Source organism: Sorex araneus, chromosome 3 (genome assembly GCF_027595985.1).
Source record: "Sorex araneus isolate mSorAra2 chromosome 3, mSorAra2.pri, whole genome shotgun sequence".
In the NCBI taxonomy this organism is placed as follows: domain Eukaryota; kingdom Metazoa; phylum Chordata; class Mammalia; order Eulipotyphla; family Soricidae; genus Sorex; species Sorex araneus.
The window spans coordinates 46,966,185-47,082,411 of NC_073304.1; the positions used below are offsets into that span (position 1 = coordinate 46,966,185).

The 116,227-nt window shown below is 39.2% G+C and overlaps 4 protein-coding genes and 1 non-coding gene across 6 annotated transcripts; 2 read left to right on the top strand and 3 right to left on the bottom strand.

The window, feature by feature from the left end:
- Window positions 1-36,888: 36,888 nt before the first annotated feature.
- LOC129403456 (translation initiation factor IF-2-like) lies at window positions 36,889-40,409 on the bottom strand. Its single transcript, XM_055132076.1, has 2 exons — window positions 40,376-40,409; window positions 36,889-37,832 (listed from the first exon to the last, which is right to left on the bottom strand). The coding sequence occupies exons 1-2, from the start codon at window positions 40,407-40,409 to the stop codon at window positions 36,889-36,891; spliced, it is 978 nt and encodes a 325-aa protein (XP_054988051.1).
- On the top strand, window positions 37,088-49,258 carry GNPNAT1 (glucosamine-phosphate N-acetyltransferase 1). Its single transcript, XM_055132527.1, has 6 exons — window positions 37,088-37,304; window positions 42,587-42,753; window positions 43,839-43,901; window positions 45,739-45,866; window positions 46,532-46,593; window positions 48,174-49,258. Exons 2-6 carry the CDS (start codon window positions 42,600-42,602, stop codon window positions 48,319-48,321), a joined length of 555 nt encoding a protein of 184 aa, XP_054988502.1. The 5' UTR covers window positions 37,088-37,304; window positions 42,587-42,599; the 3' UTR covers window positions 48,322-49,258.
- Window positions 49,259-50,372: 1,114 nt separating this feature from the next.
- On the bottom strand, window positions 50,373-85,997 carry STYX (serine/threonine/tyrosine interacting protein). 2 transcript variants are annotated; one of them, XM_055132526.1, is made up of 12 exons: window positions 85,639-85,997; window positions 78,540-78,572; window positions 77,289-77,356; window positions 76,900-76,953; window positions 71,162-71,259; window positions 66,204-66,264; window positions 65,712-65,748; window positions 65,180-65,219; window positions 65,008-65,058; window positions 63,085-63,157; window positions 57,115-57,208; window positions 50,373-53,846 (listed from the first exon to the last, which is right to left on the bottom strand). In XM_055132526.1, the coding sequence occupies exons 2-12, from the start codon at window positions 78,568-78,570 to the stop codon at window positions 53,773-53,775; spliced, it is 681 nt and encodes a 226-aa protein (XP_054988501.1). In that variant the 5' UTR covers window positions 78,571-78,572; window positions 85,639-85,997; the 3' UTR covers window positions 50,373-53,772. The 2 variants fall into 2 exon arrangements, with proteins under 2 accessions (XP_054988501.1, XP_004601799.1); XM_004601742.2 differs by lacking the exon at window positions 77,289-77,356.
- Window positions 85,998-88,115: 2,118 nt separating this feature from the next.
- PSMC6 (proteasome 26S subunit, ATPase 6) lies at window positions 88,116-110,637 on the bottom strand. The gene is made up of 14 exons (XM_004601743.3): window positions 110,502-110,637; window positions 109,316-109,395; window positions 109,191-109,230; window positions 108,890-108,942; window positions 106,894-106,961; window positions 106,358-106,472; window positions 102,785-102,872; window positions 100,415-100,476; window positions 100,197-100,320; window positions 98,944-99,005; window positions 96,736-96,856; window positions 95,033-95,113; window positions 91,574-91,645; window positions 88,116-88,614 (listed from the first exon to the last, which is right to left on the bottom strand). The coding sequence occupies exons 1-14, from the start codon at window positions 110,626-110,628 to the stop codon at window positions 88,496-88,498; spliced, it is 1,212 nt and encodes a 403-aa protein (XP_004601800.1). The 5' UTR covers window positions 110,629-110,637; the 3' UTR covers window positions 88,116-88,495.
- LOC129404099 (small nucleolar RNA U13) lies at window positions 90,705-90,809 on the top strand. Its single transcript, XR_008629691.1, has one exon. It is a non-coding gene; the product is annotated as a small nucleolar RNA U13 (small nucleolar RNA).
- Window positions 110,638-116,227: the final 5,590 nt, after the last annotated feature.

Here is a 116,227-nt window from a genome sequence, read left to right on the forward strand (position 1 = left end):
AAGCTCAATTCTAAATCTGCTCTGTTGTCAGGGCACAAGTCACAGGTCATCTGGGTCACAACTTTATATATGCAAAGAATGGGATAAATTACTTCCAAAGATTATACAAGTAATTAGTGCCAGATGGAAAGGCTAAGCTGATCATTCCCAACTGTCCTTCCAACCAAGTCCCTCAGACAAAAGTCAAGCTCTCTTTCAGTTCAAGTCAAGATTCTTTCCTCTACATAACACTAAATACTTGGGGGAGGGGTGCGGGGGGGCAGAGAGGGGAGGCTATATTACAAGACAACCTGAATCATCTGAATTTTATTTCATTTTTAAACATGTATTTATTTATTTATTTTTGGATCATATCCGGCTATGCTTAGAGGTTATTCTGGGCCTGCACTCAGGAATTACTCCTGGCGGTGCTCAAGGGACCATACAGGATGCAGGAAATTGAACCCAAGTCAGCTGTATGCAAGGCAAACGTCCTACCCACTGTACTATCGCTCCAGCCCCCAATTTGAATTTTAAAAAGGGAAGTTCAGATATGTCAATATTTCCTCCTAAAACAAGAAAAAATGGTTTTAACTTGGGGACTGGCAACTAGCATGAGCTTATCTTAATTCAATTAAGAACCTTTCAGTAACCAGTTCAGAAATGAATTAAGAGCTAATAAAATAAGTGAATATGTAAACTTTAAATTAGTTAGAGAGCTAAATATGAATTACGATGCATAAGAGAGCCTTAAAGTTGAGTAAATGTAAACCATAAAATAAAATGAAAGGGGCAAAGGAAAATATTGAGGAAAATAACTGGAAAGCCTATAATCAGGGAGGTTTGTTTGGACACCATGACTACTCAGCGCTCTCTAAAATAAACTCTAGACTTTGGAATTTAGAAATTTTCTGAATCTTGAAGTATTGAAAGGAAATGTGAGTCAGACATAATAATTCTGACTCTGGGAAATAATGCTATTGGGTTTCCACTCTGACAACAACTATACAAACTGGGATGACAGAATAGCTCCCAGGATCGGATGAATGACAGAGTGAGAGGTTTCATAATCATCTAAGATGCTATTTATATCTTTATATTTACATTTATATATCTAAATATACAAGTATATTGAATATTTTCTGTCTATACATGTACTTACTATTCAGTAGAAAGACTAATTTATAAAAAGCTTGAAAGAGGGCGGAGGAGACAGCACAAAGGCAATACATAGGCTTTGTATGCTGCAGCCCTGGCATCACACATTTCCCTGACCAGGAGTGACCTCAGAGTACTTCACTGGGAGTCAATGCTGAGCACCCCTGGGTGTGATTTCCCCACCATCACCGCAAAATTTGAAAAATTGGGGATACATAACCTCTGCTAGTGTTGTTTTTCCTTTTGCTCACCATATATTTTACATGAAAAAAATAACACCATAGGGGCTGGAGCAATAGCACAGCAGGTAGGGCATTTGCCTTGCAAGCGGCCAACCCAGGTTCAAATCCCAGCGTCCCATATGGTCCCCTGAGAACTACCAGGGGTAATTCCTGAGTGCATGAGCCAGGAGTGACCCCTGTGCATCACCGGGTGTGACCCCAAAAGCAAAACAACAACAACAACAACAGCAACAACAAAAAACCCACCGTATTTATAGATGTTGACTTCCTCTTTAATTGCATAAATTATGAAAATTTTGAGAGAAGAGGCCAGGCAGTCTGGTGAGCAACGTGGCCAGAGAAATGCTCCAGTCCCGAAACCGGGCCAGCAACACCGGGGATCCAGACGGAGGAGGTACAGCCGGTACACCTTCTCCAGATGGAGCCCTGGCGACACTGAGCAGCAACTAACACGACTCCGGGTTGCGGGACTGGAACACATCCGAACCACGTGGCCGCTAATGCGGCCGCACGACCTTTTCTAAAAACTGAAAACATACAATCTTTTAATGAAAAACCAATTATCAAATGCTTCCTTAGTAGGGCTGTCTTTCTAGGGGGGAAACTCCAACAACAATAGTGAGTTTTGTTTTGCAATATGGAACGTAATCAAGGTAAAGAGAAAATGAAGTGAAATTCATCAGTTATACATTTGGGGGTGGGGGGCGGGGGTGGGGGCGGGGGGTATACTGGGGATTTTGATGGTGGAATATGGGCACTGGTGAAGGGATGGTGTTTGAATATTGTATAACTGAGACATAAACCTGAAAACTTTGTAGCTCTTCACATGGTGATAAAATAAAAATTTAAAAAATAATAAAAAAAATAAAAAATAATAATTTAAAAAAATTATGAAAACTTTGTCATTTAGAATTATTTTCAGTTTATAAATGACAATCTGATATAATGGGAACCCTAAGTTATGCAACCATTTAAATTTTAAAAAGTTTTAAATGTTGTTAGTTTTGGGGGCTGGATCAATAGCACAGCGGATAGGGCATTTGCCTTGCACTCGGCCGACCCGGGTTTGATTCCCAGCATCCCATATGGTCCTCCAGCACTGCCAGGAGTAATTCCTGAGTGCATGAGCCAGGAGTGATCCCTGTGCATCGCTGGGTGTGACCCAAAAAACAAAAAAGAAGAAAAGAAAAAAAATGTTAGTTTTTGTACCACACCTGTGGTGCTCAAGGGTTACTCCTGGCTAGGTACTTGGGGGCCCAGGTTATACCGGGAAACAAACTGAGGCCTCCTGCATGCAAAGCAAAGCGTGTGGTCTGGCCCTTATAATGACTTCTTAAAAGTAAATATTATAGAAGGGCCTTTGCAGAATTCAGTGCAGAGCACGTGCCTTGTAGGCAAGAGACCATGAATTTGGGTCCCCCTGATCCCACTGCCCCACATGTTAAGTGTAAGCCCAGCAGCTCTGCCATTCATGACCCCAGAGCCATGAGAAGTGCACAGTCTCTGGCACAAGGAAACAAGTGTGTGAAAGCACCACGTCTGAAGTATGCAGAGCATGTGTGTGGAAGTGGAAGTGCGCAATTCCTGGAGAGCACTGCAGCTAATTGTATAAGTGTGCATGCTGCAGCTATAGTATATGAGCATGCAAGCATGTGAGTGACCCCTAGTATTTGTGCGCTACATACATACAAAATGCTACCAACATTATCTTTTTTTAAAAATTGAATCACCATGAGCAACACCTACAAAGCTTTCATGTCTGAGTTTCTGTCATACAATGATCAAACACAATCCGTCCACCAGTGCACATTTCCCACCATCAATGTCCCTAGTATCTCCCCCATCCCACTCCTCCCCCTGCCTCTATGGCAATTTCCCCCGTACTCTCTCTACTTTTGGGCATTACCAACATTATCTTTGTGCATAAATCACACCCACAGAGACTAGAATTTGAATGACTCGGTCAAAATTTGACACTTTTATAATCACTAAGAACATCTGTCAAATTGACTTTCAGAAGAGTTGTACTCAACTTACACTCCCAAGGTCAATAAGGTGAGGTTCCCGTCTTATCAGTTTTGGTATCTGAGGATGAGCAAGACAAACACTTTGCTGATCTGGAAATTAAAAGGGGCACTGTATTGCTATTTTAATTTTGGCTTACTATTAGTGAGCTCGCATTTATTTTGTATATTTCACATCTATTTTGTATTTTGCATCTATTTTATAGCTTACATGACTGTTAGCAATTTGCCTTTCTCTTTCAGTAAAATACCTTTTGGGGTTCTTTGACCAGTAGGAATATGTGTGTGTGTGTGTGTGTGTGTGTGTGTGTGTGTGTGTGTCTCCCATCATCCAAAAAACAATTTATTTTGTTTCTTTGATCCTGGGAATTGAACATACACTTTACCATTAAGCTACATCTCATGCGATCTACTTTTTATTTGAGTTGGGAAAACAATATCATTTTAGAAAATTCTAAAGTAGTATAGGGGTTAGGTGCTTGCTGTGCATATAGTCAACCCCAGTTCAATCTCTGGCACAGCAAATATTTTCTTGAGCACTGCCAGGAATGATCCAAACACAGAGCCAGAAGTAAGCCTTGAGCACTGCCAGTGCAGCCCACTCCTTCCTCACCCCAACCCCCCCAATTCATGAATAAAGTAAAATTAACTATCAATTTTCACAACAGTATAATAAATACTGTTGGAAATGTTAGTGGAATATCTATTTTTCTCAATTTGTACATCACAACTTTTATTTAAAAGAGACTTTTTAAAAAGTCTGTTCCAGGGCCAGAGCTATAGTACAGTGGAGAGGGCATTTGCCTTGCACTTGGCCAATCCAGTTTCGATCCTCGGCATCCCATATGGTTCCCTGAGCACCACTAGGGGTAACTTCTGAGTGCAGAGCCAGGAGTAAGCTCTGTGTATTGCAGGTGTGACCCCAAAAGCAAAAATAAATAAACGAAATAAAAAATTCTCTTAAAAAAAAGTCTGTTCCTTGACTTAGAATTTCTATTGTAAACCAGACAAACAAAATTTCACACTCATGTGCGTCCCTCCCTAAGCTGCGCGCTTGGTCGAAGAAGACGGCCTTCCCCGAATAGAGACGGACCAGTCTTCAGTTGAGGGTATACGAGTAGCTACGCTCCCCTGCTAGAACCGCCAAACAAGTTCACAAAATTTCATATTCTTCAGCTTGTTCATCTGCAAAAAAAAAAAAGATGCATAATCTCTTTGACTCCAACCCCAAAATCAGACACTCCTGTCTTGACAAAAAAACAATACACAGCACCACCTAGGGGTAAAAAAGAAATGCTTTTATACCTTACCCCTTGGTTAAAAACAAATCTCTAAAGGACCAAAAATGATGGCCTCTCTGTATCTGTACTGCAAACCATAATGCCCAAAGGTAGAGACAGAGAGTAAGAAGGAAATTGTCTGCCATAGTGGCAGGGGGTGGGGTCGGGTGGGGGTGGTGGAAGGCATACTGGGGGACATTGGTGGTGGAAAATGTACACTGATAGAGGGATGGGTGTTCAATCATTTTATGACTGAAACTCAACCATGAAAGCTTTGTAAATGTATCTCATGGTGATTCAGTAAAAGAAAATTAAATAAACACAAATATCTAGTCTTGGATAAAATATCAGGAATAAATTTTGTATTAATAAATGTTCCCTGAGTAAATGCATTAGAGTTTTAGTAGCCTCTGTATGACAGGATAAATGTTTTTTTAACTATCAAAGTACCTACAAGAGTTTTAGGCTCCTGTGTATATATCTAGTTCATTTTTTATTACCTTTTCTGGGGTCCAACATTTTCTTTGGCTTTGCTTAAGAAAAATCAATGATGCTATTCTAAGTTTGACTCTAGGGGCCAGATATATATGGCGATTTCTGAAAAACATGATATATTGTAGGATATGACAAATGTTGGGTAAAATAAACGCATTTTTCACTCTCTGAGGCTCTATTATCTTCATTTAAAACCCTGGTAAAAACCCCAGTTTTGGAGCCGGAGCGACTGACATTGGATAAGGCATTTGCCTTGCACATGGTTAACTTGGGTTCAACCCCCAGCATCCCATGTAGTCCCCCGAGCTCACCAAAAGTGGTCCCTGAGCACAGAGCCAGGAGTAACACCTGAGCAGCACCAGACATGGCCCAAAAAACAAAACAAAGAACAACCCCCTCCCCCAATTTCTCAGCATCAGAAAGAAAACTCATCAAGCTGAGCACATGTTATGTATGCAGGAGGCCTGGGTTCCATCCCCAGTACCCCGGAGTACCACCAGGAGCAACCCCAGAGCACTACCAGGTGTGCTCGCCAAACTCAGACACTTCCCCAGTCCCTCCAAAAACACAGTTTCTCTATCCTGAGGTACACAGTTACTCCCTGACTTCAACTTCAGGGAAAAGAATACCCAAGCTGAAAGGATGCTAAATACAGAAAGTATGTGTAGCTCAGAAAATTCCAGGGGTAGTTCCTTAAAAATACGTGGCCTTTAAGAGAAATTTACCCTACGGAAATGATTTTTTTAAATTTATTTATTTTTAATTAGTGAATCACCGTGAGGGTACAGTTACAGATTTATACATTTTTGTGCTCATGTTTCCCTCATACAAAGTTCGAAAACCCATCCCTTCACCAGTGCCCATTCTCCACCACCAGCATCCCTCCTACCCTCCCCAATCCCATCTTCCCCCACCCCACCCTGCCACTGTGGCAGGGTATTCCCTTCTGTTCTCTCTCTCTAATTAGCTGTTGTGGTTTGCAATAAAGGTGTTGAGTGGCCACTGTGTTCAGCCTCTAGCCTGCATTCAGCCCGCATCACCCTTCCCCCGCATGGCCTCCGACCACATTATACTTGGTGATCCCTTCTCTGAGTTGCCCTCTCCCCAGAATTGAGGCCAGCCTCCAAACCATGGAGTCAACCTCCTGGTAGTTATTCCCTATGGAAATGTTTTAAGTGTATGAAAGTCCAGTCTGTATCTTTATTCTTACAACAGTTTTGTCTCCACACTGCTGCCAACAACTTTACAACCCTCTTTGGAATGGCCTTCGAATCTTCAAAGTTATTCTATTTCTAACCTTCATCAAGTTTAAATTTCCAACTAAATTTTTACAACTAAAGATTGTAAACTCACCAAGTGAAACTCCTCTTCTGATTGCCCTGGACCCAACCCCAGCCATCCAGGTATGCTAAGATCTTTATATGGGGCCACTGGCAGAACCGTAACAAACCATGAAGATACACTTCCTCCGGCAAAGGTGAATGATCATGGTAAGGGAGAGTTCAGGTAAATAAATGTTAAGTAACTGTGGTGGCAAAGTTCAAGGAGAGAGCAACCTCTGATCTGTGTTGATCTTTAATTGATATCACTGTATGACTGTAATCCTGTTGCTCACTGATTGCTCGAGCGGGCGCCAGTAAGGTCTCCATTCGTCCCTGTCATGTGCTAGTGTAGCCCAATGGCATCTGCTCACTCCAAGAATATGAAAAGCACGTTCATATTATTGTTTTTGGCATATTGAATACATCACGGGAAGCTTGCCAGGCTCTGCCGTGCGGGCAGGATATCCTCGGTAGCTTGCCAGGCTCTCTGAGAGGTATGGAAAATGAGTAAGTTATAATTGATATAACTTAGATCTTAAAAAAAAACAACAACAAAAACCCAATATCCTTTGGAAATGGCTTAAAATGTGTATGGTATCAAACCAGTAACAATGCTGGGTCTCATTCCCCTGACCCTGAAAGAGCCTCCAATTCAGCATCATTGGGAAGGATGAGTAAAGAGAAGCTTCTATCTCAGGGCTAGGACAAATGGAAACGTTACTGAGACCACTCGAGAAATTCCACGATCAACGGGATGATGATGATGATGATGATGATGATGATGATGATGATGATGATGATGATGAGTGACTATGGAGATGACAGTATGTTAGTGTTGACCTTTGGAACAATAGGGTGTGGAAATGACTTAAAGAGGGGGAAGAGGGGTGGGAGGGATACTGGATACATTGGTGGTGGAGAACGTGCACTGGTGGAGGGATGGGCACTCGATCATTTTATGACTGAAACGTAAGCACAAAACTTTGTAAGTCTGTAACTGTACCCCATGGTAATTCATTAAAAAATACAAATAAAATTAAAATTAAATAAAAAAAATAAAATGTGTATGGTATCTATTCTCTAGGCCATGTTTGGTTAATATGTTTCTATTAGACAACTGCATAATTATAAATTGTTCTTAACAGGAAAGACAAAAGGAACTAAACTTTCTACTAAAAATAAAAATAGTTTCTGGAAGTTTCCTAACATCCAGAAGAGTTATAAGGATAGGAAGAGAACACCCGTAAACTCACCACCTGAATCATAGAAATGCAGTTGCCTATGTCATGACACTGTAACCCAAACCCTTCCAGAACACACGAATTATGGAAACCCTGTACGGAAACGCAAGCCTCTGCCTTCAACCTTCTGGTGAATCTGCTGAAGAAACCGTCTGCATAAGTCACCCAGGAGCAGTTCAGGTGAACAATTTAAATTTTTACCATTTTTTTATGGTTTCTGTTTGATTCTCTCCGAAAGAAAATAACTTCAACATAAATCCAAAAAAAATCCTGCCAGTACTTTTTCCAAAACCAACCTACCCAAAAGAGGTTTTTGTGTTACAAACTAGTAATTTAGCAAGAAAAAGCTAACACCATAAGACAGAAAAATTTCCTTTTTTAACCTCAACATCATAGAGAAAGAGGCAAAAATATCTGGAGTGAGATATTGTGCAAAGTGTGTCCAAGTTTTGGCAGCAGGCTTGTCTACTTCTCTAAAAATTTTTGCCTATTATAAATTTGGCCTCAATTATACAGATATCTGAACACTTTTCCAACAAGACTGTGTCCATTAAAACACTGACCTTTGTTAAAAATAACATTACCAGAAAGCAAGAATTTTCAAATCAACACATTGTCGGAAATATTTGAAATATTTAAACAAAGGTTCACTAGAACAAAAACCAATGTGGACCCCATTTCCTTAGTAATGTAGAAGGTAGCATTTTCAGGAGAGCTATACAAAAAAATTAAGTTTCCCTTTAACAAATAAGTTTATAAATACCATGAGATAAGGAACTATTTGAATTCTTACTACATTCATAGTGCTAGCACTTACTAGGCATCCGATAAATGTTTACAAAATCTATATCTGAATTTCAATTTTTTTTTTTGCTTTTTGGGTCACACCCAGCGATGCTCAGGGGTTGCTCCTGGCTCTGCACTCAGGAATTACCCCTGGCAGTGCTTAGGAGACCATATGGGATGCTGGGAATTGAACCAGGGTCGGCCACGTGCAAGGCAAAGGCCTTACCCACTATGCTATGGCTCCAGGTCCTGAATTTTAATTTTTGAGGCAGGTCTGGAAAACAATGGATTACCAGCAACTCCCAGTCTCAGAAGTGCCATGAACCCAAGTGCATGGACCCATGCTTTGTGATCCACAACCTGTGGCACTATCTACCAATCACATGAAAGCAACACACTTAAACTGAGCCATCAGGACATGAAGGCCCAAGACAAATCGAAAATAGCAGTAACTTACATTACATTCTCTGCCACACCAGGAAATATAAGGGTTGAGAAACTCCTTTTTTTTTTTTTTTGCTGGAAGTGCTCAGGGTTCCTGGCTCTATACTCAGGTATCATTCCTAGTGGATTCCAAGTGACCATATCTAATTCTAGGGATGGAATCAGGGTCTGCTGCATGCAAGACAAGTGTCTCAATCCCTGTACAATGTCTCTGACTCCAAGAAACTGTCTTTTTTAACACTGAACTACCAGAGTTTGATAAATACGGCTGACTTTAAATTAAAGAACTGAGACATAGGCCAATGGAACAAACGTTTCGTAGAGCTTAGAAATAGGCTTTTCTTTGAATGGAAATTGACCTGTCACAGAAGTGACATTACAAATCAATGTGAAAACAATGAAATAAACATTTAATGGTAGTGGGACAACAGTATGTTGGAATGCACTTAGACCTATACCTTATACTAAATATAGATTACTGCAGGATGATTAAGATCCAACTATATAAAAAAATGCTTTACAACTGAAAAATTGGTATAAAAGAAGTTAAACTATGGTGTCAATAGCAAACTTCTCTGGCACAAGCTGGTGGACAAGCGCAGAATGAGTGGCTGAAGCAGACCCCAGGACTATCACACACCACTGTTTCCAGGTGGACTAATCTGCAAATCTAGTTTCACAAATAACAATTGGAATCCATCTTGGAAGAGATACTAAGGTTGGATTTGATCATCTTATTTGACTGGGGTTTCAATTATTCAGGTCTACATCTTATGCATACAAAAAATGATGAGAAAATCTCATAACAAACAGCTCCTTCTTAAACTTAGATTCATTCACTACAAGGAGGAATCAAGAGTTGCTTTCCCTTTATGTCAACCTCTTTCATTCCAAATCTCCACACCAGACTAGACTGAATGCCCCAATTTTAGCAGAAATGAAAGGAGCCATTGCTCATGGAGAGTTGTAAGTAAACAAACAAAGACTCCATCTTGTTCTCCACATAAGTACTTCCTATAACCTCTTACTCCCCCTTAGCCTTTGCCCTGTCTCCTAACACTAAGGGAGGCTCCAACGCACTGATGCTTAATGATAAACTAGGTCCAGTCACAGAGAATGGAAAAGGACAAATCCCAGGTCCTCTGCACATATCTCTGAACACTGTTACCTAGCAATCTGAAGACAGATGTTGTCTAATGATGTTATCTTGAGAGTTATAAGGAACAGACCACCATCCCTACCCCCACCAAAGTGATTCATCAAACTGTTGATGCCAGTCTGATGGCTGTGTGACTGAATCCCCTCTTTCTTGCTGACATACTACTCCTTTCTATTTAACTTTCATCCACAAACAGTTTAAGAGCAGGATGGTTCTGGGTTACAAGTTCAACTTGTCACAGACTACTAGCTCCTAGCTCTGAAATGCAGCCTGTTTTCCTTTGCTTAACTGTATTTTTTATTGATTAAGATTTTAGATCTTACAGTACTGTTAATCTGTTAATGATGGTTTCCTGTGCATAAAATTCAACATCACCTCCTGACCAGTTAATACAGCCTGGTTTTCTCAAACCAACTCTTGTGTCTCCACAAGAATCGCAAGAAACAAGACCTTGATTTTGGTGACAGAGGAAGAACACATGCCACAACATGGATGAACCGAGAAAACATTATGCTCAGAGAAACCAGAATTTGTTACAAAAGCACAAATATTGCATAATTACACTCAAAAGGAACCAAGGACAATCAAATTCAGAGAAAAAGTAAAAAGGTGGTGATTAGGGGATGAGGTAGGGGCAACAGGGAGTTAGAGTTTAGTGGACACAGTTTCGCAAGATATAAAATGTTCTAGAAATGCATGGTGAGATGTTTGTATAACAAAGTGAATGTCATTAAATTGACAGCAAATTTTCTATTTTACCACACAGGGATTCAGGTGCTTGCTGTGCCTAATTCAATCCCTGGCATCAAGTGGTCCCCACGCACTACTGAGACTCTCTGAGAGGGGAGACAGGGACTTCCTGAGGCTCCAACTTGTAGAAGTTCCTACTTGGGAACCCCCGCCCTCCCTAAAGCACTGTAGCACTGTTGTTCATCAATTTGCTCAAGCGGCACCAGTAACATCTCCATTGTGAGACTTGTTGTTACTGTTTTTGGCATATCGAATACGCCACAGGTAGCTTGCCAGGCTCTGCCGTGCGGGCGGGATATTCTCAGTAGCTTGCCAGGCTCTCTGAGAGGGATGAAGGAATTGAATCCGGGTCAGCCACAGCCACATGCAAGGCAAACGCCCTACCCGCTGTGCTATTGCTCCAGTCCACAATTTAAAATTTTTTAACTTCAAAGAAGAAAATGTAATCTTTTCCATTTCTGTAATATGGTACATTCAGATGTACAATCCCTCCTGCAACAACTAAAAATGATTAATAAATATTTTAAATTTCTTTAAAACATAAACTCACTAATTAGGGAAAAAGCATACGTGAAACACAAGCAAGAGTGAGCACTCAATGCAGATTGCTAGAAAGTTTGGGGATTTAAAGGATTAAGAGGCATAAAAGTCATGTTCCTAGAAAACTATAACCAAAATCAGACTACATATGTAGTCAGGCCAAAACTCTACCATCTGATAATTCTGACCCCTCGAGTGGCAGGTCTGAAGTTTCCTAGATTGGCAGAACACTATGTGCTTCGCAAAAGAGTAATGCTCCTTAAAATAATTCACCTTCAATTAACACCCCTGGATCACTGCAAATAATTTTTCAGGAAAATGAACAGCTTAAGTTAAAAGAAAAAAAGTAACCAAACATATAAGAAACAAAGCACCAAGAGAAGAAGCAGAAAACATAGAAATAGACTGTTATTAACAGGAGTAATCTTACAATCTGAAATGAAAAAAGATGTGGGGCTGGAGCGATAGCACAGTGAGTAGGGCATTTGCCTTGCACGCAGCCAACCCGGGTTCGATTTCCAGCATCCCCTATGGTCCCCTGAGCACCGCCAGGAGTAATTCCTGAGTGCATGAGCCAGGAGTAACCCCTGTGCATCTGCTGGGTGTGACCCAAAAGACCAAAAAATATATATATATATTTTTTGAAATGAAAAAAGATGCAATACACATATGGCAAATATAAGTGAATCTTGATTATATATAATGATAATGAAATAAAATGTACATGTACAATATTAAAATATTTAGCAATTATATTAATTAAGAGGAAGATAAATGGAGTTAAATTGTTCTAAGGTCTGGGACCAGAGAGATAGTACAATGGGTAAAGTGTTTGCTTTCCACACAACTGACCTGGGTTTGATCCTCAGCATCCCATATAGTCCCCTGAGTAATTCCTCAGTGCAGAGCCAAGAGTAACCCCTGAGCATCTCTGGGTATAGACCACCAAATTTAAAAATATGTATTTTTCCTAAGGTCTGCTATCCCAAAGATAAAAGTATTGCTTTAGTTTCTGGTAAATTATGAGTCTCTTTTCTTTTATTAAGTGATCAAGGATAAAAGGGGGCATGAACCCAGGGCTTTATACACAAGGCAAGTGATCTATCACTGAGCTACATCCATGGCAGGACTTTAAAAAGCCAACACACATTTAAAATATATTTGTATACTGAAATTTCTAATAATCATTAAGAAATAAATAGCACAGGGGGCTGGAGTGATAGCACAGCGGGTAGGGCGTTTGCCTTGCACGCGGCCGACCCGGGTTCGAATCCCAGCATCCCATATGGTCCCCTAAGCACCGCCAGGGGTAATTCCTGAGTGCATGAGCCAGGAATGATCCCTGTGCATTGCCGGGTGTGACCCAAAAAGCAAAAAAAAAAAAAAAAAAAAGAAAGAAATAGCACAGAGCTTACCCCCCCCCCAAAATGAAGATGTAAAATTATTATTTAAAAAAACTCCATCTGGGGCTAGAGTGGTAGCACAGCGGGTAGGGCGTTTGCCTTGCAAGCGGCCGACCCGGGTTCGATTCCCAGCATCCCATATGGTCCCCCGAGTACCACCAGGAGTAATTCCTGAGTGCAAAAGCCAGGAGTAACCCCTGTGCATAGCCGGGTGTGACCCAAAAGCAAAAAAAAAAAAAAACCAACTCCATCTGAGGGCTGGAGCGATAGCACAGCAGGTAGGTAGTAGGTTGCTTGCCTTGCACATGGCCGACCTGGATTCGATTCCCAGCATCTCATCTGGTCCCCAAAGCATCACCAGGAGTAATTCCTGTGCATCACTGGGTGTTACCCAAAAAGAAAAAAAAAAGTCAATCTGAAAGAATTTAATATAAAGGGGGAAATGAAATTGGATAGAAATCACAATATAAAATGATAAATTTAAGCCTAATATATAATAAATTATATTAAATGACAAAAAATAAATGCCTCAGTTAATAGATAGTATTTCCAAATTAGATAAAGTAAACAAAAGCTCAGTGATGGTACCCCAATGGCCCCTAGACCCCCACCAGGAGTGACTCTTGGATGCAGAGCCAGAAATAAGCTCTGAAAACTGCCAGGTGAGGCCCCAAAACCAAAATAAATAATAAAAACACAGTTTTTAAAAACTCAGTGATAATTCTCTTTAAAAGACATTTGAAACAAAAATGTTTATGGCAAAGAATTGATGAAAGGATTTATATCCTGTGAATATTAATCAAAAGTGGTATACTCATACGGGGCAAAATATACTACAAAAAGAACTGAGAAAGAGTTTCAAAATTTTCAGTCCCAGATGGCTTCCTACGCAAGTTCTATCAAAAATTCAAAAACTAAAGAGTGGGAGAGATTGCCGAAATGGCAGAGTACAAACCCAGCAGTGCCAGGCCCAGAGTGCTATGCTCAGTTCCACACAGCACCAGAGCACTGCTGGATGAGGCCCTTATGGACCCTGAGCACCTTTTCACCAGAACAAATATCACTAGAGTGACCCTGTCCCACCTTGCCCCTCTTCACAATTGTTTTCAGACACTGTGATACAAAGCAAGCAAAGATAATGATCCCTGAGAGGAGGAGAACAAAACAAAACAAAATCCTTTTAATTACCCGTTTCCTACCTAGTTGCATATTTTAAAAGTCTTTTTAGATGAAATGGTTAAAATAGGCCTGACTTGCACGGTTCTGATGAACTGTACCTTCACCACGGCCAAAGAGCCCAAGACCCCCATTGTCTGTGTCCCCCTCCCGCCCCCTCCTGCCCCACTCCCCTTACTGTTTGACAGACTCAGATTTGCATTCAAAGGCCACAAGGTTGTCCTCATTAGATATTGCCCATTCCTCTATTCAGTTTCTCTCTATGCCACGGATAAATTCAAACAAAGCAGAGATGTCATTATTAAATAGAGGAGACAGATTTTTTCTTATTTCTAGGCAATGAAGGAGATGCAAATTATGGGTAAAGTACCAGAGAAGAGAGCTACTGAATCAACACAGGGGTCATCTTGAGTCTGCAGAGAATGAAAGTTCACCAGGCTGAGCAAAGTCTAACTCCTGCGGGCTGAATGATCAGCTGAATGACTCTCAGCATTCTGAGGGCTAGTAGAAGTTCTAGTTCTATCTTAGCTGAGTGGAGAGATGTCAGAGTCACAAAGCAATCATCAGAAACCCCAGAGAGATCCCAACTAAAGCTAACAAGCTCTAAAGCTTAGTCCTAGAGTGAATGTTCTTTAGATGACCCTTGGCAACTTGAAATGAGCCTCAAGTTGATCCACAACTGATCGAAGTACTTGTTGGTGTGCCAAAACAAACTTTAAAACTCTTTGAAAAAAGGGGGAAAGATGCCAACACTCACCAACATAACATGTATAGTGTATGAAATTTTTAATAAATCAATAGACCTAGAAAAAACAACTTGTGAAGAGAATCTGGTATGAATTAATATGGAGATATAAAATATGTACCCACTGGAGCACTGTCGTCCTGTTGTTCATCGATTTGCTCGAGCAGGCACCAGTAATGTCTCCATTGTGAGATTTGTTACTGTTTTTGGCATATCAAATACGCCACAGGTAGCTTGCCAGGCTCTGCCGTGAGGGCGGGATATTCTCGGTAGCTTGCCAGGCTCTCCGAAAGGGATGGAGGAATCAACTCAGGTCAGCCACATGCAAGGCAAACACCCTACCCACTGTGCTATCACTCCAGTCCATGTAACAAAAAAGTGCTATATATAATATATGCTGTGTATCACTGTCATCCCATTGCTCATCGATTTGCTCGAGTGGGCACCAGTAATGTCTCCATCGTGAGACTTGTTGTTACTGTTTTTGGCATATTGAATACGCCACAGGTAGCTTGCCAGGCTCTGCCGTGGGGGCGAGACACTCTTGGTAGCTTGCCGGGCCCTCCGAGAGGGACGGAAGAATCGAACCTAGGTCAGCTGTGTGCAAGGCAAACGCCCTACCCACTGTGCTATCGCTCCAGCCCTTAATGGTAAAATGGTTATTATATTGGTCCACTGCATTCTGCTCCCACCAGGTCGGATGACCAATAGGTCAAGATAATCTTGCTGTATAGTTTATTATGAAAGTTGTAGAACGATCCCTGAACAATGAAGGCTATATCTCTAGCCCTCCATTCAATGACATTACAAAGAGTGGCCAGACCATTTCATGTATAACAATGGAACTCTGACCCACAATTTCCACAGCAAAAATGTTGGAATGCCAAGACACAATTTCTTTAAGAATGATTCCACGAAGTCAAATGACAACCTCTCTGGTAATTGGAGGATGGACCAGTTCCCCTACTTTTGTCTTTTTCCAACTCAGAACCAGCCAAATATATTCTCAGTTATACTCCCTGATAGCTCCCAAACAAGTTACATTTGATGCTCTGCTTTCTGCTGCAACGAATCCAACCAGCTGTACCTGATAGCTTTCCCTTTTTTAAAAAAAAATTATTAGGTTTTCTCACCTCCTGTACATCTCTGAGTCTCTTCTAATTGCAAATGAGGGTGCCTGACTTTCAAGTGCTCATAAACTCTGAATCAAGATTCTATTTTGCTTTGATTTTAGAAATCATTATTTCTACAAATTTAAGTCTATTATTCTGTTTCTTTTTTACTATCTCTAACAATGGACAATAAAGGTCAGAAAATTATAAAAATCAATCTTATATGCTGTGTATATATATACACACACAATATTCACATATGTATACATTTTGTTCCTACCATTTTTTTACTTTTCCTTAATTTCATTGCTAATGCCAATACCACCAGATTTCCTTATGCTAAAGTGACTACTTCACATGAATAAAGTTTTGTTTTCTGCAGGTTTCACAAGTTTTATAACCAATCAAAAAATAACACAAGTATCATTAGTGTGGAAAATGATATTTAACTAAATTTGCTTACTCGTGTGAAGAAAATTCTTTAAGAGAAGAAAAGGCTATCATTTTTCTCCTTATATTTCACTTTGGCTTTACCTATTTCTATTACATTACCCCTTATCTTAGAAGTCTGTGTCCAGTGGTGGAATGCAAATACATACTGAAACAGCTTGAGAAAGCCAACTGTAAAATATTAGGAATTTTGTAATCCAATTGCTAAATTGATGGCAAGATAAAGCAGCCACTTCACTGAGAGCATTTGTACTACAGAAATAGACAAACTATGTATGAGATCTCTATTCAGCATCCTAGCATGCTAACACACTACTGTATTTTACAGTTTAAAAAGCGCCCCCTTAAAAATGAGCCAACTATGCTCTATGGATCAAATCTGGCCTGCCATCTGTTTCTATAAATGAAGTTTTATTGAAAACCTATCATGCCTATTTTGGTCATATATTGTCAATGGCTGCTTTTGTGAGACCCCAGAGGAGTTTGAGTAGTCATCACAGAGCTCACAATGCCTGAAGTATTTACTATCTGACATTGCCAAAAAGAAATGCTATATTGAGAAGAAACAGTCATACGTACTAAATAAAAATAGTTTAAATGGAATTAATCTGTAACCTCATTTTTTGAACACTCTTTTATATTTTTATATACACACACAGCCTACGATAGAATAAGCCCTTTTTCTTTTTCTTTCCTTTTTTAGGTTTTGAGCCACAACTAGCAGTGTTTGGGGGAATATGCAATGTTGGAGATTAAACCTGGGGCTCCAGCAAGCAAAACATGCATTCTAGCCCTTTGAGCTATCTCCTTCTCTCCCTTTTTTAAAATCCTCTTAGGGGTAAGGAGCTAGCTCAATGGTATCACTTGCCTTGCATGTGTTTTGGCCTGCGTTTGATCCCCAGCACCACCAAAAAATGGTCTCAGTTCTATCTGGAGACTTTGCAGGTTCTGAGGAGGCATTAATCAATAGACATTTAATATTCTCTAATCAAATACATCCAACATTAGTACCACTCTGCTTTTCTTACTTCAATTGTCCTACCTGCACGGTCACGTAGTTTTGGTTTGCTTTTAAATTTGAATGCACATTTTCTATTAAAGAAAAAGATTTGGAATAAAGATCAAAATTTCTAGCACCTTCTGACCAAAAGATCTGCTAACATTAGGCCTACTTTCAAGTGACAAAATGCAGCTACTCACTTTGGAAAGAACATACAAATTCCCAAGGAATTTCCATTAATCTCTGACACCTAAAAAACACTTTTGTTTCACTCATTTATATTTCTTGTCTCCGCACCCCCTTTTTCATCCCTAAGGCAATGGGTTTTTGCCTGTCCTTCCTCATTACATCTGTCTCTTTTGCCAACTGATAGTCATTAGCATTTACATTTTTTTAATGTAAAAATATTTTTAACTTATTGAATCAATATTTCCCTACTGGCATTTTTACAAATCTATATGAAATATTCCTAGGAAGTCTGCTCATTTTTTAAACTAGAAAAATACTACTTTGATTATCTGGCTGAAGGATATATGACATCAATTTTCTTCATGAAAGTCTGTTACCTATAAAGAAGAAAATTCATACTATTTTTTTTGTTTTGGTTTACAGGCCATACCCAGAAATGTTCATGGCAACCTCCTAGCTCTATGGTCAAGGATTACTCCTAGCGATGCTGAGTATCAAACCTGGGTTGGCTATATGCAAAGCAAGCAATCTCCTCATTCACTGTACTAACTCTGTTAGCAAATAAATAAATTAAATAATAAAAAGATAGAAAGGGGAAAATAAGGTGAATGACTTTGATGTTTGCAATGGACATCCTTAGTCTTACTAAAAGTTATCGAACCCAGGATTGATCCCTGACACCACGTTTCAGTGCCAAGGGAGCCTGGGTAATTCCCAGCACCACACTGGATTGAACTCTCAGTCTGGTTGACTGAAAATTACTAACTGGGACCCTAAGGCCCACTAGATATCAAGAGGCCCCTCTACCCCTATCTGTCCCCCACTTGGCGAAAAAAAAATTGAGACGAGCAGGACTCAATAAGAGATGCATTAGAGAAGATGGATCCAGTTCACATCATGTCTTATAAGCTTTTTTTTTAAAAAAAAAAAAAAAACATGACACACCATGGGTGCTTTTTTCTTTTTTGAGTGGGGGGTTCCCAAATGGTGCTTGGGAGATTCAGGGCCCACTCCCAGTGATATGTCAGAGAACCAAAATAACCAGATGGTTTAGTGCTAGGACTTGAGGATCCAGTGCTGCTGCGCCCCAGGGTGCCGGCGACCACAGGGGCCTCCCCAGCAGTTCTCTGAGCTCTCTAGGGCTATACCAGGCAATGTTGCAGTCAATCCCGATGAGTGTTGGGACTGAACCTGAGTCAGGCACACGTACCCAAACCTCTGGACTTTTTTCCTGGCTTTTGTTTTTGCAGATGAATGATATAGTGTAATTTGTCTTAAAAGAATCATACTTGCAGTTGTGAAGGGGAAAAGTGGAATAGAAAAAAAAAACTAATAACTCCAGAAACCACAATGCTCAAAAGGAGAGAGAGAGAGAGAGAGAGAGAGAGAGAGAGAGAGAGAAAGAGAGAGAGAGAGAGAGAGAGAGAGAGAGAGAGAGAGAAATACACTGGATACTGGTGGAGGATGGATATTGGAATATTGTATGACTGAAAACTAATCATGAACAGCTTTATAAAGGTCTATCTCACAGTGATTCAATAAAAAAAGTAAAGTTAAAAAATTTTAACTGATTTTTTTTAAAAGACCCACAAATTGTCTAAGTTATGGGGCACATTCTCTTGCAAACACACACACACACACACACACACACACACACACACACACACACGAAAAAAAAACAAAACCCTAATAAGAATGGCTAGTGTTTTGCTTTTCAACATTAAGGCAACACGGGGCTGGAGCGACAGCACAGTGGGCAGGGCGTTTGCCTTGCACACAGTCAACCCAGGTTCGATTCCCAGCATCCCATATGGTCCCCTGAGCACTGCCAGGAGTAATTCCTGAGTGCATGAGCCAGCAGTAACCCCTGAGTATTGCCGGGTGAGACCCAAAAAGCAAACAACAAAAAAATAACATGAAGACAACACAGATAACCTGGATGTTTTGTTGACGTGAGCTTTCTGCCATGGGGGATCTGATATCCTGTGTTTCTGCTAAGCTCCCACATGACGGTGATGCAGCTAGTCTACGGACCACACACGGAGGAAAAGTTGCCAGGAGATTGCACTATACAGGTGAGAGAGGACAATGATTCAGAACAGAGTCTTTCCAGTAAAGACAGACTAGAACAGATGGACTCAAAATATATTTCATGCTGGATTGAATAAAAGAAAATTAAGATGGGTTGCAACTTTCTCCCTTACTTAAAATTAGTATTCTCACACAAGAAGGATGACTTTTAGGTCAAAAGTTCAGAATAGAAAAACATAAAAGTCTTATCCAAATGCAATAAAACTTCCAGATCTAACTCTGCTGTTTCTTCCTAAACATGTGTAATAGTTTCAGGGATTTTTTTTTTTTCTCTTCTGTATGGTTCTGGGATACAACTGGGTTTACTCAGGGCTTACTCTTGGCTTTGTGCTCAGGGATCACTCTTGGAGGTGTTCTGGGGGACCACTAGGGGTGCCAGGAATTGAACTGGGTTAGGCACATGCAAGGCAACTTTTACCTCTGGCCCCTGTTACAAAGTTTTATGCTATTAACATTTATTAAGGTTACCGCTCCTGATGATACTTCCTAGATCCTGGATTTCCCACCCTCCTAGATTGAAAAATATGAAATTAGTAATAATCAGAAGTGTGGTTCCAATGGGTCCCTAGACCAGAGTCAGCAGCAAACAGAAGGAAATTTGTTAGGAAACTTCTTGGGATCCACCTTTCAACCAGCTGAATCAGACACTCCACAGGGTTCCAGCAATCCATGTTTTAACTAAATCTGACTTGCTAATGGTCATTCAAAAGCACCAAATTAGAAATTGAGTAAGCATTACTATCATGGGTGCAGAATTTTTCTGGAGGAGGTTTTCAGAAAAACAAGTGACAGATACCACACTTTAACCATACAAAGCAGAACACCCACCAGGGGTGCACACAGTGGGTGGCCTGAGCCTCAGAGACATGCGCATGGGTATCCATCATTATGATAAGCTTTCTCTTTCCGTGTGCTCCTGCCACAATGAGAAGCATAAAGTACAAAAGGGAGAGGAAGACCTTTTTCCATTTAAAATACTGTTTAAAGGCCAGAGATGTATGTATATGGCTCTATGGAGAGCACATGCCATGTATGTGTGAGGTCCTAGGTTCGATACCCTATACCACTGGAGGTAAAAAAAAGTTCAAAATTTTCAGCTTAGGATATTTGACATTTGCTTGCACCTGTGCGCCTCTTTTCTACACACTATAATTAGGGTATAAAGATAGAAGGATATGAAAATAACTTAAGGGGCGTTTTAAAAATGTATCTTTTAAGCCCCAGAGAGAGCTCAATGGGCTGCATGTATACACTGCATGTGGAGGGCCTGGATTCGATCCCCAGTATTACATGGTCCTCCCAGTCCCACATAGCCAGAAGTAACCCCCAATCCTTACAGAGTGTGGCCCCAAAACAAATAAGCAAATGTTTCATCTTCTGCCTCTGATATTGCTAACACAGCAGTGTGGATGATTTATCACAAGTACCCTAAGAAATCCTCCTTGTGATTCCAATATACTTCCATCCTCACCTTTCTCCATAGACCTGACCCACGTAGCTTCCTGTCGATGTAGTAAAAGCTATCTGGACCAACAAATTTATCTCTTTCGAGAACCCTAATAAATCGAATCAGAAATGAAAAGGGGGACATCATAACAGAAACCAGTGAGATTCAAAAGATCATTAGAGATTACTTTGAAGGTCTATACACCACAAAACAAGAGAACCTAAAAGAAATGGATGAATTCCTTGATTCCTACAATCTCCCAAGACTGAACAAAGAAGACTTGGAATACCTGAATAGACCCATTAATGTTAAGGAAATTGAAACTGTAATCAAAAATCTCCCCAAAAACAAAAGCCCAGGCCCAGATGGATTCACTGGTGAATTCTTCAAAACATTTAAAGAAAACCTATTGCCAGTTCTCCTCAAGCTTTTCCAGGAAATTGAAAAAATAGGAACTCTCCCAAACAGTTTCTATGAAGCGTATATCTCCCTAATACCAAAAGCAAACAAAGACACCACTAAGAAAGAAAATTATAGACCAATATCCCTGATGAACATCGATGCGAAGATCCTCAACAAAATATTAGCAAATAGGATCCAACAACTCATCAAAAAGATCATATATCATGACCAAGTGGGATTCATCCCGGGGATGCAAGGATAGTTTAACATTCGGAAATCAATCAACATAATCCACCATATCAACAAAAGTAAAGATAAAAACCATATGATCATATCAATAGATGCAGAGAAAGCATTTGACAAGATCCAACATCCATTCATGATGAAAACCCTCACCAAAATGGGGCTTGGAGGAACTTTCCTCAAGATAGTCGAAGCCATCTACCACAAGCCTACGGCAAGCATTATCCTCAACAGGGAAAACCTAAGGGCCTTTCCTCTAAGATCAGGCACAAGACAAGGATGCCCACTCTCACCACTTCTCTTCAATATAGTACTGGAAGTACTTGCAATAGCTATTAGACAAGAAAAAGAGATTAAGGGCATCCAGATATGAAAGGAAGAAATCAAACTCTCACTATTTGCAGACGATATGATACTATATCTAGAGAAGCCTAAAGCCTCTACTAAGAAACTCTTAGAAACAATAGACTTATACAGTAAAGTTGCAGGCTACAAAATCAATACCCAAAAATCCATGGCCTTCCTATACACAAACAATGAGGCAAAGGAAAGGGACATGAAAAAAGCAATCCCATTCACAATCGTGCCTCAGAAAATCAAGTACCTTGGAATCAGCTTAACCAAGGAAGCAAAAGACCTCTACAAAGAAAACGATAAAACGCTACTCCATGAAATAAAAGAGGACATGAGGAAATGGAAACATATACCCTGCTCGTGGATAGGGAGAATCAATATTGTCAAAATGGCAATACCCCCCCCCAGCATTATACAGATTCAACGTGATCCCTATAAGGATACCCATGACATTCTTCAAAGAAATGGATCAAGCAATCTTAAAATTCATATGGACAACAAATGCCCACAGATAGCAAAAACAATTCTTGGGAAAAAAACGATGGGAGGCATCACCCTCCCCAACCTCAAACTTTACTACAAAGCAGTAACAATTAAAACAGCATGGTACTGGAACAAAGGCAGAGCCACAGACAATGGAACAGGGTGGAATATCCCTACACACAACCCCAAATGTATGATCATCTAATCTTTGATAAGGGAGCAAGAGATGTGAAGTGGAGCAAGGAAAGCCTCTTTAACAAACGGTGCTGGCACAACTGGACAACCACCTGCAAAAGAATGGGCTTAGACCTCGACCTGACACCATGCACAAAAGTCAGATAAAAATGGATTAAAGACCTCAACATCAGACCACAAACCATAAGGTACACTGAAGACAAGGTCGGCAAAACCCTCCACGATATTGAAGATAAAGGTATCTTCAAAGATGACATGCAACTGGCCAACCAAGTGGAACAAAGATAAACAAATGGGACTACATTAAATTAAAAAGTTTCTGCACCGCAAAAGATACAGTGACCAGAATACAAAGACAATCTACAGAATGGGAAAGGATATTTACACAATACCCATCAGATAAGGGGTTGATATCAATGGTATACAAAGCACTGGTTGAACTCTACAAGAAGAAAACATCCAACCCCATCAGAAAATGGGGCGAAGAAATGAACAGAAACTTTCCCAAGGAAGAGATACGAATGGCCAAAAGGCACAGGAAAAAGTGCTCTACATCACTAATCGTCAGGGAGATGCAGATCAAAGCAACCATGAGATACCACCTCACACCACAGAGACTAGCACACAAAAAATTTAAAAAAAGAACAAAAGCAACCACTGTTGGAGAGGATGTGGGGAGAAAGGGACCCTTCTACACTGCTGGTGGGAATGCTGACTGGTTCAGCCCTATTGGAAAACAATATGGACGATTCTCAAAAAATTAGAAATTGAGCTCCCATTTGACCCAGCAATACCACTGCTGGGAATATATCCCAGAGAAGCAAAAAAGTATAGTTGAAATGACATCTGCACTTATATGTTCATCGCAGCATTGTTTACAATAGCCAGAATCTGGAAACAACCCGAGTGCCCTAGAACAGATGACTGGTTGAAGAAACTTTGGTACATCTATACAATGGAATACTATGCAGCTGTTAGAAAAAATGAGGTCTGGGGGCTGGAGCAATAGCACAGCAGGTAGGGCGTTTGCCTTGCTTGTGGCTGATCTGGGTTCAATTCCCAGCTTCCCATATGGTCCCCTGAGCACTGCCAGGAATAACTCCTGTGCATCTCCGAGTGTGACCCAAAAAGCCAAAAAAAAAAAAAAAGAAAAAATGAGGTCATGAAGTTTGCATATAAGTGGATCAGCATGGAAAGTATCATGCTAAGTGAAATGAGTCAGAAAGAGAGACAGACATAGAAGGATTGCACTCATCTGTGGAATGTAGAATAACAGAGTAGGAGACTAACACCCAAGAATAGTAGAAATAAGTACCAGGAGGTTGACTCCAGGGCTTGGAGGCTGGCCTCACATTCTGGGGAGAAGGCAAGTCAGATAGAGAAGGGAACACCAAGTAAAATGTGTTCGAAGGCATGCAGGGGAAGGGTGATGCGTGCCAAATGTAGACTAGAGACTGAGCACAATGGCCACTCAACACCTTTATTGCAAACCACAACACCTAATTAGAGAGAACAAAAGGGAATACCCTGCCACAGTGGCAGTGTAGGGTGGGGGGAGATGGGATTGGGGAGGGTGGGAGGGATGCTGAGTTTACTGGTGGTGGAGAATGGGCACTGGTGAAGGGATGGGTTCTCGAACTTTGTATGAGGGAAACATGAGCACAAAAATGTATAAATCTGTAACTGTACCCTCACGGTGATTCACTAATTAAAAATAAATAAATTTTAAAAAAAGATTTAGATTACTCATGGTTGGAATGATTTATGAGCTACTGCAAAAATTTAAGATATGCATGAAATTTTTTTTTAATTCTTTTTTTTTTTTTTTTGCTTTTTGGGTCATACCCGGCAATGCACAGGGGTTACTCCTGGTTTTAAACTCAGGAATTACTCCTTGCGGTGCTCAGGGAACCATATGTGATGCTGGGATTCGAACCCGGGTCGGCCGCGTGCAAGGCAAACGCCCTACCCCCTGTGCTATTACTCCAGCCCCCCCCAAAAAATTTCTTAATCAAAATAAAACCTCTTTGTCTTTTGATTCTTGTGAATAATATATTACTATAGTTTAAGATTAAATAGCAAATACTGGGATTCTTGGTGGTGGAATATGAGCACTGGTGAAGGGATGGGTATTCGAGCATTGTATAACTGAGATTTAAACCTGAAAACTTTGTAACTTTCCACATGGTAACTCAATAAAAAATTTTTTAAAAAAACTAATATTAAGGAGAGTTTCATGTTTCTAGGGGATTTATGGTTTCAGGTTTTTTTATTTAAGTATTACTACATTTCAAGTTAATTTTTTTGTGTACTTTAAGATAGAGGTCCAATTTCATTCTATAAGCTATTGTTCACTTTCCCCATTCATTTAGCCACTTTTCTTTATAATTAAAGATTCCAATTTATTCCAAAAAAAAAGATTAAATAGCAAAATAAGAATATCTTCTTTTTAATCATGTTCAAACTCTGAATTGTGCTACTTTGTTTTGTAATAAATTTCTTGTGTCACAGACTAAAAAAAAAATTTATCTCTTTCTTCTAGCACTTAGTAACAAGTACCTACTAGGGTTTTTACACCATACTATAAGACGCAGCCTCTTTCCTAAAGAATTTTGTATTTCAATTTTTCACATGATATAAGTGGCCAGTGAAAAACCCCGACTAAATGCAATCAACAGCTATTCTGTACAATGGGAACTTTAAAAACTGTGAAACCTGGAGTCTAAAGAGCTAAATCTTATATTCATTTTCACATTATCAGCTCATCAAGGACTATTGGAGCCAGTTGATTGAAGCTGCCAAGAGGAAAAAAAATGCACTCACATTCCATTCTGAAACTTTATGAAACTTACCTGAAAATAACAGATGAGTTAGGTCACTTAAGGGTGAAAATACAAAATGTCCTTTAATAAGAAGCCACTTTTGGGCTTCAGCATATTTTATGTTTCTCCATTTCTTTCCTGGTATCTGATTCTGGGGTCATTTTTCTTTTTGTTTATTCTTTCAGCAAAGGATAAGTAGGACAGGGGAAATGGCAAATAAATTTTACTGTAACTTCTATTGCTTAATAATTTTTAAAAGGTCTAAGGTTAAGAACACTTCCAAGCATTGAATAAAGTTCATGTAAGGATATGAATGGCAATTCCAAAACATTGTAGCACTGTCTTCCTGTTGTTCAAAGATTTGCTCCAGTGGGCACCAGTAACATCTCCATTGAGACTTGTTACTGTTTTTGGCATATTGAATACGTCATGGGTAGCTTGCCAGGCTCTGCCATACGGGCAGGATACTCTCGGTAGCTTGCCGGGCTCTCCAAGAGGGATGGAGGAATCGAACCCGGGTCGGCTGTGTGCAAGGCAAACACCCTACCCACTGTACTACTGCTCCAGCCTAGTTAAAAGTTAAGTGGAAATAAAAAAAAAACAACAACAAGATGAGGCTAAGGATTTGAATCAATAGTAGATTATATATAGGACCCTGGTTTTGATCCCTGACACCAGAAACCAAAAAGAAATCAAGGTAAGAAGTGTGTGTGTGTGTGTGTGTGTGTGTGTGTGCTATTTATATTAAAAGAATTACAAAACTATATTTATAAATAATTATTTTGGGGAAGATACACAAGAAAGCTAATAGCTTGACCTGTCCCTGAAAAGAAGTGAGTGACAGAAAGGGTAAAAAGAGTTTTTCCATGGATATCCTTTCACATCTCTCGAATGCTGATCCTTCTACCTGTATGGCCTATTTCTCAAAACAACGGTTTGAAAAAATAAGTAAAATTTTTTTTAAGTACTGGCTAAGATTTTAGAATTTCAGTAATTTCTTCGAACAGACTTCATGGTATGATAGAAAGACCATTGTTTTTGGAGTTAAAAAAAAAAAAAAAGACCTGGTTCCAAAACCTGGTTTGCTACTTTTGTGACCTTGGCCAAGTTCCTTATATTAGCTGAATCTGTTTGGGCATCAATAAACTCAGTATAACAAAAGCTACTTTGTGAAGGCTAGACATTATGTAAAACTGTCCTGTTCTTACTAAAGGGTAGCTATTATTCCATGAATTTTAATCATTCTTCTTATCCATGACCACCAATTATGACTTGGCCAGTGATTAAAGGGGGCCTGAGGGAGGAATGAGGTCTAACAGTCTTAATAATAGAGATCAACTACCTTTGGGGGGGAGGGGGAATCCTTATGCAGGTGCTATTGTAGGGGGTGGGGAGAGAAGGGGGTCTTTTGAATCAAAAGCCTAAGTGCTTTTTAAAGGATATTTACAGATTGTTCCAAGAGATCAAGCAGAAATGGCATTTAATAATGGCCAAATGCCGCAAGGCAATTTCACATTGGTTCACCCTATATTGCTACTTTACTCCCCTTTTCCTACTCTGTTTCTTGGAATTGCTCACCCTAACAGAGCAGAGAACACACTAAGTCCTTTATATTCTCTAGGGGGAAAAACGGGTAAGCCTGCGGCCTACCTAGTCAAAGAGTCTGGGGCTGTGAAGCAGATATTACTGGTGCCCTAGCTGTGGTCTTCATAATATTTGCTTCCCCGATGACAGTATTTGCATTTTTTTCTGTGATAAAGCTTGTTGCCAACCTCAACTAATATTTTCTCCCATTCTATGTGCTATCTTTTAATGCCCTGGATGGCATAGTTTGCAGCATCTATTTTTAAATTTTTGATTAAGTTCAAATTATTTTAAGGGGCCTCCAAGTCAGTGCTCATGAGCCCTAGGGGCCCCTTCCAGTGATTTTCAGCCAATGAGGCCAACGTTTCAATGCTGCTCAGTCTCCAGTTCTGGGTATTGCCTTAGGCCACCCCAGTGATATCCCGGAACATCCACGGTCACACATGGCAGTGCTTAGTGGGGTTCAGGTCTGGGCCTGGCAATGCTCAGGGGACCCTTTGGTGATGGAGATCGAACCTGGGAGGGTCTCACGCAAGGTGAGTGCTGTCACCCCAGTACTTCTTTCCAGCCACAAGAATGATTTTTTCTTTCCAATTTTTATTGAGGTACCATGATTTACAATACTGCTCATGATAGTTTCATGGATACATCATTACAATACCAGTGTCTGCTTTCCTCCACCAGAGTCTCAGAGATGTTTTTCATTCTCTAGTCAAGCTCAGTTCTACAGACCAACCCACTAGTGTTGTTACCATTGGCCTCCCCCTCCAGCCTAGAATGAATTATTTATTTTTATTGAATCACCATTGAGATAGAGCATTACAAAGCTGTTCATGATTGGGTTTCAATTATACAATGTTCCAATACCCATCCCTCAACCAGTGTAATTTTCTAGCATCCAAGTCCTTCCCCGCTACCCCCAGCACTCTTCCCCCTCACTCTTTCACTCTCTCTCTCTCTCTCTCTCTCTCTCTCTCTCTCTCTCTCTCTCTTGGCCACTGCAAACCATAATGGTTTGCAACACAGATACTAAATGTTTATAATGGAATTATTTTTTAATGCAAATGTCACTTTCCTAAACCTTAATGAGTCTGAGATCTAGTTCTGCTCCCTCTACAGTACCTGCATGTTTGTGTTCCTTTCACTTTAAAATCAATTCAGTACTGCTCCTTCAGCGGAAACCACTTTTCCTTCTACTTGTTCCTTTATTAACTCTCCCATTGATTCTTTCAGCCTCGCTCTCTCTAAACCCATTATGGCCAACTGTTGAAAGCTCCTCTCTCATTTACTACTTCTGCATAAACTTAATGGCAATGCTATTCTCTCATGCTCTTCCACAGGGCTAGATCCATTTCTTTCTTATTCCACTTTGCATCTATAGTCCCTAGCACAGTGCTTGGCATATATTAGTATCATAATATCTGGTGAATGATAAACTCACTAAAAGAATGAATGAATGAATGAATGAATGGTATAGAACAGAGACCTTGTCATATGATTGAGAAGCATAAAGCAAGGCTTTAGTCCTCGGGTAACCAGAGAAGATTGGTAATGAACATGGAGAACGTTCTTTCTGAGGGCACTGTAAGTGATTCTTTATTATTGTTTACTTTTACCCTTGGTCAAGTTTCTGTTTGAAAGAACTAGGTTTGGGATTTTTTTGTACCCAAAATATATTAGTAAACTGCACACACACAAAAAAGTTCATCTCTCTCTCTCTCTCTCTCTCTCTCTCTCTCTCTCTCTCTCTCTCTCTCTCTCTCTCTCTCTCTCTCTCTCTCTCCTCTCACTCTCTAACTGTTCAGAGGAGGAAAAGAGGTTCTGAGATCAAAATAACTAAGGCCTCAAATTTAGTAAACATCTGACCTATGTGTGTGTCTGACTAAGATACATGAAGCATTTTCTATGTCTGACACTGAAGTAGAGTCACTATTCCAAGACTGATTTAGGACTAGACAAGGTCTATGATAGTCTCATATGAGAAAAAAAAAATTCCAATCCTAAAAAGGTTCCTAGCTGAATTTCAAATGTAGTAAACATTCCTTCCTGTGGTAATGATGTTTTTCTCAGAATAGTTTGCCTTATATAAAATAGATCAAAACTAATATTACTAAGAACTAAATTACTAAAAGCAAAAACTTTGTATCCACAAGAGCCAAACCATGTGGATGATGGTTCAATTCTCCCTAAGTTGGTCATTCTCTTTTCTTTGGCTGCAGCTCTTCCAAATAGCTTCCCGGCAGAGTCACACATCTTCCTTTTAACACTATGTTCAACTTGCGTGACTAACACTGAGGAACTTGCCTGTGACAAGAGTCATCCTTAGCTTGTCACTACTTCTAAATGCAGGGTGGTTCTCAGTGAGTGTTCTGGCGAAGATAGTCCTCTCTGGGGTATGGGTGCGACCTCATCCAGTCAATGAGTGTTACTGAATCCAGGAAACACTTTGGGCTGAACAGGGCTGATTTCATTTGATGTCAATCATAATCATCTAATTGTTGAGCCTCTTGGTCATTTTAAGGAAAAGTTTACAGATTTTACTCAACTTTCGTGCAGTGTTGCCTCATTCTATAGCAACAGAAAGCAAATACTGAAAAAAACAAAGTTTTCCATAGTAGAAGAGTCATAGTAAATATATGATTAAGAATTTCTGTTCTGGGGCTGGAGTGATAGCACAGCAGGTGGGGCATTTGCCTTGCACGAGGCTGATCCAGGTTCGATTCCCAGCATCCCATATAGTCCCCTGAGCACCACCAGGAGTAATTCCTAAGTGCAGAGCCAGGAGTAACCCCTGTGCATGGCCAGGTGTGACCCAAAAAGCAAAACAACAACAACAACAACAAAAACCAAGAATTTCTGTTCTAATCATACTTCACATTTGGCCATTACATGGAAAAAAAAAATCCTATGTATTTGAAAGCAGTTTTCTAATGTGAGCTCTTGTGTTATCTCTCTCTCTCCCCTCTCTCTCTCTCTCACACACACACACAGACACACACACAGACACACACACAGACACACACACACAGACACTTTTTTTTTCTCATTTTGGAGTCATACCTAGTTCTGGTCAGATCCATGCAATGCTAATCAGCAGTCCCTGACCATCATGCTCAAACTCAAAAGCTTTGGACGCAAACTTCTTTTGTTTCTGGGGTCACACCAAGGGGCTAGTCCTGGCTCTGTGCTCAGGTGTCACTCCCGGTGATATTTGGGAGCACGATGCTGGGAATAGAACTCAGGCCTCCTGTGCGCAAGCATGTGCTCAGCCCTTTGAGCTCTGAGCTTTGAGCTCAGCCTTCTCTAGCCCTTAGCTTTTCCCTTTCAAATTTACCATCATAACATTTATCATCTTCTGCCTAAATGTTAAAAGTGACAAGTGTCTTATTATACTAACAAAGGTAATTTGGGGGAAAGTAGGGGAGTGGAAGCTCATTGCTAAGAAACAAATATGACTAAAGGGTTGTAATTTCTAATTCCACCACTGCTAGTGTCTGAGAATTGCTTGTGAAAAGCAATTCACAGAGAATTGCTTTGAGAAAATCAAGGCTTAGGAATCCCTGTTACAAATGACTGCAGGAACACCAATAAAAGAACACAGAAAGGACAAATGAAATAAAAAATAAAAGAGGAACATTACAACAATCTACAGAATTATAAAGGATTGTGCGACAACTATGACAAGCACACAGAAAATTGGAAAGTCTAGAAGAAATTGATCAATCACTGGAAATATACAACCTTATCCAAATTGAACCATGAAGAAATAGAAAAATCTAATTACATATATTACTAGTGAGAGAAGCTATTGGTCAGATAGGGGAGGCCTTAGTGATGAGTTTCAGGAAGTAACGAAACCAAGATATAATCTAAAAAAGGAAGTTACTCTGTCACCAGCCCTTTTGCCAGCTAAGAAATGTGAAGGCTAAACTCTTTTTGGAGGCGCAGGATCCTAAGGTCTGACTGAATGATGCCAATATCAGCTCAGAGAAAACTAGAATCAACCTATCCCAACCCTCGGGAGAAAAGAAACTTTAGCAAAAACAAAAGGTCCTCAAATAACAATATGTATGAAGACCGTCAAAGATTCAAAGTGTTTCCCCTTGACAGCACCCTAGCAAAGAACTCTTACCTACAAGGTAAGATTCCCAGCCTAGGTAGTTTGGAAAGGTTCCCAGCCTAGGTAGTTTGGAAAACTCCTATGGAACCAGCTTTGCAAAAGCAAGCCACACGCATTCAGAGGTCACCCATATACCAACTTGGGATGTGTAATTGCTTTCACTAACCTCATGGGGTTAGATCCCCTCTTTCCTCTGTTGTTTCCTAAATAAAAGTGCCAAGCCTCACATTTGTCCCTCCTGAAATTCTCTGCAGTGAGAACAGGCAATGGGCCTGTGACACCAGGTGAAGGTGAGGATCTTGGAGATGGTGCCAAGAAGGAGACTGTGCAGACTTTTGCCAATCTGGATGCCCTTCACCCCATTCCTACCCTGGACACTTGACCAATGAGACTGTGACAGGTCAAGCAGGTGGGCAGTAGCACCCTCACTACTGAAGCTACTTCCTCCCAGCACCTCAAGGGCAACACTACTAAGGAAATGAAATCAGTAATCAGAAAACGCCCAACAAAAACATATGAAGAATTTATACTACCACTCAAGAGTTAAATAAATAAATAAATAAATAAAGCACTCTGATTCTCAGACTCTAAAGTGAATAGAGGAACTGAATCCAAAAGAAATTTTTTTGTTTTGTTTTCGGGTTAGCTCTAGCTGTGTACTCAGGGATCACTCCTGATGAGCTCACTGGACCGAATGGGATGCTGGGGATTAAATCCCGCTCAGCCACGTGCAAGGCCAGCGCCCCACTGGTTGGACTATTGCTTCACCCTCCTGAATCAAATTTTTCTTATATTTGTTATTTATATAATTTTTTTTTTACTGAGTAGGAAGTTTTCTAAAGAAGAGATATAAATGGCCAACAGATACATGAAAAGATGCCCAACATCACCAAGGAACTAGCATGAAAAGGGGCTCAATTTTCAATTTTACTGATCGATCCTTAGGGAGCTACTATTAATACTGCTGGGGTTACAAAGAAATATTTTGAGCACAACTGGGCTGACCACAGGCACATTCTGTCCTCAGAATATCTTGCTGCTCGGGGTGTGAAAGAACACTGCCTAGTGTGGGAAACTTCATCAAAACAAACCCGCTACAATACCACCTGCAAGTAATGTCCCTCTTCTCTAAGGCTAAAAAACACCTCTAGCCCTGGCACAGATGGTTCTTTTCAGTTTCACCTGCTCTATTTGATTCTTATTTGCTTTTACTCTAGACTTTGGTCAAATCTTTTACACCCCAGACTTTCTGCCCACAGCAAAAACACAATAAGATATTACCTTATACATGTTAGTAGGCTATAATAATAATAATAAATAAAAAAGACAATAAAAAATGTTAGTGAAAATGTGGGGGAAAGGGAACTTTGTGAAACTTTGTGAAATGTTGGTGAGAATGTAAAGTGAAGTAGCCACCATGGGAAAACGTATACCAGTGCACTGAAAAATTAAAATAATGGGTCGGTAAAGAAAATGACAAACACTTGCATACGCATATACCCACCCCGTGCACGCGCACGCGCATACACACACACACACACACACACACACACACATACACAAAATGAATCATCTCTGCCATGTTGGGCCAGAGAGACAGTACAGGGGTCAGGAGTTAAAGTGCCTGCCTTGCATCCCAATGACCCCAGGTCATATCCCCAACACCACAAATAGTTCCCAAATACTGTCAGGGGTCACTCCTGAGCAATGAGGTCAGGAATAGCTCCTGAGCACCACCTGGTGCAATCCTCCTCCTGCCAAAAAAAAAGTTGCTATTGGCTATATCCATAGACATTGAGGTCATTATGGCAGGAGAAACTGAAAAAAGTAAAAATAGAAAGACAAATACTGTCTATATCCATTACATGCAGAACATAAAAATTCTCACCCCCAAAAGTTAAAAAAAAAACCACCATGAACTCTCAAACTCAGAGTTATGACAATACAGTGATTGGCTTTCAGAGGTGGGTGGTAAGCAATGTGGGTCAAAAGTTACAAACTTCCAGTTAGAAGATAAACAAGTCCTGGACACACATAGTCCTGGACTCAGCAACAATGGTTAATGATACTGTGTTTACTATCTATTTGAAAGTATCTTAGAAAGTAGATATTCAAAGTTCTCTTTATACAAGTGGAAAACAAGTGCATTAGTGTGGAATTAGATGTTAAACAAAATTTCTTGGAATCGAATGCAATGTGTACCAATATCAACATACATATATAAAACTATTATACAGACCCATGGAGGATTGCAATGATAGACTCTGATCCCCCACTCCATCCTTTCAGTGGAAGACTGTTCCTGGGATACGTCCTGGCCAGTTGGTCCCAGTGATGAGAGATCACGATTACCTGAGGGTGTTTTTATGAAGTTCTATGCTCAGGACAATGCAACCACCCTCTATTCTTGAGATCAACACCAACACCAAACTGTGTTGCCCACAGCTGCTCACTTCTGCTCAGTTTGCCTTTGATTTTTGACCATATAAATATCCTCCCAACATCAGGAAGGCACACATTCTCTTGAGTGCTAGCACATACCTCTGTAAGTAAATAATAAGCCCAAGTTTCTAACTGCTGAGTCTCCCAGTTCACTCTCCAGGATCAGCAGTCATGAGGCACTCAGTGAACTGGGCCTGCTGCACAGTAATACCTAAATAAGGAGCTTCCCTGCACCAAGGGACCCAATGCCGGCAGCCACAAGCCTCCGGAACTCAATCTCCACCATGCTCCCAGCCACTCTCCAGGTTCAGGTTGAGCCTCATCCATGAGTGAATCTATCCCTGGACATCTCATACATCTCACCACTCATACTCCAAGAGTAACACACCACATTTGATGGGTTTAAAGTAGAAGGCAACCAATCTTAGAGGGAAATATATATTTACAGATATATATATGTGTGTGTATATATATGTATATATATATATATATATATATAAGCACACAAGGCTCAACTCTTAACAACATATTAGTAATTGCTTATAGAAGGGCTTAATGGTCCTTGGGTGAAATACAACAATCTTCACATTCCTCTAAGGAAAGTTTTTTTTGGCGCATTTTTAGCAGTTTATTTATAACAAACAATACAAAATGAGTTATTTCAATTCTGTTTTGGGGCATGGGTTGGGGTTCTGGATGGAAACATCCAAATATGGTGCTGGGAAGGAATAATGGTGGTGGGATTTGTGTTTGAATATTATATGTAATCAAATATTGTGATAATAATAATAATTATTATTATTATAAGAGAGTCTCTTGCCCGCGTGCCTGGCTGTCTTCCCCGGGGCCCCTCGGAGGGGATGGACTCCAGCTTCCCTCCCCACCCCGAGCAGAGCTCCCGGCGGCCAAAGACCTCCGGAACCTAGCCACAGCCATGCTCAAGGCCCCTCTCCACACATTTGGACAAGCCTCATGCATGAAGGTACCGGCAAAGGACCCCAGGTGTTTGTAATCCGATCAACGGCCAACATCCAGAGACTTAAAAGCAAGCTCCCAGAAGAGATATCTTGTAACCTACTTCTCCCTCTGGGAAAAACTAGCAAGCTACTGAGAGTTTCCTGCCCACATGGGAGAGCCTCGCAAGCTTCCCATGTTGTATTCATATGCCAAAGCCAATAACAAGCTGGATCTCATTCCCCTGACCCTGAAAGAGCCTCTAATGCGGCATTGTTGGGAAGGCCGAGTAGAGAGAGGCTTCTAAAATCTCAGGGATAGGACGAATGGAGAGGTTACTGAGACCGCTTGAGAAATTCAATGATCAATGGGATTTCGTGATTCGTGAATCAAATATTGTGAACTACTATATAAAATTATAATTAAACATTTAAAAATGAGGGGCTAAAGAGTACCATTAATAAATGTAGGAGTACTGCTATTTATTCAGCCATTGATTAAGTTGTTTGAATTTAGCATGAACTCCACATCTCCACATTACTTTTTTTTTTAGTTGAATCACTGTGAGATAGTTACAAAGCTTTCATATTTGAGATTCATCCATACAATGATCGAATACCCATCCCTCCACCAGTGCACACTTTACACCACCATGTCCCCAGAATATCCCCCCCACCCACCCCAGTCCTCATGCTGTTTCCATGGCAGGCAATTTCCCAAATACTCTCTCTCTACTTTTAGGCATTATGTTTTGCTCAAATTTTCCCACCATCATTCAAGCCGGCCTGCCAGGGGCAGATGCTAGATCATTTATTGTCCATTGATCATTTTTAATATCTTGGGTGCCACGTGCTTCTGTCACGGAATCCTAGATTATAAATGATTGGGTTCCAGAGCCATTTCTGTAAGGCACCAATCCATTTTGGGATTCAATTGGGTGTCTCTGGACCAGGGCTGTTGGTGTGCTAAGATGGTGCCCGGAGGCACACTGCGGGGGTGACAGCCAGACGGAGGAGTGGGTGGGGAGTCAGGGAGGGACAGCCAGGCGTCTCTGCCACCAAGCGGCATGGAGATTTAATCCTGGAACCCGCATACTTGGGCCTTGCTTTTGGAAAATCTTGGTCACCAGGATTCCATCTGGAGTAGGCGGGGAGACTGCACCTGCTCCATCTGCGGTGCCCGGTGAAATTGGCTCAGTATGGGGCTCGGAGAGATCTCTGGCTCTGTGGTGTCTTCTGGGACTCACTACTGTGTCTCTGGCTTTTGATATCTTTTGAGATTTATTTATGGGTCTCTGAAGCAAGGCCAGTAATAGAGTTCATAGGACAGCGCTGGAGTTGGTTCTTGGGGGTAACTGTCAGTACTTCCATGTGTATTGGGACGTGGAGGGGAGGTAGCCCACCCCAACTCTATGAAAGCCTGGAGATTTCAGCTACAAAACCCACATACCCGAATTTTCAGCAGATTGTATCTTGGTGAACTCTGGAGAGATAGTACACGGGTTAAGACATTTGCTTTGCACACATACCACCTGTGGGTTCAACTCCCAGTATCCCATATGGTTTTCCCAAGCACCGCCAGGAGTGAACCCTGAGCACAGTCAGGTGCGGCTCAAAATAAAACAAAAGAAAAAACCAAAAACAAAGAATAAGATAATTAGGAATTTCAGTGAGTTGAACTTTATGTTAAGAGAGGCTCTACCAGCTGGCTATAAACTATATAACATCTCGGAAGATGCTTCTTAATTTCTAAAATGGGGACAATGTGCTACTACTGTCAAGTTTAAATACGTTGCAAATGAGAACTCAAGACAAAACCTGCTTTCTTCCTCTTAACCCAGGGTCTCTCAACCTCAGCTGTATCGACATTTTAGTTAAGTTCAGGTAATTCCACGTGGGATGCTGCTGCGTACCGTATACCTAGTTTCTATCCATCTCTGCCAGCCAGAGAAACTGCTAGTAACACGTGTCCGCAGACAATGCTCCAGGGTATGCCAAGTCCTGCAATTGAGAACTAGTATCCTAACAACAACAACAACAACAAAAGATTTGTAGGGAATAAAATGAAACAAGAGTTTCGAGTTAGAATGAATTGTTCCCAGCTCGCGGGGGCAGGATTTGCGACACATTGGGAATGAGCTTGCAGGAGTAGCAGCCCACGGCCAAAGGAAGTGACCACCAAGGAAAGGGGAACATGACGTGGATGTGCTCTGCGTGGGGAGTCTTAAGAATTCAAGGGCCCCACGGTAAGCCGCCACTAAGGAGCGCTTAGCGGCTGGCTCCAGATCGGACTTACTTGCACCCGCAGAGCGAGGTCCCGCGTCCCCGGGGCTGCGCCTCTGTGGGGTGGAGCCCGGGAGGGCCGGGCCGCAGCCGAGACGCTGACGCGGGGCCGGCCCCGGCCCTCGGCCCGCTCCGCCCCCGCCGCGCCTGCGCCCCCGCCCCGCCCGCGCGCGCGCCGCCCTGCGTCAGCGGGCAGGGGCGGGCTGGAGGCGTTGGCGGTGCCACGTCCTGGACCCCGCTCGCGTAGTGGCTGCCGAGGTGGCGACTGTGGCTCGGGAGGAGGTGGGGCTGTAGCTGCAAGCCGGATCCGGATCCGGGGCTGAGGACGGGGGTGCGGGAGTTCGGAAGGGCCTTGGAGAGGAGCGCCGTCTGCCGGGCTTTCCGGGCGAGGTGGGTGTTTCGGGAGCTGGAGCGGGGGGCACCCCCGGGGTGGGCCCTGCTGCCTTGGGGTTTCGGGAACAGGTGTGTGCGCGCGCCGCTCCCGGGTCCGAGGAGCTAGGCCCACCGGGAGGGAAGGACCTGGGCATTGCCCCCCACTCCCTCGCCCGCTGCGTGCACATGGTGGAGAGCGGGCGCGCGCCCGGGCAGAGGTGAGGCATGGTGCTCGGTGGCCAGTCCGGCCGGGCTGGTGGCCCCGGGCAGGCTGTGGCAGCGGAAGGAATTCTTCGCTAGCCCGACTTCGGGTGGAAAACGGAGACAGTTCCTCGCCGGCGTTTCCTCCCTTGCGTTTGAATGGCCACCGACGCGCCTTTCTTTCACCCCTACCGCCCCCCGTTTCTTTTGGAGGCGCAGCCCACGCCGCCCCGGTGCCGCCGGAGGACACGCACCCGGATACAGCACTTCCTGCACTCCCTACATCCTGGGGCTTTGTCCCGGGAAGAGGGAACCCCCCTTTCGCTCTTCCGAGGACTTCTGACCCTTAGAAACGCCTGGTGCTGTGTGGGTGATGTTTATGTAAACCGGAGACAGCGTCTCGTGAGGAATTAGATGGGCACTTAGTTTTGTTAGGTTGTCCACGGGGAAATGAATCGTAGAACGGATGTGGCGGGGTGGCTTGATGAAATGGGGTCAGTTTCTGCAGGCCCCGATGAATCTCTTTGATTAGGGGAAGCAACTACCTGCCTGGTCTATTGAGGTCTATCTCCGTGGGTAGCATTGTTGGGCCCGGGGGGCGGGGGGGAAGTAGGATCCCAGTCCCAAGTGCACTGTTTGCTCTGCTACCTTGGAGTCAAGTTCCCAAAGCTCCACAGTCTCCCACTTCTTACACGGTGAAATGGAGGTAATACCTAGATCTTCAGGCTCAAAGTATCAGAAATTTCTTTTAAAAACAGACTTACGGGACTGGAGCGGTAGTACACTGTGTAGGGTGCTTACCTTGCACTCGGCCCACCCAGGTTTGATGGCCGGCACCACATATTGATCCCCAAGCTCACCGGGAGTAATCCCTGAGCGCAGAGGCAACGTCAGCAGTCAGCAAGTGAAATGTTTGTTCATCAACCTTGGATTACCGACAGTGGTTGTAATGTGTATGTAGAAGAGCCCTAGAGGCTATTAAATACCCTCAAGTCACCCCTTCTACCATTCACCAGTACCCGGATCAAGTGATGCAACCGTTCCCTTGATTTATAAGGCAGTTTAGATCTGACGGTAGAATATACTTTAAATCTTTTTTATAATCATCCTTTAAAATTTTATTCCCAGTGTCTGTTACCTGTTGATCTTGATTGCTCCTAGCGGTAGCAACTCCCCATTTGTATCTTAGTCTGCATATTGCAACTAGAAAACAAATTAATGAACTTGTGTCCAAAACAATACTTTAATAAAAACTGATGTGATACTAGTAAAAATTAATGTTTGTATATAGTTTTGAGGATAACACTGGTGAAGTTCAGGAATCATTTTCTTCCCTGGCTTTTCTGAAATAAGACTTGGGAAAAATATTTCACTGCATTTTCATTATTCATTCACTAGACGTCTGTTCATCTTGTAAATGTATACTACTTCAGCAGATAAAACAGAAAAGCTTCTTTGTAAATTTTTTTTAAATTAAGGTTTTCGAAAAAATCAGTCTGAAATCTTAAAAACTCCAAGGATAATGGAAGCATGTCGCTTTAAACAACGGTGTGCTTCTATTTACTATAATTTCCGACTTTTGAAGTACCTGGGGACACTGCAAATTTAACATGCTGAAATTTTAGTTCTTTTGTAAAACAAATACATTTATTTATTTCAATCTTTGCAAAAACCTTCTGAGATTTTGTATCAAATCACTTCTACCATAACTTGCCAGCATATTGATTGCTCATTAGAATTTATTTTTTGGAGTGCTAAAGTTAGAAGAAAACCTTTTGGGGTGGGATGGAATCAAGGTTAGCTGCAGTGACCACATGCAAGATTAGTGCCTTACCTCCTGTATTACTACCTTACGTACAGCTCTGTTTTGTAAGAACAGATTAATAGTAATTTGATTGGCCAGCTAATTTTTCTTTTCTTGGTGGAGAGGGCACGTGTGAAGAGGGGTCCCAGAGATCAGACCAAAGGCCTCACACATGCAAAGCATGTAATGCTTAGGAGGCCAGAGGCCCCACTAGGAGATTCTCAGCCAGGATGCAGTGCTGCCGGGGCTTCACCTAACTTTGACTTCTGTAGTTTTTCTTCGGGCCTTCATTTTGGGTTCATCTACTCAACATGCTGTATTCAGTGTTCAATGTTTTGTTCAGCTAGTATATAGTGATGCGAAAAATTGTGTTTGTCTAAGTCTTGTGCCTCTTCATTATTGCATTTTTGGTATTCAGAGTATAGAGTCTAGAATCATTCATGAATGATTGCATATGGGGCCGAGGACGTGGCTTCTTAAAAAGCCAGAGCACATACTGTGTATCGGGAGCCAACACCATGTAGTCCCTGAATCATGGCCAGGAGTAATTCCTGAGTACTTCTGGGTGTGGCCTCCAAACCAAAAAAGAATGACTGCATATTATGTAATGACCCATGTTCTTGCAGTTTTAGAGAGACTATACTGTCAGCCCACGAACCTGGTCCTGTTGCTTGGCTCTCTTATTTTATGGATTCTATTGCCCTGAGCCAAGTACTATTCTGTGAAATGGGGCTAATAGCCATAATAATCATCTTTCACTGTAGTTTTTAAAATTAATGAAAGACAAATGTTAGGCAGTATCATTTAAGGCCATTCATATAATAGGACAATCTGGTTAAAGAAAAGCACAGGAGAATGTTATTTACTGCTTAATATTCATTAAAGGTGTCATAATCTTAGTTCTGAATCACTTTATGTTACTTAGAGCCAAGGTGCTTTATGAAGTCTTACACTCATCTTCTTCATAAAACTTGACTGTCTCAGGAAAGTAATCATCATGCACTCAAAAAAATTATAAAATACTTTGCAGTTTCTAGGCTAAGTTTAATGCAGACTCCAGCAGTTATTTTGTCTTAATCCTCACCTGAATTTCTTTCTGAGCTTTCTTTAAACTTCATGGTTACAGGGCCAGAGTGATAGAACAGTGGACAGGACACTTGCCTTGCATGCAGTCAACCCAGATTCAATCAGCAGCACCCCAGATATGACCCCCAAAGCCCACCAGTAGTGATACCTAATCAAAGAGCCAGGAGTAAACTGATATGGCCCCCAAACAAAACACATTTAATGGAAAGGGAACGGAGGAGGGGGGGATGATGGGAGGGAAACTGGGGACACTGGTGCTGGAAAACGTACTGTACAATAGTGGAGGGATGGATGTTGGAACACTGTATGACTGAAACCTAATCATGAACAGCTTTGTAAGGGTCTATCTCAGTGATTCAATTAAAAAAACTCTTTAAGCCCCCCTCCAAAAAAAAAAAAAACTGTACAGTAACTAGGACAAATATCCAGATTAAGTAGTGCATTACTTTGAACTTAAAATTGTATTTTTTGTTTGTATGCTTTTTTGTTGTTTTGGGGGACGCACCCTACTGATCCATATGCAGCACTAGGGATTGAACCAGGGTTCAAGGCATGTTGGATATCTCCAGGCTTTTCGTTTGTTTGGACCATAACTGACAGTGCTTTGCTTGGGGGACCATATGAGATGCCAGGGGTCAAACCTGGGTGAACTCAGGTCAACCGTATGCAAAGCAAGTGCCCTACCTACTATCCTATCGCTCTGGCCCCTATCCAGACTCTTTAATGTAAACATTTTACTTTACCAGTAAAGATTGAATCTGTTTATCTACCTCCCTGAAAAAATAATATTCAGAAGAGAATACACTCAAAAGCCTCAGGGGCCCAATTACCAGGGCAAATGATAAAACATATGCACTAAAATTAACCTGTTTTAAAAAAATCTGTTTTGAGTGGATTATGTGACTTAATCATCAGTTATTTCCTTGACTGTTTTTAAAAAACAAGGATAGTGTTTATAACTCCTTTATGAAAAAAGAAATTCTCAAGTATCTCATCTAATGCTGATTTTTAAATGGTTCTCAGTCCAAAATGCTATTTTTTCAAATTTAATATAAAATAACCTATTCTCTGTGTAGCCCCTGGACCTCACACAGTGCCTGACTCACGTATTGAAATGGAAGAAAATTAAGTCTTCATAAACAAGAATTTTAAATTGTTAAAGTACATTTTGTTAAGTGCTTGCAGTGTGTCGAGTACTGTTGGTTACTTACATGCAGCAAATCACTTCATCCCTTAAGTACTTTCATCTCCATTTTACTAATTAGGAAGCTGATTCAGAGAGTTTTAGCTACTTTACAAGAAAGTTGACATTTTTGTTTTGGTTTTGGATCTCACCTGTGATGCTCAGGGGGTTACTCCCGGTTCTGTGCTCAGAAGCTCCTGATGATGTTCGAGGGACCATAATAGGATGTTGGGGGTTGAACCACGGTCGCTGGGAGCAAAGCAAGCGTCCTAACCATTGTATTATCCCTCCGATCTCACGAGGTTGATATTTGAATACCAGGCAGATCTGACTTCAGAGCTCATATTTGCCATGCCTGATTTATATCCTGGCTATATTAATTTTGTGATCTTGGGTTAGGCCTGTAGTTCCCATCTGTTAAACAAGATAATCATTCCTAAACATCACACTAATGTGTCATAACATTTAAAACAAATGGCAGACACATAGGTGCTGAAAAGCCTCTAGTATACTGTAAATAGTGTGGTAAACTTCAGAAGTTTAATCAAGTTTTAAGGAAAAGTTACGAAAAGTTGCCATGGGACAGAGAAGGGGGCTCACTGGGCTGCAGTTCATGCCTTGTATGTGGATGCCCCAAGTTGGGTCTGCATCACTGCAAACCCTGAAGTACCAGCAGGTGTAGTCCTGGTGGCCCCCAAGCACCACTGCCAGGAAGAACTTCCTGGCAGTGAATAGCTGCTTCTAAATACATTGTAATTTATGAAGTAAGGGACATCTTGGTACTGGGAAAATTGAAACACACCCACCCCAACTCCCAATTAATAAAATAATTGAAGTTTAAAGCTTCTGAATCATGTTTTCAATATGTTATTCATAAAGTTTATATGTCTAGTAGTATTTGCTGAAATATTCAGGATAAACTAAAGTACCCTGCATGTCTGTTTAAAACCTTTCTAATTGCATATTTATATTGAGATACTTTATCTAAATATTTTCCTTCTGTTCACTGTTCTTAATATTTTTTAGACTTTATTGCAAGATGAAACCTGATGAAACTCCTATGTTTGATCCAAGTCTACTCAAAGAAGTGGATTGGAGCCAGAATACAGCTACGTTTTCCCCAGCCATTTCCCCAACACATCCTGGAGAAGGTTTGGTTTTGCGGCCTCTTTGTACTGCTGACTTAAATAGAGGTATGAATTTACTGTTTACAAATCTTGGTTAAAATTATAATTATTAGAATATGGAAATAATTCTTGTAGAATTAAAAAAAAACCTTTTTTTTCTCCACCAAACATTGATTCCATTAATTTAACATACTTTGATATTTGGATTACATATTAAAGTGAGACCATCAGTTTTAGCGATATATGTGTGTGTGTGTGTGTGTGTGTATATATATATATATAATGGCAAAATCTATATAGATAACAAAATATTTCAGGCAAAGACCAAATAGTAAAATATTTCAAATGACTTGAGTAAAGCACTGCTGTTTCCTAATTAAGAAGACATACACTTTTCACAAAGGGGCAATTATCATGTGTGATGACATATAATGAACCGTGTGAAGAACGAGGGTAGAGATAGTATGTTTTGAATAAGCTGCAGAAGATTTTCTCTCTGCATTTAACATTGAAATGCCCCCTTCTCCCGCCCGAAATAGCTTAAATTGTGGTTATCTTAGGCTTGGAGAGATAACACAGCAAGTAGGGTGCTTGCCTTGCCCATAGCTGACCCGAGTTTGGTCCCTGGCATCCTGTATGGTCCCCTGAGCACCACCAGGAGTGATTCCCTAGTGCAAAATCAGGAGTAACCCCTGAGCATTGCTGGGTGTGGCCCCAAACCAAACAAAACCAAAAAAAGATGTTCCTAAAAGAAATAGAAGACACAAAGAAATGGAAAGACACCCTATGCTCATGAATGGGAAGAATAAACATTATTAAAATTGCCATCACCTAAAGACAGTGCAACCCTTATCAAAATACCAAAGCATTTTCCAAGGAAATAAAAGGAACAATTCTAAAATATGTATGGAATTACAGAAGACATTGAATAGCTGAAGTAATTAGTTATAAACTTGTTAGTCTTTTTTGTAGAAAAATCTTAAACTGTTCAGGTTGAGTGATAATTTTAAGATGATTCTTTATAAAGTGCACAATAATTTTGAGATTATGTATTTAAAAAAATAATTTCCTAGAATCCCACCAAGCTTCATATATTGGTTAACATTTACACTTACTCTTGTTATAACTTTAAATCTGTTTCTCAAAACTAGGTTTTTTCAAAGTACTAGGTCAACTGACAGAGACTGGAGTTGTCACCCCTGAACAATTTATGAGTAAGTAAATAGCTTTCTTTTTCCTGAATAAAAAATGGGAAATAAGACTGTTTGGGGTTGTGTTCAGTGTATTCATGTTTTTTGTTCAAATAATTGGAAATTAGTCATATAACAAATTAGTCATTTTCTTATGTTTAGCATAGTCAACCATAACTCTAGAACTCAATTATGTCAATATTGCTGAATAGAACCTAGATGAACCGACTTCTATAACTTATAGAACCTATAGCTATAAATGAGCCATAAAAATTTTTATCATAGTATTTTCTTTCATCTGCCTAGTCACAGATTTTTTAATCACCAAATAAAAATGTAAGAGAACATATTCCAAAATTTTTGGTTCCTTTATATTGAATTTTAAAGTAGATACAGCTCAGCCCAAAAGAAACAGAGTTCTGTATTCTAGAATTTTATTTCTCCAGTAGCTAAGTGTTATAGGGTAATTTGAAATGTCATCATTCTGATTCTATTTGTTTTCCTTCATAAAGTTTATTTCTTCTGAAATTCATACCTCCATATAGAATAGTACATTAAATGAATAAAATGTGACTTGTTCTTTTTTATTATTACCAAATTCCTCTTTGCCCGCATATCAATGATTCAATGAGAAATCATGTGTTATTTGAGCACTAGAAAGACTAAAAATTCGGGGCCGGAGTGATAGCACAGCGGGTAGGGCGTTTGCCTTGCACGCAGCCGACCCGGGTTTGATCCCCGGCATCCCATATGGTCCCCCAAGCACCGCCAGGAGTAATTCCTGAGTGCAAAGCCAGGAGTAATCCCTGAGAATCGCTGGGTGTGACCCAAAAAAGCAAAAAAAAAAAAAAAGACTAAAAATTCAACTAGAAGGGAAACTTCTATCCCTATTTTGCTGTGAGTTTGGGAAAATTACATAGAAACAGTCATATATTTCTCCTACTTCATAAGACTCAGAACAAAAATGATTGTTTTTTCCAAAAGCAATTCATGTAATAATGAACTTGATAAGAGGAAATATTACAATTATTTTGTCATAATTAAAATCAAAAGAAATTACAGAGTATCACGTAAACATACTTTTCCTTAAATGTGAAGTTTTGTTGTTTACCTGAGTGTACAGGTTAAACAAATTGATTTAAAATAACTAAGAAAGGGGCTGGAGAGATAGCACAGCGGGTAGGGCGTTTGCCTTGCATGCGGCCGACCCGGGTTCAAATCCCAGCATCCCATATGGTCCCCTGAGCATGGCCAGGGCTAGTTCCTGAGTGCAGAGCCAGGAGTAACCCCTGTGCATCGCCAGGTGTGACCCAAAAAGCAAAAATAAAATAAAATAATAAAAAAATAAATAAAATAAAATAACTAAGAAAATAAAGTGTGGCAATACATATAATTTATTTGTAATTTATATGCTATTTCTCATGGCAGAGCCTGGCAAGCATTCGATATGCCTAAAACAGTAACAAGAAGTCTCACAATGGAGACATTACTGGTGCCCACTCGAGCAAATCGATGAATAATGGGACAGCAATGCAGCAGCAGTGCAGTGCTAGCTACATTAGCTGTATTAGTGTTAGGGATGTGGCTCAGTGGTAGAGAATGTCCCTGGTTTGGATCCCTAGCACTACACACACAAACAAAACCCTTAGTTTTTAATTAGCAATCGTAGTCCTAAATTTACGGGCCAGAGTTCAACTGTTATCTCCACTACTTGGTCATTTTTCATATTTTCTTCAGAAGAGTATAGATTTCTTTGTGAAATAGCTGTAAGTAGACAGTGATGAAGTCAGTCTCTCTTAGTATTTTTGGGCAGCTAATAATGTTAATTGCGTACTACATGAAACTGTTTTCCAATTTCTAGAGTCTTTTGAGCACATGAAAAAATCTGGGGATTACTATGTTACAGTTGTGGAAGATGTGACTTTAGGACAGATTGTTGCCACAGCAACTCTGATAATAGAACATAAATTCATCCATTCCTGTGCTAAGGTATGTGTTCACATTAATACCACTAATACTGATGCATAGTTTGAACGTGGCACTCTATATAATCCACTGGGCCCCAGCAGGAATGATCCCTGTGCACTGATGGTGTGGCCCCCTGAAAAAAACTGGTGTGTTTTATGTTAGATTTAAATGAGTGGATGGGAGTTGTGAGTAGGGGGAAGATTCCCAAGCAAGAGGCCAAGGGGCCTCTCTTGGAGCTAATTCATCCCAGTGCTATTTCCTTGGGCCTAAACTTTTGCATAGATTCTGGGCTAGAAACTACTAAGTTTTATTAGGATGTTTGAAATTGTAATTATGCAAGAGTAGGACGATACTTTGGGGGGGGGGGGCGCTAATGGTGCAGACTGGCAGGACTCGGGATCATATGTAATGCCAAGGGTAGAATAGGGTCCACTACCTGTAAGGCAAGTGCCTTGATCCCTCAAAATACTCCCCTTTTCAACCCTCCTATGCCAGAATGTAAGCAAACACCCTACCCACTATACTACAGCTTTGGCCCCATGATGATTATATTTGGGTAATTAAATTGGGAGATTTGGCTAGGGAGTTTGGGGTATACACAGATTATGACACAAATTAGTTCACTGTATCATTATCTCATTTTTTGCCAACTTGATGTTTAGTCTTTAACCACTAATCCTTTTCAGAGAGGAAGAGTGGAAGATGTTGTTGTAAGTGATGAATGCAGAGGAAAGCAGCTTGGTAAACTGTAAGTAGGCAGAAATAAGGTAACCCTGGATAAACAAGATATTCTTTGTTTATTTAGTTTTTTGCCAACAAGCATTTTGCTGCCTGTAGTTTATTTTGGAAGTCATTCCTTATGAACTTATTTCCCTAGAATTTAAGAGTGAATTTGATTATGAAATACTAAATTAACTTGAGCGTTTCATCCTAATAGGAAAAAGAAACTTTGTCCAAGTGATTCACTAGTTTCTCACTCAAAAATAAACATGTATGTAGCAAAGTAAATATGCATTAATATTCTGTAATTCTTTAAATATTTAAATAAATTCCACAGGTTTATTATAAAAGTTGCTTTGAATTTTTGTTCATATCTCTACTATGTAGTAGAGATGAGTGAAATAATAGTTATTTGTCCTCCCTGATTTAACACAATACCTTGCAGTTCCAAGTTGTAGCAAACTACATTTCATCTTTTCTTATGACTATATTCTATTGTGTATATGTATCACAAGTTCTTTATCCATACACCTGTCATTGGACATTTAACAGGGTTAACATATCCTAATTATTGTACTAAGTATGCGGTGAACACAGGTGTGCACATCAGCTTTTTGAATTAATGTTTGGGGTGTAGATGCCAAGATGTGGAATCACTGGGTCACATGTAAGCCCGATTCTTAAGTTTTGGTGAAATCTACAAACCATTTTTCATGAAGACCATATTCCCATCAACAGTAAACAGGCGTTTCCCTTTCCACACCATTTCCACCAACACTGTTTCATTCTTACATCACTGTCATTTTGATTTGTTTTTCCCAATAGTAAGTGATGAACAGTTTCCATAAAACTCCTCTTCTTGAAGTAACTATATATACCCGAGTTTTTGTTGCGGTTCTGATATCTATTTTCCCAAGTGTTAAAGTAGCCTTAGAAATGATAAAAGAACAAAGCTAATATTTACCCATATTTTGTGGCTAAGTTCCTAAGTAGTTTGAATAGACTTAGAAAAAAAAGAACTTTAACAAAAGTACTGAGGGGGGGGATGAGTTATTAATGGTACAGAGGGTAGGGTCTTGCATGCAGCCAACCGGGTCCAGTCCAACATCCTGCATGAGCCCAGTGCTCTGCAAGGAGTGATTACTGAGTGCAGAGCCAGGAGTAATCTCTGAACATCATGGTGTGTGGCTCTACCTCCTCCTTCCGAATAATAAAAGCCAAAATGCCTTAAATTTTTTTTGAATAATGTTTTACGTTGATAGTCCTTAGTGCATTTCCATTTTTTTTTAAGATAGGGAAAGATTGATTATGCCAGGTTGAATGCCAGGTTGGACTGAGGGTGATTCCAGAATGGAATGCACTGACAGTTTTTTTTAAAATACTTACAGGACAGAATGTATTGGTTCCATTAATTAAGATTACTATTTGAAACAATGCTGGTCAATTTGTAATTTAAGTATTTAAATATAGTGGGAAAGGATATGACCTAAATCTGTTTGTTACAAAAATAAAAGTATTTTATTTTTATTTATTTATATTTTATTTTCTCATTTTAAGTTAGTAAAATCCACTTTAAAATATTCCTATGTCTTTTCTTTTTAATTTCAGGTTATTATCAACCCTTACTTTGCTAAGCAAGAAACTGAACTGTTATAAGATAACTCTTGAATGTCTGCCACAAAACGTTGGTTTCTATAAAAAGTTTGGGTATACAGTGTCTGAAGAAAAATACATGTGCCGGAGGTTTTTAAAGTAAAAATCTTTCAAGAAAGACATCTGTCATAAGAGATAATGCAACAAAAAACTATTTTGTTGCTGCAACCCAGTGACCTCCATAAATAGTGAACTGCAAGAAAACTGTAACACAAGTATAATGATAATTAGAAGATTATTTGGGCTGATGGGACATGCTGTGAGTTTAGATTACAAATGAATATTACAAAGGGGATAATTTTTAACCAAAGGAATATTTTTAACTTGAATCTTTTCTCGCATTGTATTTTTCTAAAGTTTGGCTTTATTTCTTGGCATCAGAGTATAGGGTAGTATCTTTACTGCTTGTTTTGGGGGAAAAAAGCTTCAATGAAAATAAGGCTATTATCACATTCATACAGTTAGTAATTTGTTTTGAAGAAACAAACCTAAATGCCACTTAAGGGGTTTTCATTTCCATGTTATGTGAAGTTGGAAAAATTGAGATATTAAAAATAAATTGTATTGTCAAATAACCTGATCATCTTCACAAAGTAGAAATGAAATTCCTGTGTCTAGTAAAATGTGTATGTATATCTAAAAGTTTATATATTGTCAAGTACCACTGTCATGTGAAATTATTTGTTTAAAAACCTAATAGTATGAGCTACTTTTAAACAGTGAAGTGGCAAATCCTGGCATATTATGTATTTCTAATCTGATTTCTCATCTTTTCATGGGTGTGAAGCTTATTACAATATTTTTATGAAAAACATTACAAAATTGAAGGTAATATTTAAAGATGTATGGTACTGATTTTTATTACATTCTTAAACTGTTAATGAAAGCTTTTCTATTTAATGTGATTATAATGGTACTATTATGGTCACTCATTGATTTTATTTATTTTAATTATTTTTTAAGTTGAAAGAGTAAGATACTTTATTAATGGTTCTAATCTTTTGCATTCCGTGTTACATTAAACTCGTTCATATGATGAATAGTTTTGTAAGATTCCTAATGTTGTCTTTGCTTTTCTTTACTCTTCTATTCATACCATGGTTCATAAAACTGTGTACTCTTTCTTTCATAGCAAACGAAGGGTTCGTCTCGAGCACTCCAACTCCAGACCTGAGCATTGAATCATCAGGCCCCATGATAAGCTGGTGAGCCTACACTGCTGGGCTAACCAGTGCCAGGAGTGGCCCCTAAATCACCCAACAGTACAGGGCATTGATCATATTAAATGTTAGAAATGAACCCAGCAAAAGGTAAAACTAAATGCTTTACCTTCTTACCAGTGAATAATCTGGAGTAACTATATAATTATTCTTAATCCCTAAGTACTCTTATGGTCTTACATTAAATCCCCTCTATAGAAAGATTAACATAAGGATTTATATTAAGAATTTGAGACTGGGGCCAGAGTATTAATACATCAGGGAGGTGCTTGCATTGTATGTGGTAAACCAGGGTTAGATCCCCTGAACCCATAACCCTAGGTACTGCCTAGAATGATTCCTGAGAATAAAGCCCAGAGTCAAGCCCTGAGCACTCCCAGGTAAACACCCCTGCCCCAACCAAAAAATCGGAGACTCAGCAACATAGGAGTGTTTTTAGCCCATTTTTAGCCTTTGTTAACCAGATTGATTTTCTGTGCAATCTCAGTAAAACTGAATATGAAAAGTAGCTACACAAAGTGATTTTTAATGTGGCCCATATATTTTAATTATTTGTATTAATGGTATAGTGATCTTAGCTTTGATGATTATATGCAGGTAGGCTAACAGGGAGACAGGAAGGATAAAAGGAATTTTTTTTTAATGTGTTAGAAGTTGTTCTGTGGATAATTTCTCCCTTTTTTAGATATGAATTCCCTTAACCTAATAAAGACTAGTTCCAGTCTTATTCTAGAAACCCTTAAAATATACCTGAGCTGAAAGTGGGCTTCCATATTTGTGTGTGTGTGATAACAATGTTTGTAAGATGCTATAGTAACTCAGTTACCATAACTCAGAAGACAGCAATATAAAGTTCAGTGGCATAAGCAGTATAAATGAGTTTTTCAATCTCTTTGAGGTATAATGGCAAACAGTTTTAATACAACCACCAATCTTCACAAAATAATTTAATACTTTGTGCCTGGGCTAGCAGCATCTTGCACTGTGACATTCCTATACATACATAATAAGCATTGTATCCAAGTACAAATGTTAAAAGCAGAGTAACTTAAGCAATTGCCTATACAAAGTTAAATAGACACTGTAGGTTATTTTTATTCTTGAATCATTTTTGCTGCATAGTAAATTGCAATTACATGTCAGTATAATGTTACTGATCTATAGAATACACTTTGAACTGTGAGGTATGACAACTCCCAATGAGAGAGCTAACATGTAAACCTGAATATTTTGAGTGATTTTTTTTTTAGCTGCCATGAATGGGTAAGACAAAAAAAAAAATCCAGCATCCATAAGACCCTAGAAACATTTTTCTAATCAAAAAATAAAAATTTAAAACAATTCTCAACTATTTCCTATTATTTCCTCACTGGAGCAGTGTTGAATGAACAAAGGGAAAAAAAATAATATTGAAGTAAGTGAAGCTGTTATGGAATTATGGATAAAGTTGATTTTTAAAAAATCCGCCAGGTAACTGCTCATTTACTTTACATCAAGTTGAGATCCAGATATGTATATATATAGAGAGAAAGAGATATACATCCCAACTTTCTAATTCAAGATTGCCATTAAATACTTCTAGTTCACTTGAATCACCTTGGTAATAAGACAATTAAGAAACTTATATTTTCTTAAAAGGACATGCTTTACATTTTCCAACATTACTTCTAAATTCAGATGAAGCACAAAACCCTCATGAAATAAATATTCTCCTCTAAAAGTGGTTGAGAGTTGGTAGCAAAAGCTATCATGGTTTAACATTTCTACCATAGGGTAAAAGATATAAATAAAGGTTAACTGCTGTTAAAACATCTACTAGATAAAATTAATATGAACCAATGAATTATAATTAGGAATACTGCCATTCCATTTGAATATTTTCAGTATTAGAGGTTCTTACTTCCAATATGGACGGTATAGCAGTTTCCCTAATGTTTTGATGCAACACTTTAAAATCTGTGCCCAGGTTACATATTTAATATTTAAAATTAGGTGCTATGTTATACATCATTCAAAATCTTGGAAAATAAGTCATGATTCAAAAAAATTGTTATAGTAAACTCAAAAAACATTAGTGGAAATAAATTACAGAAATGAAACCTAATAGGAGTAACCAGTTGAACATTGGATTGAAGAATGAATTCAAGACAAAACTCACAATGTTCTTACTATATAAAGAATAAATTTCAATGTATTTTCCACATTAGTGATGTATTCAAGATAATAGTCCATTTTTCTAGTGTTTGTGAGAGACTACTTGAATATATAGTGCTGGGCAGGCACTTCAGTGACAACATAAAGGTTACACATTAGAAAAAATGGAAAATTACCAGCTGTAAATTAATTAGCGAATCTGTATTTTTGGCCAGACAACAGGATATGTATGTGTAAGATTTTTAAAATCTTAACTGCCTCATTAAAAAAATCTAAATGTACTAATGAAGATTCTTTTAAGCAGAATTTCTGCTTAAGAAAACATCATAGATTATTACACTGCAAAAAAGATCTTTGCTACCCAATAGTGATCTATATACAAGAAAGCTGTTATCTGATATTTTACCAGTTGGAATTTCTAAACACTTAATGTAAATCCTGACTCTACTAGACCACCACACCAAATGATCTAATCACACAACAGAATACTAGACCACACTGGGATTAGCAATATCTTGTTCTCAGGGTGGTGAAACAGGGAAAGGGAACGGAAATCAGAAGAGGAATCAATACCACCTGGGTCAATACGAATTAACTCTTAATTAACAAAGAAATTTTAGTTCATTTCCACTCTCCCACTGTGCTGTATTTAAAGAAAAAACACCCAAATAAACCTTTTTACCGTATTATTACATTTCAGGGAGGAAAGCAAAGCAAGCAACTTGGTGTAAAAAGTTACACTGCTTAGTACCTCTTGGTATCAAGGGAATGTTTGGAAATCATTCCCATCAGTAAAGCACCTCAAGAGAGGACTGAGAAAAGTGAGATACAAAGTAATTTTGTTTGTGCTACACTAAATCAACTATAAAAAGTTAAAAAACACTCCTTTTCCTCCCTCATATATTATACTTAAAATAGCAAAAATGTTTTTCTTAGAATAATTTTTTATATAAATAAAAATTAGGGAGAACCAAGGATCCATAAAGTGACTTTGCTAATGCAAATCTTGGGGGAAATTTAGATGAACTCTGTAAAGACTTTAACAATTTAAACTACACCAGTATCCCACAAATCACTTTCCCCATTAAATGCATTTTCAAAGAAAAACTTCTGTCTGAGCCAGAACAATCTCACAGAATCATTAAGACAACATAAAATGGAAGAGTAAATGTTCCATATTCCAAATAATTTACTAAGGTTTCTTTAAACCTCACACTTTGTTTAAACTAAGTTTATGGTTGAAAAAAAATTAACAGAAAAATGTTAAATACGTTTCACTGTTCTACATACTAATTTAGAGGTCATGAGGATTATTTGTTTTTAATGATGCAAGGCACTTTTCTTTTTTGGGCTTCATTTAGGAAAAAAATAGTGCTACATTGGTTTATTATAGTCTACTTAGAACCATTTTGAACCAAAAAAGGGACTAAGAAACTCTAATGAGAACATTTAGATTTTTGAGAAATGCAAAGAAAGTCACAAAATCTAAAATTCTTCATGTTTTGTAGCATCTAGTACTATAAGCAAAACGTCCTCCTTAGTTCATTAAACTTTGTGGTTTTTTTTCTCTTTAAAACAAAAAGACCGTAAGAAAGGAAAATAGTTGGATAATGTCATGATTTGAAGATTATTAATATGGGATCGAGAAGTTCAAAAGAAATAAACTATCAAATTACACCAAAAAGAATATAGCAGATCCCTGCATTTGTTAATGTTTCTGTAAGAGGCTCCATCATAAAAGTGAACTTTAAAATTATTTTTTAAATGTAACATATAGAACACAAAATGAATTTTTAGCAAACTTTAGGAAATTCTTGTTATAAATTACCCAGATTTTATAAACAAATCCCCCTAAATTGCATTTTCTTTAAAGTAATAACTATCATACAAATAAATTTCAAGTATGAAAAGTGCATTATTGCAATAATACCTCTTCGCAAGTCCAAAATTCTTGTTTTATAATAAAACTGTAAAGTTAAAAAAAAAAAGGGAGTAAAACCATCAGTGCCATCTATTATAGAAGTCCAACATCTTCAATGTCGCTGCCCATCCAAGTTGCAGAGAAACACATCTGGAAGCAACATATAATTCAATGAAACGACTGGGTTTTTACCATTTTACATTATTATTGTCTTTAGTATTTCTCCTTCTGAAAGAAATTCTCTCTCTGTTGTTTTGAGTCAGCCATTCTGTGCTGTTGCCACTTGCATATTTCCAAAATCATCTTCTTCTTCATGTGTTCTCTTCAAGCTTCCTAAAAAGTTATTGCAAAATACATAAAATCCGAGAATAAATTTATCCATTAATAAGTTTCATTTTTTATTAAGTACTACATCTATGTACAATAAAAATTCCATAACAAGGAAAAAAAACATCAAAAACAGTACTACATCTATGTACAATAAAAATTCCATAACAAGGAAAAAAACATCAAAAAACATCAAAAAAAAATTTCATGGCTGAATTTTTAGCAAACTGGTAAATTCCTGTTATAAATTACCTAAATTAACTTATCTTCATGATAGGATACATAGGTCCTTTTTAGAGTTAAAAGTGTGTCTTATTATAGTGCGTATAATAAACACTAGATTTAAAACAATTTTGAAATCTTTTTTTGCTTTCGGGTAACAAGGAATGCTAGGGTACTAACCCTGGGCTCTGCTCCTGGGGGCTCCTCTGGATGGTATGGAGAACCATGTGATGCCAGGGATCAAACCTGGGCTTCCAACACAAAAAGTATGTGCTAATAAGTTACTGAGTCATCTCTCCTGCTCCTCAAAGTATGTTTTCCTACTCTTCATATCACTGCCTGAGGAAATTTCACACAAAGCGCCAGAGATATGCCCAAAAGTTAAAATCAAGAAATCCGACATAACGGAGGAAAAAATCTCAGGAAATAAACTGGGAAAGATCTGTTTTTATTTTCCTAACAAAGGCATGGCCATAAATTTATGCCCGAAAGTTGTGCAGAATCATGGTAATAACATTAATTCAGAAAGGAGATACCAAAAATTTCAATCTCTCACTATAAGATTAATAAAATACAATGTCAAGACAATGAAATAACACTGCATCACTGTCATTCCCTCATTCATCGACTGTCCCTCCTGATGGCATATTGAGTATGCCACAGGTAGCTTGCAAGGCTCTGCCGTGAAACAGTATATATAAAATATATGTGTAAAATAAATAATAAAATAGTTATCATAAAGCTGAATACAACTAAATGATTTTCAGATAAAAGTGCTATACCTGAATTCTACTAAAGGATGGTAATAGAATAAATAATGAATGAGAAAATGAGGAGGCATACATGAAGCTTTGTGAACTTCCAAATATCTAGGAATTGGAGGAAAAGTGAGTTAATCATTGTTTTTTCAGAGATGATATGTGAACTAAGTTTTTCCAACTAAAGAACTAATCTAGTAATGCATTCTATATGGAGAAACCACAAATACATGAAACCATCAAGATAAGTACAGGCACATTTTCTGGGATGCATACGGAAAGAGTTCTAAAGTTCAGAAGGGACTTTAATTACTATTTACGACAATTTCTTTCTTAGAGGGACCACAGCAATATACAGCAGGAAGGGCACTTGCCTTGAACATGTCTGACCTGGCTTTGATCCCAGGCACTGCCTGTGGTCCCCTTAGCATTGCCAGAAATGATTCCTGAGTGTAGAGCCAGTAGGAACCCTTAGCACTGCCAGGTGGGCCCCCCACCAAAAAAATAATTTTTTATTATAAAATTTAAAATTCTTCCTTAGGAATTAATACACAGAAAAAATACCAAATTATTTTTTGGAAAAGTTTGGCCACAATGTGGCAAAATGCCAAATATCTGGAGATCATGCCAATATGAACCGGAACTAGGGGGACTATAATAAAGGTAAGAAATTTTGGAAGTACTAAAGAAGTAGATCCTTCCAAATAGGAAACTGATTAGAGGTGGCAAGGAGAAGAAAATAATGAGATAAGTATTATAGGTATACAACACATATATAAGTATTATATATGAGTATTATTTATGTGCGCGCGCACACACACACACACACACACACACACAAAATCACTCCAGGCAGTTCAATAGTGAAAAAAGCTTGATTTTGCAGGCCCAACAATAACTAGGTAAATAAACTGTTCCTCCTGTTATGGAAGACTGATGGTGTATATATAAGAACTATAGGGGCCGGAGCGATAGCACAGCGGGTAAGGCATTTGCTTTGCACGCGGCCGACCTGGGTTCAATCCCCGGCATCCCATATGGTCCCCCAAGCACTGCCAGGAGTAATTCCTGAGTGCAAAGCCAGGAGTAACCCCTGAGCATCGCTGGGTGTGACCCAAAAAGCAAAAAAAAAAAAAAAAAAAAAATAAGAACTATAGGGCAACAATGTCCACGAGTTCTCTAACAGAATAAAAAGACAAGTATAAACTTCCTTCCTTGGAGAAGGTAAATTCTGAGATATTTTGAGAGTGGACATGGATCATTAACTGAATATGAGAAAAGGGATTTTTTAAAGAGGGAGAGAACAAAGGAAGGAAGGAATGAAATTCTGATAAGAGAAAAACAAGTGGCTCACATTAAACATGTTATTACTTAATTTGAACATGCTTTTAGTATTTTCCTTGTTTGGGGGTTTTGTTTTGTTTTGGTCACACCCGGAGATGCTTAGGGGTTGCTCCTGGCTCTGCACTCAAGAATTACTCCTGGAGGTGCTGAGGGAACGAAACCTGAACAGCCACATACAAGACCATTGCCCTACCCACTGTACCACCTCTCTGGCCCCACACTTATTTTAATAATATGACCTAAATGTACTTTCTTCAAACTCCTCTTACTATTTTAGTATTTGCAACAGTTTACTCTAAAGCTTAAAACTAAACCAAGTGGAAATTTTATTTTCTAGGCTGCAAAGACAGAACAGTGCATTAGGCACTTGCCCACATGTGGCTGAAATGGGTTCAATTCCTACTGAGCACAGAGATAGAATAAGCCCTGACCACACCAGGCATGGCTGAAGAACCAATTGTGATGCCCACACCCTCTCCACCCCTCCCCCTCCCACCACCCTGGAAATAATATTTTAAGGGACAGTGATAGCACATTGGACACCAGGGTCAGGTGCTTGCCTTGCATGCGCCTGTCCCAGGTTGAATCCTTGGCATCCCACATGGTCTCCCAAGCACTGCCAAAAATAATCCCGAGTATAAGTTCAGTAGTCACCCCTAAGCATCATTATTCTGTGTGACCAAATAAACTTTAAAAAAATAAAGAAAAACCAAAAAAACCCTATCTTCCAATTAGAATATTCTAATTAACTAGGTACAGTTGTACATAAAAAGCAGCTCAGCCCACATTTATTAATTTTAAAATAAAAATATTTTGTTTTTAATATTTTGCCCAAAGTTTACCATGAATTTAAATTGTTCAGTATGATTTGTAATGAGTAAAAGATGCTCCTTTTCTGCGTTTCAGAACACCTTTCTTCCAAACCCTCTCCAAAATGAAAAAATCCTTACCTGTGGTACCAGAATGAACAGATAATGACCTTTCTATCTGGAGTGGTGACATCATCTGTATTGTTAATTTTGCAAGGTAGATGGCTTCATATTCCTAAAAAAGACATTAGTTTAAATATACATTTAAACTCTAGGCTACGCTAGTGATTAGTGTCAACATTACTGATATTCTTAGATTATGGTCATATACCAATTACTATAAGAAAAATGAAGGCTTAAAATTTCTATTTCATAATGTAACTTTTAACTTTTGTAGATAAAACCAAATGCTTGCTAATTATCTTGAATGAGTATCACATACTGAACTGCTAGTCAGTTAAGTGTTCTCTGTTACTGAGGTGTTACTTCAGTTGTTTCAGAATTATTTAAACCAAACAGACTAGTGGGGGTTCAGAGGCATAAAAAATGTTGAAATCCACAGGGCTGGAAACAGTACAGTGGGTAGAGTGCTTACACTGTATGCAGCAGTCCGGGGTTTGATTACTGGCACCCCATCCGGCCACCCGAGCTTTTCAGGAGGAAAGCTACTCACAGCAGGTGTGGTCCAAAACAACAAACAAAAACCAAACCAAAGTTGATATCTAGTCAAAGTCATCTAGAATCACTATTTCTCAAGTAGTGGCCACAGAACCCTCTCTGGGGCCTCAGGAAATTCCAAGGTGAAGATGACATAAATGAGGGGTCACAGCAAGGAAATAAGGTTGGAAGGGTACCAGTCAGAAAAAGTTGAGAAACACTTATCTAAATTACCTCTGACCTCTGGGGTATTTGTGTCTTTCATCTCATAAACCCTACATCTGCCAAAAGAAACCCAACTAGCAATCTCATAAAATTATTAAGAAAAAGATGAAAGAATTCAGTAACATTTAAAATGCTACATGGAGCTATGGAAAATCAAGTTATATAAGACATTTAATAGATCCATACACACACACACACACACACACACACACACACACACATATACACACACACAAACACATGTATATATATTCCTGATTTCTTAAAATCAATATTCCTGTTTCCTGGGCCGGAGCGATAGTACAGCCTTGCATGCTGCCAACCTGTGTTTGATCTCCGGCATCCCATATGATCCTCCAAGCACTGCCAGGAGTAATTCCTGAGTGCAGAGCCAGGAGTAACCCGGAGCATTGCTGGGTTTGACCCAAACAGCAAAAATAATTAAAATTAAAAAAATCAATATTTCTATTTCCAATGCAAAATTTAAGAATTAAGGCATTTACTTTCCCTTTTCTGGAAATAATGAAATAGTTTATTAATAGATGAAGCTAGAAAACATCCATATAACCTTGAATATGAGAATAACAAGGAATTGAATACCATATGGGATAATCGAAAGGGCGAAAGACAGCTGTGACTTAGAAAGGATTTTGAAGTTATGACAATTTCTTGAACTATGAGTGGTGGATGCAAGACTTTTGTATTTTATGCATTACCCCACATGCAACCTGGAAGCAGACTAAGGCAGGCACACAGATACTTGACTGCAAATCAATGGTATAGTTTTCCCCTCCCAACTCCAAAAGACATAAAACTAGCAATGCCTCATATAAGTCAGGAAGTATGAGTAGGCTGCAGGAGAAAGGTGGGCATATTCAGAAAAATGCAAACCCCACACCTGACATTTTTGCAAGCAGCAGGCTATATTTATAGTAAGATGGAAGAGAAAGTGGGTTGTATGTAGCAACTGTCTGCTAAATCTTGGTCAGCTAAAAGTAAAGACTAAGCCAGCAATTTCCTAAGCTTGGATACAACCTAAGAACCAACGGAAGAGCTTTAAAAGAGGTTCTCAGGCCTTTTCCCCAGAATTCTCATTTGATGGATATGATCAATGTGTCCCAGGGGGGAGTCTAACCTGAACTAGGGTCCTGCACAGACCACCAGAGGAGTTGGTGAGAACACCTCCAGGACAACTGGAAATATTTAAGTCATTAGCCTTTAGCCATCCCAAACTATTTCTTTGGCCCCTTTCCCAGAAGTTGATCATTGGGCAAATAACTGATCTGAGAATATTCAAGTTCAAAGATGACTGAGATCAAAAAGGAACCAATGCAGGTCTTGGTAAAGATATATAAAAGGAGACCGCCCTCCCCCCCAAAAAAAAGCAAAGTCAAAATAAAGTCATATAAAGAGCACAGCATGAAAAGTGAACAGATGATAAATTTATAATGAATTCCCATTGTGTGTGTGTGTACATGCATGCACATGCTCCCACATGTGTTGCAGGGGATGAGTTTCAGGGACACACCATTCCAGGGCAACCTGGAAGGGGACGGCTCATCGCCCACCTAAACAGAGTTCCGGCAGCCAAAAACCTCCACACTCCACAACTATTGCCACGCTCCCTGCCAGACTCCATTGCTGGAGCCTCATCCAGAAATTTATTTGTTGAAACACAAATTAATTTGTCTTTCATACGTGTTCTTCATACTTGAGTATGCAGAATTTGTGACTGAAATCTCCAGCTTTCATGGGGTCAGGGATGAGTTACCTCCTTGGACTTCTGAAGTCCAGCAGTCACACATGCCCCAAAGCCACCATTCAGTTAAGAACTTAACACCATCTGTATCACCTATTGGGAATTTTGGATACTGTGGAGTGTGTGGCCATGTGATATCTCAAATTCCATACCACTGATAGCACACCAGGTTAGATGGGATATAATGAAGAAGTCAATCAATCTTGATTAACACAATAAAAACACAGAAGGTTTAACCTGTAACAACATCTTAGTAATCTCTTATACAAGGACTTAAAGACTCCATAGTGAGTTACAAAAACCTTCACTAATCTTCTAAGGAAACATTTTCTGAACATCCTTTTAGCAAATTATTTGTAACAAGCAATGTAAAATGAATTACTGAAGACCTGCTATGGGGGCAGGCTCTCGGGTGGTTGGTAAAATTGGAAATGGTGGTGGTGGAAAAGTGCAATTGTGGTGGGACTGGTGTTAGAATATTTTGTGTCTGTAACTAATTACTTAATGGAACTCCCCACTCTAATTCCTCTTCAGAGGTTTCATTTCTTTTTCCTTTCAAAGGAGAATTCCTAGAATTAAACATTCTTGGCATTCATAATCATCTCTTCAAATCCTCCCCAGGAACTTTGGGCAATTATGCTTTACCCACCCCTCCATAGAAACTCAGTCAACAAATGACCTGTGGTTCTCATCTAACATTAACAAACATGATAGGTCATTTAAACTTTTATCAGCCTATAATTCAATGGATTATGAAAATATTCTTAAATAATTTCATCTGCTCTTAGAGCTAAGTCATCTTCCATAGTGGATGGAAATACATATATATGTACATATATATATACATATATATATAGTCACACATTCATCTGTCATTGAGCACCAGGTTTGTTCCCACTTTTTGGCGGTTTACAGATCTGTGATACCCATGGGAGTGTTATGTGTCTGATCAGATTAGTATTTTATTTTCAGATAGATATACACCTGGGGGTATAACTGTTGGGTCATGAGGTTGGTCTAATTTTATATTTTGAAAAACCTTACTTGGCTGGACCAGTTTACATTCTCATAAACAGGGTCCAAGAGTCCCTTTTTTTAACCCACTCCTGCTAAAACATGTTTTCTAGTTGTTTTAAATATATATAATCCATTCTCAAGGACGTGAAGTGATATCTGATTGTAGTTTCGATTTGTATCCCTAAAATGTAATAATGAACACTTTTATTCATGTGCCTGTTGACCAGATTATCTGTCTTTGGTGAATCAGCTCTTCTCCCTGCTTTTATTTTAGGAGTGCTCAGAACAAATTTCCAGCCTTTCAAGTACTCATGTACTCATCTTCTATTTCTCACTGAGGTACATCCCAAGCCCTATTCTTCCCATTTTTAATGGGAATGTTTAGTCTAGGTCAAACGTACATTGTGCAAGTATATTTTCCCATTCAGTAAAATTTTTGTTTTTTGGGTTTGTGGTCCTGGGGGTAAGTCAAGGGTTTCACACGTGCAAGATAAGTGCTCTACTTAGCCCTAGTTTTACCTTTGAGTGTGTAGGGTCTAATGTTTAAGTATTTAAACCATAAGTTTAGGTTAACTAATGTGCATGGTATGAGATAGTGACCCATTATATTACTGTGCATCAGGCTATTTAGTTTTACAATACCACCTATCGAAGAGACTCCATTTTATGCTGTTGGATTCTTTGCTGTAATTTGTCATTTTATGTAAGAATTTATTTCTAGGCTATCAATTCAACAGACTATTTTCTCTACTGTAGCTTGCTAGTATGAAGTTGGAGACTATGATGCCTTCATTCTTTTTTCTCAAAATTACATTCACTGCCAGGAAAGGGTGATTCAACACAAAATTCAGTAATGTTTTATTTACTTGAATGTTACTGAAGTTGATAGTAATTGAACTATATTTTGTAGATTGTTTGGGACAGGACAGTCATTTAAACAAAGTTAATTCTTCCTTTCTATGAGAAGAGGAATTGGTACACATTTGGCTCAAGGCTTACTTATTTTTGCTCTGCACCCAGGGATCACTCCTTATGGGGCTTGGGGGACAATATGAGGTATGTGCAAGGCAAGTGCCCAACCTGCTGTACTCATCTCCGGTCCAATTTCTTCATATCTTCTATTTCTCTTTAATAAAGTCTTATTATTTAATATACTAGGCTTTCATTTCCTGTCAAAACCAAACTCTTATATTTATTCCCTTCAAATCTTCTAAGGATCTTCTACATTACATCATTAATTAGCAGTTCTTATTCCAATTATCAGAAAAGCTTATATTCGTTATTTCTCCACATCCAATCCTATCAATCACAGTGCTAAATAAATCCACATGCTGGTATCTTCTCACCTCTTCTCATAATACCGCTTTGTATCAAACCAATATTCTCTTTTGACTACAATATTCCAATAGTCACCAAACAAATACACTTTCTTCTATTCTTACCCCCAAATGCCCTATTATATGCATGTGTACTGTACTGTATTCAGGGTAGTATACTCAACAGGACCAGAATAATCTTATTGCAGGAAGTTATTCTTACACTTAAAACCTAAAGCCCTTACTTATACTTCAGAATTTATTCCATTTCCATTACCTGTATTTCAAGACTCATTACCATCTGACCTACTTAGTGTATTTTTGACTTTACTCTCTAATTCCCCCATTAGAGGAAGTTTCATGTAGTTGAGAATTCTTGTTATGTCTTTTACTTCCAGTATACTTAAGACCATGCTAAACATTTGATGAAATACTTCTGGATAAGGCAAGTATATTATTGAGAACAGTCAAAATCTTTTTTCAAAAAACAAAAAGGGGCGTTATTTGCTATACTTTCTTCAGCCCCATGTTTCAGAGTTTCTTTTATTTATTTGTTTGTTTGTTTTTGCTTTTTGGGTCACTCCTGGCTTTGCACTCAGGTATTGCTCCTGGCGGTGCTGGGGGACCATAAGGCTCAGGGCTTACTTATTTTTGCTCTGTACTCAGGGATCGCTCCTTATGGGGCTGGGGGACCATATGAGGTGTGGGCAAGGCAAGTGCCTACCAGCTGCACTCATCTCCGGTCCAATTTCTTCATATCTTCTATTTCTCTTTAATAAAGTCTTATTGTTTAATATATTAGGCTTTTATTTCCTGTCAAAACTAAACTCTTGTATGCTGGGAATCAAACCTGGGTCAGTCGCATGTAAGGCAAACGCCCTACCCCCCATACTCTATCGCTCCAGCCTCATTTAAGAGTTTTAAAAAAGAGAGTTTACCAGATTAGAGTCATAGTATAGCAGGTAGGGCTTTTGATCTGTATGTGGCCTATCCAGGTTCAATCCCAGGTATCCCATGTGGTGCCCCCAGGAGCTAAGTTCAGAGCACAGGTGGGTGTGCACCCTTTCCCAACAACAACAACAACAACACAACAAAACAGAAAGAGAAAAAGAAAAGAAATAAGAAAAGAGAAATAACCTGAAGTTGATGGACAAATCCAGCATTAGGATTGATACAAAATCTTCTTTCTTGAACATAAGCAAATGCATCTCTGAAAACAGAAAAAATGCCATTATTTCATAAATGAATTCTAATTGGATTTACCTAAAGCCTTATCTACAACATGAAATAATAATGGACCTTGTCCTACATAGAGGGGTAGTAAGCTGTAGTGGAAAAATCAGCAGCAAAAAGACAAAATAATATCACAATCCTGTCTACCAACTGTGATAGATACTAGGGGAAAGAAAAATACTCAATCTATTTAAGCTTTACTTTTCTCATCTGTAAAATATGACATGAGGGGCCTGAGAGAGTACAGAAAGTAGGGCAATGGGGCAAGAAACTCAGTTCAGTGGATAGGGCACTTGCTTTCAAATCGACTGACCAGGGTTCAACCCCCATATCCCGTATTGTCTCCTGAGCTCCGCTAGGAGGGAAAAATTCCAGAGTGCAGATCCAAGAGTAACCCCTGAGCATCACTGGCTGTGGCAAAAAAAACAAACACAAAAATCAAACAAAAAAGAGAGGGCGCTTGCCTTGCCTACCTTCTACCTATCTATTTCCAGTACTATGCATGGTCCCCTGAACCCTGCCAGAACTCCAAAAACAAAATAAAACAAAAGCAGGTGGTTGGGGGTGAGGGGGACATGGTTAGTACCTATTTGGCTATTTGGGAAGGAGATAATAAAGCACTTAATACAGAATCTGTCACATTGCACGTACTCAAAATATTAACTATATCAAAATATAAATATATATTAAATATTATAAATATGAAATATTCAATGAGAAATACATCTACTTCCTAGTGTTGTAAGGATGAAATGAGATTAAAGTTCATAGAACATGGTAATGCAGACTAAACCCAAGGAATGGAATTATTTTCTTTTTAATTTTAATATTACAAATTATAAAGAGAATATAGAAAACAAGTCTATAGTGGTTATTAACATTTTTTCAATCAGAGACTAGAGAGTTCAATGAGTTGTGTGCAAACTTTGCATTCATGAGACTCAGGTTCGATCTTCTACACTCCCTGTCTTCTGGCCAAAAGTAGCCTCACAAAAAACCACTTTTTTCAATTAAATAAAGTATTTGCATTCACAAAAATATTCTTTTGAGAACAGTTATATAAATCTTTGAATATAAAGATTTATATTTAAGGTTATCATGTGGAATGAGCATTCTAATGTCTATAATTTGTTAGGCATATTAATCCAATGTTGAACACAGTCAAAAGAGAGTGGTGGGAAATGTAAGAAAGAGGTTAACACAAGGTTAATATAATAAGAGGTAAATATAAGAAAGGTTAAAACATGGGCCACAAAGGCTGGAGCAGAAATAGAAGCTGAAATAATTCCCAGATAATTTTCATTCATTTACTGTTAGTTTTTTTATTTTTATTCCATATGGTAGGGGATCAACACCTAGTGGTGCTTGGAGGATGCTCCCAGTAGTGCCAGGAACTGAATCAGAATCAGCTGCATGCAAGGCACAAGTCTTAATTTTATCCTATCTCTCCAGCCAAAACTTAGCCCTTTAAACAAGTTAAGCAATAAAATTTCTAAGTTTAAAACTGAGACTAATCTAATTCTGTAGTAATAAAATAACAATAGTTAGATTAGTTCCATAAAACAAAAAATTCAGCCTAAGCGGACTTATATGAATGAAGTAGATAAGTTCCAACATTTAATATGGAATACAAGGATCTTCCTAATCAAACATGACTAGATGACAAAATCAGAAGAATACTGATTTTAAACCCCCAAAGGGGGGTTGGAGCTACTTTTGGTTCTTTGCTCAGGAGTGACCCCTGGCGGTGCAATATACAGCTTCTGTACTATTGCTCCAGTCGGTTCATTTTGATGATAATTTGTCATTAGGTTTCATAGTACTTACCTGTACTTCATTCCAAATGTTTCCATAATGTATGCAATAACAAAGGCAGCACTGAAAGAGAAAAAACGATGATTTTTTCTTATCATTCTGGCCCTGGGGTGGGGTTTGGGGGGGGAATTAAAAAAAAATTCATATTAAATGATAGAAATAAAGATTATCTATAACTTCATACCTCCGGGAGATCCCCGCATTTCCATGGACAAGAACTTTGCCTGGAAAAATGAAATATTTTGATACAAAAAAAATAAAACTTATTTAGTAGCTAAAATACACTAAAACCATGTATTATACCACAATAATTCTTCATTATTTTATCATATATATCAATTGGAAATTTTAATATTTTAAAAACATTTACAAATTCATTAGAGAATATAACAGACTTTAGATCTTTAAAAAGAGATCAGAGCTAACACAGGTTTTTTGGCTTTTTGGTTTTTTTTTTTTTGAGGGGAGGGAGGGCTCCTGATTCATTTTAAAGTGCAGAGGATAGATTCCATGCTTCTAGGACTCTGCAATGCTGAAAACTGCCTGGGCAACCCAGCAGTCCCTGGAAAATGATGACGCATAAGGGATCAAACTAGGTAAGGCACATGTAAGGCTTATGCTATGTCTCTGACCCCTGCCCAGATTTTAAAAGTTGTTTTTTATATAGAGATTAATCTTCTAAAAAAGTAATCAGTAAATAGCAAAATATAATTTACCTCCAGTTTGTAAGCTCCCATCAATAAATTCTTTTGTCTAAAAAGCCAAAGACAATGTGTTAAAATATAATGTAGATTAAGCATGACATACATTGAAAATCACATCCTCATCTTATATTATCTTAATTCAATAATTTTCTGAATGTTATGAAAAGAATTATTACGTTTAAAATACAGAACTAAAACTTAAATTAACAATTTCAAAGTGTGAATTCTCAAACTTTTGGTAAACAAAAACGTTTTTAAAATAATTTAAAGTAAATTCCCACTATTTTTAGCCATGAGAAAATAAAGTAGCATAGAAGGATTTTTTTTTAACAATGTTGAGGGATCAAACCCAATGCTTCACAAATGCAAGACATACACTCTACTGCTGAAAATCCCTGCTCCTATAGGAGGCAATTACACCTCATTATCATTGTTTTTAAAATTATCTATTAAGAGGTCAGATCAGAAATAAATTTTAAATGTTACTGAAATATTGATACCTACCATGGGGAAAAAACGTATTATATTTTCAACTGGATTATCTGCAATGTCCAAGACTAAATATCTGAAAATAGAATATTTTGGGATAAGAATACTTGAGATAAAACTCTGTATAAAAAATTCAACTTTAAAAATTTCTTGGCAATCATGAAAAAAAGAAAAACAATTTTCAAAGTATCATATTACCAAGAACTGGGTCATAGGTTTCATATTGTTAAAAGGCAGAACATTTAAAATCTTAAGAAACACGAGCATTTCTCTAAAATTTGGTATAAAAATCAGGCAATTAAAATAATCACAAGTAGGAAGAAACCTTCTGCTAGATTAGAACAACAGAAATATAAAAATGCTGCATTCATTGTTATTAATTTTTTTTGAGTTTTGGGGCCATACCCAGTGATTCTCAGAGCTTACTGCTGGTGAGGTTCAGGGGTCCATACAGGGTGCTGGAGATAGAACACATGTCAGCTGACTGCAAGGCAATGCCCTACCCTCTGTACTATCGCTCCAACCCATTATTTTCTATTTCTATCAATTTTCTTAAGAATCTAGGGGCCAGAGATAGTACAGTGAATAGGGTCCTTAGCTTTGCATGCAGCCAACATGGATTTGATCCCTGGCATCCCACTATGGTACCCAGAGCAAAGTGATCCCTGAGAACAGAACCAGGAGAAAGTTGAGCAGCCACTGGTTGTGGCCAAAAAACAAAAACTAGAAAATTTTCTGAGTGGCCTTTTGAACTCTCCCTACAACCCTACATAGAACAATCCAGAGGAAGCCCAAAATGAAACAAATCAAAATAGAAGACAATGGTCTAATGGAGTCACTGGTCAAAAATTAATTTAACATTAGGCAAATATTTAAAATAAAGTCTTATCAACGTGTCAGATTTATTCTATAAGGGCTTTCCACTTCAAACTTATCTAAAACAACCTATTTCCTTACAGAATGTATGATGATCACTGTATCACTGTCACTGTCATCCCGTTGCTCATCGATTTGCTCGAGCAGGCACCAGTAACGTCTCCATTGTGAGACTTGTTACTGTTTTTGGCATAATGAATATGCCATGGGAGGCTTGCCAGGCTCTCCCGTGCGGGCAAGATACTCTCTTGGTAGCTTGCCGGGCTCTCCGAGAGGTACTGAGGAATTGACCTGGGTCGGTCCTCGTGCAAGGCAAACACCTTACCCGCTGTGCTAAATTTTAAAGTCAAAATTGCTTTAAAAATTATAGTCACTGGGGGCAGGAGAGATAATACAGGAAGGGTTTAAGGTGCTTGATCTGCACAAGGCTGACTCTGGTTAAATTACTGGCACACATATGATCTCTTCAGCACCACCAGAAGTCACACAAGCAGAGAACAGGAGTAAACTCTGAACTCTGCCAAATGTGGCTCAAATTTCCCATCTTCCCCCACTCCCCAAATTAGTTGTTGGAACTAGAGAGACAGCTCAAAGAGCTGGAGTGCAGAGAAAGTCCCCAGTCGAGTCCAGGAGTGGCATGGGGTGTAGCCCTGCTAGGCCCCAAATACACTGAGCAGGCTGGGCTGGTCTCAGTGCTCCCCAGCACTGCTGGCCCCAAGCAGCATGTATTTGTTCCAAGCACTGTACCAGCCAGGCCATCCAAGTATTGCTGGGAATAGCACCAGTACTTTCTGTGAAATGCCTGGGAGGCTCCCCCACAAAAGTAAATAAACAAATAATAGCAGTTTCATGATCATCTAAGGTGGTAACAGCTTCAGAAAAATCAAAGTTTATCACAGAGAAGCAGAAGTTGGGATCAAAGAAACCATCCAAGGAAAATCTGTAAGGATCCTGACAATGTCTGAAATCTTACAGTGACTGAGTAAACCCATTTCATAAAACACTACTTCAGGAATAAAATAACTCATACTCAAAAAATATTTTACTGCATGCTAATTAAACATCAAAAACTATTCACAGAATTATCAGTCTATAAGCCAGTATTTTAGGAGAAAGGGTTCTTAAACTAGATAAAAGAAAAAAATTCATACAATTTAAAAAATACAAGGTACTTTAAAATGTAACATATTCACTGCCTTCAATATTCATAAATCTATATATACATAATATACATATAGAGAAATTTAAAGGGAATACACCAAAATATTAACATGTCTCCTCTGATTCGTGAAATTATTAATGACTTCCTAGATGGTTTTGGGTGTAATTTGACATTTTCCAGTCTCTCTTATTTGGGGGTGAGTGTGTGAGAAGGTCTGGGCCATAGCCAAAGGTGATTGGTGCTCATTCTCGGCCCTGTGTTCAGGAGTGACCCTGATGGTATTCAGGGGTCCATACGTAGTGTCAGAAATGGAACCTTGTCAGTCAACTGCATGCAAAGCAAGTGCTAAGTGCTTTATAACCTCAATACCACATCTCTGGCACCAAAGCACGTAAGAACAAGTATTTCTGAAGCCAGAGAGCTCAATGGCTTAAATACATGCTTTGCATGCAGGAGGTCCAGGTTCACTGCTAGATACTACATAGCCCCTAGAGCATAGCCAGATGTGGCCCCAAAACAATGAAACCAAACAAGTACTTCTTCACAATTAGAAAGTAAGAGAGAGAGAGAGAGAGAGAGAGAGAGAGGGAGGGAGTGTGAGTGTGTGTGTGTGTGTGTGTGTGTGTGTGTTGCTCGGGCTTAGAATTACTCTTGGTGGTGCTCTGCAGATCCTATGGGATGCTGTGTGTGTGTGTGTGTGTGTGTGTGTGTGTTGCTCGGGCTTAGAATTACTCTTGGTGGTGCTCTGCAGATCCTATGGGATGCTGTGTGTGTGTGTGTGTGTGTGTGTGTGTGTGTTGCTCGGGCTTAGAATTACTCTTGGTGGTGCTCTGCAGATCCTATGGGATGCTGTGTGTGTGTGTGTGTGTGTGTGTGTGTGTGTGTTGCTCGGGCTTAGAATTACTCTTGGTGGTGCTCTGCAGATCCTATGGGATGCTGTGTGTGTGTGTGTGTGTGTGTGTGTGTGTGTGTGTGTGTGTGTTGCTCGGGCTTAGAATTACTCTTGGTGGTGCTCTGCAGATCCTATGGGATGCTGGGGACCAACCTCTGAGGTAGGCCGTATTGCAGGACAAGGGCTCTACCCACTGTACTAACACTTTAGCTCCAGAAAAAAAAATCCTTATTTTAGAATGTATTCTTTATAAAACAAGTTTTTATTAATTACGAAATGCATACATGTGCTAAATTCTAACAGCATAAAAATATGTTTCAGGGCCAGAGCAAGTAAAGCACTTGCCTTCAAGGTGTTTGACCCAAATTTGACCCAAGGCACCCCATTATGGTCACTGGACGGGTCCAGGAGTAATTCCTGAGTGCAGAGCCAGGAGCAAGTCCTCAGCATCACCAGGTGTGGCTCAAAATCAAAAAATCTGTACTGAAAAATTTATCTTTCTACCATCCCAAATGCTGAATTTCTTTTATCATAAGCAACTACCATCAGTTTCTAGTATTAGTCAAAATAAGCCTAATATATTTTTCATATTTTTAAACACATTAAGAATATATTAAATTTTCTACCTGCCTTTTTTCATTTAGTCAATTTGAGAAATTATTCCATACCAACATAATGGGAAAGTGGTTATATTTTACTATACACTCACACAGCACATTAGTAACCTACATGACCTATACTATAAGGCATTTAAGTTGCTTTCATTTTTTTTGAGAATTAAAATAGTTCTAAATTTAGTATTTTTTAGAGAATTAAAATTAATTCTAATTTTAGTATTATAATACAGAGATGCAAAGTTATCTCTAGGGTCAGATAGATAATATACAGGCTAGGGCACTTGCCTTGCACCCAGGTGATCTAGGTTTATCCCTGTCATCCCATATGGTCCCCTGACCCTGCCAGGAATGATTCCTGAGTGCAGAGTCAGGAATAACCCCTGAGCATTGCTGGGTGTGGTCCAAAAACAAATACAGAAAAAAAAAATGCAAAACTTTGGGTATTTAGAGATACCTAACATATCTCTAAATGGCTTTCAAAGAAGAATTAATAGCTATCTCCTGGGAAAATAACTAGGTGGCAGGGTTTAGAGGAAAGGGATTTATTTTCATTATCTTTTGTATCTTTCTCATGTATTATGTAATACTCTTTGAGAAATGAAGTTAAAATAAATGTGAAAAACATTAGACACTTAATTTTATTCATTACAAGAAAAATCAGGCAAATTAAAACATGAGATGGGAGAGACAACATTAATACAATGATTTTTAAAAAACCTAAAAAACAAAATAAAAATTTTATAAAATCTAATAAAACAACATTGAGATACCATTTTTACTCAGCCAGGAGATTTGGAAAAAGTTAAAAGCTTTTTACTACTATCTTGAGATAAGAACAAAGGAGTCCCTTTATAAGTTTCACAGTGAGACTGTAAATGGATACAATTTACTAGAGGGCAATCTGCATCAACTATTAACATTTTAAATATTCTCTGATCCAGCAATTTTTATGAAATTTTCCTATTGTTATAGTTACAGATAAATAATACATACAAGGACACTTCTACTTAATGCCTAATAAGAAGATAGTTTAAATTTTAGTACAGTACTATGATGAATATATGTTCTTAAAAATAATACCGTTCTTTTAAGTAATGCTATAAAGTAAGTATATATTTATATGTAGGTATGTAATAAATCTGAAGATCAAAGATGTAACAATGTTTGCATTAGGGAGAACTGGGAATCTAGGAAGAGAGTGGTAATTTTCAGTTCATTCTTTCGAACATTTAAAATTCTGTATTACGTGTATGAATCACTTATTTAAAAATTCTAAGGAAATTAATGTTTAAGTCATATACTTTATGACCCATCTTAGTAATAAGTCAGGTATATAGAAGATAGTCTGATGCAACAAAACTAAATTGAAATAAAAACATTACATTTGTGCCACCCAAACATTTCTAAATTTTATAATAATTCTTACCTAAATAGTTGTTGAAAATTTGGTTTAACAAAGTTTGCTTCGATATTCTGTCTAATGCATATTATATGGGTTATTCCATGTTTCTGTAGTATAGGTAGCTATAAAAAGAAAAGGGATAAGGAGAAAAATCATTTAAAATACTTTATCATCTTATTGTGACAGATGTTTTAAAATATACAAGATTCAATGTTAGAATTAACATACCTAAATCTGAGCCTGTTTGAAGTATAGAGGAAGTAGTGGTAATTTTGAAACAATGTACCTGAAGTGATCAGCAAGATATGTGACTGATTGAGTAGTACACTAAATGTCCTCACACAAAGCTGATAAAATTGTTTAGCATCTATATTAGAGCTTCATGGGACCTGTAATGTGCTTGAATGGGGAAGATGCTGTCCTATTCATTGAGAGGTTGAGAGAATTATATAACATGGTATGTGTAAGGGGTCTAATACAGTGAACATGGCAAAGGTTTAGTAAAAATTACAATCACATATAATGATTACAATGTTTGGTATCTGGAAGGGGCTACTACACCTAAACTTAAGAAACAGGAGTTTGCTTTTTGTTTACTGACTCACAGTAAAACACTAAAAGTTCTTGTTCAGTAATTATCTGTTCAAAAAAGCATGAGCAAGAAGTATCTTGAGTCTTCTATGATAGTTTTTAATTCTGTATGCTTTTGAGAGACAATATAGGTTCTTTTTCTCTTTTTAATTAATTTATCATTAATTCATAATATTATATTACATGGGTGGGCAGAGCTTAATGCCTGCATACAAAATTCACCACACACACAGTTCTAGTGTTATCCCACTACCAAAAAAACAACCTAAAAACCCTCTACCCGTTCCTCCCACCCACTTCCATCTCCCTCGTAACTGCTGTAGTTTCCACCAAATCCTGGGAGTTAGTTTTGTTGTTTGGTGTCAGTTCATTCGCTTTATATAATCCTCTATCTTTAATTCCTATGCCCTATAATAGATAGCCAAAAATATACTGGTAATTTACAAAAGAAGTTAAAGGAGTAATCCATTTGTGATAATCTGAATGTTTCCCCCTAGAACTAATATGAAATCCTAGCCTCCAGTGATGTATACTGTGAGGAGCTGAGGCCTTTGGGAACTAATTAGATAGAAATGACATCATGAAGGCAGAGCCCACATAATGGAATTAATAACTTTATTTTGGTTTTGGGGTCACACCTGGCAATGCTCCTGGGTTACTCCTGGCAGTACTTGGGAGACCATATGAGGGGACCATATGGGATGCCAGGGGTAGAACTGGGTTGGCTGCTTGCAAGGCAAATGCCTTACCCACAATACTATCTCCGGCCTCAGAATTAGTAATTTCATAAGACCAAACATCAGAGCTTCTTCTGAAAGATATAACACTAAACACCAGAAAGGGGGGTAGGGTCTTCAAAATCTAACCATGCTGGCATAAGAATATGACTTTTCACGTTCCAAAACAGAGAAACAAAATATCTGCTATTGAAATCATCCAGCCTATTGTACCTTATGTAAGCAGCCTCAACTAATTTTTTATGACTGTAATTATTTTAATTGAAGTAACATTCATTTACAAATTAATGGGTCTGAGGCATATGGCATTGCAAATCAAGATCTATATGTGCTAAATTTTGTCAAAATCCTAGCTCTCAAAAGTTTTAAATGTTAAATAGCTTGGGCCTGGAGCAATAGTAGAGTGGGGAAGGTTGCTTGCCTTTCATGCATCCAAACCAAGTTCAATCCCTGGCAACCCCCGACCCCACAGGGAGTGATCCTTGAAAGCAAAGCCAAGAAAAAAAGCCCTAAACAAAACACTGAGTGTGGCCCCAAAATCAAAACTAAATGTTTTTCTTAAAAATCTGTTTTAATAAGCTCTGAGAGCTTATTAAACTATTATGACAGCACAGTAAACTATTACTAAAAAAAAGCCTTACTAAAATAGAAGTCAGAGATAACAGCAAACACTACTTTTTACTTTTCAATGGCTTTTCATTTATTCTTAGTAAATTATGACATTTTCTCACACTTACAGAAACATTTCTCATACCTACAAAAGTCAATATTAACAAAGAGCTTGATCTTTTTATTAAAACTATTTGAATCTACTACCAAATAAGTTTAAGTAAAATTCTTGGACTGCAGGGATAGTACAAAGGTTTTAAGGCACTGGTCTTGCAAGTGGTCAACCTGGGTTCGATCTCCATCAGCACAATTGTTACCTGAGCATTGTCAGGAGTGATCCCTGAGCACAGAGCCAGGGGTAAGTCCTGAACACTACCAGGTGTGCCCCCCACCCCAAATCAAAACAAACCAAATCTTTTATTCCAAGGCTGGAGAGAGAACAGCAGGTAAGATGCTCGCAATGCACACACCTGACCTGGGTTCGATCCCTGTTACCCCCCCCATAAGGTATCCCAATGACCCTTATTGTAGGATGACATTGCTTTGTCCTTTCCCCCCTTGCCACAAGGAGCTTAGGTTTATCCCAGTCACACCCATCAAGGTGCTCCTGAGTCACTTCCATTCCTTTGTCTATCTGTAAACACTTCTCTATGCTCTCTTCCCCAAAGAGTTAATTAGCTTTTCCCCCTAATCAGACTCTATTAATTTGTAAGGTCAGATCTTTCTAGGACACTGAACTTATATTGTAAGTTAATACTGCCTTTCTCCTCTCCTATGTCTTTTGAATAGTTTGCTTTAAAGCAATGTCCTTTTTGTATCAACACAAAAAGACAACATTATGCTTTTGTAACCTGGGATTTAATTGGCTTCGAATATTATTCATTCCCGGGCATCTGCTTTCTGGACAAGCCTCAGTTGCCCTCAGTTCTTAGCACCCCAAAAGCAGGGTCCCGATGAGGGACGGGACGGACCCAGGGTGAGTTATGTGATACCCTGGCATCGAGATGGACCTGGCCAAAGTGCTACAATTCTTAACTCTAAGTTAAGAGCTTGATCATGGACAAATGCTGTCATGATCCAAAACTAATGAGAAACTAGGACCCTTCTAGGGATAGGAAAGACTAATCTGGCCTGAGCACTGTAGTCTGAGATTGAGATGGCCCCAGGAGAGCAATTCTATAAGCTTAATATGCATCTCTTACTGTGTCCATACAAAATGATTAATATTATGAATGCTTATATGTTTGTTGGCCAAGGAGAGGAGAAACACGCCCTTGGGTGGGTCCTTATGCTGAAAGAGAATTTGTCCTAGAAGCAGCATCCCCTGAGGTAAAGAACTTAAACCCTATTGATTGTGACCACACCTATGTGTAAGCCCCAACCCACTTCTGCTGGGGGGATTTAACTAGGCTGTAAGAGTGGGTTGGGGGTCGAGATCGAGAGCCAGGAGAGAAGCGGGGAGAGAGAGACAGGAGAGAATGGACTAAACAGCAACTGATCAATCGGCTTGGCCCTCATTTTCCTCCTCTGTCTGCCCCATGGCCCGAGCCGCTCCGACTGGGGGAGCGGCCTGGGACCGACCCCTGAAAACCTGGGCACAGCTGACGGGGAGAGCCACCGGGGCTCTCCCCTGGCCGTGCCCCCTGCCAGATATTTTTTACACCTTATGAGCACAGAGCCAGGAATAAGTCTGAGCAGGTCCAGTGTGGTCCCCAAGCAATCAAAAACACAAACAATAATAAAGCTTCTTTTCCAAACTATGACTTCTTTAATTCCATTTTTGTATTTTAAATAGCTTTTGGATAATGGTACAGAAAGAAATCTGGCCTGTATTATGTGACTCAAAGTAAAAAACTAATCAAACTCTGCTAAAAAAGCATTCTATTCGTCTAACACCAGTAATGCTGAGAGGGAAAGAGGCTTTAAGAAGTTGTATCTAGTAAACAAGTCAATTTCATCTGACAAATATTATACTAGCTATATTCATAGAGTGTAGTGGCAAATAAATAATCCCAAAAGTCTGAATTGTGTACATCAAATTATTTTGATCAGTAATTTTGTTCATTTTTAAGACATAATTAGGTCTAACCTTGTCTTGGACTCATTTTTTTTTTAAACCAACATCTCAACTTTCCAACCTCTCTGTTGGTCATCAAAAAAAACTAAGGTTAACAGTGCAAAAACTTATATTAAAAATCAAATAAAAAAAAACCTCTCGTAGAAGAATGGTGGATGGGAAGCAAATGGGTTGGGGTGGAATGAGGGGGCATTCGTGGAGGGGTGGAGGGAAGTGAACACTGGTGAAGGGATCAGTGTCAAAACAGTGTATGCCTAAAGCCCAGTCACGAATAACTTTGTAATTTCAAGGTGACTAAATAAAATAAATTAATAGCACTGTAGCACTTTTGTCCCACTGTTCATCAATTTGCTCTAGCAGGCACCAGTAACGTCTCCATTGTGAGACTTATTACTGTTTCTGGCATATCAATACTCCAGGGATAGCTTGCCAGGCCCTGCCGTGTGGGCGGGATACTCTCAGTAGCTTGCCGGGCTCTCCAAGAGGGAACGGAGGAATTGAACCTGGTTCAGCCTCAGCCACATGCAAGGCAAACGCCCTACCCACTGTGCTATAGCTCCATTCCAAATTAATAAACAAGATTATCCTAAGTGATGCTTCAATAGTAAAAAAAAAAAATCCTTTAATGTACATAGACATCAAAGTATATCATAAAAACTCATAAAGTTTATTGTGGATATTTATCATATATAAGAATGACATCTAGGAGTGATCCCAGGTGCCCCAAGCACACTCGCTGTTGTTTTTGTGCCACACCCAGAGATACTCAGGAGTTACTGCTGGCTCTGCACTCAAGAATCACTCCTGGTGGTGCTTAGGAGAACATATTGGAAGCCGGGGATGGAACCCAGGTTGGTCCCATACAAGACAAGTACCTTACCTGATAAGCTATCTCTTAGGCCCCCAAAAGATCTGTTCTAACTGGGGATGCTCAGGGCTTACTCCTAGTTCTGCACTCAGGAATCACCTCTGATGAGCTCAGGCTCAGGAGACCATTAAGATTCTGGGAATCAAACTTGGGTTGGCCACATTGAAGGCAATCCAGTATTGAAATGTTGAAATGGTATTATTTCAACATTTCACATTATAATTCTAGGAAAATACGCAACACTGTAGTATTTCCAAGGGCTGAATTCTCAAGAACCTAGTTTCTTTTTTTGGCTTTTTGGGTCCACCCAGATATGCTCAGGGCTTACTCCTAGCTCTGTGCTTAAGGAGAGGCTAATTCAAATATTAAACCTTTATTTTGAGCTTTAAATTTATCTTTCATATTGTTCCAAAGTTTAGAAAGTACCTTGGAGGGTAAATAAAGTATTAAATAAAAGCCAGTTATTTGATAAATCAAGCGTGGCTCTCATGATAAAAATAAAATACAAACAATTAGGTACTTAGGTACTCTTAGTGACAACTACAATTAATTTGTAGGAGTTGTAGTCCCTCCTTCCAAAAAATTCATTGTTACTAAAAATATCTACTACTAAAAGTTAGTTAATACAGTCGCTGTATGGGGTGAGGGTGGTGGGAGGGATACTGGGAACAGTGGTGGTGGAGAATGGGCACTGGTGGAGGGATGGGCACTGGTGGAGGGATGGGTACTGGTGGAGGGATGGGTACTCGATCATTTTATGACTGAAATTTAAGCACAAAAGTTTGTAAGGCTGTAACTGTATCTCACGATGATTCATTAAAAAATTAAAAAAAAACCAGTTCCTATATACATACTTACAATTCTAAGTTAGAGTTCATACCTTGCTTTTCATAGCAGAAGAATATGGGCCTAAAAACAATCCAGGTAAAATTTCCTGGGGAGGGAGGAGAGAGAAAACAAGATAGTCACCATCAGCAATTTAAGTCAACATAAAGTATGTGCCATAAATGGATGTGTAGGGTGTTTTCAGAATTATAATTGCTAAAAAGTTTGTTATTGAAGGAACATTTCCTAGAAATATAGATGTGCTTATATCAAATGAGATATTCAAAGTTTTAGTTCTACAAAATCAAGTATTTTAATTTTCATAGTGCTTTTTATTAGCAGTTTAGACGGAATTAGTACCTTTGGCTTCTGTCTTATAGATTAATAAGGTATGTCTAGTTGTCTATATGCTAGAAATAAAAGAATCTAAAAATAAGCTCATACCTTTGAAATTACATAAAACCTCAAACATATCAAAAGCAGCACAAGATAGAACAAAACAGCCCGATTACCTATAAATAGTAAAAATAAAGTATTTCAAAGCTAAAAAAAAAATGTATACTATCAAATGTATACAATTACATATCTCCCTACTGACTGAATTTAAACATTTAAATAAGCAACTCTATATGCAAAATGAAAACTTATTCCTATGAATACAGGGAACTCAGTTGGGCTATATTTAACCCCACACTAAACAATAATCTTATAGTTCTCTAGGACACCATAGTGAGAATAGGTCTGATTTCTCCTACCAATTTCTTATACAATAATCTTATAGTTCTCTAGGACACCATAGTGAGAATAGGTCTGATTTCTCCTACCAATTTCTTTTTTTTTGGGGGGGGGTCACACCAGGCAATGCACAGGGGTTACTCCTGGCTCTGCACTCAGGAATTACCCCTGGCGGTGCTCAGGGGACCATATGGGATGCTGGGAATTGAGCCCGGGTCGGCCGCGTGCAAGGCAAACGCCCTACCCGCTGTGCTATTGCTCCAGCCCCCTCCTACCAATTTCTTATACAATAATCTTATAGTTCTCTAGGACACCATAGTGAGAATAGGTCTGATTTCTCCTACCAATTTCTTGTAGGCAGAAATTATATTTACTCGTCTTTGCATTTCCTTTAACATCAAATAGTGCTTTATAGGTACTCACATATCTTTTAAGTATGAAAGAAAATATTTTTAGAAGATGTCAAGGGATTTCCAAAAATGGGAGACACTAGCTTGATCCTGGGGCTAAGAAAATATTTTTAGAGATGTCAAGGGATTTCCAAAAATGGGAGACACTAGCTTGATCCTGGGGCTGCAAGAGCCTGTTGTAAAAAATGATGTAAGATTAACTGTTATGAGGATTCACTATCACTCTATACTACTGTTCATTCTATACAAGAATTCAATTCAGTGTTCTGGAGAATTGGAAAAGTTTATTATAAATAATATACAGAGTCAAATAATTTTATTCAAAAGAACAATGTATTTTAGAGTCATATCTCCTGAAGAGTCTAGACTACAAGTATCTTTTAAAGAGAGTGCATATGTACAGTACCTAATTTTTCAGATAAGACCCAATTAACCTTAAAAATGATAATATCTTAAAAGTTCAGTGATAAACCTGCTCTTCTGTTAAATGGGGTTATTTAACAGTGATAACAGTAATAATATGGTTTGGCAATAAACAAAATTATCATACCTGCATCTCTCGTCTCATAGGGTAGGTCCATTCCTTTAAAATGAAAGAGCACAAGAACAAAGAATTGAAAAAGAATTACCCAATGAAAATTTAAAATATGACATATAAGTAGAAGGGGAGCAAAACCCAAGTCTGATGCACAAGTGTGTGGATCTTTAAGAAAAATTATACTTTAAGAACATTTTCTAAAAATAAGGCTGGAGAAATAGCTCAAGGGGCTGAGCTATTCTCCTGTTTTGCATGCAGGTGACCTGAGTTGGAGTCCCAGCACCACATGGTACCTGGAGGACTACCAGGAGTGACTGATTGCTCAGCACCAATCCAGGAAGAGTCCAACGCACAGGGTTTTTGCCCAAGAACAAAAAAATTCTCTTATAAAAACAACAGGTTCAATTGACTTCACAGAATACGAGAATTTAAATAGGAAAAATAGTGACTATGATTATAATATATATTACTAGGATTCCATTATGTTATTTCAACAGAGTGGATGATTTAATCAGCTCATTATTAAGGTTAGATACTCTAGAAATTTCTTTTGAAATCTGACTCTCTAAGTCATCAAATCAATTTTATCATTCATAGCAATTCTAGTAAGCAGGCACAACTAGCTAAAATATGTGAAGAAAGCCTCAGAAAGAAAAGAATGCTGAGCAAAATCCACAATGGTTAATAGAATGGTTGTGGCAATATGAATAAAAGTGCTTAGAAGACTTTCGTAAGCCCTTTGATGAATATATGCATTCACTTCTCTTGGGTATATAAGTAGCAACAAAATTGCTGGGTTATGTAGTGGGCCTATACACTGCCAAAACTTCTACAAAAACAATTTAGACTCCCACCAACAATGTGTGGAAGTTCCAGTTGTTCCACAACACCTCTAAAGTCTTATTTTAAATAGCAATGTAACCTAAGAGAAAACCAAAGACTGTTTAAAGTATGAAGTATCTAAGTCCAAAGAGCTAGGATATCAAAAAGGCAATAGCTGTTTAGTGAAAGATAAACGTGGAAAAGTAAAAGTTATCTGAAGGGCTGATGGAGTACACAAGGGTGAAGGTACTTGTCTTGTACACAGCCCACCCAAGACTGAACCCCACCGGTACTATGAAAAATGATTTCAGATCACAAAGAGTAAGTTCTGAGCACCAGAATGTAGTCCCAAATGGGAAAATGAAAAGAAAGAAAGAAAAAGCACAAGAAACTCAAAACCGAAACTCATTCCCACAGAAATGGTTACCCTAACCTTTCGAAGCTTTACCTTTGAGCAGAAAGAAGGTGGTGAAGTAACAGGGATAGATGATCTTCCTAATCACAATATGGCCTTTGTTCAAGTTTGCCATTAAAATTATATTAGGCCAAATGAAAATTTAACGTCAAGTGCCTGAGTGGCACCTAAGTGTTCATAGGTTCCTAGGAAAAGCATATGTTTTTGGTTTGGTTTGGTTTGGTTTTTGGTTTTTAGTAAGAGGTCACATTCAGCCATGTTCATGATTGCTCCTGGCTCTGAGCTCAGAGATTACTCCTAGTGGGCTTGGGGGACCACATGGGCTGTAGGGGACCGAAAGCAGGTCACACTGACCCTGACTTAAACCACAAGAATGGAAGGATGCCAGCAACAGGACTAACACTCAAAAAGTGATGAAATGTTAACCTAAAAAATATCTCAGGAAATAATCCTTCAAGAACAAGAGTGAAATAAAACAACTTCATACAAACATAGTTTGAGCCTACTACTCCCAGACTTTAATTCAAGGAATTTCTCAAAGGTATTACTGTCTCCGTTTTATAATTTTTTTGGGGGGGAGGAGGTGGGCACACCGGGCTATGCTCAAATGTTACTCCTGTCTCTGCACTCAGGATTTACTCTTGGCATACAGGATAGGGGAAATCGAACCCAGGTCAGCTATGTGTAAGGCAAGCACCCTAACCACTGTCGTAGGTGTACTAACAGCCTGTTCCCTATAACTCTGTTTTAAGCAAAGAGAAACTAAGTAACATGATTTCTAGTCTAAGTAATCAGACTCCATAGTCTATTCTCTTATTCATTATACTACACAGCAGTCTGCCAAAGGAACTATATGGCAAACATACAGTTACACTGAAATAAATATTGACCAAATAAAACAATGACTAAAATGGCAACTAACAGAGTGTATAATTACCAAGCCACTTGGGAAGGGAGGGTGTAATCCAATTGTACAAAATTAATATGTGCTTCTTCAACTTTCGAGTGTTTTAACCATTTATATGGAAGTTTTAAGACAAAAGCATAGAAGCCAAGGATGTGGCTCAAGTAATAGAGCATCTGCATGTACATTCAAGGTGTCAGGTACCCATCCCTGGTACTGCACAGGAGATTCAATTCTAAGAACTACTGGGTTTTGCACCGGATACAAAGTAATAGGTATGTATCCTCTAAAATCTTGAAAGCTTTCTCTCATAGAATATTTAATTTGGAAGGGTCAGAGCAAAGTACAGCAGGAATGGCATTTGCCTAGCACATGGCTAAGCGTCCCTGAATGCAGAGGCAGGAATAAGTCCTGAGCACCACCAGGTGTGCACAACCTTCCCCCATTCCCCACCCTTACCCCCAAAATAGAATTGGAACTATTACTGGTGCTAGTATAAGATCCTGATCCTAAATCCACCCTTTATTTGACCTAGTCCTGATTATTATCTACAAAAGGTATCTAAATCTGCCTCTCTCTATGGATCCTACTAATGCCTCTAGCTTACAGGTCAAGATTTTAAATCATTAATACTCACATTCTTGCTTTATCAGATAACCATCTATCTGGGCGTCTCTAATAGCCAATTTTTGCCTGTATCAAAGTTAATCTTGATCTGTTTAAATTGCTCCGAAAATTCATCACTTTAAAGATAGTAATAATGGGACCTGAGGGATGGAACAGTAGGTAGGACATTTGCCTTGCCCCAGGATCCCATATGGTTGTCTCCAGAGCATCACGAGGTGTGGCCCCCAAACCAAAAACAAATAAAGATAATACTGTTAATGAGCAGGCTCCTGAAGTGAGTTACTAACATAGTTAACTAGAAGACTCAATTTGCAAAACTTGTACTGGTTAAACAGTCCAGGTATGTTTTTCAAATCATAATATACCAGCTAAACAAAACAAAAAATTCCTAAATTGTTAGACACACCATGTTCTGATAAACACAATTCTAAGTGAAAATCTTACAATCTTTCATCAATATGAGCTAGAAGGTACCACATACTGAAAATCAGCTAACCCCAGTTAGGTCTCCAGCACATAAGTACATGGTCAAGCCCTTCCAGGAGTCATCTCTGAGCACAGAGTCAGGATGAGCACAGAACAGTGTAACAACAACAACAACAAAATCTGAACAGGGGTCAACTGCAACTAAACTAAATGTTTTACTTCTATCTGAAAAATCTTAATTCTAGAATTTTAAAACCAACAGCCCTAACTATACAACTAATTTCATTAGTAACCAGCTTTCTTTTCTTCCTCACATCTACAAAGCCATTCTATCTTGCCAGAAGGATGTATCAGAAAGTCAACATTTTAATTAATTCAACATATAATATATACCAACTCTTTTGTGAAAGAAACAGAGGCAAAGACAGAAACTTATTGGTGACTAAATTTCCCTAAGAAATTTCTAGTCTCTTTCATAGAAAACAGACATTGATCTAAGGGATGTATAACTGTTTGAATATCCATATGGATAACTTACAAGGCAGGTTCCATTACAGTAAGGCTTATAAATCTCCTAGGATTGAATTAGTCTGGAGGGCTCACATGGGAGGGAAGCATGAGACATGGGGCAAAACTGGGAAAAGCTTCTCTGAATAAAGAATGCATTCCACAAGTGAAATCTAATCCTACAGTAAGTAGTCAATTAAATGAGATCAAGGAAAGTGGTGGCAGTCATGACAGGAGATAAAAGCAAATCCAAAGACCCTTGAGGGCAAGATTAAAACATTCAGGAACTGAGAGAAAATGAGGAAGACTAGGGCATACAGAAAAAGAAGCAAGAATATCTTGTAATGAAGTTTGATCAGTAGACAGATGCCAGACTGCGTAGGATCCTGCAGGTAGCCTCAAATGTTTGAATATCACGCAAAAGATAATGGGAAATCATGGCAAAATTTAAACAAAGCAGTGACAATGCAAATTTATTTAAACACAGCTAATTTGTGCTAGTATCATTTAATAAAGAACACCCTTGAAACTAACAGAAACAGAATACCCTTTAGGCAGAAGAGATAATACAGAGATCAGTTAAGGTCTCGCACACGTCAACCTGAGCTGATTTTAGGCAATACATATATTCCTCCCAACCCTTGTCCATCCACAGCACAAAGCTAGGAGTGATCCATGAGCACTGCAGGGTATAGCCCCAAATCCAAAACAAAAAACTTGGTATCTTGAACAGTATTTCAAGATATTTGACAAAAATATTAAGATACAGGATCATCAAGCTTGCGTATCAGTTAAGTATTACTTTACCAGCAATCAATCAGTAGCATTCATTAGAATCTAACTACTTGAATTCCATTTTAACTAAATTCAAATTGTAATTTAGCTTTTCATATACTATGAAAGAAAGACACAGCTGGCTAGGCACTCCATGTACCATTTGACACTTCACACATCTCACTAAAAATTAGAAAGTTAACATTCTACTTTATTCATTTATTGCAAGTAACCTCATATCCTATTTGATGACTGTTTACTGTTTATATCAGCTTGGAAAGCAGTCTCCATAGCTGAAACAAATCTCTACATTTTAAACAATGTAACTTAGAGAAAACTATTCCTCAATTTGAAGACTTCATAAACACTGTGGCCCTGGAACATCTGATGGCCAAACTACATTAATTGGGAAAGTGCAAGAAAAAGGATCATCCCATATGATCCTCCAAGTCCAGCAAGGAGTGATCCCTGAGTGCAGAGCCAGGATTTAAGTCCAGAGCACCTCAGGGTGTGCCCCACCCCAACAACAACAACAAAAAAAACCTTAAAATGGATTACAATGGATTACAAAGCCTGCAAACTATTTTAAACTATAATTTGAGAGTGGGGATGAAACACCAGTAGTGCTCTGGAGGTATGCGTGCTGGGAATCAAACCTCTGCCTCTTGTGCAAAGGACATGCCATCAGCCCTTTGAACTAACTATCTGCCTGGTCCTTACACTAGAATTAGTAAGTTTAGAGCAGAGGAACCCTGATGATGGGAAAAAGAACGATGGTCTCAGGAGACCAAGGTCCTCACTCTAGTGGGCTACTAGCACCCTGAGCTCCAAAAAAGGGATAGCTCTGTATTATTTCTAAAGTTGCTTCTTGTACTGAAACTATAAACTCACTCAGGATATTGTAAAAGTATAAATTCCTCTTTTTAAATGATCCTAACTCTGACTTCCAATTTCCTAAAAAGTCTACATTTGCTCCTTACTATCCCTTTACTATTGTTAGGATGATGGGGGTGGGGGTGTTATACCTTGGTTTCAAGGTCTGACAGTGATCTAAAACTTGGGATTTTGGAGCCAGAGCGACAGTACAGTGGGTAAGGCGCTTGCCTTGCCTGTGCCCACCCACACTGGATCCCCCAATCGGCCAAGAGTGATCCCTGAGCATAGCCAGGAGGAAGACTTGAGCACCAAAAAAACAACTTGGGAGTTCAAGGTACTCACGGGCCACAGGGGTTCAAAATAAAGGCATTAAATTCTCACGTATATCACGGATCACTGGCATAACTAAAAGATTCCTTTAAAAAAGAAATGTTAATTTCAAAAGAGTGTCCAACAGAACAAATATTTGGCACAAACTGGTATTTTAAAGCAAGAGCTTCAGACCTGAGAGGTGGCTCGGGTGGTTGGGACAGCTTATTCCCCCACTCCCCGTCACCAATACAGCCGAGCATAGCCATTATTCAAAAACTAAGTGTAAGGGCCAGAGCTATAGTACAACGGATAGGGCATTTGCCTTGCACGCAGCGGATCCGGGTTCGATCTCCAGGCACTCCAAATGGCCCCCAAAGCACCGATAGGATAATTCCTGAGTGCAAAGTCAGGAGAAAACCCCTGATCGCCACGTGTGGCCCGAGAGTCAATAATGATAACTGTGAACATTAAAATTAAAAAGACTCCCTCCTATTCTAAGATATTTTGGACTAAAAATAGAGATTCTACCCCCTTGATCCTATAGAGCCCGAGTATCTTTGACCTCAATATCCTTGACTACTTGAGCCTTCAGGAAATAAATCCTAACAGTCTGCAACACCACCAAGTATTTTAAGAAAGCAACCAATGGTGGGGGTGGGGGCTTGGGGAAGGTACTCTCAACACCAAAGTTAGGCAGGGTGGGAAGAGAAGAGACGCGAGCATGAGGCACCCCAGGTGAGGAGCCCCAGGGATGAGAGCACGGTTAAGGCTTCATATCAATTTACACACACACACACCTCCACCGCCTCGCCCGCAAAGGGCGAGATTGACCCTGCGCTGAGAACGACCCGAGGTCCACACGCGTTCGGTTCTCCTTCCGCTCCAGGGATCACAGCCTGGCCACCGAGCAACCCACGGCAAGACTTGGGCGAACTTTTCTCGCGGGCGCCACTTTGCCCAAGTTCAGGGCCCCGGCTCCATATTCCACATGTGGGAGCCTCGCGCCCCCCACCCCCACCCCCTGCCCCTCCACTCCTCGCCCAGAAGTGGCTCAGACGGCGACTTCTAGCGTGGCCCGGGGGACGGAGGGTGGGGGAGGGGGGTGGCGGCTCCCCAGGCAAAGGACCCAACCCCGCAGAGCGGGGAGCCCCAGGCCGCGCCGCGCGGGGCAGCGGGTGGGGTGTGGCGGCCAGCGCACCGCTGGGCCTCGGCTCTGCTTTCCACAGAGCCCCGGGGCCAGCCGCGGCGGGAGAAGGGGAGCGCGGGGCCCCGGGGTCACCGAGCGGGAGGCTCCGCCCCGCCGTGCGCCGCCGCCGTCGGCGGGGATCAGGGCTGCGGCGAGGGACGGGGGGTGGGGCGGAGGCGGGACGGTTGGGGCCTGGGGTCGCCCCCTCGGCCTCAGAGACCCCCGCGGAGGCTCGCCCGTGGCGGCTCTCGGACACGCTCACCTCGGCGTCTTCCTTGCACTGTGGGAGCGAGGGGAACTCCAGCTTCACGTCCTCCATGGTCCCGGCCGGCGGGCTGCTGGTGGGTGGGGTGCGAGTTCTCCGGCCGGCCCGACCCTCAGGCTGGCAGTGGCGGTATCGGGCCGGAGGGCCGGAGGGCGGAGGGCGGGCGGCGGGCTGACAACTAACACTCACACACTGAGGGATCCCAGCGACTCCGGCGGCGGCGGCGGCGACAGTGCGGAAGAGGAGGGTTGGGCGGCTCGTGCCCGGCCGCCATGCTGCCGCTGTCTCCCTCCCCCCCGAGCCTCCGCGCCCCTCAGGCCGCCCAGGCTCCGACACCCGCACGAGCCCTACAACCGTCTCCCCTCCTTTGGCCCCCTTCTGCACGCCCCGCGCCGCCCCAGCCAATCCCGGCCCACGCTCGCCTTCGGCCCGCCCACCGCCGCCACCAGGTGTCGGCGCGCCGCCGCCCCGCCCCTCCGCGAGAGCGCCTGCGCGAGGGGCGGGGCCTAGGGGCGGGGCTCGCCGAGTGCAGGGTGGAGGCGGTCTGGGCTGTAGGAGCTGGGAGGGACTGCCAGTCCTGGAAAAGACGGTGGGGCCGCCTAAGCAGCCCTGCCCTATCCACCCCCTACTGGCATGCAAACCCAGCTTGGGCCTAAGGTCTTGTTAGCCTCCAGTATCTGGCAAATTACTTCTTGTGGTGAGGTTATAATCAAATAGTAATAAATGAAGAGTTTCATTTTTAAATGAAACACATTGTTTTTGAGCAAATTGAAACGGTGGACCTAATACTAGGGAAGCCGACAACTAGAAAAGTACCAGGAAAGAATGGCCTGCGGTCCTAAGAAATATATACAATTGATAGTTCATTCTGTAAATTGTACAAAATTTATTCTACCATATTTCCTAAGTGTACTTATATTTTAACATGTTGATAGATTACGTGGCCTTCCGTAACACAAAATAGTTTGAGTGGGTAGTAAGTGTTGTTAATAAAGCTCTGTAAAGATTTATGATACTTTCTCTGGACCTTGTTTTTAAAAAGGTGAGGTAAATCATTCTTATCAATAAAGGAACCCACTTACAGCGGGTAGGGCGTTTGCCTTGCAAGCAGCTGACCAGGGTTGATTCCCAGCATCCCAAATTGTTGCCCAAGCACTGCCAGGAATAATTCCTGAGTGTAGAGACAGGAGTAGCCCCTAGGCATCGTTGGGTGTGACCCAATAACCAAAAACAAACAAATAAAGGAACCCTCTTTATGCACATGTATATTTTTTATGAACTGTACCTTTAATGATCATTGCCCAAATGATAACTTCCTATTACAATTTCTTTAAGCTTGAACGGCCACAATTTGGGAGCTCATATATGATTAGTATTTTCAACATTTCTGACATCAACAGCCCCATAACAGACACTTCTAGCATGGTAGCCACATGTACATGTGTGAGCAGAGATAATAAATCTAATTTTTAATATGTAGAAATTTTGTGTATGATTTTTTCTGCGATAGTCATCCAGATTTCAAAATTCTCAAAGGAAATTATCCTATCATAACTTAAAGAAAGCATATTAAGACTTATTAGCAAATTACTTTTAACCAGGCCATGGATATACATGTACTATTTCAATAAAATATCTTAGGCTAATTGGTGAACAGTATATAAAGCCTTTTGAACAAGTATATAGACATCACACATACATCTTTTCCTTTGGTTTTTGAGCCATATCAGCAGCGCTAAGGGATCAATCCAGGCAATACTGGGTAATTATACTCAGGTAACCCATGTGCCAATCAAGCACCTTAATCACCACCGTACTATCTTTCTGGCCCCCATATATACATATCTTATAATTAATGTTATAAACACTAAGATGGGTACTGTTTTAAAACAAAATTTAAAATGCTAAGATCTAAATAAAACTTCACCTTAGTTGTTAAGTAAATGTAAAAGACCATCATAATTGTACTCTTCAAAATGAAAAAATGAGGCCCGAGAGATAGTACAGTGGGAGGGCACTTACCCTGCCCCAGCTGACCCAGGTTCAATTCCTATAGTACTCCCACCTTCCCAGGAGTGATTGCTGAGTGCAGAGCCAGGAATCACCCCAAAGCAAAACAAAACAAAAACAAAAAGAGAAGAATATATTGGCTCTGAGGATGTAGCTCAAGTGGCAGAGCACATGCTTTTTGCCCATGTGAGGCCCAAGTTTTTGGTCCCAAGCACCACATGGTTTCTAGGACCTCTTAACACTAGGAGAAATGCTACCCTTACCCAGGAAGTAGTACTGCATGGCATTTACCATGAATGCGACAGACCCAGATTTAATCCCCAGCACCCCACAGTGTCCCTGAGCCCCGCCAGGAGTTATCCCTAAGCACAGAGCCAGGAATGAGCACTGCTGGGTATGCTCCACCCCCCCAAAAAAACTACCCTCACCCCATCCCAAAAGACAAGAGTATATATATATATATATATAAACTGAATTGGTAAGATTTTATTAAAATTATTTTTGGGATGAGAAAACAAAAGATATAAAATAAGTCATAAGAAAGGCTGTCTTATACCACTATCTCAACCCATTTTTAATGTTTTACAAAATGCTCAGAGCAAATATGGAAAGCGTCAACATACTCTTAGAACTTGTTGCAATAAAATGCAACATTTACAAATACAAATTTTTTCGTACTAAGCTTAAAAAGTAGTACTGAATTACTAATTATATGATGTTATTCATACATACTTTTATTCATATACTTTTAATGAAATCATTGCCAATACATACATCATTTTCCTTTATTTTTACATGAAGTCAGCATCTGTCATGCAGTCATCAAAAATAACCTTATAGTGAATTACACAGGTTTGTAGTCCAATTTAGACTCTAGTTTCTTAGAATCAGCCACTTTTCTGACTGCTTTCATGAAGTCTTCCTGCACTACAAAATCATGATCAGCACGAATTGCAAACATACCTGTGGAGAATATAAACATGACTGTTACACATGTGAATTATCAGTGCAGGCAATGATGTCCCTGCTTTGGTTATAGTGAAGGGTTGCATCAGTCAGATAATAGAGCAGGAAGTAATGGAGATGTTCAAACTCTAAACATTCCCCTTCAGCTCCTTTTTTCTGCAGGCCCTGATAAACCAAATCTTATAAAGGACAAGGAACCAAACTGGGATTCCCATATAAAAAAGAACCAGAAAATCAGTCTGGGTTACCCCACTTACTCTCACTTTGTTAGATGTGCCCTCCACAACCTCCCACCCTTCCCTCAGCCAGGGGAGGAAAAAAAAAAGAGCAGAAAATATTTCTACCAGTAACAGATCCACTGCCCACTTTAGCAGGAAGCAGTTACAAAGAGATAGGATGTCCTGGCATCCTAGTAATTTACAGAATGGAGACCCTCTCAGTAACAAATTTGTTAGTGTAAATAAAATTTTAGGAAGAGTACCAGTGCCTCATACTTTCTAGAGCCCCAGCTCAATTGTAGTCAATGAGTCCTCAGATACTGGGCATGTGTGAGATGATGACAGCCAACAATCATCTATGAGCGCAGCTGAGTTGCACGGATGATTTAAAGCAGGTAAAGCTTCAATTTTGATGACCCTGCTAGGTTGTGTCATCCAGATACCAGAGTGAGATTTTCAAACTCTATCACCATCAGTCCCCTGATTTCTCTGCAGGCCATGATAGATCTGATCTGAGGCACCAAACGGGCATCGCTGCATACACATCACAGCTGGACCCCAAACAAAAAACTTGAAAATCCCGATGCTGGAGCCAGAAACAAGGTAAAGGGGCAAAGAGAGAACAGAGCAACAGATCCTGGTAATGTATAGTCCCACCAGCGTTTCTGGTGCAACCCTAGAGGCACTGCAAGCAGTAGTAGGCACTGCATCTTTGGGCTCTTGCAATCAACCAACTACTGGCCTAGTTGGTAAAAAAAAAATCACCAGAGGTACCCTGGGCCTCCTGAGCACTGCTTGGGAAACCCTGCTCAACCCCTGTTAATAACAAATAGAGTTCCACTGAAATGCAGGACTGATTTCATTGGTAACCAATGGTCGCTGCCTTCATGATCTGAATTTCCCTACTCAAGTGTTCTATTTTTTAAAAAAAAATTTAAACAGCCTTTGTGTGGCTCAGCATGATTTTATTCTTACACCAGTGAGCAACAGTCCATTAGCCATCAGAATTTCCCCACCCATCCATAAATTCAGAGTTTATATATAATAAACCCATGAAGACACATCTAAAGGAAAATCATACCTGAGCCGTTTCTTTAAATAGTGATTTTATGAAAAATGCTCAAATAAGTCTAAAGGTGTTAGAAAAATGAAGAAAATAACATTATAATACATGACTCATCTACTGCCTATAAAAGTCACTATAGGGGCTGGAGGGATAGCACAGCGGGTAGGGCGTTTGCCTTGCACATGGCCGACCCGGGTTCGATTAACAGCATCCCATACAGTCCCCTGAGCTCCGCCAGGAGTGATTCCTGAGTGCAGAGCCAGGAGTAACCCCTGTGCATTGCCAGGTGTGACCCAAAACGAAAAAAAAAGTCACTATAAAAACTACTTGGAAATTAATTCTTTAGGGGCCCAGAAGACGGCTCAAAAGGCTGTAAGCCATAGTTTGCAGATAGAAGACCCAGCTTCCACAGGGTCCCCCAAACACCAAGGTGGGAGGAGAAATCCCCAAGCAACACCGAGTGTGATCCAAAAATAAAAAATAATTAAAGGGTATGGAGAGATAGTACAGTAGGTAGGGAGCTTGTCTTACATGCAGCCAACCCAGGTTGGCACCCCATATAGTTCCTGGAGCACCGCCAGGAGTAAGTAATGCACAGCCAGGAATAACCCCTGAGCATTGCTGGGTATGGTCCAAAAACAACAAGAAAATTTCTTTTAAATAATTTTTTTAAGATACAGTGTAGAGGACAAACTAAATGAGTCTACATTACATTTTATGGTCACATGATACCAGAAACAAAATATGATCACACAGCTCAGAGAAATTTATATTAAAAAAAAATTCAATGAAGTAACCGGAAGATCCTTTTTTGAGTTCATAAGCATGATAACTGGGTGTTGACACCATTGTATGACAAGTGCCTTCCTTAAATCTTGTTACAATGTCAGCACATTACCCAAGTGGGAAAGGAAAAAAAAAAAACAATGGAACCAGGGAGATGCCTCAAAGGGCTATAGTAAATGCTTTGCATGTGGGAGCCCTAGATACAATCCCTGGCACTTCAGTTTTCCAGCAATAGACAGGAGTAGCCTTCAAGTACCACTGTGTGTGGGACTCGGGGGGAAGAACTTATAACCCCCAAGCCCCAGAAATTAAACAAATAAAAATACATTTTATACAAGTTGAATAATCAAAAATTCATAGAGCTGTTTTTCTAGGCCTACAGTTTTAAGAATAGTATCAGAAAACACTAGTATCAAAAAACCTTCCAATACATAGTAGTACCCTTATGCTGGAAGGTTTAATTAAGCCACAGTTGTGATTGACTTTCTTCTATCTCAGATCTACTAAAGTAAAGCATACTATCAAAGATTAGCTTGCTACATTCTGTCTCAAGGCATCCATAAAGAAAAAGAAGTAACATCCCCAAGGGTAAATTTCACCCAACAAAGGAGTTAGTAAATAAATGCTCCAGGCAGCTGGGTAATCCAATAATCCTGAAGGTATTCAGAAGGCATTCTTAATGGTTTTAATTTACTAAAAAGAACACACAAAAACTGATACATCCTTACAATAGTTTTCTCTTTCCATCTAACTTACCTTAGTTTTATCAATTCCCCAAAATGAACAAGTAGTAAATTCTTATAAAGTCACTTTCTACTTTTGTACAAACACATTTTTATTAAATAACATAAAACAAAATAGTAAAACTTATACTTTTAATTTTTACCTGCTTCAGTACAAACATTTCTCAGGTCTGCTCCATTAAAGCCATCAGAAAGTTTCACAATTGCCTCATAATCTGTTATGGGGGGGGGGAAAGGAAATTAGTAAAATATACTTGTTTTCTAAAAATTATGCCCATATAAAAATATTTTACCTGTGACCTTGCTTTGAACTTTATCAGCTAGGTATCATCAACCATAATGACAACTAAAAACTATACTCCTACTAAATAAATCAGCACCAAGCAGAAATAAGTTAAAACATTTCAACTAGAAAGTATCAAAACCAGGAAGCATCTTAATCTTAATCTATATTTATGCAGTGAAATCTATGTACATGTGAACTTCATTTATCTGTCAAGCTACATTTGTGAAAACTATAATCAGATCTTTTAAAAACAGAAAACATTTATAACCAACACAGTCACAATGAAATTTCAAGTCACATAAACCAACTATAAAATATTCCTAAAATGGTCACCAGGCAATCTTTTTTTTTTTTTGGTGGGGGAGGTGGTAAGTGCTGGTTAAACCTAGTGAAATCTAGCCTCCAGCACAGGTGGCAACTAGCCTATTACTGAGCACATCTGCAGGGCCACAGACAAAATTTACGCAGAATATTTTTTTTAATGCTAAAGAAAACAATGGCTAACTTTCCTGGTTAACCATTTTTAGTAAGCTTACTTTTCTGAGTAAGCCTAGGTGGCAAGCTCTCCAGGAACAGTTATAATGGAAGTGACCCTCCTCCCCACATGAAGAGAGCTGACTGTTCATGGAGGAAGCTGTTATAGACTTGATAAAGAAGTGGAAAAGAAATAAAAACACAAGCAACTTCAATGTAACTAATGCAACAACCCTTGCTAGGCAAGTATGTCCACTTCTCTTTCAAAATCATATAGATATATTCAGTAATTAGTTTTCATTTTGGTTCAAGTTTACTTTTAAACTTCCAAAGAACAAGATGTCAGTATTGGATTAAGTCTATAAAACTGACATTTCCAGTTCAGCAGTTTCCTAATGCAAAACTCTCACTTAAGAAATGATAAGGTTAAAGAGAAACAATAATTAACTGTTTGGAATTCTTTGTGGTCTGGGCAAAAGGGACAATTCAACACGATAAGCCTAAACTTTGCATGCAGGAGGCCCAGATCAATCTCAGGACTTCAGAGACAGGAGCAGTCCCCAGCACCAAAGCACCAGGGTGTAGCCCAAAAAAGATATCCCCTCAAAAATATTTCATAACATTCAACGTCTAAAATTCAGTTATCAACAGCTTTGTAAATCATGGAGTAAATTCAGATATTCAATATCTGAATAACCCCTGAAACTTTCCAGGAGTTAGTGATCCAAAATAATTTGTGTTTTTTTTTTTTTTAAATCAAGAGAAATTTTAAAAAAGGCTAACTTCTAACAAGAACAATAAACAAAAAATAGAAATCATGTGCAAATATTTCCTCTCATTCAGTAAGTATCACCAATCAACAAGTGCATCATTTCTCACTCATAGATTACCCCATCAACATTAAAAAAAAAAAAAGTTAAATTTTTCCATCTTAAACAAAACTCCCCCAAATCCTCATTCCATTTCCACTTGAGTTTAATCTCTTCTCTGCTCCCCTTTGTGCAATGGCACCCCTTGCAAGGTACCTCTCCTGCCAATCTCTGTGAAATCGTCTAAAGGAGGCTTTCTCTTCCATCACACTAAAGAAATTACTTCTGATAAGGTCACAGAATAAATACAAAGATCCATTATCAGACCTTCTCACTTCTGCACACTTGAAAGCATTTGACAGTAAATTAGTCCCTCCTTATATAAAAGGATGTCTTCATTTATCTTCTTGGACGCCACATCTGAAACTGGACCTTCAGTCTTTGATGCACGTCCCTTCAACTTAATGCAGACCTAGCTCCATTTATAAATTTCTCTCTGTTCGTATTTCCTTTAGAAATCTCATCTTACCTCAGATGTCCAACAACCATTTTCAAAGCCTGAGAGGATTGTATGTTTTGTATGTTTTGTTAGATTACTATCAACTTCTTTATTTGGAGGTCTAAGTGGCATCTCAAATTAAATATTCTCAGAATTTAGTATTTTCCCTTTAAAATCTAATTTAATCAGCCTGTCTCCATTTTAACTGAAAGCAACTCTATCTTTATAGTTGTGTGACCAAAAACTGGTCTTCCCTGATTTCTGTCTGGAGTTCACATCCCACATCCAATTCATTAGCAATCCCAATTTTCAAAATATATTTAGAATCTCACTATTTTAAAAGACCTTTGCCTTCTTGATTGTATCAAATCACTATCATCCTATGTCTGGATTAGTGAAAATAGTCTAATCCTTGCTTCTATTCTGATCTTTATATACAGTAAGAATAATCTTTCTTAATTTAACTGGATTCTGAAATATTTACAGATAAAATATTTGTGATTTGCTTTGTTTAAAATCCAGAATGAAGAGATAAGAGATCCTAGATAAAATGAGACAGATTAAGCTAGGTCAGGCCTGGGGTTTAGTCCACTGTTTAGTACACTGTTCTATGACTTTGTCTTTGGGCCACACCCAGCAGTGCTCAGAGCTTACTCCTGGTGGGACTACATTGAGTTTGGGAATCAAACCAGGGCTGGCTGCATACAAAGCAAAAGTCCTACCCTCTGTACAACTGCTCTGGCCCAGAAATTCAGTATATTCTTATTATTACTTCCATATATTCATAAGTTTCTATAAAAAATAAATCTAAAATAACAAAAAGTAAGATCATATCATTCTGCTGCTTGCAATCTTTCCTTGACATCCATATGACTAAGCAGAAGAGTCAAATGACTTCACTATGCTCTACTTCATCTGGTGTCCATTACTTCTATGATTTTTACTTGCTACTATTATCTCATTTATGTCACAAATATTCATGGCTTCTTGTTGCAAATAGAATGTTTCAAGTCTTCTTATTATACAATCTTCTCCCAAATATGCTAATCTAGTTCTTTTCTAGAACTCGCATCTAGTTCATTTTTTCAGATCACTGCCTAAAGATTCCTTCCCTATGCTTCCTCCCTCCCCATCCCCACTTAATAATCTATCTACTCATTTTTTTATTCATTTCTTTTTTCTGGCTTTATTTTCTTCATTGAACTTATTACTATTTAATATGCTGTCTTTTATTTTTCTGAAAGAATGTAAATTTTATAAAAACTAAACTTTCACACTTTGTTCAAAGCTACACATCCAAGTACTTAGAACAATCCCTAACTTACATTCTCAAGGATTAACTGAGTTTAAGAAGACCATGTTTAAATTAAGACCACCATGATTAAATTCTCAAAGATTAACTGAATTTGAGACCACCATGTTTAAAACTAACCTCTAAATTTAAAAGTAGATCTGACAGACTATCTGTGATATCCAACAGCCTTTGTTTCATTTATCAAATACAAATAAATAAAAAAATATAGTATTTCCTTACCTATTTCACCATGCTTTGTAATGGGACCTGCATGGATTTTCAATATATCTAACCTTGCTTGTTCATTTGGTAAATCAATATCTGAAAAGAAAAATTTATAAGAAAAAATTTTGTAGTAGGTCATTGCTTTTTCTTTCATTTTTTTCTCCCAATTTTAATTTAGACACCATAATTTACATTGTTAATAGCAGTTTCAAGCATTCAGAGTCCACCACCACACCCACTGCTAGAGTTAAGCATTCCTCCACCAGTCTCAAGGTTACCTCCTGGGTCCCTACTCAACCCCCTATGCAAACTCAGGTAGGATGAGTCTCAAGGCCTATTACCATTGGCCAACCGCAATCCCCAACATCCTCCCAACCCCTTTATAAAGCATTCAGTTTTTGTTTCTGTTTGGGGTCCACATCCAGCCCAGGGCTTTCTCTTGGCTTTGTGGGATCACTCCTGGTGAGGCTCAGTGGACCATATGGGGATGCTGGCAAGTACCCTAGCTTTTGTACTACTCTCCAGCCCCTTATTACCTTTTAAAATTGATGGGGGGAGGGATATGAGAGTGGACCAAATTCCAATGAGTGTAGTGGGGAGGCACTACTCCCCTAGGTCTGTGCTGGTGGACAACAAAAAACAACAGGGTCAGCTATGTGTAAGGAAGCTTCTAACCCTGAACTATCTTTCCATCCCTACGGTAAAGATTTTGTGTTTAAAATAAGGTAAAGAAGGGGCTGGAGCCATAGCACAGCAGGTTGCCTTGCACGCAGCCGACCAGGGTTCGATTCCCAGCATTCCATATGGTCCCCTGACCACCGCCAGGTGTAATTCCTGAGTGCAGAGCCAGGAGTAACCCCTGTGCATCGCCAGGTGTGACCCAAAAAGAAAAAAAAAATAAGGTAAAGAAGCTGGACAGAAAGAGACCAGCAATCTAAGCACATGCTTGCAAACAAGAGACCTAGAGGTTCCAGCACTAGGCCCCTGAGCACTGAGCCAAGACTAACCTCTTGCACCACCTGGTACAGCTCCAAAATAAACAATAAAAATAAAGAAGCGGGACTGGAGCGATAGTACAGTGGGTAGGGTGTTTGCCTTGCACGCGGCCGACCAGGGTTCGATTCCCAGCATCCCATATGGTCCCCCGAGCACTGCCAGGAGTGATTCCTGAGTGCAGAGCCAGGAGTCAGCCCTGACTGTTGCCGGGTGTGACCCAAAAAGCAGAAAAAAATAAATAAATAAATAAATAAATAAATAAATAAAATAAAATAAAGCAGGGAGGGCTGGAGACATCATACAATGAGTACAGCACTTGCCTTGCATGAGGCAGACCCAGGTTCAATCCTTAGCGTCCCATATGATATGGTCCCCCCACAAGCACAGAGCCAGGAATAAACCCTAAACACCATGAGGTACACCCCAGAAACAAACAAAAATAATAACAAATAATAAAGTAGGGGCCAGAGTTGATAGTACACCAAGTAGGGCATTTTCCTTACACACGGCTGATCAGGTTCAATCCCCCCGCATCCCATACAGTCCCTGAGCAAAAATTCCAGGAGTAATTCCTGAGTGCAGAACAGGAGTAACTCCTGATCATTGCCAGATATGACCCAAAAAGAAACAACAACAACAAACAGAAATAATAAAATTAAATTAAATAAAAGAAGGGTGAGAAAGAGGCACAGGATGGTAAAGGGAACGTCATTTCAACTCACGTATTTTTCTATCTAATCTTCCTGGACGAAGCAAAGCAGGATCCAATGTATCTGGTCTATTTGTAGCCATGATCATTTTAACTCTATGCAGAGTGTCAAATCCATCCATTTGATTTAATAACTATATTTGTAAATAAAAAGTATATTTTGCAAAACATCCTGATCATTAAAAAAAAATACAAAGCAAAAACCTTTGCTAGGCCTAATATGGAGAAATGAATTGCTTTACAGATAGAAATGTATCTTCAGAATCATCAGTTGATGAAATCCTACTTTCCTGTTATATAAAGGAATATATTTCTCAACTATAAGCTTCCCTAGACAGATTATTTAACTTTGTTTCTTTTTACTGTCTTAATCAGGTTGCTTTAATAAATATGAAGGCTTCCATCTAGTCAAGAATTATAAAACTATTTACCAACATTTAAATTTTTCATGAAATTATTTTTAAATACAAAAACCTATAATAAGAAGATCCAATGAATAAAGTACCCAACAGTACACCAAATATAAATTTTACATTAGGATAACGAAACCAATCTTCTATTAATTCAGTAACTAGTCCATAAATATCTTTTTAAATCATTCTTTTTTTTTAAAAATCATTCTTTTTAACTTAACTATACTGGATGACTAAACATATTCCCTTCACTTTCTAAAATTTTGGTTGAATAAAATTTAAAACCTACAATATGGACGATTCTCAAAAAATTAGAAATTGAGCTTCCATTTGACCCAGCAATACCACTCCTGGGAATATATCCCGGAGAGGCAAAACGGTATAGTAGAGATGGCATATGTATTTCTATGTTCATTGCAGCACTGTTTACAATAGCCAGAATCTGGAAAAAAACAGAGTGCCCCAAAACAGATGACTGGTTAAAGAAACTCTGGTACATCTACACAATGGACTACTATGTAGCTGTCAGAAAACATGAAGTCATGAAGTTTGCATATAAATGGATCAACATGGAAAGTATCATGTTGAGTGAAATGAGTCAGAAAGAAAGAGACAGACATAGAAAGATTGCACTCATATGTGGAATATAATGTAACTGAGAAGTACAAGTTGGCAACGATGCAACTTCTGGCAGATATCTCTCTGGACTTAGTTACTAAAATACTAAATTACAGAAACCCAAAACTGAGAGGCCGCTAAGTGTGGTCACTCGACCTCATACCTCTTCATCCTCAGCAATGGAAAACAAATTATCTAATGCTTCCTTTTCAGCAGGTCTGACTTTAGGGGAGAGACTCTTCAAACAATAATAGTGAGTTTTGTTGAAATATTGTATGCAATCAAAGTGAAAGTAAAGTGAAATTTATTAGTTACACAGGTGGGGGGGGCTTAGGGTGGGGGGGCTAGGGGCGTGGGGGGGTTAGGGGTGTGAGGGGGCGGGGTGGAGCTATACTGGGATTCTTGGTGGTGGAATATGAGCACTGGTGAAGGGATGGGTATTCGAGCATTGTATAACTGAGATTTAAACCTGAAAACTTTGTAACTTTCCACATGGTGACTCAATAAAAAATTAAAAAAAAAAAAAAAAAACTTAAAACCTAACTCTATTCAACAAACTCTTTAGAATATAGCTAGCCTAAGCATTTGTACTCCATTCCCAAAATGCAAACTAGTCAGTTAGATAAATAAAATGAGTACCTGCACTGCTTTAAAGTACCTCAACTAAGAGTATCAAAGAAACTTCAAAACTCATTACCTATGCTACCTAGCTTTTATTGTGGAAGTTTGAAAATATATTTGAGATCTTCAACACTTTCAGATTTTGGAGTCAGGAAAGGCTTTATGTACATACATTCTAGTATCCCTTTATTCATTGTCTTCAATTATAAAAAAAATCTGCATCTCATTCTTGCAAGAAAGGAAAACTATCAGTGATTTTTAGAGCAGCTTCATAAGTAATTATATCTCAGTCGTACTTAAGTAATGGATATTACCTAGGTCAAAAGGAAGATCACGCCTACAATATAAAAATAAATATCTGAATAACAAATCTGCTTGGAAAATAGGTAAATAGCTATCAAATGGAATTTTATGGATACTCTACTATCTTCTAGTAGAGAAATTTGTTCATTACTATCAATTTTCCAAACTTTATTCTTTAAGCTGCTTATGTATTCTACCCTTCAGACATCCACTGTTCAGTTCATTTAATAAACATAGGTTCTTTGTGAACCTTTCACCAACATTACCTCCATCAAAGTTCTTTGAATCTCTCTATCAGCTGAAGTACCCTCAGAAAACCGACGTCCACCTTTAAAAAAAAAAACAAAAAACAAGAAAACCATATGCATTACTTTGTTCCTGTATAGCCATCATTTACAAAGCAATATGACAGCATCTGATGTTAAAATCAGTAAGACAGACTCCCAGAAAGAGCCAGAAAGAGTACAGAGGTGAGGGCGCTTGCCCTGCATGCAGCTGACCCTGGATTAATCCCCTTCACCTCATGAGGTCCACTGAACAGGGAAGAGTAATTCCTGAGCATAGTACCAAGAATAGGCCGCAAGTACCACCAGGTTTGGCCTAAATCCACCCTTCTCCCCCACAAAAAAAAAAAAAAAAAAATGGAGGGTTAGGAATATGACTCAGCTGGAAAACACCTGCCTTGTGAGCACTGGGTTTGATCCCCAGAACCACCAAAAAAAAAAAAAAAAACCCTAAAGAATTATATTGACAGCATTAAAAAGGATTTTGGTGTAACATATTTCACTTAATGACAAAGGTATTCATTAAAAATACTTAACTTGGAGGGCTGGAGAAATAGTACAGGGTAAAGATACTTGCCTTACACCTGGCCAATCCCAGTTCCATCTCTGGCACCATAAATGGTTCAAGTGCTGCCAGGAGTGACCCAAGTGCATAGCCAGGAGCAGTCCCTGAGCACTGTTGGGTATGGTACAAAAACTCAAGGAAAAAAAGCTTCCAGGAAAAAAAAAATGTCAAACAAAAAACAGTTAAACTTGGGCCTGAGAGAGTTCAACAAGCTAGGTGCATGAGTTAATACCCGAGGCCCCAGTTTTATCCCTGGCAACATATGGAGTCCGAAGCAGGGATTAGTCCTTGAGTATTTACAGGTATAACCCCAAACAAAAAGAAACAAAACAAACTTTGTTGAGAATATTTTAAGAGGCTAGAGCAATAACAGTACAGCAGGTATGGCACTTGCTTTGCAGGCAGCTGACCTGGATTCAATCCCTGGCATCCCATATGGTCCCCTAAACACTGCCAGGAGTAATTCATGAGTGCAGAGCCAAGAGTCACCACTAAGCATGGCTATGTATGACCCCAAAACAAAACAAAAAATGAGTATTTTAAAATATCCAATTCATTTTACATACAAGTCGCAAGTAGAGATTAAAAAGGGGGGGGGGAGGTAAAGTTCTTTCAGATAGCTGAAATTTCCTAACACTTTCAAAAAGAGTTTCAAAATAAACTGTCTTACCAATAGCATCTATTTCATCCATAAAAATGATGCATGGCTGATGATCTCTGGCATAATTAAACATTTCTCTGATCAAACGAGCACTTTCACCAATATACTTGTCTACAATAGAACTAGATACAACCTGATTAAAAGGAAAATATTAGGGTAAACATAAGATAATTCAAATAAAATTTTATTTCAACAGCTAAAGGAGTAAACTTATCTTATCCCCTTACCTTTAAGAAATTGCAATCCAGCTGGCTAGCAACAGCTCGCGCCAAGAGTGTTTTTCCTGTACCTAAGAATGAAAATCCTAATTAGATGGAAAGTAAAACAAATTGTAAAATTCAATCAAATTGTCAAAGGATTATATTTAAGAATATAATCCTCTGGCCTGTTAATTTTGCAGAGGAAGCTAAATCCTAACTGGAATTTTCATTCAAATTCCAGAGCGGGGACCAGAGAAATAGGAGAGCAGGTAAGGTGCTTGTCTTGCACAAGGCCAACCCAGCATCCCATATGATGGTCTCCTTAGATCACACACTGGTGCTGTCAGGAGTGACTTGCAAGTATAGAGCCAGGAGTAACCCTTGAGCATCAAGTGGTTATGGCCCAAAAAAACGAAAGGGAGGGAGGGAGGGAGGGAGGGAGGGAGACTGGCTCCAGAGCAAGGGGCTGGAGATAGTACTATGGGTAGGGCGCTTGCCTTACATGCAGGACTCTGGTTTGATCCCCAGCCATCCCATATGGTCCCAAGCACTGCCAAAGTAATTCCTGAGTGCAAAATCAGGATTAAGTCCTGAGCATTGCCACGTGTGGGCCAAAGACGAAAATAAAATTTCAGAGCAATATACAGATGTCAAATTATAATACAACATTATGTGGCACTTGCATTGTTAAAGAAACATTTCCTCAATGAACAATTTAAACAAAATGTTTATTGAGGTAACTTTTTTTTTACCTCAGGGGGAGGGAGGGATCAGGGAGCCCTGGAGTCCCTCATGGAGATACGCAATCTGTCTGTATGGGCCTGATTGTTCAGACTTTGGGGTCTAGTGATGCTGGTGCCACTGGAGCAGTGAGAGGTTCCGGGGACATCAAGTTTCAAACTCAGGAACTAGTGCATGCTCCAGGACTGTACTCCAGCCCTCTGAGTTCCTTCCCCTTCCCCTTATAAGTTTTGAATTGTTTTTACTTTCCTAAAGCAAACTATACTTGAAGGAGTTCCAGTGCAGAGTCCAAAGACTCAGTAGCAAAGTGCCCATATGCAAGGGCGAGTGAGTTCATTCTCCAATACTGTCTGACATCTCATACTGGCAAGCAGTGCCACTTACAACCCCCAGCATCACACCAGAAAGTGTGTATCTACATTATACTACAGCTATGTGTAGGCTCCACAATTTAGAAGTTCACAAGCACTGCAACAAACCGTGTGATCTGGGTGAGAATTAAAACCAAATGTGTGCAAGCTATGGTCATCTAAGTATCAATGAAAAAGGGAAGAAGAATTTAAAGAAGAATTTCTCTGAAAATATCCCTTGTAAGGACTAGAGAGATAACTCAACAGGGTGAGCACATTCTTTGCATGCAGGAGACCCAGGTTTGATCCCTGGCACCGCATGGAACCGACAGCACAAAGCTGGAAGAAGTGCCTCTATTTCTCCTTAGCACCAACACCGCTGGGTATGGCCAAACAAAACCCTTGTAATTTTAAGCAAAATAAATATTTAATTGAGGAAATACAACTAAGACTGCTTTCAAACAACAGAAACTTCTATTATGTTAAAATCCACTGGTCCCTAATACACAGTATCTTTCACTATGCAAGACATTATAACATGTAACATTGTTAGAAAAATACCAGGCTATACAATCTTCCCACTGTTATTATTTCTATCATATAATATCAAAATATTAATTTTTACCTTGGAATTATTAAAAAAATATTTTTTTGAATATCATTAGACAAATTAAAAAGCTGCCAAACTTACAGTGCTAAGTTTTCGAATCTTTTAACTTTCACCTGAAAAACTCAAATTTTATCACTGGCTATAGATGTGAACAGCTATTTTCCTTAACATGACTGCTTAAACGCATTTGTTTTGTAAGAATGAGCCAGCTAACCAATAACCAGTCTAATAACCAAAGAATGTCTATAAATTATCCTTGCAAGTAGCATGGCATTCCAAGAAAAGCAGCTGATTGAGTCCGGAAGTCAAACGTCATGAGGGCTTCTCCAAGAGTATAGAAGCAGTTTTATCCATGTTGCTTCCACATCACCAGCACAGAAGCTGGCAGTGGAAAAGGTAACCAATATTTTAGAATTATAAAGGTAAGCTCTCAAGGGTCTCAGGGACACACAGGTCTGTGAGTCATATTGAAAGGACCAGAGTACTTTCATAATCACATGGTCTGTTAAGATATATAAATTATGAAAAGATACACAGAGGGATCCGAGAATTAAGCATGCCCCAAAGAAAAACAAACACTTCCTTACTCTGAACAGACCCATAGTTGAAATTACCCACAATAAATTTTCATTTATTATATTTTCTTTTAGTTCCTTAATTCATTTTTCATGAGATAGACATGATTTTAATACCAACCTGGTGGCCCATATAACAAACAGCCTTTTGGAGGAATTATTCCTACACGCTGGAATAACTCTGGGTTTGTAAGCGGTAACTCTATCACCTAAAAAAGAAGTATATTTCTTAAAAAGCTGGCAAAGTTCTTTATATACTTTCAAATATTTTAAATAAAATATTAATGTAGGTATACATATGATAATTGAGCTAGAATTCCATGTCAAACAAAACTAGAACTATTTTCTTCTATTATATTAAAGATATCCTGGACCAGATAGTACAGTGGTAAGATACTTGCCTTGCACACAACAGACCTAAATTTAATCTCTGGCACCCCATGTTGTCCCACAAGAACCACCAGGAGTGATCCCTGAATACAGAGCTCTGGACACAGCAGCATACAGCCCAAAAACTTTCCTTGACTTTTCCTAAAATGTTATCTCTCAAATCCCAAAGTAATGTTATTTTAAAAATTACTGGAGCGATAGCACAGAGGGTAGGGTAGTTGCCTTGCACACGGCCAGCCCGGGTTTGATTCCTACATCCCTCTCAGAGAGCTGGGCAAGCTACCGAGAGTATCCCGCTCGCACGGCAGAGCCTGGCAAGCTAACCGTGGCATACTGGATATGCCAAAAACAGTAACAATAAGTCTCACAATGCAGACATTACTGGTGCCCGCTTGAGCAAATCACAGGATGATGATGCTACAATGCAGTGCTACTTTGAAAGTGGCTACATTAGCAAACCATTCACTTGACTAGAGTGACTGACAATTACAGACATAATTTGTCAAAACATTTAAATTATAACAAAAGATTTGTGTTTTGGCAATACAAAATAATTATAAAGTGAAGACATCTGGTAACTTATAATTGCCACCTAGAGAAAGATATATAAGAAAAAACGGGAAAAAGAGAAACTGAGAATCTGACTGCAAATTTAAACTGTGGAACCACTAAACTTGCAAACACAGTTGTATCCATAAAATGCAATTAAGATAAGCCAAAAGACTGAAAATCAATCTTTTGGGTATTTTTTGTTGTTGTTGTTCGTTTGGGGGACAAACCCTGCTGTACTCAGGGTTTACTCAGGCCATGCTCAGGAATCACACCTGGCAGAACAAAGGAACCATAAGTAGTGAGAGCCAGACCAAACCCAAGTTGGCCCCAAAGCAACCACCCTACCCACTGTACTACCTCTCCAGCCCGAAAAATCAACATATTAAGTGTCTGCTGATGGAAAAATTTATTACATTTGAGAGATTCTTAATTGCTATGACTGATATAATGTAACACTGTAAAAAACATTTTCCCAGTTCCAGGAAGTATTTTTCCTTTGTGCCTGTTCATTAATTACAAAGTGAGATTAGGCTTTTTATTTTCATTTAGGCCCAAAGCTGCCATTTTCATTTAGGTCCAATGCTGCCTCAAGTACTGGGGGTAGGGGATAGGGAGCTCATTCTCACCTTTATGACTTGTTAAAAGGCAAATTCCTCTGTCCAATCTACTGCATCAAAAACCTAAAAATCTCTATTTTGAACAATATTTCGAAAAAATTTAATGTGATAAAGTCTGAGACCTTCTACCTCAAGCTTAAATCGGATAACATAAGCCGTTTATATTATCCTCATTCATTCTGAAATATTTTCACCCTACATTAGGATGAAATCAACAGAACAATGTGTATAAATAAATAAATAATGTGTATATATATGTATATGTGTGTGTGTATATATATATATATATATACCCACAAAAATTGGGGAAGGGGTTGCACTGTGCTCAGGGATTACTTCTGGCTGTGCTCTGGAATCACTCCTGGTGGAGCTCAAGGGACCTTCTGTGGTATAGGCTGAATACGAGTAGAAAGCATCCAAGCCAAGCACACTACATGCTATGTTATCTCTCCTGCCCTGCAGATAAGCATGCTACCTTCTGTACTATCTCTACCTCCTGCCCTGTATCTAATGTTATTTAAAGGCAACCCATTGTGTAAAAGCAAGATCATTCTAATTTGATTCTTCTCCCAAAAGTTTAAAAGGTTTCAGTTACTTTGTTTCATTTTGTTCTGTTTGGTGTTCACATTCAGCTGACTTTAGAATTTATCACTGGTGGCAGTGCTCTCAGAACCATTTAAGATGCCAGGGACCCAACTCAGGTCTCCTGTGTGCAAGGCAAGCACCCTACCCAGTGTACTATCTCTGGGTAGGCCCCCAAAGGTTTGTTACTTTTGAAGACATTTATTTTAAATGTCAGGACTTAATTTTATTAAAATAAAATATTTAAGGCACAGGTAATACTCTATCGTAGAGATGAAAAGCTAAATTGTCTGAAAAATAATTATTAAAAAGCTATCCAAATATGATCTGACCCAAGTAACCTACTATAAAACCACAGAAATGATCATCAGATACTATCAGTTTTTTCTTAACTTTTAGTTTTCCTCTTTGGACAAAAAGTACTAAAATATATATATTTTTTAATTATCCTCATAGTTTAGGTAACAGGGTGACAGTAATACTAGCATTTATGGTACTGATATATACAGCTATTTCATAATCATCAAAGTGTCAAAACACCCTCCAGCAATGTCGTAAGTCATTTCCAATCTACCTCAATTCCTCCCCAACACTTCAATCCCCAAATTGGCACTCAGTTCTTTATCACAGAGTAAGGGTATACTAACATTTGGCAATATTTCCTTGGTTTAGGTCTCTATATATCACGATGACTGAGATAATCCAGTGTTTGTCCTTTTCTCTCTGACTCACTTCTCGAATATGACACCTAGTTTCATCCAAATGGAAACAAACGGTATCTCATCTTTTCTTATGGTTGCATAATATTCCGGTGCACACATATACCATAATTCCTTTATCTATCATTTGTTGTTGGGCATTTAAGTTGTTTTCATTTTGGCTACTTTACTGAGTATGCAATGAACACAGCTGTGCATTTATTTTTCTTTAAGAATTTTAAAGCTTTTGAAGTTGGAGAATGGATTTCAAAAAGTAGATCTCCAAGTCACACAGGAATTCTATTCTTACTTTTTTGAGGAATCTTCATACTGTTTTCCATAGCTACATAATATTCCCACCAATAGTGAATGAGGGTTCCTTTTTACTACATCGACACCAGCCCTGGTTGTTTCCAGACTTTTTTGATGTATGACATTCTCACTGGTGTAAGATGATACCTTACTGTTGTTTTGATTTTTATTTCTCTGATAATAGGTTGATGATAAACAGTTTTCATATGGTTCATATGCCTAGTAGGTGTTGCCATGACCTTTTCATGGAAATGTCTGTTCATCTCCTATTTCTACTTATTGATGGGATATAAGGAGTTTTTCTTTGCCATAACCTTTGCCTTTTATCTGATGTTTTGTGCAGAGCAGGATTTTTTTTAACACATTATCCTCAAATTAATGTACAATGATAACTTCCATAATTCCCCGCAGTAAGAACGTGAAATTAATAATATTTAGTATCTACTGCTTGAACACAGAGTAATTTTTCAACCTCTTTCCTCCGTCAGGAAGGTATCTCAAAATAAGTACTATGTAAACAGGATCAAAGCATTCATTACCGACCTCTCTTAATTCCCGAATCTGTTCAGATAGCCCTCCAATCTCAGAATAAGAAACATTTCCAGGGTCTTCATGAGACATGTTATAAACCAGTGGATCCACTTCTCTTGGCAAATATCTGCAATAATAATCCATGTATTTTTCTTTAAAAAAAAAAAGATACCCTTTCTCCCCACCTATGAATAGAATATAAATGACTTGCTTATATCTATATATGTTTCTAAAAGTGCCTATACACAAGTTCATAAAAATATTTTTAAATTTGAAATTAGCCAAAGAGGGAAAATGGCAAAATATTCAGTGATCTTGAGATGCATACACGTTGGAGATAAGGAAACAGCTCACTTGCTTGGCATATTCAAGGCCCTGGGTTCAATTGCCAGTACAGCCTGGCTTTCAATTATGACCAAGAATAGCCCTGAACTCCAGCACAATGACAGGTGTGGCTTCTTAAAAAGAAAAAACGTAGATCTTGGAAAAACCTTCTCTATGTGAAACAAACAAACAAAAAAAGTAAGCTAACAGAGTAAGAAACCTACCTCATTATAGTTAAAGTAGTCATATCCAAAGCAACTCTTGTTCCAGGCTTCAGCTTACTTTTGTCAAGCTAATTTTATAAAACAAAAAGTATTACAAACATACTTAAAAGGGGAGTAATAGTCAAATAAGAACATAATTTTTAGAAGCTAAATAATCATTTTTACTCGAGAGAAAATTAGCACTAGATTGCAAACAGCATGCCAACTTAAGTTTGTAAAAAAGTATTGCCTCAAAATTATTTCCATCTGTCCCTTAAAATGTCCTTTGGTGCGATCTCTGTGAAAAGTGAAATCACTATTATATGAAATTAAATGGGCCTTTTTTATGGAGACATTGATTCTAATTTTTCAAAACTTGTTATTTATTATAGTTTTATCCATTATTTTGATTTAGGTCCTGAAGTATGGTGACTTTGGCAATTATTACTAGATCTTTTATAAAGAAATCCTCTAGGGGCTGGAGAGACCGTACAAAAGGTAAGGTACTTTGTCATGCATGCAACTGGCACCCCCTGAGCATTCCTGAGTGCAGAGTAAAGTATGGCCATCCTCCCCCCCAATCCACTCCCCCGCCCCAGCAAAAAAAAAAAAAAAAAAAGGAAAGAAATTCTGGGGGTCGGTGGGGAGGGCCCAAAGGAAGAGCTCCAAGTACTGGAATACACAGGGCCTGAGGCATGCACAGGGCCCCCATAGTGCTCCCTGGCATCACATGGCCCCCTGAACAAGATGGGTGTAGCCCCGGTGGCCTCTAACACTGCAGCCCCCATGAAAAATGAAATGTAGTTGTGAACATTTTGGAGAGGAAAAAAATTGGACCATTTTAAAGACGTACTATTTGATTTATTTGAAATATTATTTTGGAGGACAAATATGATCTTAAGAGATTAGGGGAAATATACCATTTCTCCTTATAGGTTTTTATTAAAATCCTAAAAAAATTTTTTTAAATACCAACAACTATCATTCATACCCGTATCACATTTGACACATTCGAATTATATATACTAAGTGATTTATTGGCATATATATATTTAGAAGGGTAAGTTATAGGGCTAGAATTTGATAGAATCTTTCCAAGAGATTCACCTCATATTCAGGATGATACTTTAAAAAAAAATTACTTTTATATAGTTGAAAAATTATCAATATAAGTAGGAAATGTACACTGGTGAGGAGTTGAATGTTGGATGGAACATTGTATGACTGAAACCCAATCATGAACAACTTTGTAACTGTGTATCTCATAGTGATTTGATGAAATGGGGGTGAAAACTGCCAATACAACAAAATTGTGCATATCACAAAAAGATGTGATATGGGCTAAAGCCATAGTATAGTTTGTAGGGTAAGTGCAGACCTGGGATCAATTCCCAACACCACAATATGATCCTCTGAATCCCACCAGAAGTGATCCCTGAGCACAAAGCGGGAGTAAGCCCTGAGCATTGCTGGTTGGGGCCTAAAAATGCCAGTTACTGGGATCCAGGTATCTGAAAGGGACATAAATTTATCCTTTGTCACACAAGGCAACAAATAGAAAGTATTACCTATATATAAACTAGGCAAAGTCCTAAAATTAGATGGATTATATATCAGTGTTTCCACACCTGAACTGACATAACAGGTAATCTGAACTATCTCAACAAAGAATCAATCAGAATGCCCTAAAGACACTTCCTAAAGAGTATGGTAATTCATAAGTTGCTTTTACAGGCTAGCTGAATAATGCTGATAAAATGTGTAGTTATTTCGGCTATAATAAAACAAGTAACATTCTGTTGAAATACAAGATGTGGGTAGTTAGTAGAAAATGAAGGAAAACAGGAGTCAAAAATGCATGATTCAAACTTATGGTCTACAGTCTTTGTTATAATCTAAAGAAATCCCAGTTAGGCACATGGGCATAAAGGCCAGACCTAATTAGTTAAGGAGTTCAATAAGGCTATATAAAAACATTTTTATCATTTATTAAACATTATACAATGTAAAATATTACCTGTCGACGACAACCCACAACATATCTTGGTCCATTTGTAGCTTTAACAATGACTAGCAGAAGAAAACAAAAGAACAAATTGTAAAAGTATAAAGGAAAAAAACATTCACACTAATGACAGGTTCAGCTTTGTTTCGGTTCTCCAAGAAGAAAATGATTAGGGAAAAAACTCAAGTCTTTGTGATACTACCTTCTTTATCATCTCTCTCCATTACTGAGATTAAAATAATAAACATTTGAAAAATTAGTAATGAAGAGAGGGGTCCAGCTTTTTTAGCAATAAGCAATCTAATCCACTTACATTTTTCTTCAGTTAACTGCTTGAGTACTTCACCAACAATCTGAGGGGAGGAAAAAGCGTTACTTTTGTCAACAACTAAACAACATAAATGATTATCATCCTCTGAACACCAAACTATCACCTACCTGTCCAACACTTTGTAGGGCCTTCAGATCGTTTTCAGACTTTTCATACTGTTTGGTAAGTTCTTTTAATTGTTCTCTGACTGAAATATAATATGAACACTTTAAGTTGAACAATCCATAAATTTAAGCCATTGTCACTTTTGGTAGGGGTGGGGATGGGGTTGGGGGTGGGGAGCCACACCCAGCAGTGCTCAGGGCTTACTCCTGGCTCTGCACTCAGGGATCACTTCTAGCAGGCTCTGGGGACCATAAGGGGTGCTGAGGATCCAACCCGGGTCAGCCGCGAGCAAAAGCTACGGGCTCCAGTTCCTAAGCCCAGTCACTTCTGTCAGTTTCCTCTTACAGATCTATCAATTGTATCAAACCACAGAAGAAACAATGTAAGGGACCGATTACTGGAAGAAATGTTAGCTTTTTTCCCCCTGATGGCACATACATGCTTAAAGATATTGTAGGGGACACTTGCATATTGCAATTACAAATCCCAATGAGAAACCAAGAATGTGACCCTTCCTCGGCCACATGCCTATTAACACTCTCCGGTCTGAAGTTTCCTACCCTAAATAAGGCCAGCGGGTGTGTTCTCGATGCGACTGTGTACCTCTAACTGTAAAAGCACCCAAGCTCTTTGGCAAAGGGGCACTCTACAAGCCCGTCAGTGCCCTTTCCGTTCGGCGATAAGGGAGACGTGTGCCTCCCAGAGCACAGGTGAAAAACAATGCGGGCCGGCGAGTAGGGTTCTGATGATCCCTGCACTCTTCAAAGCTTTCAGAAAGCTCCGCGTCCGGCTGTGCACTCCGTCTCCCCTCCGGCCCGGGCTTCCTAGACTCTGGTCTCTTCCCCTCTCGGGGTGCAAGGGACTCCACTAAAACTGCCCTCTCTGCGCTACAACCTGGGAAAGCATCTGTAGTGAGCCCCCTTCCTCTGAATCTTCTTTTCCTTTCGATCTCAGAACAGGGAGGGGTGTTTTCTCGGCCACCTACACCAGCCCGGGCCATTTCCACTCCCCCCAGGGCCTCTGCAACCCAACCTCTGGGGCCGGATGACAAAGCGCCTTGTCCCTGGACCAACAAGGCCTTCACCATTCGCAGGGTTCGGTTTGCCGGGCTCGGCCAAAGGCCTCCGCTCTGTCAGGGACAGAGGCGGATCCACGCACCGGAGGATGCGGAAAGAAAAGTGCACTCACGCTCCTTGAGACGGCCGTCGATCTCCTTGTGCTCCAGCAGCTTCTTGCGGTAGTCCTGGAGCGCCTTATCTCTAGGGTCCGCCATGATGAGAAGCCGTCGCTCATAGGGGATGCTGGGAATGGCCATGGCCGCCCGGGCGGGGGAAGGGGCGGGGCGAGGGAGGAGCCGCGGCCTGGGTGGGCGGGCTTGGGAGAGACCCCTCCTCTTCCGGTTGCTCAGCCTTTTGCTCTACTTCCCCCGGTGCGTGTCCCGGGCGCTGAAGGCGTAGCCTGCTCCTGCGACCTCTACAGGTCGGGTTGTGTAAAGCAGGACTCTGGCGGTCCCTCAACCTCAAAAACCTCCTTAATAAACTGAGACCGGAGTCTAGCAGGACATCATAGTTCCAGGGGCCTCTCGACATAATAGTATACCAAGATCTCCAGGCACAAGAGGAAGATATCTAGTTTAATTCAGTGGATGAAGGACTAGAGACAATTTTGTTTACAATCCTATGGGGAAGAAATTTTCAAAATAAGTTCAGAGTGTAATATATACTATGCAATAGTGGTAACAGAATATGACTACATTGGCGTACTAATTGTCTGAAATAGAGAGCCAGGCCTGTAACATAGGGAAAATGAACCTTTCAAAGAGAAAACAGCAAAAGCAAAGTTTCTGAGATGAAAAGGGGCTCCCTTCACTTCTAGGAACCAATAGTAGAGGAATGAGACTGGACTTGGATGAATTGTAGAAATGTGGGCACAATATAAAATGCTAAAGCTATCTGAGACCAAAACTTTAAAGTCTGGTAAAATTGTCTTTAAGACACATGCTTTTCTCATTTGTGGAGTATAAAATGACATAATGTGAGACTGACACCCAAGGACAGTAGACTCAAGGGCTAGGAATATTGCTCCATGTTTGGAAGTCTACCTCATAAGCTGGGGGAGAAGGCCGCTGGAATATAGAAGGGATCACTAAGTCAATGATGGTTGGAGGGATCATTCAGGATGGGAGATGTGTGGTGAAAGTAGATAAAGGACCAAATGTTATAGCTTCCCAGTATCTATGTTGTAAACCATAATGCCCCAAAGTAGAGTATGGGGGAAATTGTCATAGGAGCAGGGGGAGAGATGGCATTGGGGGTGGGGATACTGGGAACATTGGTGGTGGAAAATGTGTACTGGTGGAGGGATGTGTTCGATTATTGTGTGACTAAAACTCAAGCATGAAAACTTTATAACTGTATCTCATGGTGATTGAATTTAAAAAAGACTTAAATGCTTTTGAAAGTAGGGACTCAATCTCTCAGAATCTACTAAAAGAGTATAATAGGGCATTGGAGAGATAGTACAGTTAATAAGCCACCTTCTTGAATACATCTGACCCAGGTTCCATCCCTGGCACTGTAGATGACTACCCGAGCCTTACCAGGAGTGATCTCTGAGCACAGAGCCAGGAGTAAGCCCTGAGTACAGCATGTTATATTACATTGTCTTTTTTTGGAGGGGGGTCACACCCATCGATGCTCAGGGGTTACTCCCAGCTCTGTACTCAGGAATTACTCCTGGCAGTGCTTGAGGGACCATATGGGATTCTGGGAATCGAACCTGGGTCTGCTGCATGCAAGGCAAATGCCCTATCCCCTGCCTGTGCTATCGCTCCATCACCTATATTGAAATATCTTAAAGGTGATAATGACCTGAGTATTTTTCAATACAAGCCTCATTCTGGGGATAATTTGTTATTGTTCCATTAAGGTAAGGTAATTTTGCCAGATAGACTTCATTTTGTCTCAACTTAGTATTCAAGTTAAATTGGTATACATATATACATGTATATTTGTATATAGTGCAGATATATATGAATTAAATTGTCAAAAATATGTGAAACATGTCTTTGAATGTACTAGGAAAAGTTGGGGTCATTGTATGAATATTTTCCTTTCCTTAATATAACTGAAATTACAGTAGACAAATAAGGATAGAACAGGAATAGTACATTTTTAACTCAGTTGCAGCTATTATGAATAAGTTTGTTCATCATCCTAAAACATAATATATCACTCCTATTTTGTCTGTATATCTGAGTTAAAGTGAGGGTAGGGGTACTGGAATACTGGTGGAGGGAATACTCTAAAGTGGTGGGTGTGATTCCACACACATTGGAATTGTTTGTCCTTGAAAAGCATAATTAACAGTATAGTAAATCCCAGTACCTCAATAAAATGTTTGTGTTTTTTTAATGGGGAGGCAGCACAGCTAGCAAAGTGAGTAAGGTACTGCCAACCCAGGTTCAATCCCAGATACTACATTTAGCTACCAAAGTGAGTAAGGTGGCCAACCCAGGTTCAATCCCAGATACCACATTTAGTCCTCCAAGCATCCCCAGGAGAGATCCCTGAGCACAGAGCCAGGAAAAAACCCTGAGCACCACCTGGTGTGGCCCAAAACCTCAAAAACAAATAGACCAAAATATATCACTTCTGACATCAAGAAATAATCAAGGTTGACTGCATCTCCTCTTGAGATGTCTACTTTCTCGGCCTGGCCTTGCCTCTTTGACCCACATCTGTCTGAGATGTGTACTTTCTTGCTTGAGTGTGCATTTCCTCATTCTGAGGAAATGACCTCCACACCCTTGTTTTAGATGTGTGGTTGGCCTTTTTTCAATCTGGAGAAGTATTTTTTTTAAAAGAAGTAAACAGGGGCCCAGAGATTGCCTCGGCAGTGAAAGTACCTCCCTTGCAAGTGTAAGGCCACAAATTCAATCCCTGGTTTGGCCCACATGTATTGAGTATAGTGTAGTCTGTTGTCTAGGAACTCCAGTGCCATAACAGAAAGTGGAAACTGCACAGCTAGATGTGTATGAGCACCACAACTGAAATGTTTCACTCCCAGCAAGCACAGCAAGTGCAAGACCGCAGCCTGATGTGCGAACTGTGTCTAGCACCATAAGCAAGCATGTGTGCAACTATTATAATCAGAACAAAGGGAAGAAAAGTGAAAAATAATGTAAATATAGTTCCATTAGTTTTAACTCAATAAATATTTTTGAGCACATATAAGTGTATTTCAATGTAACATAACAAATTCTGTTCTGTTTTGTTGTTTTGGGGCCACACCCAGTGGTGCTCAGGACTTACTTCTGGCTCTGTGCTTAGGATCACTCCTTTGGAACCACATGTGGTTACAGGGCATGTAAGGCAAGGCAAGGGCCACTGTACTACCACTTCGACCCCAACACACAAATATTTAAAATTCCTTTCATTCTTTTTATTTTTTTAATTCTTCACTTTTTTTTTTAATTTTATTGACTCACCGTGAGATAGTTACAAGCTTTCATGTTTGGGTTACAATCACACAATAATCAAACACCCGTCCCTCCACCAGTGTACATTCTCCACCACCAATATCCCCAGTGTATCCCCTCTTTCCCACCCTCCCTCTGCCTCCATGGCAGACAATATTCCCTATATTCTCTCTCTACTTTGGGGCATTATGGTTTGCGGAGACAGATACTGAGAGGTTATCATGTTTGGTCCATTATCTGCTTTCAGCACATCTCCCATCCTGACCAATTTTTCCAGCCATAATTTTTTTAGTGATCCCTTCTCTATTTCAGCTGCCTTCTCCCCTTCGCTCATGAGGCAGGCTTCCAGCTATGGAATAGTCTTTCAGCCCTTGTATCTACTGCCCTTGGGTGTCAGCCTCATGTTATGTTATTTTATACTCCACAAATGAGTGCAGTCTTTCTATGTCTGTCCCTCTCTTTCTGACTCATTTCACTTAGCATGATACTCTCCATGTTTATCCATTTATAAGCAAATTTCTTGACTTCATCTCTCCTAACAGCTGCATCGTATTCCATTGTGTAGATGTACCAAAGTTTATTTAACCAGTCATCTGCTCTAGGGCACTTGGGTTGTTTCCAGATAATTCCCTTCATTCTTATTCTTTTTCTTGTAACCATCTAGCAAAATCCATCTTAAGATAAAGTTTATATCTGATTTCTCCATGTGTGCACAAAAACAGTTAATATTCTTCCTTTTTTTTAAAAAAAGGTGTCTTTTTTGGGCCACACTTAGTGGTTCTCAGGGCTTACTTCTGGCTCTGTGCTCAGGGAACACTCCTTGTAACACATATGGTTCAGGATACCATATGTGGTGCCAGAGATCAAACTTGGGTTAATTGCATACAAGGCTAGCTCCCACTGTTCTATTGCTCCAGCCCAATCCTCTTCCTTTTCTTTTAAGTTCCTGTAAGACCATGTTCTCTCTGTCAGAAAGACATGACTTGTTAGTGAATCGAGTAGAAGTGACAGTATACAGCTAGGGAGGTTAGCTCAGGTTAGCTCATAAAAGACTGGGCTGTTTTCTTCCTCATGAGATAACTCCTTACTGTTTCTTGGTGTCTCTCTCTCAGGTGGAAGATAAATGTCACGCCAAAAGGAGCACAGTAGCAGATTTATGATGAACATACAAAGGACACAAAGAAGACAGCAAGGAAGTGAGACCTTTCTGCCAGCAGCCAAACAAATGAATTGAGTTGGAGGCATAGCCTTCAGAACTAGGCAAGACTCTGATGACTAAAGCCCTACTCTTGATTGCAACACCACAAGACACTGAATCATAGAACAAAGTTCAGCAGCTTCTAAATTGCTGGTTTACAAAGACAGAAAGATAACAAATGTTGGAAGTTTTAAGTCATTAAATTTTGTGGTAATTGGAAGTTTTAGGTCATTAAGTTTTGTGGTAATTTGTTACAGTGATAAATGAATAATATGACAAAAACGTGACACTTTTTAGTGAGAAATTGGAAAATGCTACCAGGTGGGCATGTAGCAATTATTTTTGATCATTTATCAGCCACAGCACTAGAGTTTTCAGAAATCTGTCATCCCAAGAATCTACTCGACAAGTACCTACTAGAAGTACTTAATTGATTATAAATGTGACTAAGTAATAAGATGTTGCTGTTGGAGCTAAAGTTTAAATTTCTGGGCTGATGTAAAATAGTCCTCTTTCATCAAAATATATATATGTGTGTATTTGTGTGTATATAGACATATTTTTAATTACCATAAAGCTTAGATTGAAAAAGGAAGTCCACTTCCCACCATGTACTACCTTTGACTTCTAATTTTTTGAAATGTTTCTTCCACATCTACCTTCATAAGTAATATGTGTCTGCTACTATTTCGTTATTGTTTTATTTTGGAGTCGCACTCAGCAGTGCTTAAGGATAGTCCTAGTATATTTCTCAGGACTCATTTCTAATGGTCTCAAGGGCCCCTTTGGTGATGGATCTCAATCCTGGCCTCCTCATACAAATAATGTACATTTACCCTCTGAAGTATCTTCCTATCCCATGCTTCTGTTTCTTGATGGATTGATTTTAGGACTTATCTTTGACTTCCTGTTAAGAATCTCTCACTCTGAATTCTCACCATTCAATATTTGTCATACTGTGGGACTACAGAAGTCAAACAGCATACTATGTTTTTTTCTTGTGAAATGTTTTTGATCTTTCTAAAATTAAAAACTACCTCATCTTTTCTTTTTCTGTTGCTTTTTTGGGCCATACCTAGCTCCGATCAGGGCTTTCTCCTGGCTCTCTGTTCAGGGTTCACTCCTGGTGGTCTCAGGAGACCATATGGAGTGCCAGGGATCAACTCATCTTGCAAAACAAGCGCATTAATACCTATGCTAACTCTCCAGTCCCGCTACATCACTTTTGCGGTGTGA

Coding starts and splice junctions, on each gene's coding strand:
- LOC129403456 (XM_055132076.1), bottom strand. CDS start 40,409: ATGAAGTTTAAAGAAAGCTCAGAAAGAAATTCAG. Junction 37,833..40,375: donor AAGCTCAGAAAGAAATTCAG/GTGAGGATTAAG, acceptor GGCGTTTCTAAG/GGTCAGAAGTCCTCGGAAGA.
- GNPNAT1 (XM_055132527.1), top strand. CDS start 42,600: ATGAAACCTGATGAAACTCCTATGTTTGATCCAAGTCTACTCAAAGAA. Junction 42,754..43,838: donor TACTGCTGACTTAAATAGAG/GTATGAATTTAC, acceptor TCTCAAAACTAG/GTTTTTTCAAAGTACTAGGT. Junction 43,902..45,738: donor CACCCCTGAACAATTTATGA/GTAAGTAAATAG, acceptor TCCAATTTCTAG/AGTCTTTTGAGCACATGAAA.
- STYX (XM_055132526.1), bottom strand. CDS start 78,570: ATGGACCTACCCTATGAGACGAGAGATGCAG. Junction 65,220..65,711: donor TGGGAGCTTACAAACTGGAG/GTAAATTATATT, acceptor TCATTTTTCCAG/GCAAAGTTCTTGTCCATGGA. Junction 57,209..63,084: donor GATTTGTCCATCAACTTCAG/GTTATTTCTCTT, acceptor TGTCTTTTTTAG/GAATATGAAGCCATCTACCT.
- PSMC6 (XM_004601743.3), bottom strand. CDS start 110,628: ATGGCCATTCCCAGCATCCCCTATGAGCGACGGCTTCTCATCATGGCG. Junction 108,943..109,190: donor GCAGTTAACTGAAGAAAAAT/GTAAGTGGATTA, acceptor TTCTTCTGCTAG/TCATTGTTAAAGCTACAAAT. Junction 106,473..106,893: donor ACTACTTTAACTATAATGAG/GTAGGTTTCTTA, acceptor TTATTATTGCAG/ATATTTGCCAAGAGAAGTGG.